This window comes from Cupressus sempervirens, chromosome 1, assembly GCF_028749045.1.
Source record: "Cupressus sempervirens isolate cs-2001-9-10 chromosome 1, ASM2874904v1, whole genome shotgun sequence".
NCBI lineage: Eukaryota > Viridiplantae > Streptophyta > Pinopsida > Cupressales > Cupressaceae > Cupressus > Cupressus sempervirens.
In genome coordinates, this window is record NC_143118.1 from 857843947 (window position 1) to 857988125 (window position 144179).

At 35.4% G+C, this 144179-nt stretch overlaps 1 protein-coding gene and 2 pseudogenes across 1 annotated transcript; all 3 read left to right on the forward strand.

Moving 5' to 3' along the window:
- Window positions 1-59208: 59208 nt before the first annotated feature.
- On the forward strand, window positions 59209-119019 carry CSK (chloroplast sensor kinase). Its single transcript, XM_089791762.1, has 9 exons — window positions 59209-59797; window positions 81972-82142; window positions 82259-82543; window positions 88214-88279; window positions 88385-88453; window positions 88617-88709; window positions 116465-116670; window positions 117010-117283; window positions 118278-119019. Exons 1-9 carry the CDS (start codon window positions 59240-59242, stop codon window positions 118515-118517), a joined length of 1962 nt encoding a protein of 653 aa, XP_089647888.1. The 5' UTR covers window positions 59209-59239; the 3' UTR covers window positions 118518-119019.
- LOC149580541 (guanine nucleotide-binding protein-like NSN1 pseudogene) lies at window positions 70808-71723 on the forward strand (annotated as a pseudogene).
- Window positions 99481-100757, forward strand: LOC149580542 (uncharacterized; annotated as a pseudogene).
- Window positions 119020-144179: the final 25160 nt, after the last annotated feature.

Below are 144179 nucleotides of genomic sequence, written 5' to 3' on the forward strand. Positions count from 1 at the left end.
TAACAGTGTGTTTTTGTAACTTTTAATAGGGTTGGCTCCTAACAGGGCTCACTTCAGAAGAGTGAAAAACAGTATCTAGTTACATTGGTGGTTTTTCCCATATTGGGTTTCCACGTTAAAACTGGTGTCTCTTGTGTTTTAATTACTAAACTACTTTGTGCATGATAACATATCAGTTCTTAATATTTATCATTTGCTGCATTATCAAGTTTTAGCATTTTATTAATAAGATCAAGGGTATATTTAGACATCTTAGGGACTATGGAAAGTTTTTGTAATAACTGATTCACCCCCTCCCCCTCTCAGTTACTCTATTCTCATTTCCAACACAAGATTACTGCCAAAACTGTCTTCCTCTTCACTTTAATATTGTTTGCTTTTATATCTTTTAGCTTTCTTCTTGAACAATACCTTAGCTTAAAATACAGACTCCAGATTGCTAGAACTAGGAGTATAATTATCAAAGTTATCTAGTTCAAATGCAGTCAATCTTCCAACTAGAGCATCCAAAGTTATCTTGTTATTTGGATCACATCTCATCTCTTGAACAACAAAAACTCTGATTGTATAGATAGGAAAAAGGGTTCTGAGTACCTTTCTTGCCACTATTACATCTTCAATTTTTTTTCCATAGGCTTTGATAGCATTGACACTGGCTTTGATTCTTTCAACATATTTTGCAATGTTTTCATCCTCTCTCATTTTCATCTGATCAAATTGACCTCTCAAGCTTTCTGCCTTGGCTCTTTTTAAGTTTTCATCACCTCCATAGATATCCTTCAATTTGGTTCACATCTCATGAGTAGTAACACATCCTTTAACCTCATCAAAATCAGCATAGTTAAGAGCTTATGCAATGTCAATCATCATGATGTTATGATTTTTCTTTTTAGCAATCTGTTCCATAGTCAATGTTCTAGTAGGAGCCTTGTAAGCATTTTCCAAGTATTTTAAACTTGAATCACTGATGGTTTCCAAGTGCAACTTCATAAGTTCCTATCATGCCTCAAAGTTATCTCTGTTCAACTTGAGAATCTCTCTTCTGTAAGACATCTTGATCTTTAGCTTAGGTCCTTAAAACCTTCTCTACAAGCACCAAAAGCTCTAATACTGATTGTTGGAAATAAAAGAGGAGTAACTAAGAGAGAGGGGTGAATCAGTTACCACATAAATAAATCCCAGATCCCTTAAATGTCAATATAAATCAAAACATAAAATTTGATTAAACTATATTCTGTTGTTACTTGGCAAACACACAGGCACTCGGTTAATACTAGAAAATACTATAACTCGACAAGCACTGAGAATCAACTGTAACTTGGCAATAACTGAATTTAGTGTAATTAATGTTAAATTTAACTTAGTTGCATACACATAAAATAAATAGCATGAACAAGTGACACCAATATTTAACGTGGAAACTGAATTTGGGAAAAACCACCAATTGCAACTAGTTACTATTTTTCACTCTTCTAAAGTGAGCCCTATTAGGAGCCAACCCTATTAAAAGTTACAAAACACACTATTAGGTGTGACCTTGGTAGAGGATTTAATCACCCTATTAGGAGTGGCCTTGTTAGAGGTCTTTAGATACTTCAATCCATAAATGCCACCTTGTTAGAGGATTTACAAATAGTTGTTAAGCCAACTCTGTTAAGAGATTTAGATCACTATTACAATGCTTAGAGAGTAACAATGAGATGACCTGATTTCTGATGGAACTAAATTTCTAATTACAGATCTCAATTATGGCTTGTATACTTGATCCTTTTTGATCGAATGTATCTTTACTGCTCAACAAGGATATTTTGCTTATCCTTCTAATTTGATTCCTCTAAGCATCTTCAAATCTTCTATTATCTTCCACATGTTCAATCCTCAACTTGACCTTATATTTATATCTTACACATTATCAAGTCATCTTGAATACAACTTAGAATACTTAATATTCATCTCCTTAGTCAGCTAGAACCAACAAACAAAATCAATTAAACTCAATATGCCAAAACAAGAAAATCTTATGTTAGTTGACCTTGCTCGATAGACACTAACTCATAAAATATTTTCTTCTGTTAACCAAGTGAACTCAGTTAAAATTGCATATTCACAAAGTTCCTTTGGTAACCAAGTAAGCTTAGTTAACACTCAACTTTTTTGATCTTCCCTTTGTTGCCTGAGTGAACTCGGTAGACACTATCTTCTGAACTTGGCAAACATTGGAATGCTCAGTAGACACAGGAAACTATCTTCTTCACCCGAGTGAGCTCAACATACATTGACTGACAATGATATGACATTTTGTATAACATCAAAGATAATACTTAATTAATCAATTATTTTCAACAATTACCATTAGCATTAAACTTATCATTGGTATTTAAAGCATATTTATATGTTTTGATTGATATAACAACACATTGAAGGGATTGTTGAATCATAGAAAGAAGAAAAGAGAGCAAAGAAAGAAGAGGAAAAAATTATGTGAGGAAAGGAGGTAGAGCTATACTACCAAGAAATAGATAGATAATGAGGCTTGATGCCATGGAGAGGAAGATGGGGTTGTAGCAGAAAAAAGACAAACAACTTGAAAATGAGCTAGTTCAAGATCTGTATGGTTATTTGTTTGGTTTGAAGTGTGCATTGGGAAGGTTTGCATCCTTTCATGTGCCACTATTATGCCATAGTCACAATATGACATTCAAATCAGATTGTGATGGGAATGGAGAAGCTTCCATTGGGAGTTTTTTCATAAAGCCTTTGTAATCATCAAATGAGTTTGATCCATTTGATCCTATTTATAAGGTGTTATGATGAGATTTAGTGAATGTTTATTCAAGTGTCAAGTTGGTAAGACATTTGGGAAGAATTGATGGGACCATTTGTTAGTTTGTGGTGACTGATCAGGGAAGTACTGTACATACTTCATATATTCTTTGGGGTTCAAGGTAGTGGCCCAAATTTTTTTTTTGCCCATAGTTGATGTTGTGGCTGACATATGGTCGACATGTTGTAACCCTAAAGTAGTATAAAAATACTTGTATAAAAGGGCTTAGGGTTAGGGATTGTTTCATTGTGAGTGATGCAAAAATTGTTTCTTGCAGTAGTATTGAGCTGTACGAGATTAAAAATTGTAATCAGGTTGTAATCATTGGATCATAATAATATTGGAATTGTTTTTTGGTGGATGTAGCCCAGGGTTTGGGTGAACCATGTTAAATTTTGGTGTCTTATGTTCTTTTTGGTGTGATCTATTATTTTCTGATATTGTTTATATTTGCATGTAATTTTTATTTTTGTCTAAGGTTTAATCCTAACAAGTGGTATCAGAGCGAGGTTATTTTTTAGTTATCCTCTATTGGAAAGTCTCACGGTTGAGAGAGAGTGATGGCAAATAAGGGTAAGCAGAGGGTTGACAAGTTTAATGGGTAGAACTTTTAGTTATGGAAGATGCAAATGGAAGACTATCTTTATCATAAGGACTTATGGAAGCCATTGGAAGGAAAATCCAAGAAACAGGGAACTATGTCAGATGAGGACTAGGATATTTTAGATAGAAAGGCACTTGGAAGCATTCAATTATGCTTGGCACCATCAGTGACATTTAACATTACAATAGTGAAGATGACAGAAGAGTTGATGCAAACCCTAGTGAAACTGTATGAAAAGCCCTCCACTTCAAATAAGGTATTTCTCATGAAGTGTTTATTTAATATGAAAGTGACAGAAGGTGGATCTGTTGCGGATCATTTAAATGAGTTTAATACTATTACTAGTCAGTTATCTTCTGTGGGTATCAATTTTGATGAATAAATTAGGGCTCTCTTGATTTTGTGTTCTTTGCCTAAAAGTTGGAATTGCTTGGTAATGGTTGTGAGTAATTATGTTCCTGGATCTAGTACCCTAAAATATGATGATGTGATCAGTGATATTTTGAGTGAGAAAACTTGTAGGAAATCCTTAGGTGGATCTACATCAGGAAGTTCTCTGAATGCACAAAGCAAAAGAAGAATGACTGAAAGAGGAAATAATTCTGAAAATCATGGGAAATCAAGAGGAAAGTCAAAAGGGAGGAGGTCTCAATCAAGAGGACCGAACAATTGTTGGTACTATGGAAAACTAGGACATAAAAAGAAAGATTGTTGGAGTCAAAAGAAAAATGACGGAGATAAACCAGATGGAGACAAGGAGGCAAATGTGATAGGTAACAAATCCAAAGAGGATTTGCTTCTATCTTCAGAAAATGTTGATGATTCATCGGTTTTAGATTCAGGTGCTTCATTTCATGCTACACCTCATAGAGGTTATTTCATTGATTATGTCCAAGGGGATTTTGAGCTTATTTATTTGGGGGATAATGAACCCTGTCATATTGTTGGAAAGGGAAAAGTTAAGAATAAGTTGTAGAATGGGAATCATTGGCTACTACATGAGGTAAGACATGTTCCAAGGTTGAGTAGAAATTTAATTTTAGTAGGGCAACTCGGTGATGAGGATTGTGTAGTTACTTTTAATGATAAAAATTTGAAGGTTTCAAAATGTTCCCTTGTAGTAGAAAAATGTGTGAAAGTAGGCACCTTATATCTTTGTATAGGTCATATTGTTCCTTCTACTTTAATTGTTTCAGAGAAACTTGAATGTTTAAGAATAGTTGCTGCAATTGAGTAGGGAGAACAAATAGTTGTTGTAGATTCTGATATAGTGTTGTGGCACAATAGACTTGGGCACATGAGTGAGAAAGGTATGAAAGTACTTCATTCAAATAAATTTTTACCAGGTCTAAAATGTGTTAATATGGATTTCTGTGAAAGTTGTGTGTATGGAAAACAAAAGAGAGTGAGTTTTGTAAAGACTGGGAAGGAAAATAAAAAGGACAAATTAGAGCTTGTGCATACAGATGTATGGGGACCATCTTAGGTATCTTCCCTCGGTGGCTTTCATTATTATGTTACATTTATTAAAGATGTAACTAGAAAAGTATGGGTTTATTTCCTTAGACATAAATATGAAGTATTTCAAACTTTTAAGAAATGGAAATGCTTGGTTGAAAATGAGACTGGTAAGAAATTAAATGTCTCAGCTCTGATAGCGGTGGTGAGTATTGCAGTGATGAATTTGAAGATTATTGCTCCACTAATGGTATTTATAGACAAAAAACTATTCCAAGGACTCCCCAGGAAAATGGAGTGGGTGAATGCATAAACAAGACTATAATGGAGCGTGCAAGGAGCATGAGGTTGCATGTTGGGTTGCCCTTACACATGTGGGTGGAGGCTATCAATACTATTGTATATTTGATTAATAGAGGTTCCTCTACTCCTTTGGGTTGTGGTATTCTAGAGGAAGCATGAACTGGTAAAAAGATGAGTTATTCTTTTCTCAAGACCTTCGGTTGTGAAGCATTTGCTCATATAGATTCTAAAAATAGAAATAAGTTGAAAGCTAAGTCAAAGAAATTTATATTTGTTGGATATGACATTGATGAATTTGGTTGTAGGCTTTGGAATTTTGAAAATCATAATATTTTAAGAAGCAGGGATGTCATATTCAATGAGAAAGTGTTGTACACAGATCTGTTGCAGCAACATGGGAAGAAAGAAGATGATTATTTAGTGTTGGATGATACTCCAAAAGACGATGTTCCAGCAATTCCTCATGATGTGCAACAACCACAACAACAAATACCACCCACACCAGTGAATGTTAGATGGTCACCAAGGCTAATTAGACCTCCAGAAATATTTTCTCCCTTTTTGTGTTCTATGTTAAAAATAGATGTTGGTAAACGTGGATGTTATGATGAAGTTGTGAAAGTGGATACTAAGTTTCAGTGGGAGTCTAAAATAAAATATGAAATGGACTCTTTGCTGAAAAATAAGACATGGGATTTATGCAAGTTGCTTGCAGGTAAAAGAGCTTTATAGAATAAGTGGTTTTATAGGTTGAAAGAAGACGATGGAGGTAAGAAAATATTTAAAGCCGAGTTAGTTGTAAAAGGATTTGCACAAAAAAAAGACATTGATTTTGATGAGATCTTTTCTCTTGTTGTTAAGATGACTTCTATTCACATTGTTTTAAGCATTGTGGCTACTAAAGATTTGCATTTGTAGTAACTTGATGTTAAAATAACCTTTCTTCATGGTGATTTGGATGAAGAGATATATATGGCTTAGCCATAGCATTTTGAGGTCAAAGGTAAGAAGAACCTAGTGTGCAATTTGAAGAAAAGTTTATATGGCTTGAAGCAAGCACCTCAGCAATGGTATATGAAATTTGATAGTTTTATGCATGAGCATGGATATAGTAGGTGTCATTCATATCATTGTGTTTATTTTAAGAGGTTGGATGATGACAGCTACATTATTTTATGTTTATATGTTGATGATATGCTTGTAGTTGGGTCTAACATGGATCACACGAAGGGGTTGAAACACCAGTTAGCCCATGCATTTTCTATGAAGGATTTGAGGGTAGCAAAACAAATCCTTGGTATGAAGATTTGTAGAGATAGGAAGCATAGGAAATTGATGCTATCTCAAGTTGATTATGTTGAGAAGGTGTTGCAACGTTTCTCTATGAAGAATGCTAAAGCTAACAGCACACCTTTACCTAGTCATTTGAAGTTGACTAAGAAGATGTGTCCAAAGACACAAGAAGAGGAGGATAAGATGTCCAAGTTACCCTATGTTTTACCTATAGGAAGCTTGATGTATGCTATGGTATGTACAAGGCTAGATATTGCACATGTAGTAGGAGTCGTTAGTCATATATGAGTCATTTAGGAATTGAGCATTCGAATGTAGTAAAATGGATTCTCAGATATTTGAGAGGAACATCCAGTAAATGTTTACATTTTGGGGGCTCTACTACTGATTTATAGGGATATATTGACTCGAATTTGGTAGGGGATATTTATATCAGGTGGAGTACTATAGGTTATGTATTTACTATTGGTGGGGTAGCGGTGGGCTAGGTTTCTAGGTTACATAAGGTTAATGCTTTATCCACTACAGAGGTAGAATATGTTCCTACTATAGAGGTAGCCAAAGAGATGATATCGCTTTAGTTCTTCTTAGAAGAACTGGGACACCCTCAGAGGGATAATTATTTTTTCACAAATAGCCAAAGTGCCATTCATCTTGTAAATAATTTAGCTCTGCATTCAAAGAAAAAACACATTCAGTTGCGATACCATTTCATTCAGTCAGTTTTGGATGATAGATAGTTAAAGCTAGATAAGATACATAAAGATGAAAATCCAACGGATATGTTTACCAAGGTCATGACAAGGGAGAAGCTGAATTCCTCTTCAACTTTAGTTGGTCTTCTAAACTGAATATGAATAAAAGAAAATAGTGTCCAAGGTGGTTTGATCCAATGGGAGCCCCATGTGGTAGCGGTATTTCTACAGGATCAGCCTCCAAGTGGGAGATTGTTGTCAAGTGCGGAGTTTGATCAGTCCTCAAGTGGGAGATTTCTAGTTTGTGGTGATTGATAAGGGAAGTACCATACATACTTCATAAATTCTTTGGGGTTCAGGACAGCGGCCTGAAAAAAATTTCTTTGCCTGTAGCCAATGTTGTGGCCAACATATGGTTGACATGTTGTAACCCTAAAGCAACATAAAAATACTTGTATAAAAGGGCTTAGGGTTATGAATTGTTTCTTTTTGAGTGATTCCAAAATTGGTTCTTGTACTGGTATTGAGCTATAAGGGATTACGAATTGTAATCAGGTTGTAATCACTGGATCATAATAATATTGGAATTGTTGTTTGGTGCACATAGCCCAAGGTTTGGGTGAACCACATTAAATCTTGGTGTCTTGTGTTCTTTTCTATGTGATCTATAATTTCTTGATATTATTTATATTTGCATGTAATTGTTATTTCTATCTGAGGTTTAATCTTAACACCATTTATTGTTGTTTAGTTTTGATAGCTTTAGTTTGAGTTTTACTTGGTTTTGAGAATCCTTTCACATTCTCTACTTAACAAGGCGAACTACGTGAAGGTGGATGCTCATTTGGCCTCCCCCCCCCCTTATAATAACTATAAATTCTCCATTAACAAATAAGTAAATATTTCACTCATTCATTTTAGAAGTATATCATCGAATCATTATAATCACATAATATTCATTAATACAACATACAATTAATTAATACGTATAAACATTCATCAATAATTTGTGAACACATCAATCATTATATTCACACAACATTCATTAACATGACATATAATTCATTAATTCATCAATAATTTATGAACACATCAATTATTATAATCACATAACACTATTCAATAACATGACATAAAATTCATTAATAATAAACATTTATAAAAATTTATCAACACATTCATCATCAAACAAGGTTTAACATTCATTTCTTCTTTTTGTTTTTTCTTTTGTTGAAGATAAAGGCTAGTAGACACATCATGACTATCTTCAGCATTCTCTTGTGGCTCTTGTGGTTCTAATCTTATGACATGAGGCTTTCTCTTCTTTTTTCAAGGACAAGGCTAATGTGCCCCTGCAATAAGAAATAAATGGGTTTAATTCTAAACATTTTTTTTAATCTTATAAGTATTTCATTAATCTAAAGAACATAACAGGAATTTTTCTTTACCTGATAGTGCCACATCATCTACTCTTAGATTTTGTTTAGCCCCAACCTCAAAATGCTCAATACTAACATCATGCCCTGCATACTCAAAAATGATCACATAAAGGTTACACCAATTGCAATTTAAGATGTTAAATTTTATTAATAAGTGCATAATTTATTTTTAATAGAAATTGAATATGTACATGTATCATTGTGATTCACATTAAGGCTTTCTTCATGCATAGGATCCATGACTTCGTCATCATGAGTAAGATATGTGCCATGAGTAGTAGGTTGCAATGAAATGTCATGTGTGCATTGTTATCAATTCAAAATTAACACCAAATAGATTATGAAGTTCTCAATGTATGTTTTTATTAATTAGGCCTATTTACCTATGCGTGAATTGGTGCACCAAAATCTTCTACATCTCTTTGGCCATTGAAATTTGTGCAGTGGTGGGCAACCATTGCTTTATAGCTTTGCTTGAAGCCAATTTTTTCTTCCTCTTCTATGGGTGCTATATTAAATTCAATGCCCTCCATTTTTTGAATAATATCATCAATATTGAATGTATTTCTTATTTGTAATTTTATATTAAAAAAAATTGATATAAAATTTCATTTACTACTACTTACAAGGTATGAGTGAATTCTCATATATCCACTAGAGCCAAGATGGTGTTGACCAACCTTCTCTTTCCTAGCTTGTGTAGCCTTTGATGTGTCTTGCAGCCTGTATATGTAAAGTTAGAAAAATGTTAGATTATATGATCAATAAGGGGATTCTCATTCTTCCTATCTTTTTTTTATTTAGAACAAAGTGGAATTGATATGGAGTAGTTATAAAATAAGTAAGTTTTTCACCCAGTGGCATTTACTGTTCTGAGGGAAAGATTTAGAAGAGTCAAGGATTCACAGACACTCCAAGATAGACTTTTACATTTGTTCAAAATGTCTATATATTGAGTTATTTTAAGCAACTACAACAGTTATTGTAATCAAGTCAAACATTTTAATGAATAACTGGAGATCACTAATTTGTGCATAATTATATTAATACTACCACATACCTATTTTTTCTAGGTGGTGGGTTTATTCCTTTATCTCTTAGTATTATCTATTTTGCATCTTCAATGATTTCATTCCACTCCAACTATGGAACCATAGGAGGATGCTCGTGCTTTGGGTTGAGCTTTAGAGCCCTTCTATATTGGTCTCTCAATATCTTGAGATGTTTACAAGCTTTTTTAAGAATTTGGACTTTGTTCAAAATATTTTAACCAAAGAGCTCCTCCATAGTTTTTATGATCTGATCTTTTTAATTTAACAAAAAACAAAATTGTTAGGTAAAAAAATTAGTTCAAGTTATGTACCTTGAATATATTACAACAAATGGATGAACGGAAAAATGTAGCAACTAATTATATCAAGCTATGTATTTTTTACGTAATGTGGGCCCAAATATCTTCAATGTTAATTTATAAAAAGTTTCATAAAAAAGCTCATTTCCTACAAAATCATGACGAGATCATTAGTCAAAAATGAGCTATGAATAAGTAAACTACAATTGCACTCTAAATAATTGCAATTTTAAAGTACCTAGAAGCTTAGGCAATTTTAAGGGAATCATATCTTTCTCGGCCATCAAGAATGATGCCTCCAACGATCTAGTAGAAGTAACATGGACTGCTCTAGGAAAGGTTGATAAATTATCACCAGTACTGGTATTAGTTATATCATCATGAGGTGTACCTATCCTTACACAAAGTTAATCAATGTCATACTATACTCAAATGAAAAAGAAAGTAGAAATCAAATCATATTTAACACATAACAAAATTTAGCAAAACAAGGATTTACTAGTGCTAGTTGCAATAGGTGTGGATGTTTGCAAGCTTCTTGTTGCCAATCTTGCAGTCAATAATCTTGGAGTATTAGCCGACTTCGTGGAAGTAGGCGTATGCACATCACCAACACCTAAAAAATAATCTCACACACACAAGTGTGCGTGCACACACAATGTATTTCTTTTTAAAATATAGATTGCAAAAACATGACAATAGTAATATAAAACTATCAATAATAATCATGAAGAAAATAATATCCCTTCTAAGGATTGAGAATTGAAATCACTTACCTCTATGAGCTACACTGGTACCCTCATCAGGTGGAACAACTCAATGTGGTTTCAAAATTTCTTGTAACAAAACACATATATTGTGGTTCATGATCCATAAATTAGTTTAAAACATAAAGCTTTATTGAACTATTATCCTAGCAAAAGACTAATAGTTGCTTACTTCTAGACAATGTGCTCTATGACACAATTCATTTCTTGTAGCCTCTTTCTCTTCTATTGGATTTAGATCCATCACAAGCCCAAGAATTTGTAGATTGATGGTCTTGAGGGTCTTTTTACACATGGTTATAGGGTCGCTACTATATGTGATGTCATCATTGCATAATATTGTGACCGCTATATCAACAAGTATTTGTTGTTGTGTAATATGTTCTTTTCTCTTTCCCTAAGCATAAAATTGTGACAAAAACATCAGTAAAAAAATCAAAACAAGTCCAAAACCTTAACAAAAGTGATGCAAGAGCATCCAGAGGTATAAGGGCAATCCTGTGTCACCCAAAAAAATGTACTTAGACTTAGTTTTTGTTTCATGTCTTTACATTTTTGGATACCCATTTGGCTCAAATAAAGGTTCCAACTCTCATAGTTCAACTATCAGTGCGTTTGAAAATCCCAAAAAATAGGAGCATGTATTTGGGCCATCATTTCGGTAAACTAGAAGGTGTGAATTGGCCAGATGAATGTAATCATGATTTAGAGCATTCCAGAAAAAGAATCAGGTCAATAGGCCCCACGGTTTGAAAGTTATTGCAGTTTTTCAAGTTTTGGAGACCTCCTAAGAATGCTTCAAAGTCAGGTTTGGGGCATTAAATGACCTCAAAAAGGGTCAAAAAATGGGGGACGAGGGAAGCTAGTCCATAAGGCTATAGAGCGCTTTGAGAGCTTTCCGAAAATATAAACGGTTCGTCAATCGAAGCTACGATTCAAAAGTTATGCCTCCCGAAAGTTCGGCTACCATTTTTGGATTCTTCTAGATTTGCACCGACTTCTAACGCAGCTTCTGGAACCTTCTATTTTGTCGGTGGATGCTTAATAGCACTTTCTAGAATGTACTCCTAGTCCTTAACCCTCTGGGGTCTATTTAAGGAGATTTCTGGCATTGTAAAAGGCAGTTCGGAGTGGAGTTTGAGAGGAGGTGCTAAAAGGAGAAATATTCTCCAGATTTATGCTATTGTAAGCCCTTAGGGCATGTTTTGAAGTTTATTTTCTCTGTACTATTTGTACTAGCTTATTTTCTCAGTTAATATAAATTCCCTTTTCTGTTGTGTCCATTCTGTTCTTGGGTTGTGTCCCCATCAAAAAGTAACATAATAATATGAAGGTTTACCTACATTGCAGAAGGGGTGGAAGCAACATCCCTACTTTTGTCATCTGATAGATCAGCCATGTCACCCTGTGACAAAGAATATATATAAAAACATTAGCATAATGAAAGGAATAGTTGAATTAGCCAAAAAATTATTAATAAAATGGTATATTGTATATTGGAGTTCTAACTGGAAGTAATTAGTTTAAATATTACATACATAGTACTTACAAGTCCCATGATAGTAACTTTCTTTGTATCTATGTGATTCAAATTTTAATCTATTAGCAACTCTTCCCCTAAACTTATTGATTTTATCACAAATACAAAAACATGGTTTCCCTCACGTGCCTCAAAAATGCAATTAGTTTACTTATTAGTTGACCCAAGACATATACTATTTATAAAACTTGCAATGTTCCCTGTTGCTTTTGGCCTTCCATCAATGTACATAGCAAGTATTTTACTTTGCTCATTTTCTTTCCATTGTAGATAATTCTCTGACACTACATACCTATGCATACTTTTTTTATACTGAACTATCTACATCCAATTATTGTAATTGTAACAAGGTCCTACATACTCCATCAATTCAACAACTTTGTTAGAACTACCCTTTATGCCATCCATGGAAAATAGGTCAAAGCCATGTAATGATGATGGAACTATGCGATATATCCTCTTGTTAACAAAAAAATTAGTGTTAATTAGAGGTAATTCCTTGGGTACCCATTCTTTCTCAAGATGTGTGTACCTCAAGGGAACTTTGATGTCACCCTTTGTCTCATCATCATAAGAACATGACCCCCCTTGAGTAAGGAAAAATTGCATGCATTTATTTATTTTTCTTCTAATATTTTGACCTCTAGTTTGTCTCTATTTCATAGACCTACATGTCTCACTATCTTCTTCTATTCCCACATTTCCCTCACTCGAGGAAGAAAAATCTGACAGATACCTATTTGGTGGTACTTGTAGCCCATCAAATGAGAGATATGGTTGAAGGAGCAAAATATTTGGCTATAAAATGAGGCTAATATTCATGAAGTTTTCCTAAAGTTAATGTTCAAGGTAAAGAGAAAGAAAGCATGTAATAAAATTAAACCTCCCAATCCATGTCACTCTGTACAATTCTTGTTAAAGGGGTATAGTTTCCTACATATGTAAATCATTTATCTCAAGTTAGTTACAAATTACATGATACTTATGCTACAAATTACATAGAAATAACATGAACACTATGCATACATCACAAAAAACATAACATTGTACATTTTTTAATTGGTTGCCTCTACAAAAAAACATATTATAAGTAATCAACACCAAGAATTGAGCATCATAACAAATATTTCAATCTAATTAGGACCTAATACATTTCCATTAATCATGTCATTGATCATCTTTTTCATCCATCTCATCATCATTATCACCATCATCATCCAAATCATAAGAATGACCATCGTCAACATCATGATTGTCATTATGACCATCATCATCGTTGTCATCATCATCATTGCCATAACCACCATCATCATCTTTTCCATCACCACCACCAGCATCATCATCATCATCATCATCAATGTCATCAACATTATCATGAATATCTTCGCCATCATCATCATAAATGCCATCACCATCATCATGAACATCTTCAACATCATCATCATCATCATCTCCTTCTTCATCTTCACCATCATCATTATCTATTTTGGCTTCCACTTCTTTGGTATCTTCTTGTTCAATCACATTATACTTTATTAGTCTTTCTCTTGGATTGTGTCTAACAACAAATGACCAACCTGGTTTATGTAGAATGCCAAAGTAAAACACTTGCTCACATTGGTTTGGAAGAACATAGGGCTCATTTCTAACTGACTCAAATGACCTTGTATTAATCATTGTAAATCTATTATCATGTTCAATAATAGTTCTATCAAGATCATTTTGACTCAGTCGTAGCCTGTATCATTTGACACTGAATAGAACTAGTTTGAAGGAATTAAAATCACACTCAATTATATTGTCCAAAATGCCATAGTATCTATTTTCATATTGTTGAGGATGCATGTCATTTCTAGATGAAATATTGGTGACCTCAAAGACTATAGTTATCCCAGAATCACAAGTTCTCTTAGTCCTATCCACCTTTTTTATGTGAAATTTACAACCATTGTAGTACATAGCTTTGTGGTGCTTGACCTGTTATTTTTCAAACATATCAAAATTATGCATCCATCTGTGAGTTGATATTAAACAAATGGGTCATGATAGGTTAAATGATACATACCTTTCCACCTCTTAAACCACTTGCTAGAGCAATTACAGTTGGTGTAACATTGGGATGTCTACTACAATGAGCTTCTTTAACTAATGAAGCAACACCTTCCCATGTTAATGAGCATCCATTTTGTTGAGATTGTTCAATCCATACCATCGTCTTATCAAGATTGTTTGCAATTTACAAATGAAGTGCATCGCACTCACGAGAAATTGTATAAAATAAATATACCAGTTAGAAACAACTTATATTGATGATGGAAAAAAATTAATTAACTACAATAACATCTTATAATTACCTCTCACTTTCCTCAATCTACCTTTCCCCATAAAGTACTCCCCTTCAAATTTGTTAATGGAGTTAGGATCTTAAATGAGATCTACATGGATCTTTGATTCAAACTTGGGAAGATATTCACTAATGTACACCATGGTTTGATGGACCCTATATCCATTAACCATGGAAGCCTCAAGACATGATCTCTATTGAACCAAGCCCTTCAAAAATTTCAAGTGCCTCTCAACCATCCACATTGACTTAGTTGGTGCAGGTCCACACAATTCGCATAACAATGGGATCTATATTATGATGAGCTTCTTTAACCAATGAAGCAACACCTTCCCATGTTAATGAGCAACCATTTTGTTGAGATTGTTCAATACATACCACTGTCTAATTGAGATTATTTGAAATATACAAATGAAGTGCATCCCACTCACGAGCAATTGTATAAAATAAATAGACCAATTAGAAACAACTTATATTGATGATGGATAAGAATTAATTAACCACAATAACATCTTATAATTACCTCTCACTTTCCTCAATCTAACTTTCCCCATAAGTACTCCCCTTCAAATCTGTTAATGGAGTTGGGATCTCATATGTGATCTACATGGATCTTTGATGCAAATTTGAGAAGATATTCACTAATGTACACCATAGTCTGGTAGACCATATATCCCTCGACCATGGAACCCTCAAGACGTGCTCTCTATTGAACCAAGCCCGTCAAAAATTTCAAGTGCCTCTCAACCATCCACATTGACCTAGTTGGTACAGGTCCACACAATTTGATGTCGTCAACTAGATGTATGAGGTAGTGTTCTTGTGCATTGAAAAAAGTTGAAGGTAGACACTTTTGCATCTCACACAAAAGCCGAGGAATTTTTCTCTTCCATTGCTTTATGTCTTTCCTATCAATTTCTTCAGATGACAACCACCTAGAAGATATTCATCATGCAAAAACATATTAACAAGACTAATTATACTTCTATCTAACAAATCTAACAAATAACACTCTAAACTCATGTATTTCCCAAGATCATATATAATGTGTTTAACACTCATGTTGTCAAAGTTGCATGGTAGAGATAGAGGCAGAACATACTATAGTAATAATAAATTAATCTTTTCAATATATTATAAAATAAAATAATCAAAAGTACATGAGGTTTTACAAATTTATTGCAAATAGAGAAGAACGTGACTTACCTTGATGAAGGTATTACAATCATGCGTTTTCAACCTTGACCCAAAATCACCTTTCTTTGATATGAGACTGCTTATGTTTGTGAAAAATCCTATGGGAAATTTAGTTTCTTTTATGGCTTCATATATGGCATCAGTTTGTTGCTGCATTAATAACCAAGGAATGACACTTATATTAATCTGGTTTCCATTGCTATTTGATTCAAGGAAAAACTTCAATGCATTATTGGATTCATCAATGTCATTGCAAATTTTGACCAATTTTTCTTTGTCACACCTTCCATCCAATATTTTCCATAGTTTCTATGATATATTCTTTCCAATATGCATGCATCAAACAAATTTATGATTGAGAGGTGCTCATAGTACAACTACCTACTAAATTATCTAGGATAGCTTTTAAGTCCTTTTGGAAGTTCCTCGTCAATGCCTTGAAAACCTTCACAAACATCAATTATATCATTACTAAACAAAATATATGGTGCAGGAGCACCTAGGCTAACCTCTACTAGTTAGTCAATTTTGGCTTGTACTTGACTCTAGCCAAGTTAAGAAGTTAGTGTAATTTGGTTGAGGACCTTAGAAGGTCTTGTTTTATGTTGGCTAGGTGAATTAGTCACACAAATAGCCTTTGTTAGTTGTCATTTAATTTCTTAATGTTAGGAGTTAGGGAGATTGAGTCATTAATATGTCTTAGGCCTAAGAATGGTTAATGGTTATTTTATAAATATGATGATCATGAATGATCTTGGATCCTCAGAATATGTGAGGATAAGAAGCCTATAATATAGGATTAAGGCATCTATCAAAGTTGCCAAGTGTTGTAAGAATGTTGTCATAACAGCATTTTGCACTTATTGCAAATATTCCATGCAACATGGATAGCCTTGGATTCCTTTGATTGTGGGAGGTTATTTTTGACCAAATGGGACCTAGAATGGTGGAGAAGACACCTAATGGAGTTATGGCTCGAATCTCCAAGCATTGGTTGTATATTTGTAAAAAAGTTTTGAGTTAATGAAGTGCTGAAAAACTCTGTTTTTGAAGTGATATTTTGGTTTTTGAAGGAACAGTCATACTTGAAGCCAAAAAAGTGTTGATACAGTGGTTGAGGCGTGTTCTATAGTCATTTTGAAGACTTTTTCATTTTATGTGTTAAGGGTTTAGAGTAGATTTATCATAGTTTTCAAGTTGTTTTAGTTCAGGCCTTTCTTTTGGTCACACTGTGACAGATTTTGTAAAAATGGCTCCCACATGAGTTTCAACCATGGAAACACTGAATAAGTGGTTGAATATTCAAGTGGGGCCTCTTTACATATTGTATATAAACTTAGGAATCATCATGAGCAAGGGAGCTAGCTTTATGATCAGGCCCTAGGCGAGTTTGACATACCCGGTTAGAGGCTTGACAGGGGGAAATCAAATCATTTCATGTGGGGAATGGGAAGTACAGCACGTCCCCAGGAATTTTTATGGTAGGTTTTCATGTTATTCATCCATCCTAAGCATTGGGAAGTCGTACCAGTCCATTAGGATAGGTCTTGAGCATTTTTCATCAATCCTAGACAAACTGTCCTAGAAACTAGGCCTTTTAGCCCTGTTTCTCCTTGATATTAGGAAGGAGGCGTACGGTCACTTTGAGACCCAGAACCATTAATGAAAGTTTTAAAACTTCCAAAGGGGTATCCAAATAAAGTTTTATTTTTCTGAGTTGTTTGGGAAAAGTTTACTAAAAAGGGGAAAAACGGACTGGTAAAGGCTACTAGAAATAGGCTTATTTTTAAGATCTCTTTTGATGAAATCTTGAATCTGATAAACCCATGAGCCAAGAACCTTCCCAAATCAGTCAAATGGGATGGAATATGAATGAATTCAATGTGAAGAAGGTTCCCATAATGAAGTTTGAAATTTGTGAGGTTTTAGTGGATTTGGCACTTAGATCCATCTAAGTGAAAGTGAGAAAGAGAACCAAAATTAAGGTGTGGATCATCCAAGGTGGAGTTTTTGAGGTGTGACTCTTGTAGTAAAGAGTGAATAGGATTTAGTTAATGATCTAATCCTATTAGGAGATCCTATAGAAGCATAGGATACTAGGAGATAAGAGAAATCTCTTGGTGGGAGTGGAAAACTAAGCCTAGGAGTTTTATCTTACACCATATTGGTATCAGAGCTTGGTTGATCAAGCTTGTGGGTAATGCATCAATCTTCTGAATCAGTAGGAGAGAATACACCAGCCCAAGCCATGGTGACTAATGCTGAACTAGCAAAGAAGGTTGATGAACAAGAAGAGGATAACAAATTGTTAAGACAAAGAATAGCTCAAATGGAGCAGCTCTTGGGTGAAGTCCAAGACAAAGCTGATAGGGTCAAAGAGAAGATTGACCTTAAAGAAGAAGTTGAAGCAAAGGAGAAGGAATTAGAGTTGGAGGAAGAAGCACCAACTCCTGATCCTGTTCTTCCTGAAGAGCCATTCTTGAAAGCATTGAAGGCACTGAGTGGCAAGGCTTTAGAAGGTGTTCCACTTTTTAGTGGACAAATGGATCCAGATTCAGTTGTGGATTGGATAGACAGCATTGAGAACCATTTTGAATGTGATGGTATCTCTGAAGCACAAAAGGTAATGGTGGCCAAGTCTAGACTAAGAGGTTCAGCTCTTACTTGGTGGAAGTTTGTACAAACTGAGAGGGAAAAGGATGGTAAAGGTCCTATTGTGACATGGAAGGGTATGGTATCCAAAGTCAAGCAAACATATCTTCCTGATGACTATGAAGTTCAAATGCATAGAAGGAGACAAAATCTTAGGCAAAAAGATTTGGATGTCCAAGCATATACTGAGGAGTTTCAAAAATTGTGTTTGAGGTCCAAGGTGGTTGAAGATGAGAGCATCAAGCTAGCAAGGTATTTGAATGGCCTCAAATGGTCTATTCAAGAAGAGATGAGCCTAGTGAACTTCAAATCCATTAGGCAATGCTATCAAATGGCCTTGAAGATAGAGGAAAAGAGCAAGAGAAAGCAAGATAGCTCCAAAGGTAAAGGCAAAGGAAAAGATACCAAAGGTCAAAGAGGTGGCTATGGTGGAAGAATTTCTGATTCTCGAGCTCAAGGTGAGGTAAAATTCAGTGAGCAGCAAGAAGGAAGCTCAAGTAGAGGTGGTAGAGGAAGGAATTCTAACTCTAACTTTAGAGGAAGAAGTGGTGGTTCTTCACAAAGAGGAAGAGGCAATTATTTTTCCAATATGAAGTGCTACCATTGCAATCAAATGGGGCACCCTGCCTATAGATGCCCTGAGAAAGGTGGCTCATCACAAGGAGGTGATAAGAGAGCTAACCTTGTTCATGAAGACACTAATGCAGCAGATAAACATTCTGAGATTCCATTAAATTCAGAGGAAGGGGAGAACCTCATGATGAGGAGAACTCTAATCAAGGAACCGGTGAAGGAGGAGCCAAGCCAAAGAAGATCTTTGTTTAGAATCAAATGCAAGATAATGGAAAAAGTATGTAAGATCATTATTGATTCAGGCTCTACTGATAATATAGTGTCAGAAGAAGCAGTCAGCAAGCTCAAATTGAAAAGGATATCCCATACCAATCCTTACAAGGTTACTTGGCTCAATAAGGGTCAACATGTGTTAGTAAATGAACAAGCATGGGTGGAGTTCTCCATTGGAAGGTACAAAGATAAAGTTTTATGTGATGTGTTGCCTATGGATGCGTGTCATTTGCTCCTAGGTAGACCTTGGCAATTTGACCATCAAGCCATACATGATGGAGGAAAGAATTCTTATTCTTTCAAGAAGGATAATACTACCTACAAAATTCAGTCATTGTTGGAGGATGCTGAAGTAAGGACAGCAGGTCCAAATGTTCTTATGGTAGGTGAAAAAGAGTTCCTACAAACCATGGAAGAAGGTGAAGGTATAGGGTATGCATTGATGTTGAAACCAAGAGAAGGAGATGAAGACAAGGTGACTAAGAAGACTGAATTACCAAAGGAGATTCAAGGTATGTTGCAGACTTACCAAGGCATTGTAAGTGATGGTCAACCTTCAGCCTTGCCTCCTCAAAGAGCCATAAGTCATAAGATAGACCTTATCCCAGGAGCTACCCTACCTAACAAAGCAGCCTATAAGATGACCCCTCAACAAAATGAGGAAATAGCAAGGCAAATACAAGAGCTCTTAGATCAAGGCCTAATTAGAAAGAGTATTAGTCCATGTGCTGTACCCACCGTACTTGCACCTAAGAAGGGAGGAAATTGGAGGCTATGTACTAATTCAAGGGCTATCAATAGGATAACCATAAGGTATAGGTTCCCTATTCCTAGGATTGAAGACTTAATGGATTGTTTAGGTGAAGCAAAGTACTATAGCAAGATAGACTTGAAGAGTGGCTATCACCAAATAAGAATCCATGAAGGAGATGAGTGGAAGACAGCCTTCAAGACTAATGAAGGACTGTATGAATGGCTTGTCATGCCATTTGGATTGTCAAATGCCCCCTCTACATTCATGAGGCTCATGAATGAAATACTCAAGGACTACATAGGCAAGTTTGTAGTTGTATATCTAGATGATATACTGATTTTTAGCAAGACAAAGAGTGAGCATTTGAAACATCTTGATATTGTCTTCAAGAAGCTGCATGAAGAGAAGTTGATGATCAATTTGGAGAAGTGTGAGTTCATCAAATCAGAATTGGTATATCTTGGGTTTGTTTTATCTCATGGCAATCTGAAAATGGATAAGAGCAAGGTAGAGGCTATCATGAATTGGCCTACTCCAAGGTCAGCAACTGAGGTAAGGAGTTTTCATGGTCTTGCACAATACTATAGGAAGTTTATAAGACAATTTAGTGCAATTTGTGCTCCTATGTTGGATACTATCAAAGGAGGAATGAAAACCAAGTTTGTGTGGAATGAAGATGCTAACAAGAGCTTTGAGTTGTTGAAGGAAAGAATAGCTACCCAACCTGTTTTGGTGCTGCCAAGCTTTGAGAAGCTATTCACCATCGAATGTGATGCTAGCAATGTAGCAATTGGGGCTGTTCTAAGCCAAGAGGGTAGACCGGTGGCTTTCCATTCTGAGAAGTTAAGTGAGGCTAAGAGGAAATACTCCTCATATGACTTAGAGATGTATGCATTGGTCCAAGCTCTAAGAAAATGGAGGCATTACTTGCTCCCCAAGGAGTTCATTGTGTATTCAGACAATCAAGCACTTAGCTTCCTGAATTCACAAGAGAAGTTGAGTCACAAGCACATGAAGTGGGTTGAGTACCTACAAGCCTACACCTTCCATATCAAGCACAAGAAGGGTGTACTAAACAAGGTGGCTGATGCATTGTCAAGAAGAGCCCTCACACTACAAGAAATTCAATTGAAAAGCATGGGAATAGATCATTTCAAGGATCAATATGTAGATGATGAAGACTTTGCTGACATTTATAAGGTATGTGCTGAATACAAGAATCATTTTCATAGCAAATATGCTGATTATACTTTGCAAAGTGATCTCTTGTTCAAAGGGAATCAATTGTGTGTTCCTAGAGGTTCTATTAGAGAGAATTTAATTCAAGAAAAGCATAATGGTGCTTTGAGTGGTCACTTTGGGATCACTAAGACTCAAGACCTTGTTTCAAGGTTTTACTTTTGGCCTAGAATGAATCTTGATGTTAGGAGGTATGTGGAGAGTTGTGTAGTATGTCAAAAGGCCAAGGGCACTTCAACAAATGCTGGTCTTTACCAACCATTACCTATTCCTACTAGGCCATGGGAATGCTTAAGTATGGATTTTGTAGTTGGGTTACCCAAGACAAGACAAGGAATGGATAGTGTGTATGTGGTTGTGGATAGATTCAGCAAGATGGCTCACTTTGTGCCATGCAAGACTACAAATGATGCAAGTCAAATAGCATCTCTATTCTTCAAAGAGATAGTGAGAATACATGGACTACCAATCAGCATTGTTTCAGACAGAGACACAAAATTTATGAGTCATTTTTGGAAGACTCTTTGGCAAAGATTGGGAACTAACTTATCCTTTGGGTCAGCCTACCATCCCCAAACTGATGGTCAAACTGAGGTTGTTAATAGAAGTCTTGGAAACCTTCTAAGATGCCTAACTAAGGAGTATGGACAGCAATGGGATCAGTTGATTGGGCAAGCTGAATATGCCTATAATGACACCATAAATAGATCAAATGGGAAGAGTCCATTTGAAATTGTCTATGGCCTACATCCTAGAGGTGTCTATGAGTTGAGAGATTTAAAAGATGGAGTCAAGGCAAGTGCATATGCTGATGACTTTGCATTTGCTATGCAAGAAGTTCATGAAACAGTGAGAAAGACATTGACAGAGAACACCATAAAACATAAAGCCAAAGTGGATGAAAGTAGAAGGACAGTTGATTTTAATGTTGGTGACTTGGTTATGGTGCATCTCAACAAGTCAAGACTACAAAAAGGAGTCCCCCACAAGCTACAAATGAGAAGGATAGGACCCTGTCCTATATTGGCTAAGTATGGTGACAATGCATTCAAGGTTGAACTGCCGGAAGACAGTGGACTGTCACCCATTTTTAATATTGCTGACTTAGTCCATTATAGAGGACCACAGCAAGACATGGATCAGACTCTTCATGAAGTGATCAGAGATGTGGAGGATCTCCAATTACCTACTGCTACAGTCATAGGCCCAGACATCATACTAGATACAAGAGTCTATAAAAAGACAAGGACTAAAGAGTACAAGGAGCATCTCATTAAAAGGCATGGACAGAATGATGCTGATGCTGTTTGGATAAAAGAATTAGAGTTCAAAAATATGGGAGTTGATCCTAACATCATCAATCCAAGGGTGGATTGAACTACTTATCTTGGGGAGGATGGTGCAGGAGCACCTAGGCTAACCTCTACTAGTTAGTCAATTTTGGCTTGTACTTGACTCTAGCCAAGTTAAGAAGTTAGTGTAATTTGGTTGAGGACCTTAGAAGGTCTTGTTTTATGTTGGCTAGGTGAATTAGTCACACAAATAGCCTTTGTTAGTTGTCATTTAATTTCTTAATGTTAGGAGTTAGGGAGATTGAGTCATTAATATGTCTTAGGCCTAAGAATGGTTAATGGTTATTTTATAAATATGATGATCATGAATGATCTTGGATCCTCAGAATATGTGAGGATAAGAAGCCTATAATATAGGATTAAGGCATCTATCAAAGTTGCCAAGTGTTGTAAGAATGTTGTCATAACAGCATTTTGCACTTATTGCAAATATTCCATGCAACATGGATAGCCTTGGATTCCTTTGATTGTGGGAGGTTATTTTCGACCAAATGGGACCTATAATGGTGGAGAAGACACCTAATGGAGTTATGGCTCGAATCTCCAAGCATTGGTTGTATATTTGTAAAAAAGTTTTGAGTTAATGAAGTGCTGAAAAACTCTGTTTTTGAAGTGATATTTCGGTTTTTGAAGGAACAGTCATACTTGAAGCCAAAAACGTGTTGATAAAATGGTTGAGGCGTGTTCTATAGTCATTTTGAAGACTTTTTCATTTTATGTGTTAAGGTTTTAGAGTAGATTTATCATAGTTTTCAAGTTGTTTTAGTTCAGGCCTTTCTTTTGGTCACACTGTGACAGATTTTGTAAAAATGGCTCCCACATGAGTTTCAACCATGGAAACACTGAATAAGTGGTTGAATATTCAAGTGGGGCCTCTGTACATATTGTATCTAAACTTAGGAATCATCATGAGCAAGGGAGCTAGCTTTATGATCAGGCCCTAGGCGAGTTTGACATACCCGGTTAGAGGCTTGACAGGGGGAAATCAAATCATTTCATGTGGGGAATGGGAAGTACAGCACGTCCCCAGGAATTTTTATGGTAGGTTTTCATGTTATTCATCCATCCTAAGCATTGGGAAGTCGTACCAGTCCATTAGGATAGGTCTTGAGCATTTTTCATCAATCCTAGACAAACTGTCCTAGAAACTAGGCCTTTTAGCCCTGTTTCTCCTTGATATTAGGAAGGAGGCGTACGGTCACTTTGAGACCCAGAACCCTTAATGAAAGTTTTAAAACTTCCAAAAGGGTATCCAAATCAAGTTTTATTTTTCTGATTTGTTTGGGAAAATTTTACTAAAAAGGGGAAAAACGGACTGGTAAAGGCTACTAGAAATAGGCTTATTTTTAAGATCTCTTTTGATGAAATCTTGAATCTGATAAACTCATGAGCCAAGAACCTTCCCAAATCAGTCAAATGGGATGAAATATGAATGAATTCAATGTGAAGAAGGTTCCCATAATGAAGTTTGAAATTTGTGAGGTTTTAGTGGATTTGGCACTTAGATCCATCTAAGTGAAAGTGAGAAAGAGAACCAAAATTAAGGTGTGGATCATCCAAGGTGGAGTTTTCAAGGTGTGACTCTTGTAGTAAAGAGTGAATAGGATTTAGTTAATGATCTAATCCTATTAGGAGATCCTATAGAAGCATAGGATACTAGGAGATAAGAGAAATCTCTTGGTGGGAGTGGAAAACTAAGCCTAGGAGTTTTATCTTACACCAAGATAGTATCCAAATTTAAATTTCATCCAAAAATTTGCATCAGATGGAATGACATTACCTCAACGATTCATTCTATTGTATTCCAACTTCCACATGTGAGGTGTCATTCTTCATGGCTTTGATGTTGTATCTTCTTTCCCATTGAAAAGATATTTTTTAGCAATTTGATACTTATATTTTTTATGGAGAAAGTGTCTATGTTCATCAAATGCCTAGTTTCCTAAACTTTTTGAATGATGAGATTTCATCTTTGGACTACAAATTGGACATGCAAATTTTCCCTTTGTTTTAAGACCTACAAGATGATGTATAATTTGATGACATGTCTACTATAAGATTCATATTTACAATTATCACATGCAACTTAAACATCGAATGAAAATGCGTTAGCACCATTACATACCAAAAATATGTGTTAATAGTTTTACATACCACAAAAATGTGTTAGTCTAATGGCATCATGTATTGTCCATCCAAGCATTGCATAGAATTGAAATTGCCTTTCACAAATTGGTCTAGAGATGTACATAGTGACCCCATTCCATAACTCCAACAACTCATCAATCAAGAGCTCAATATATACATTCATATCTTTCACTTGGTACTTACCTAGTTGAATGAACATAAACAAAACATAATTATCACAACCCTTTTGATATCGTGTTCATAAATTAATTTAGATGACTATTAAATGGAAAAATACCTAGTATAATCATTGCCAACATTGTGTGCTCCCTCTTTATGTACATCCAAGGAGGAATGTTATTGTTAATAACAAAAATAGGCTAGACAGAGTAAACAGATCTCATCTCTCCAAATAGATTGACACCGTCTACTACCAATAAAAACTTTAGATTGTAAGATTCTTCTTTAAATATTGATCACCTATCTTCTATGTCCTTCAATGTAGAACCATTTAGAGGCATTCCAATAATGTCATCTTGACTTCTATTGCATGAATGGTAATCCATAAATTGTGCCAAGCTAGTACACCTAAATAATCATTGCAGACATAGAATAATGGGAATGTATCGAAGAACCTTGCGAGGAAACTTTTTGGTTATTTGATCTAATTGATATCTACTAATGTGACAATCAGGGCATTTTATTGCAAATTCATGTTGTTTATGATATATAATATGATCATTGGGACATGCATGTATTATTTGATACTCCATTCCAATATCTTTCATAATGGTCAATAATTCTTGGTAAGAGCAAGGTAGAATGTTTGATGGTGGTTAAAAACACTCACCTATCAACCTATGGAAAAATATTGTTAATATAAAGAACATTAATGGTACACTAATATAGAAGATGGAAAAAATGACACTATACCTTAGCATACACAAGATTGCTATATTGGATATACCATTCATAACCTTGAACTTTACCAATAACAATACAATGTAGAGAAGTGTTGCTTGGGAGCCTTGGTGTAGGGGCTTGTATGCCTTTTCAATTACAATTATATCAAGGTTCTCTTCATCATCATCATTACATGCATGACTATCATCATCTTCATCATCTTCATCAGTTGCGCTAGTAACATCTTCTTCAATCTTGTTCTGTAGCACATTATCAACTGCACCAATACCAACATCTTTAATTGTGTTCTCTGCTTCAGGATCATCTCCTTCCATGGGAGAATTACCTTCTACTTTGATATTCACACCTCCATGTTCCACCAGTTCAAAATCCACATTCACCAAAGGACAAAAATCCTTTCCCCCTTCAATGTGATCATGTTGCCTACAATGTCTCTGAGCTTCTGTGATTAGAATTCTTTGATTCTTTAAGCCCTTGCATTTTTTCAAGGAAAATAACATTTTCCATCACCATTTTTTTTGAACTAAGACCACAATCTAGCAATTCTCACCTTATTTTGTTCTATGTTCATATTGTTAGGCATAAACTTTCTTCACAAGCAAATATTTAGGCTATAAAATTATATCAAATATAAACATACAAACATTAGTAGTATCTTGTATATAATTGATAATAATAAAATAATTAAATATTACTATCTCTTTAGTAAGGATGACATCTAAACAAATCAAATGAATTATACAATATAAATATTGGCATTGATTTTGACCAAAAATAATTTTTTTATGTATGTTGCCACTAAAAATATATTGCTACAACAAATGTGAGTAAAGGTATGGATAGTTTTGGCAAGATCAAGTTAGGATTAAGAAACACTGGGGGGTGGGGGTGGGGGTGGGGATGAGGGGGCATGAATAAGTGTTGTAACACTTTGAAACCAAACAAGAATTTTTAACTTAACCATAAATATCCACATAAAATTATATCAAAAAATAAATGATAGAACAATAAAGAACTCATAACACAATGATTTATTTTTGAGGAAATCCTAGCTAAGTGAAAACCATAATGGGGTTGGTACCCAACTATGTACTAATATGAAAGTTCATTACAAAGAGTTATGACCCAGTTGATATTTGTTTCCTTGTTACAAGACTTAACCTTGCTAGAGTTCTCAACCCTCTAATAAATTGTTTAACAAAAACAAAAGTACACTTTCTTGATAAAGAACTCATTGTCCACTTACAATGAAAGTATAAAAATGCCAAAAAGACTATAATGAACATGCCAATGTATGATTAGTCTGTAATGAAGCTTGAATATAATCTAATCCAACATCAAGGCCCACACATATAAAAAATAACATTGATCATAGAATCAATAATGTATGCTCACATATAAAACCAGTCTTTATAGTCAACTAACAAAAAATCTTCACAAAATTTGTAGCACAAACTCTAATATGAAATATAAAATTATGCTACCCAAGGGTTAACATATACTATATCATCCCTACTATACCAAGAAATTGAATTGATTAAACAATTCAATTAGATAGACCAATTTGCCCAATCTCCAAAAATTGTCCTGAACAATTGCTATAGTTTGTCATTTTTACTCTATTCACCCAAATTATGTGCTAATTAACACACTAACATAGAAGAAAATATTTGAAGCATTCATACACTATAAATATTAAATATATCAAAAATTTGAGCCAATTCTAAAAAGTATTATGTGCTTGTTAACCAAAACTATCTAACTATATACTTGTTCTTACTCTATACTAGGCATTTTTCATGAATGACTTCCATTCAAAAGTTATTATCTAACCAAATGACCATGTCAATAATCTATATTTTCATCAATGAAAACATCTATAACTTCATCCTATAATCACTTTCCTATATGTCAAGGGCAGAAGGAAAATGTATATTAAAACTAGAGAATGAAGGGTCATCCACATAAAGTGGATCCTAGTGGAGATTACATGAGAAAAACTTGGAAGGGAAAAGGAAAATTAGTAGTAGATATTTACAATAACAATTCGGCTTCAATAAAACAAGGTATTCCTATAATTCCTCCAAGATACATACTTGTATATCTTAAAGGAAAAGAAGTAGAAAAGTTAGTTTCAAAACTTAAGGATGTTGGAATGTTTGTAAAATGATGAGGGAGTTGAAAAATATTTAAAAAGATTTCAAAATGGTAAATTAAGTATTGGGGAATCAAATTAATTCTGAAACCTCTACCATATTAATTTACTATATTTACCAGTCAATCAATCATAAAGCTAATATAGGCTCTTTTGCAATGCAGAAAAGTTGGAAAGAATAATAAGCATCTTGTCCTCTTTTGTACTAAAGCCAACTTATGATTACACATAGCCAAAATGGTATTTTCACTTGATTGGCCATTACCAGGTGTTCCTATCTATAAATGAAAGCATGTCAACTTGATTAAATCAGATTAAGTTCAATAAGAAACTCCTATAGAAAAACAAATGAAGCTTTAGGGAATGGCTCATAAGTCTAATATAGAACTAATCCTTATATGATGGACCAAGGGCCCCCATACTGACTGTTCCAAATTCTTTGCCCTCATTGATATGCAAACACAATATTACCTTCTTAGTAGAAACAATGTTAAAATCTAGCTCAACAATCATTTTTCAATAAGGAAAATTAATAGTAGATATTTCCAATAACAATTATCTAAAGTTCAATAAGTATATTGGAATTGATGAAAGTAATAAAGGATAAACTTAAAAGCATTTAAAAAACCACTAGTGTACAAAATCAAGGCATTTCAATTGGCAATTCAATTCACAAGTTTCCATCATTGACATATACCAGGAAAATTACTTTCAAAGTGCCATCTCTAAAATTGTGAACTAGATGCAGACAAAGCCTCAGATTATGCCACTGTAGTAAATTTATTCACTATACATACTAGTCAATCGATTATAATAATATAGACTCTTTTGTGATATGGAAAAGATATCAGAATGAATAATAAGCATCATGTCCTCTTCTCTACTGAAACCAACTTGTGATTACATATAGCCAAAAAGGAACTTTGACTTGATTGAGCATTAGAATACATTCCTATCCATAAATGAAAGCATGTCAACTTGATTAAATTAGATTAAGTTCAGTAAGAAATTCCCAGAGAAACACAAATGGGCCTTTTGGGAAGGGCTCATAAATCTAATAGAGAACTAATCCTTATATAATATATCAAGGGCCCCTATATTGACTATTCCTAGTCCTTCCCCCCCATTGATGTGCAAAAGCACACATTACCTTCTTAGTAGAAAGCATGTTAAAATCCAACTCAATAATGGTTTTCAGTCATTGATTCAGTTCATGCCACCCTACTAAGTCATAGACAAACATTATGCAATAGTTCATCGCCTTCAATAAATCATACATACAATGATCTAAAGTTCAAAATGCGAGTCCTTGTGATAACATTGTCAAAAAGTATATTAGAATTGATTAAAGTAATAAAGGATTATCTTGAAATCATGTCAATTTCCACTAGTGTACAAAATCAAGGCATCTCTATTGGCAATTCAATTCACTAGTTTCTATCATTGACATAAACCATGACAATTAATTTCAAATTGCCATCTCTGTGATTGCAAACAAGAATATTATTGATGGAGCAAAACAATAAACCTGTGCTATAAAATTTGAATCCTCACACTAAATATCTAATGCATATTCAAAGCCCATCCACAACAAAAAATAAAAATGAATTAATCTGGCATCTACCTCTTCTTAACAAAAAAATCTCATTAAAAAAATTCAATTGCCCATATCTTAAGAAACCAATAAATTTGATATCCACATTCAAAGAGAACATGCCTATGCTACATCAAATATACAAAATGACACTAAATATATATCATTCAACCTAGCACAAAATAACTATTCCTCTACACACAACTCTGTCAATTAAAAATAAATAAAAATCAGTTAACACATTGTAAAAGAGTCACCAATAAAGGTTGCATTCCCGATTTTAAAGATCAATTGTCTACTCCCACTTGGCTTGTAGCTTTAACTCATTTACACATCATGATTATTTATCTATCTATCTATCTACCTACCTACTATATATATATATATATATATATATATATATATATATATATATATATATATATATATATATATATATATATATATATATATATATATATATATATATATATATATATATATATATATATATATATATATATATATATATATATATATATATATATATATATATATGCAGGGGCATCCTCGGTTGACATGTTATCGTGCTCATTTGTGTTCATTCTGGCAGTTGTTGCCAAGTTATAGCCATTGCCAAGTTGCAACAATTGTCGAGTGCCAGTAATTTTGTAGCTTAAGCTGAGTTGAAGTTATCCCACATCATGTTAACACTCAAGTTAGTGTGTTATCCCATCTCACTTTGCAGTGTGTGCTGAGTGATCCTTCATGTGCTGAGTGTTCCTATTGATGTCAAGTGTCAGCATTTTGGATGCATTTTCTGTGTTTTGTTTCTTAACGTGAGTTGACTTCTGGGATTAATTTTGATCACAACATTTATGATTAGATCTTGTCTTGGGATGTCTGCAGACCATCTTTGGGTCAACCTTTCTATTTTGTAATGTTCTAGAATAATTTGTATGCCATTTTGGCAAGTATAAATAGGGGGTCTTGTGGAGTCTTTGAGGCATTCATTCATGGAGTGATTCATTCATTTCAGAGGAGTGAGTTTAGAGAGTAGCTTAAGGTCAAGTTTTCTTGAGTCTGTAGATAGAGAACCGAATATGAGGTAGCTTACAGTAGGATTGTGGTGGAAATGTGAGAAGAGCTATTGGCTACAATTTAGAAAAAAGGATGTTGCTTGGTGGCTTGTGAGCACAAGTTGAGATCTTGGAAGTTTCTTCCAGATTGTTGTTATGTTACAGATCTGGGCTAGCTAGGATAGGATTGAGTTGGATCTTGAGGGATCTTGTAGAACTATTTTTTTAATTATTGTTGTAGTTGGGCCTAACCCGGAAGGTCTTATAGCTAAGCATATTGCATGTAAACAGGTGTTTTATAAATAAAGAGTTGTGATTTGGTATCAAATCTTGCATTGTTATTATCTTGTGTTGTGTTTCCACTGTGTGGTTATTGTTGGGGGCTAGGACATCTCCTTTGGGAATTCTCTTGCCTTGTGCTGCATCATATATAATATGGCTTTCCAAGTGAGATGAATTCATATACCTAGCCTTGTTTGTACAAGTTCTTCAGAGATCAAAATATGAAGACCTGAGTAGTGCAGAGCTTGATTTTAAGAGTCATCACTTTTTTGCTTCTCCTCATTTCCTTAATTGTTATGTTAAGGAGCAAGACAACATCTGATGTTTTTGTTTCTACCAGCAATACTATTCAAGGCGTGAAATATCATTTCAATGAATTCAAGCCCTTTAGGTAAGCATTTTATTTACTCTTTTTTTTAATAATTCATTCTACTGCTTAAACATCACATACTAAGGCTTGATTTCTAAGTTAAAAGTATTAAATAATCAAACTTGACTTACTTTCTACATGTTTAATTCTTTTCCTTAATGTGTCATGTTTAAAGGTCTCCTCAAAATAATCTTAGAATTTTTGTATTGAACGATTTCATGTGTTGCAGATATATTGTAGCTGTCAACATGATATGTTGTCTTTATACCTTAGTTCGAGTTGTTCTTGTAATCAGTGGAGGACTGTACCCTCATCTTAGCTACATCTTTGATGAGGCATGGCTTATTTTAGTTGCATATTTTCTTAAGATTTCCCACTTTCTAAATGTATACCATTCCATTAATTGTCTTTTGGGTGTGTAATTATATAAATGAAACTATAGGTTGTGGTATATATAGCTTTATCTAGTACCTCTGCTAGCATAGGATGCATTATGATAACAAAGGATGTCCTTCAAGGTGCACAAGTCAATAGAAAATCCTCACAAAGACATAGAATATGGGTACATGAGAGGTTATATAAACATGGAATAAAAATATGAGGGGTTATAATATACCTTTCTAAACATTTAGGATGTGGATAACCAAAAGACTAGGGATGAGCAACACATAGCATAAGAAGATGAACCATTTTATTCTCTAAATTGAAAGAAGTAGAGATAAGTTTGGATTTTAAAGTGAGAGTGAGGGAGAGCAAGATGAGGCTATTCTTTAGAAGAAATAATCTAAGATAAAATAGATAAATTGAACAAGTTGTCTAAAACTCATCTTGGTTTCTAACAATATTTTTGTATCCACACATGAATGTATCTTGAACTAGTAACAGGGTCTATCCTTAACATCATAAACATATGGCTTCTTCATGATAACACTATTTAAAGGAATAATTAAAAATACTATAGAGATGGGGATATATAGGCTTAAAGCCAATATCTGCATCTTTCCACAAATTTGATATCACAACTATCACCTCCACCAAATATAGGAGCACATAAGGAAACTGACATCCATCGATGCCTCAAAATCTGCATAAGGGACCTCGACCCCATGAATTATGTTGTCCAAAATTAGAACACAAGGTAACCCACATAATTAATTGATAAGATACGAGAGACATAGAAAGTGCATATTTCTCCCTAAAAGCCTCCCATATATCCCTCAAAATCCCCAAATATTTGCATTTAAAGATAACTTTTTGAAAATAATTTATGAAACATCATTTTATTAAATGTTTTACAATAATGATAAAATGAAAAATGGACTCTTCGCAAAGACCTTTCCACACACACACTTATTTTCATCACCCTTATAACTCTATGTGAAAAATAATTACCCACCTAGCATTAATGCATCTTTGGCATTAAAAATATTCTCTGTTATACATTAAAAATGGCATGCTCCATTAACATTTTAACACAATCCCCTAAATTGAAAAGACCTACCCCATAAAAGCAACGTTACACTTATGCAAAAGTTGATTCATGATACATTAAAGACGAAAATATTTTTGAAAGGCATGCAAAAATGATGCCCTAGATGGAAGATGATGCTCAAACTAGATCTCATTTAAGAGATTTCTATTATGGAGTAGCTTGAATTAACTTTATGATTTGGAAACAACATCTTGAGGGATAAGGTAGGTTTTAATCTCTTACTTGATCATTTTTCTCTTTGGGTTTGAAAATCTTGTATGGCCTTTGAGGCTCAGTTTGTAATTGATTTCTTCATTCTTTAGATTCATGCATAGTTCTTGTTGTTACTAATTTCTTGTTAGAAAGTGGGTGTGGCCTATATTTAACTTTACATGTTTCTAAATTTTGAACAAAATATATTTAACATCTTTTAATGGCCCGTGGTCTCCATGAGCTAGTTACCAAACTGTTGTAGGCTATTGTATAGAGGTCGCAAGCTTGTATGCTACACCTATGCTTTCGAGGTAGTCAATGGTGATTTCAAAGAAAATGAAGAGGATGGAGATGGTGTGCTCGAATGCTAGTGAATTTGGGATCTATCTAGTGTCACACTATAGCATAATCAATCAAAATTTAATGACTTAGTTTCCCTAGCATACTCCCAACTTAGCACTGGAAACCCTTACCTTGAACAGTGCTAAAAAGATCTTTGTCATGCCACTGAAGCCTCCCGCCTGCACCTTTTCGCATGAATAAATGAAGGTTCATTTTTCTTTTCTTTTGTTTATATCCCCAACGATGTCAAAATTTTGACAATAAACTTAACTATCGTCAAAATTTCAATGTTATCAGGATCATATTAAAAATAATAATTTGACATGCCAAATTGGCATGTCTTCAAAAATTTAGGTCGAAAATGCAAATCAAATATACTAGTGAGTTGAGTTGAAGGATTATTGAAGGTCTAGAAATCAATGTGGGAAATAGATCTATGATATACTGAGAACATATGTGAAGTTATTTGTTGCATGAAAGGATTTGTAGAAGTGAGACAAAGGCAAGCGTGTACAATTTGATGACTTAGAAGATATGTATGTGAAGAATCAATTCAGGATTTATGTGTTGAATCCATGAAGATGTTCTTTTATTTTTTAAGAATATATTTTTATGCCTGGGGTATCTGATACAAGAGCATCCTAGGGTAGTTGCAATCCTATATGCTAGAGTGGTTTTGACATTAGAGTTTGAGAACTCAATTGAAAGGAGGTGATGCTCAGTTACTATAGAGTTAGTTCTTGGTTTTACTTAAGGAACTTGATGACTAAAAGGCTCAATGATGCTTGTGGTTCTTGATGGATGATTTTTCTCAATGGAAATTATGCTTGGTGATGCTTGTGGGAGCTCAGTATGCTTTGTATATACTTGGTGTACTCGATGGTTGTTGTTGACACTCAGTGGTTTGGTTCATCGACTTGGTGTTCTTGAGAGATTTGATTGGCCAACCAGGGTATTTAATATGTGTTGCATGTGATCATGACATGGATTGAACTTGGGATGTGTGAGGACCTATTTGGGTCTCAATTATTTATCCTATGTGCATTTAATGATTGTTGTAAGATGACTAAGGCATATTGTGTTTATTTGGGGTTCTAGATTATTCTATATGTAACAAGCTATTATGTCCCCACTTTAGTAGTAGACTAAGTGTGTGTACATTATACTAGTTCTACATGGTCCCAAGGGCTAAAAAAGGGTTTAAAGGGATCTTAGAGTGTTTGAGCCTAGTCATCTCTAGTTTCGGCCAAAACGAAGTTGATTTACTCAGTCTCAGACATACTTACTATTTTAAGTAAGTTAGCAGACACAGGGGAGGCTAGTTTTGGTGATTGGATTTGATACTTCTTGGTGAGATATTTTTGATGAGCTATCACTTGTGTTGTTCAAAGTTTGATAGTTAATATTTTTTTAATGGCTAAAGTATTATTAAAGTAATAATTAATTTAGCTGTAAAATATTGAAGTGTTACTTTAATATTAAATTTTATGGGAATGTGTACAAATCAAAGGGGGAACCTAAGGGATACATAAGTGATTATTTTAATATGTTTTATATTGCACATCTTTTATCCCACATTTTTGATGTGAATTGAATCACCCCTTGGAGAAAGAATAAAAGGAAGTGTTAGCGACTTTATTTGATAGATTGGATATGAGAAGAAAATTGATATGTGAGTTGTAGATCCATTCTTGGCATTAGAGGATGTCTATCCTCTCTTGTGACATTCTAGACGTCATTCCCTTGGGGTTTGGCCTTTGGAATCTATTTTTATCAGCTTCATTATCAAGCAAATTAGGTGTGTTTCTAGCTATAGGCAGATTTTATAATATGCTCATATCTTCTTCTTTACTCATCTAATGCTTATACTACCTTGAGGGAATGATTTTATGAAGATATTAGATTTTTTGGAAGATAGAATGCTGTAGCAACACTGTTCACATAGGTAATCTTCATGTGACACTATTCACACAACACTATTCATGCCACTATAGCAACAACTTTAAATAACGTTTGCTGGAGTATTATGTCAATAATAGTGGAGCAATTAGTGAGTTGATAATCTTCCATGTATTTGATTTTATTTAATTCTAAAAATGACATCTTATCAGTTGTAATACAATTTCCAATTTGCATGTCATCGTACTTTATTTTGTTCATGTTGAGAGATTTTCAATTCCATCCAAGAAAACAATATACATGTCTCATTTCCAAAGTTATAAGGGGTTAAATTAGTAAATAGAGGAACAAGGAGTTGGATGCAAACTATTTGACAAAATTCCTATCAGTGGTTGTTTATTTTTTAGGCATTTTTAGGGTGCCCATTACAAAGGTATCAGAGCTTCAAGTCTTGCCATCCTGTGGAGGCCTTATGGGGAATTCAGGACAATCGAATAGAGGGAAAAGTGTTTGACAAAATGTCAAAACACTAAAGTCAAAAATAAAATATGTTAAGAATGTATCTTTGAGCATGTGACAGAGGCCATTAACTTTTTCCATACCAGAGTAAGACAACAAAGATTTAGACTCATAGAGCAACCAGTCTAGGTCATTCATGCAAGTGGACATAGAATCCAGTCATACAGACATAGAGGAGATATTCTTTGAACAAGACATCAGTATGGGTGATTGAGATAATAGGAATACATGACTAGGCAAAGGTAAGAATGTTGGTCTAGATCAGGAGGAAGTAATGTTCATACGATTACTGGGTACATTAGAGCAGGAGCATCATATGCAATAGGAGTAGAATAGGCGAATGGATATGTTGTTGTAGCTTATGGCTAGATAGATGGGTGTCAATATTAATCTAGGTGATGTAAACAATGTAAATGGGGGCAATGATAATAATAGAGGTCGAGGCAACAACAATGATCCTTAGAATAACATTAATAGTAATAATAATGGACATGACAACAATGGGAATGAGGCTAATAACTTTAGACGTGTTGCATGCCTAGCTCAAACAACAAGCTCGAGACCTCTTCTACCTACCTTCCCACCTAGAGATCTAGTTCAACTAGTAAATGAACCATACATTACTAAGTTATAGGATCAATTTAGGAGGGACTGGGAGGTTAATGGATTGGAGTTTCAGGTGGATATTTCCCTCAAAGATTATAAGGACTTGAGGATAAGACACATACCTAAAGTAGGAGGGAGAAATCAAAACTTTGAGTTGAAAAAGAAAGTTGGAAAATTTTCTTTATCTTATTATGATGCTTCAAGGAAGATGACTGCACGAACTTGGGTGTAGAATGTAGATACATACTTCTAGATGAATTTGATGCCTTAGGAGGCTATCAAGTATGTGGCTATTCATGTGGATGGTCCAATGCATGACTGGTGGTACCATGACATGGTAACCTTGGGGGATAATCAGATCACATCTTATAAGGAGTTCACTGAGAGACTCGTAGAGAGTTTTGATACCAAAGATCCTGAGTTACAGTTTAAAGAGTAGGCACAACTCAAGCAGTGGGGATCAGTTCAGATGTACATTAGTGAATTTTAGAGGTTAGTTGTGTTGGTTACAGATATTTCAAAGAGGATATTAGTAGTGCTATTTATGGATGGATTCTTAGATCCCTTGAGGGGTTGGGTCAAAGGGCATGACCAACTACATTACAAGAGGCCACTAAGAAGGCTCATGACTTAGCACCTTCTTCTTTTAAGAGCAAATTTTAGCCTAGCGATTCACATACGAAGAAGGATAAGGATAAGGATAAAATAACCTTTTTACTAGGATGCATAGCCAAAGGGGGATAATAGGAAGTTGATAATGACACCTTGAATGAGTTGAGGAGAAGAAGTTGTGTTTTCATTATAGAGAGCCTTGGGACTTATCTCATAAGTGCCCTCTCAAGGTTAAGGAAAATCAAATGGAGTATTTTTCAACAGAGGAGTCATAGTTAGAGGAGGATGATCAACACTCTGATTCAGATGAGAGTAGCACTCTAGAGCAAAATATCATTCCTAAGGATGAAAGGTCATTGGCACAATTGAAAAAGGCTCAAAAGGAAATCACATTTAGGGTCAGGGGTATTATGCAAGGGCAGAAAGTGATCTCTCTCATTGACATTGGGGCTACACATAACTTCATAGATGCACAACTGGTAGCCATGAGAGGTTTACATACTAAGGAACATGTTGGGTTTAAAGTCATGGTAACTAATAGTGACAAATCATTATGCACTTGGAATATATCTAATATTCACATCAGGTTTGGAGATGGCTATGAGTTGGAGGATGAGTTGTATGTAGTAGACATGGGAGAATATGATGTGATCCTTGACATGACATGGATGGCCTCACTAGTTGAGTTGACACTCAACCTAGTAAAATTGGAGATGAGATTCTAGCATTAGGGAAGAACTGTTGTACTTAGAGGACTTTCATATGGGAGTTGCAGAGTAGTCTCCCTAAGGAGAATGCAGAGACTTTTTCAGCATAATGACATAGAGTGGGCATAAATTTTTTCATTATGCCAGCTCCATAGGAGCCACATGTAAAGAGTCATCCACCAGATATCTAGGAGATACTTGACAAGCATGCTAAAGTATTTGGTGATATCTCGCATGAGGTTCCTCCTGACAGGGGAATAGAGCATGTTATTAAGCTTGAGGAGGGAGCTAAACTGGTCATGATTACCCCCTATCATCATCCTAAGAAACCCCCTATCATCATCCTAAGAAACACAAGATGAGATAGAGAAGGAAATTAAGGAGCTAGTAGAGATGGGGCACATTAGGTCTCGCAATAGCCCATTTTCTTCAGTAGTAGTTCTAATGAAGAAGAAGGATGGGACGATGCAAATTTGCATCTATTATAGGCCATTGAATAAGAAAATAATTTAAAATAGGTATCCCATTCATAGGATTGATGAGCTGATTGATGAGTTGCATGGCACATGCTTCTTCAACAAAATTGATTTACAAATCAAATACCACCAAATCAGGATGAGATCAAAGGACATCGAGAAGACAACCTCTCAATGTCACTATGGCGATTTTGAGTTTATGGTTATGCCATTTGGGCTAACCAATGAAAATATCACATTTCAAAGTTGTATGAACCAGGTGTTCAGGGGGAAATTGAGGAGGTTTGTCTTGATCTTCTTTGATAACATCTTGGTCTTCAATAAAACCTAGGAGGACCACTTGCAAGATCTGGAGGAGGTGTTATCTATTTTGGATATAGAGTCATTGTATCCAAAGAATCAAAATGTGAGTTTGGCATGATCGAGCTCCCTTACCTTGGGCATATTATTAGTTTTGACAGTGTTCAGGTTGATCCTAACAAGATTAGAGCTATTGTGGATTGGCCTACTCCCACAAACCTCACACAACTTAAGGGGTTCTTTGGTTTATGTGGTTTTTATAGGAGGTTCATTAGGGGATTCTCATATATTGTCACACCTTTGACAAATCTCACCAAGAAAGGAGCATTCACATGGACATAGGCAACATAGAGATGTTTTGACCACTTCAAACAGGTGATGTCATCTTGTCTGGTTCTAGCTCTACCTAATTTCACGAAGCCATTTGAGCTTAAATGTGATGCTTTAGTAGACAGGATAGGAGCAATATTGATATAGGAGAGACACCCCATTGCATTAGAGAGTAGGAAGCTCTAAGGAGTTGAGAGGAGTTATTCTGTCTATGGTAGGGAAATGTTGGTCATAATGCATGCATTAGCCAAATTCTGATCATATTTGGTAGGTGGGCATTTCGTGATCAAAACTAATCACAATAGTATTAAATACTTCATGAGCTGGTGTGATCTTAATGACTAGAAACATAAATGGGTTACTAAATTGTAGGCTTATGACTTTGATATAGAGTTTGTCAAAGGTAAGAAAAATTTGGTGGCTGATAATTTATATCGGAGACCTCACTTGTGTGCTCTGGTTGAAGTTGTAGGAGATTGGAGAGATCAGATTGCAATAGAGTATGCAGGGGATGATTAGGCTTTTGAGATAGTTGCGGGCACCATTTAGGATGACAAGTATGTAGTGTTGGATGGATTGATTAGATTTCAAGATAGGGTTTATTTGATCCCTACATCATAGTTTAGAGAGGAGATTTTGAGGGCATTTCATGATGCAGCTACAACTAGGCATCCAAGGGTCTTCAAGACTTGTAGGCAGATCCAAGAGTGGTTCTTATGGAGATGGCTCAAGGATTATGTTCAAAAGTATATCAAGGAGTGTGTAGTTTGTCAATAGAATAAGGGAGAGCACACATTTCTCGTAAGTTTACTATTGCCCCTGTCCATTCTGAATAGGAAATGGGAAAGTATTTCTATGGACTTCATTACTGGTTTACCACGAGTGCAGGGAAGAGATTATATTTATGTGGTGGTAGACAAATTGACAAAGTTTTCTCACTTCTTTGTTATTCTATTTACTTATACAATAGCTTAGGTGGCAGATTTATTCTTTAGAGAGGTTTTTAGGTTGCATGGAATACTAAGATTTATTGTTAGTGACATGGATAACAAGTTCATGAGCGCCTTTTGGAAGGAGTTGTTTAAGTTGTGCGATACAAATCTTACACCTAGTACAATTTACCACCCTCAGACAAATGGGTAGATAGAGATAGTAAATAAATGGGTGGAAGGCTATTTGTGGAACTATGTGACTGCAAAACTATGTGACTATGCAACATAGAGTGTAGGTCAAGTGGTTATACATTGGGGAGTATTGTTACAATACCACATATCACATGATCATCAAGATAACTCCATTTATGGCATTGTATGGGTATGAAGTACCCAACTTCATGGATTTAGTTTTGGGGAACAACCGAGTGCCCAAAGCCAAAGACTTGTTGCAAGATAGTTAGGATACCCTAAGAGCACTCAAGGAGAACATATAACAGACTCAAAATCAATAAAAATGTATGTTGATCAGCATAGGGTAGAGTGTAGTTTCGAGGTAGGGGATATGGTGTATTTGAGGCTACAACCATATAGGCAATCATCGCTCAAGAAGAGTAGAGCAGAGAAGCTAAAGCCTAGATTTTATGGTCCCTACAAGGTGATTCACAGAGTGGGCAAAGTCTCCTATGAGCTTGAGCTTCCATAGGGTAGTCAAGTGCACTATGTATTTCATGTTTCAAGGCTTAAGAAAGCCCTTGGTCAGAGTGTATTTCCTTCTACAGATTGCCCCTTTGGATGAGGAGGGGAAGCTCGTGTTAGTACCTAAGGCTATTCTAGACACCCGAGAGAGGAAAATAAGAACTAGGATGGTGAAGGAATATTTGATCAGGTGGAAAGACCTACCGGAGGAGGATGGTACATGGGGGAGTGAGTAGGTTATTCAACAAGTTGGACTAAGATTGCTTGAAGACAAGAAATTTCAAGGGGGGTGGACTGTAATGTCCCCACTTTAGCAGTTGACCAAGTGTGTGTATGCATTAGCCTATTTCTACATGGTCCTGAGGGCTAATGAAGGGCTTAAAGGGATCTTAGAGTGTTTTGGCCTAGTCATCTCCAATTTAGGCCAAAATAGAGTTGATTTACTCAGTCTTAAGCATATTTGCTATTTTTAGTAAGTCAATAGGGGATGGGGGAGGCTAGTTTTGGTGATTGGACTTGATACTCCTTGGTGAGAGCTTTTCGACGAGCTATCACTTGTGCTATTCAAAGTCCGATAGCTAATTATTTTTATGCTTGAAGTATTATTAAAGTAACATTTAATTTAGTTGTAAAATATAAAGTGTTACTTTAATATTAAATTCTATGGGAATGTGTGCAAATCAAAGGGGGTGCCTAAGGGAAACATAAGTGATTATTTTAATATGTTTTATATTACACATCTTTTATCCACATTGCTCATGTGAGTTGAATCGACCCTTGGAGAAAGAATAAAAGGGAGCATTAGGGGCTTCATTCGACAGGTTGAAAATGAGAAGAAAATTGATATGTGAGTTGTAGATCCGTTCTTGGCATTAGAGGATGTCTATTATCTCTTGTGACGTTCTAGACATCATTCCCTTGGGGTTTGGCCTTTGTAATCTATTGTTCTCAACTTCATTATCAGGTAGACTGGGTGTGTTTCTAACTATAGGTAGATTTGATGTTTTTCTCATATCTTCTTCTTTACTCATCTGGCGCTTATGCTACCTTGAAAAAATGATTTTATGAAGATATTAGACTATTTGAAAGACAAAATACTGTAGAAACACTGTTCACACAAGTACTATTCATGCGACACAATTCACACAACACTATTCATGTCAGTATAGTAGCGGGTTTAAATAACATTTGTTGGAGCATTATATCGACAATAGTGGAGCAATTAGTGAGTTGATAATCTACCATGTATTTTATTTTATTAAATTATAAAAATGACATCTTATCAGTTGTAATACAATTTCCAATCTGCATATCATTGCACTTTCTTTTGTTCATGTTGAGTGATTTTCAATTCCATACAAGAAAACAATATAAATGTCTTATTTCTGAAGTCATAAGGGATTAACTTAGTAAACAGAGGAATAAGGAGTTGGATGGAAATTGTTTGAAAAAATTCCTATCAGTAGTTGTTTAGTTTTTGGGCATTTGCAGGGTGCCCATTACACAAGTTGACTTGTGGTCGTGCAAGTATAAAATAGGGGTTTGGGTAGCTTTTTAGGAAGTGAATTCAACGCATGAGTAACAAAGATTTGGGAAGGAATATGAAGTTGCAAATTGTGAGAAGAGTTAGTGTACGATCATAAATTGGATGCACTCCAACTTAATAAAGGTTTAACACCTATTTCATGAGAGATCATCAATTTCTATATGTATTCAATCCCTTCTTCCCTTCTCAATTCTTTCTCCTAGGTGGAATTGGATTAAAACCTAATAGATCCTCTTTAAATCTCCTATTTTCATGGAGTTAAGCTTGAGGTAGGATCTATCCTCCTAGGTCCTCCTTTCTATTCATCTATCCACTCAAAATCTACTCTCTACACTTAAATGACTATATCTCTGACTTTGTGCTTGATTTTGAGAATCTAGGACATATTTTGGGATCCCAAAGGTTTTGGGACTTGGTAATCAAGGGTGTAGTGCACCTATAATCCATCAAGGCCACAATACACCCTAATGGTCCAATCAGGTTCGTAGTGCTCCCTTGATGGCCCAATAATTAGGACCGCAATGCACCCCTGATTAGGCCCTATTTTGGGCCTTTTGCTTTAATCTCATATTTGATTAGTTTCAAGGTGCAAACTTCTGGGCAGGTCTGCTTGCAAGACTAAGCTATTTTGAGCCCTTTATAAACCCTTCCATTTGATCCATTTATCATCTATCAAATTCAAGTTCAATCTCATGCTCTTAAGATCTCAAGTTATCAAGCATCCCCCAAGAATTCTTCAAGCATTCAAGGCATTCAGACAATCTCTCCATTGAAGATCAAGGATTCATGCATTCAAGCTATTGAAGGAGTTTATGCAAGATCTAGCATTCCAAAATTCAAGATCTCACTTCATACATTCAAGATCCTTTTTAGCATCTTCTACATCCATCTTCTCAAGATCTACATTCATATACATGCTTTCATAAGGTAGATTTTGATGTCACTTTGATTTCCATTTGAAGTTGAGTTAAATTTTTTACATCTACATTATTGATTACATTTCAATTTCAAGAGAAAATTCATAGATTTACATTAATTCTATGTTAGATGTCTCACTACTACTTTCTATCATTCTATATTTATTTCAATTCAAGGTTAATTCCCAAAGTGGGATTTGACTGAGGTGAACTCCCCCCTAAACAACAAACAAACAATCTCTTGTTTTGCAAGTTTTGGATCTTGGATTGACGAATAGGTCGCATATTTGGATGAACTTTTTGTTGTTTCACACACCTTTCATTAGGGGCACACTACACTCCTTGTGTTCCATTTTTCTTTGGACATATCGCCGAATGATTTCTAGGTTTTATTTATAGCACAATTTTCAGTATGGATCATGAGAATCAACCCTTTTGGAAGTCATTTGACAACCTATTTTCTATTTTGTATCTCACAAGGTATTTCATCTTTCTCTCTATCATTTCTATATACTTCATCATTTTGTCACATCTTTATATCTCAAATCCATATTGCACATCTTCTTGCTTAAAACCTCTTATGGTGGAGGTGGGAGGGAAATAAACCTAAGTTATTCATCCTTTTACATTAGGGTTTGGCATTGATACTTCCATTTGTATCAATCTAACCTAATCAAGGGGTGGATTGTGGTCTTCCCCCTTCTAAATGTGTTGGGGTGAGTGATCCCATTTTACCTCGGCATAGCTAGTAGCTGAGTGTGGGATTAGGATATAGGAAGATTGCTTGGTGGCTTGCGAGAATAATTTTAGATCTTTCTTGAGGTTTCTAGAGGATTGTTGTGTCATTACAGATCTGGTCTAGCTAGAAGTTTTTTGGATCTTGCAAGGTCTTGCAAAACAGTTAGTGTAATTTCTTTTGTAATTAGCTGTAACCAAGAAGGCATTACAATTTGACATGTTTTATGTAATCAATTGTTTATGAATAAAGAGTTAGATTTCCAGTTAGATATTTTATCTTGTGTTGCATTTCCACTATGTGGTTGTTTGTTGAGGGCTTGATCACCTCCATTGGGGATTCACTCAGCCTCACACAACATTAATTTTAATATACATATTCATAGTTCTAGTAGTTTTTAGAGTTTATTTTGTAATTAAATGATAAGTAGAATTTTCATTTGTATTTCCAAGGGATAGTGATGACCCTTGGGATCCATCAAAATATGTATAAACTCTATTTTTTAATACAATGGATTAATTTTTGGCATGCAAAAATCTATTGTTGCATTTCTACTATTTTCAATTAAATTACAATACTGCAGGTTCCACACTAGGTATTGTAGTCTGAATTCTTAATTTGGATTAAAAAAATACATATTGAACTCATCCATTATACATTTATATGGTATCAATTTGTCATATTTGGTCTGATAATCATCATTCACTTGATTTATGATTAGCTGAGAGTCTCGATAGACATTCAATTATATTATTTTCCATTGTATTGGCATCTTAGGTCCTATCATTAGTGTTCCATATTTTGCCACATTATTTGTGCAAGAGAATAAAATTATAAATACTTATAGGACTTTATTATTTTACATTCTTGAGGTGTAACAAATAATGTGCTAGCTTCAAAACCATGTTGGGTGTATGATCCATCACAATATAGTTTCCATGCTTGTGTAGATAAGGTCATTATCTTCGCATCTGGGAACTCAATATGTATAAGATGATCATCTAGTAATGGTGCATGAGCTAATTGGTCTATAATGACTTGTCCCTTTATGACCTTCCCATCCATATACTTAATGCCATTTCTTCTTAAAATCATAACCCACTTTTCCAATACAGGATACTTTATAAGATTTTTCAATGAGTTTAATAGAATGAGACAACATGTAATGTCAAAGTTTTTGTGAGGGAAAAGCTATAGCAAGGCATGCACATTTAATTGATGAATAGTTAATCTCATATCCAACTAAAGTATGAATGATATCATATATTGTTGATTGATGGAAGTATAAATAGGACAACAAGATACTAAGAGGGGGTGGGGGTGAATAATGATCTTAAACACTTTCCTTTTTCAACAATTCATTCACACATTCACCAATTGTCTTATGCATGTAAAGCTTGTAAAAGTAAACTTGACGTAACATGTAGATATAGTCTATCACATGCATGAAAATAAACACATAATGCAATATTTGGTTACCCAAAAACCCTATTAGGAATAACCATAGATAGAAATAACAATTACATGCAAAATATAACCAATATTAGAAAATAATAAATTACAAAGAAGAGAACACAAAATACCAAGATTTAACGTGGTTCATCCAAAGCTTGGGCTACATCCACCAAACAACAAGTCCAATATTATTACGATCCAGTGACTACAACCTGATTACAATTTGTAATCTCTTACAGCTCAGTACTATTGCAAGAAGTAATTTTCGCATCACACATAATGAAAACCCCTAACTCTAAGCTCTTTTATATAAGTATTTTTACCCTTTAGAGTTATAATTAATTATTACATGTTGGTCCAAAATCTTGATAGAATAGGGACCAAAAAAAATTTTGAGCCCCAAAAAATTATGAAGTATGTATAGTACTTTGTTGATCAGTCACCACAAACTAACAAACCCTCCAAGGTGAAGGTAAAACTGGGGTGAGGATGACACACACATATCTTCACTACTATAGTAATAAAGTTAACTTGTTAGGGTTACAATGTTTGACCATAATATATGATCTACCCTATGAGGGATCTACCCCGTTTAAAGCTCTTGAGACTATTAGGTCTCACCCTATTAGAGGGTTTAACACTTACAATAAAGTAAGGACTTTGTTAGGAGATCGACATAGATATGCACTATGTTAAGAGATTTACCTTGATTCAAGTTGACTAGAAATTTTTTCAGTACTTGACTCCCAATTTTCTCTGTAAGTTGATTTTGAGTCTTCTCTTTGCAAACTAATCCTCTCTTCTAATCTGATAAATATTTTCTTTGCCTTCACTACACTGATTAGGTCACTTGTTCTGCTAAGAAATAACATAGCACTTCTACTTGACTTCTAATTTGATCTTGATCCTTCACTTCATCATTCACATATTACTCTTTTCTTTGTATCGTTTGTCATACTGTATCTCTCTACATATATCATCTAGGTTAAAATCTGCTCTATTTAAAGAGTTCCATAAAGAGTTTTCTAGATGCTTCCTTATTTTTCCTCTTCATTTGAGTCGTTAATCATAGAACATAGGGATCTATTATCCTCATCATAAAACATGTAAAACTCTCTGTAACAACCTCTAAAAATATTAAATGTTCTTTCCATGTTGGCTTGAAAATGGTTTACCTCAAAGTTTGAATCATTTTTTCCTTGTATATAAACTTTGTATTACTTGACACTTACTGTGTAACTTGACATCTGTATGCTTGAACTACTCGGTAGCTGTTGAACTCGGCTTGTATAGAAAATATTTGGCCACTACATACTTGCTTGGCTCCTATAGAGCTCTGTAAATACAAGTTTATATACATGACTTAGCCTAAATAGAGTAGCTCAGTCATAGTGATGACTATTTGACTCTGCCTAGTAAATGACTAAGTGTTTGACACTAATAGACAGCAATAGTTAGAGATACCAACATACATAGCCTTTTTTTTTTTTTTTTCCTTCATGATTTCTTTGTGTTAACAAGACTCCCAAAGATACTTCAATTGGTGATACGTATAACAAAAGTGGTTTGTTTGGTATTGGTGATATTAGGGTAGGTGAATTTGTCAAATATTTCTTTATTTTATCAAAGGCTTCTTCACAAATAACATCTCATTTAAATGGTATATTCTTATGCAATAGGTATATAAAATGATGGCTTTTGTCAGCAACCTATAAAACAAATCTTCTAATGGATTACAATTACCCTTGTAGTGATCTCAATTAACTAATATTTTTTAGAGGCGACATCTCTATGATTTATTTAACCTTTTTGGGATCAACTTCTATTCCTTTTGTAGAAAGTATATATCCCAATAATTTTCTAGAGGTGACACCAAATGCACATTTCTTGGGATTTGACCTAACATTGTAATTTTCCATCTTGGTGAGTATCTTGTCTAACACTTGGAAATGATCTTCCTTGTCCCCTTGAGGATTTATTATAAGAGTAAAATTAAAATTACTTTAAAAAAAAACCTCTAAGTGAGAAACTTATCATTAAATTAGGTCTGATTTTTTTCAGGTCCTATTATGGTTAAAGGGACAACAAAATGCTTAATAAAATCTACTTTATTCATGTGCTTTTTACATAGTTATAGGCAATAAAAACTGATCAATGGGGAAAACCTAACTAACGTAATGGTATTTAACTTAACTACACCATTAGGATATGTCTCTAACCACCTAGTTTGTAGTTTTTCTTTTTAGTCCTTATATTTGGAATTAAGTAATAAGGCCTAATCACCTTGGTGAAACTATTTGGTTTTGATAAAATGATCATTCCATTTGATCCTTTGATTTTGGACTCATTTGTTATGGTGTATTTATTATTTTCTCAATTCATCTAGAGAATTTAACAACATGATCCTATCCTTTTGGGATCCTAAAGGGACATTTATTTCCAATGTTGTCATCAACATTTTATGCTCAAATCTAATAAGTAAGACAAACTTCTTTCCATACACTAGTTCATACGGTTTGAATCTATTTTTAACTTTTCAAGTAGTTTTGGATGCTCACACATACCCTCAAAGTTTGAACACTCAATCTTTCATATGATGAGATTTTTTTAAGTCAATATGGATCTAATTTCACTATTCATTACCTTGACATTACAACTTGATGGGGCATGATAAGGCTTAGTGGAGTTTGTAAGCCACAAATCATATTTTTTACCAGTGCTTGAATCAATGTGGAGGTAAAAGAGGTCCATGTCCAGTGAAAATATATCTTAGCACTTCATGCCTAGTGAATATTTGATAATAAAGGATTTGTACAACTTTACCATCATTTTCATGTTCATTTCTTGTATTTACCACCCACTTAGTAAGATAATAATGCATATTAGTGTACATTCTTTATTGTTAGAAGGTAGATCTATGAGGCTTGTGCAATCAAGACCTTGTTTGTCAAAAAGGTGATATTACTAATTATTGTGCTAGGGTATCTTAGCAACATGAGTAAGTATTTATATCCTTTTACGACTATCAAATGCTTGGTGTACTTGACAATTTATGCAAAATTTGCCAATAATAGCTTGTATTGGGTATTTTCAATACAATTCTTTTTATAAAAATACATCCTCCATGAGGCTCTTCATGACTAGCATGGATGATATCATCAAGATCATCTTCCCTTACACACTTTTCATGATATTATTAGTTCATATATAAAATAGGTAACCAAATATCCATGAACAAGGGTAGTTTTTTTCCAGCAAGCTCGCATTCCTCTATGGACTAGAAATGTCAAGATGTATTTTTCAATACTTGATAATTAGCAATTTTAGAATATTGTGGCTATAAAAATATCAAAGAATATAAATGTTGCTCTTGGTCATTTCCACAATAATAAATTTTACCTCATCAAGGAAGTTGGCTTAGGGGAGCGTGACTCTCACAATTTGATAATGTCCTCTACATGTTCAAAATCTTGCTAATTGTCAATATTTGACGAGGACTAGACTCTAAGACAAATTATAGATTAATGATATGAAATTCCCACAATTCATAGTGAATAAATGGAAGCTATTTCTGGATTAGATTGCATATAAAATGTTTTCGTGAATATTTTGAATCAGAGTCCATGATTCATAATCAAAGATCAATTGCATGGTAAAAATACACATTTAACAAGTGCTATGTGGCATGTACTTACCATTTTAGTGAATTGCATTATAAATAGAAATGCATGAGCATGGTAATAATTTTTATTATTACCATGCTCATGCATTTCTATTTATATTGCAATTCACTAAACTAATTATCATCACTTTATTTGTTTGTCAAAACATATTAGAAAATATTAGAAGCAAGTCTTAGATTTTCATAAAGATGAATTATAGAATATTAAATTTAGATTTATAATAAAATAAACAATAATAAATTAAAAATATATATATATTAGAAATTGTCACATTACCAAAACTTAGCCTAAAAAAATGTAATATGGAAATCCTTAAAAATTCCTATAATGCAAAAACAATTCAACCAATCATATAATTTTTTTAATTTAGAAAACTAAAATACAATAATAAAATAATTATAAGATTTTCATAAAGATGAATTATAGAATATTAAATTTAGATTTATAATAAAATAAACAATAATAAATTAAAAAATATATATATTAGAAATTGTCACATTACCAAAACTTAGCCTAAAAAAATGTAATGTGGAAATCCTTAAAGGTTCCTATAATGCAAAAACAATTCAACCAATCATATAATCAATATAACTTTAGACATATTTCAATTATTGAAAACTACTTGCATGTTATTGGTAGAAATGGTAGAAATGAATTAAATTTTATTGAATCCGGCAAAAATACAAGTAGTGCCACATAGTGGCTTGTATTTGTGGTATAGTTTAATAAGTAGAGTAGTTAAAATAAAAATTTAATAATTATAAACTCGACTAAAAAATTTAATAGTTATATAAGAAAATTGAATTAATTGTAATGATAAATTTTCATATTAGTCAATTAATATTTCATATATATTTTAATATTTGATTAATATTTTCATATTTTTACAATAAGGCTTTTACATATTTTTAATCTTTTTTTTTAAATGTCATTTTTATAAAGTACACACACACACACAAACACACACACATAATATTTTTTTATATAAATTAATTTATACCTCAAAATAATTTCTAATTTATAACAATAAGAATGATTTGAGACTCACCTTCTATCACAAGTTTGAGAATTTTAAGCTCTAATCTTAGCTTTAAACCTTTTATCAATTCTTCCAATTTTACATTTTAAGCTCTAATCCTAGTTTTAAACCTTTTATCAAGTCTTCCAATTTTGCAACATTGTTAGAGTTAACCCCAATGTATTTGGCTCTCGATACCATACAAGATCTAGAGCTAGAATGAATAATACATCCAATACTAGCCTGACTAGGATTACCTCTAGAGGCCTTGTCGAAATTAACCTTTTCCCATCCCTTTGATGGAGACTCCCATTTGCAAAGTTCTCTCACTTGCTTACTAGCTTTTGTATATGTTAATGGTGGATTTATAAGATTTTTCTAATTCTTCCGCATTTCTACATCCTAGTTTGAGAAATAACCTTCTTCTTTGATCACATTTCTAAAATGATTATTTATAACTTCTATAATGCTAGCTTCAATTTTGTTTTGGAGATATTTCACATTCATTTCTTTGTTGTTAAATATCCTTTTATTTCTCTCTTTCCAAACCTCCCATAGGAGGATTGCTAGGGATATCTTCCATAGTCCATCATATATTTTATATTGGTCTTTCCTAGGGCAGCATTGAATATTTTCCCACAAGTTGTTGGGGAAGGTTGAAAACTAGTTAACTTTATGAGTTAACCACTGCCAACATTCCTTCGTGAAGTCACATTGGAATAGTAGGTAATCTATTGTTTCTAAGTCCTTTTTACATAGGGGGCATCTGGTTGGGCCTTCGATGCCTATTTTAGTAATCTATCTACAATTAAAATTCTCTTCTGAAGGGAAGCCCATAAAAAAATGCATGCCTTTGGTAGGAATATTGGATCCCAACAAAGATCTAATGGAAGAGTAATTTGGTCCCAATTTTGTGAATGGGTAATTAATTCATATCCTTTCTTTACGTTGTAGGACATTGTCTTAGATGCACCCCAAATTAGTTTGTCTTATCTATTAAGATGTTTGGCTAATCTTGGATTTATAAATTTAGAATATAAAGATTTTTCTTGAGTTGTGAGGTTTGTATCTTCCGCTGATTTTCATTTCCACTCATCTTGAACATCCAGTTTATAGTTTGTAACCTTTTTTTTTGAAATAAAGGAGGGGTGAAAATTTGTTCAAGCTAAAAGAGAAACAAGAACAAACAGAGAAAGGACGTCATACAACCCTGTCAAGATCAAACAAGTGATCAAGTTGATAACCTTTTCACCCCATAAATTTGTAAGCATAATTTTAATATTGAGGGGAAGATCATAAGAATTTGGAGCAGGTATTCCCTCCTAGGAATCTTCCCAAAAAGGGCCTCTCTACCATTCCCTATGTCCTAGGTAATATTTTTACGAATCAGGGGGCTACACGCATCATGAAGTTCCAAATTTGAGATCCCTTAGGGGGTTAACAATTCTAAAGAGATAAAGAGGATCCAGATAATTAAGGTATTTGTGGTAGAGAATTTGAGCCCATTTACTTTCCTTCTTAATATACATCCTCCAAACTAATTTGGTGCCTAAGGCCATATTTTGCCAGTTGAGGTTTTTGATGCCTAAACACCCCCCCACGCGCCATTCTTTTAGTCTACAATATTTTCCCATTTAATTAGTGCTTGATTTTTACTATCATTGGTTCCATTCTAGATAAGGTTTTTGCATCTGCGGTCTATTTTCTATTTGACCCATTTTGGTAAGGGCAAACATGACGTTTGGTAGGTCAGAATGACCAAAAGTATTGATTTGATTTTAGTTACTCTTCCAGGTTTTGTTAGCTATTTACCTTTCCAATTTTCAATCTTTTTATCCAATTTATTTAGTATGGGTTCCCAAGTCTTGTTATCTTTAGAGTTTTTGTTTATCGATACTCCTAGGTGTTTGCAAGGAAAACATTCTTTTTTGAATCCCATAAAATTGCAAATGTTATCTTCTATTTTTTAATTAGTATTGAGAAAGAAAATTTTTGACTTTTCTGTATTGATCCTTTGTCCAAAGGCTTCCATATAAGTGTCAATTACATCTTTGAAATTGCAGGTTTCCTCTAGTGTACTTTGTCCTGGAAGTATTGTGTCATCCAAAAATTGTTGGTGAGTTATGTTATCTAACTCTTCAGTGACCAAGATGCCTTTAACTTTAGTTTCCCTATGTGCCTTTTTAATTTCTTTCCCAAATGCTTTAGCCATGATTATAAAGAGGAATGGTGAGATGGGGTCCCCTTCCCTTATTCCTCTTGATATGCTAAAAAGCCCTTCGGGGGTCCCATTGATAAGTAAAGAAATTTTAGGTGAAGATATACAATTGGATACTAAATTTGTCCATTGATGTAAAAAATTGAAGGCTTCTAGGGTTTTACATAGAAATCTCTAATTGTCCTTATCATAGGATTGTTGGATATTAATCTTCATTAACATCCAAGCTTCCTTTTTAAAGTTAACTATAATGATTAGTTCTTGGATGATTACAATGTCATCTAGAATGAATCAGTTTGGGACAAAACCTATTTTTCCTTCCAAAATTAATTTGGGAATAAATGTTTTGAGTTTATTAGCTAGGGTTTTGGTGAGAATTTTGTAGATGGTGTTGTAGAGAGCAATGGGATGGAAATCTCTCGGTCCCTCATAGTTTGATTTCTTGGGGATAAGTATAAGAAAGGTGTTATAAATTTCAACAAAAAATGATCCAGAATTCCTTGTTGCTTCAAGAGCTTTCCATACTTCATCCCTTAATATATCCCAACATTTTTGGAAGAAGAATGCTTGGAATCCATCTGGTCCAAGTGACTTATTTGGGTTAAGGCTAAATAGAGCCATTTTTATTTCTTCCTTTGTGAATGCTTTACTTAGAAATTTATTGTCTTTAATAATAATCAGCTTTTGAATAGTGTTTAACATGTTACTTTGAGCTGTTAGATTCGAACTCTCATAATCATTCAACATATTCTTATAAAAATTGATAAAGACTTCAGTTATTTGAGATGGTTTTTCAACTTCTATTCCTTCATTATTCTTGATCTAAGAGATTTTATTAATGTTTCTATCATTTATTGTGGTGTTGTGAACACAATTTGTGTTCCTATCTCCTTTCAACCATGTTTCTCTTGATTTTTGTTTCCAAAAGATTTCTTCTTTAGTTAGAATATCTTCTTGTCTTGAGACTAATTCTTTTTCTTTTGTGTAGTCAGTGTTGTTCATTCCCTGTTTTATTACTTCTTCATTTAAGTTGCAGAGTTCTTCTTCAATTTCCAATTTCTCTTTAAGTATGTACTTAAAATATTTTTTATTCCATTTGTGAATATTTTCTTTTAATAGTTTTAGTTTGGAGATAAAGCAAAACATTTTGGATCCCTCAACCTTACCTTCTTGCCACTACTGATTGATGCACTCCATAAAATTCTTATCCAGGAACCACATCTTTTTGCATTTAAAAGGATTTCTAGAAGGTTTTTCTTCTTTTATCTCCAAGAATATTGGAAAGTGGTTTGATCCTACATACAGTAGAATGGGTGATTTTATGGTGAAGTTGAAAGTTTGCATATCCCCTTTAAAATAAATATGTCTAATCTTTCAACAATTTGGCAAAAAAATTTCCTTCTGTTATGCCATGTATATAAACCATTGGTAGGTGGAATATCTATGAGATTATCTTTGGTGAACCAATCTATGAAATATTCCATTACTTGGGAGACTGTTTGAATTCCTCCATGTTTCTCTCTTAATTCTATAATTGCAATAAAATCTAGTCCTATCAAAAAATTATTAGGTTGTTGCGTGTTTATAAAGGTGTTGATTTCATTCCATACTATCTTTTTATCTGTTGTGAGTGTAGGACCATAGACATTTATGATTGTGAAAACTATATCTAATTTGAAACCTTTGATTTGTTTAGCCACCTTGTTGCAATTAGTTGCCATCATTGTTATATCTATTTTCCCGGTGTCCCATATAATGCCAATTCCGCTTGATGCCCCTTCTGATTCTACTAGGGAAGTCCTCCATATTCCTAATTTCTACTTCAATTTCTCTTCATCTATTTTGTTTAATTTGGTTTCTGAATCAATATTAATTTAGAGTTAAAATTTGTTAGGTTGCGCTTGAGTAAGCACTTTTTGTTTGTGGCATTTGGTCCCCTAACATTCCATGATAATATCCTCATTGTGAGCTTGGAAGGCTCTTCCCCTTCCTCGCTTTAAAGACATCTTGAATTTTCTATTGATTATCCGCATTTCCTACTACTCTCTTTAACTCCATTAATGACTTTCTTCCTCTTTTCTTTTTGTATTATTTTCAACAATTTGGTTGTTTAATGCCTTCCATTGTTTGCGCTATTCCTAGTTTGTCTATATAATCCCTAGTCTCCTTTCCTTGATCCTTGTTTTCTTTCTCTTCTTCTTCCTTATCCGAAATTATTATACCATTAATTCATCATTTTTTAGTTTTAACCTCATGGAATGTAACATTTTCTTCCACCCCAAATTGAAAAGATTTTTGAGGGGTCTCCATGTTAGTTGCCTTACTTGTCTCATCAATGATTCCTAATTCTTCTCAAAAGGATCTACGAGTCACTCTGTCCTTGTCTAGATCTAACATTTCTACTTCGGCCATTAGTGCTTTTATTTCCAAAGGAATTGGATTTATTGAAAGAATTTTCTCATTATCCATATCCTCAAAGGGGTCAGATCTGTTAGCTAAAGTTTGCCAAAATTTATACTTTCTTTTTCCTTTTTTGTTCTCTTTCCTTATTGTGATGTGCTCTATTTTTTTCTATTATTGTTGGTAAAGGAGTTTCATCATGCAAAGGGATCTTATCAGATGACTGAGTTGGTTTTTCATACTTTTGTAGGGAGTGATTAGAGTTGAAGTTCTCCCTTTCCTTTTGAGATTGACTTTCTAAATTTTCTCTTCTTGATACTATGCTCTCATCACTAGAAAGATTGATCAAAGTAAGCCATATGCTTGGTTCTTCTACTTGGAGAGAGGCATTTTGGCTAAAGGTTTCCCCTATCTCTAGTGATTTTAAATTTTGCTATTCTCCTTATCTTTACCTTCCGGGTCCTTCACTGTGATGTCCTTCATTGTGCCCTCTATTAATGGTTATATCCCAACTGATTCCTTCCCTGCTCAACGTATTATGGACTGGAGTTGTTTACCTTTATGTGAGTGATTTAAATTCTCTTCCTCCCATATCGTGAGTTGATCTTTTACATCATTGCTGATTAATATTGTATTTTGGGACATCCTAGCTAAGACTAGTAGGTTATTATTAATTTCATAAGCATATGATTCTTGTTGGGAGCAAGTTAGACATTGAAGTAAATACTCCATTGTCTTTTCCAATTCTATTATGTTTATTCCCCCTTCAGATATGCTCTCCATCTCATGATGAAGCTCTGTTTCCTTTGTATTTAATTGAGTTAAATCCTTTATTCTAGTTGATACACCCATTTCTATGGATCCTTTAACCTGACAAGTACTAATATTTACTGGCCTAAAATTGTTAGGTTCATATGTAGATAACTCTTCTCTTCTATACCTATATAAGAATGGAAGTGTCATCCCAAGATTTGAGTTCCTATTAGTAGACTAGAGATAGATAGGTAAGGTTGGATCCAATATTTGAATTCCTGATATACTTCCATTATATCTGGTTATGCTTATCTCATATATAGATCTATTGGTTATTGTTTTTAGGTTTTTAAATTCCTATTTATTTAATTATGAGTTGATAAGTAATTTAATGTTATTAGATTGAAAATAATTCTTATCTATGCCTATAAGGTCCCCTATCGCAGATCTAATTTTCTTTATAATTTCCAGATTGTTGAGTTTAGGGGGTAACGATTTGATGTTTATCCAAATTGGGGTTTTGTATTATAAATTTTGTCTTGACTAAATTTTGGTTCCCATTTGAAGAATTTAATTGGATAACGCTTAAAGAAACAATAATGGATAGAAAGAAAATTATTTCTAATTTCTAAATTTTAACAATGCAGATATAAAGCATGTAAAGAATGGTTAGAAATACTTACCTGACTATTGCAGAAATCTCTGAGCCATCTTATTAGATTTGATTTATTTGATTCCTCCTTGCTCCAATATGCAAATAGGCCTTGATCTTGACATTTCATCCACCTTTTTTTCACTATAGATGTTACTAATCATAATGAAGTTGTCTAGTTCTTTTTTGTTCCCATTTGTAGTTTTATGTACATAGTTTAAAGTTTGATTGATCATTGAGATATGTTTATCTTGATCTTGCCTTTTACATTCATCCGAGCTACCTATTTTTGGGTTATTCCGATGAGCCCTAGAAATTTTATGTGAAGGAATGGCCCGTGGCTAAATAGCCGAAGGAATGCACCTGACATGACTATTTCTTTGATTTATTAATTAATTTAAAATTCCCAAAACCATGCTTCTGTGATTTTTAAATTAATTAACAAATCAACAAAAACGTCACATCCTGTGCAAAAATTTTGCTAAGTAGACATCTCCAAAGGAATGTATGCATTCGTGATAGGGTTCCTATTTAAAGGCTTAGGTTTAGGTGGGTGTTGAGTGGTTGTCTTGGTTGTGGTTGAGCCTGATGCCTGTTCGTTACCATGAGGCATTTCATAATAGGCCAAGTTCTTGTTAATGCCTTGGATGGATTGAACAAAGTTTATGGGAGGAACTATACTCGCTTTTTCGGTTGACTATTGTCATCAAATTATCTTTTTTGGAATCACCCAATCTAAGATCTTGATTTCTCTGTCCACCTAGGGTTTCAAAGATCCCGCCCAATTTCGAGTTTGAGCTTGCACATCTGGTTTTAGAATTTTTTAAATTTATTTATTGTCAATCTAAGGAGCCCTGTCTGTATCATTTCCTACAGAAGTTGGCTCACTTTCCTTCAACTGATTAACTCAAATCTATTTGAGAGTTGGAGCGGGGGGACGATTGCATACTTGGTTTTTGAAAAGTAGTTTTGAGATCTCGTAGAATCTACGATTTTTGGTCTGTTCACCATTTCGATCATGATTACAATTAAAGAATTTAATTCCACTTCTAGTCATGATGAAAAGGCCTATATAAGGGCACCTATTAACTGGAAAGCAAAAATGTTGATGACACAAATTAGAACTAGTTCACATCAGCTGCGATGTGAAACTGGTAGATGGCAAGTTCCAAAGGAAGAGTGGGCAGACAGAACATGTTTATTCTGCAATATGGGAACAGTGGAGACAGAGCAACACTTTGTCATGGAATGCTTGGCTTACAACGACATCAGATCTGATTATACAAAAATTCTGCAGAACAAGGACTTCAACTATTTATTTGAGGAAGATCAAGTGAAGAGAACAGCGGAGTTGATTATCAAAATTCAAAAAAGAAGCGACAAGTTAACCAAAACTTTGCAACTGACTAGTTTGGCTCCTGACTCGGGAGGGCGATTGCATGGGTCCCATAGACTACTTTAGTCTCACATGCGATCGGTAATTGCATAAAGTAGAGCGCCTTGGCGGAGTTTTCAAATGCAACGAACTCATGGCGATACTCTCATGCTTTATTCGATAAAAAATATTATCTTACGACATCAGGGCGAGGCTTCCCTGCTCGATTTAAAATAGTTTGATCTGTACAATTAGGTCACTAAACTTTTTGCAATGGTTTGGAAATAATTAATAACGCCTTCAAATTAGATAAATCGCTAGCCCTGACGATCCTAATAGAGTTAATGCACTCTGGTGCGCGATTAAGCCTGGCAGAAATTAATAACCAATGTAGACTGAGCAAGTAATGGCATTTAGATATGATTTGCTTTATTTTACTACGATGAGTTTTTCAGAATTTTCCGCTCTTTTACGCAAGGTTTCTATTCCATACTCCATTCCTTTTAATTCTTGGTCTACAATTTCAGAAAGAGCATCTCCATCAGTTTCGATGTCCGTAGTTTACACCAATGCATAAACATTGCCTTCCAAAGCCATCTGTCTTTTTTACATATCAATTAAAGGATCACATAAATACTTTTAGATTATTATTAGGTTTTGTTCCTTAAAATTTTAACTATTTACTATAATATTTAAAAATATTTAAATTATTATTTCTATATAAAATTCAAACTATAATTAATTTCAGGACAAGCATTTATCACATTCTCATCCCTAACTTTTTTGACTTTTTTATTTTCAAAAAATTGTAGTGGGAAATTAGCCTTAAGCCAAAAGGAAATAAGAATTTTGAGTATAGGAAATGAATTTAAAAATAATGTATCTACAAACTTTAGTTTGGATTTTTTTTATAGCCAAAAGACATATATAGATGATCTATTTTAGTTTTTAAATAATCAAATTCCAAAACAATTAATCATTCCTAAAGCTAAAGTGGATCTCACATTTAATTTTCTACAATACATTTAATTGTTCAATCATCACTTCTATAACTAGTATTTATGAATATAGACTGTATACTTTTGTTAAATTATTCTAGACTAATATTTCAATTTTTTTAATTTTAAGGAAGTTATGCCATGCACTTAGTGGACAAACTTTTCTTTTATATGATTTAGGGGGTCCAAGTAATTTTTATTTTTTTATGGAGGTTCATATTTGTGAGATTTTTTTTGTTAGGGGTGTTTCTTATAGGTTCATTTGGTACCATTCAATTTCACCACTAGACTAAAGATTGACTTTCAATTTATTTTAAGGTTGTATATTACTAAAGAAATATTTTAGTAGATGCTATTGAGATTAAAACTCCTCTCTTTAAAAATAGTTCTTGACCTAAAGATGCCTCTAAAAATTCAATTTTAAAAGTAGGGATTCTTACTTTATTACATATGATGTGGTTTATCCTATTGCATAAATATATTCTTCTCATTGAACCCCTAAATCATATAAAAGAAAAGTTTGTGGAGTAAGTCCATAGCATAACTTAAAATTTTAAAAAATTGAAATCTTAGTCTGTAACAATTCAACAAAATTATACAACCTATATTAATAAAAAATACTAGTTAATTAGATTTAGCTTTATAACTATAAATTTAATTGCTAAAATTAATAATAATAATAACAAGCCTATTATATTTTAGGATGTTTTATAAAACCTCTAATTGCAATTAATTACTATTCTTTAAAGCAATAGTTCTTGACCTAAAGATGCTTCTAAAAATTCAATTTTAAAAGTAGGGATTTTTACTTTATTGCATATGATGTGATTTATCCTATTGCATAAATTTATTCTTCTCATTGAACCCCTAAACCATATAAAAGAAAAGTTTGTGGAGTAAGTCCATAGCATAACTTAAAATTTAAAAAAATTGAAATCTCAGTCTAGAATAATTTAACAAAATTATACAACTTATATTAATAAAAAATACTAGTTAATTAGATTTAACTTTATAACTATAAATTTAATTGTTAAAATTAATAATAATAATAACAAGCCTATTATATTTTAGGATGTTTTATAAAACCTCTAATTCCAATTAATTATATTTTAGGATATTTTATAAAACCTCTAATTCTAATTAATTACTATTCTTTAAAGCTAGTGTCTTTCGAAAGTTATAAACCTACAATTCCCATCCTCCTCCCGAAAATCATGGCACAGCTTCATCTTTCCGCAGCACATTTCCGACACATTTCCCCACACATGTTAGACAACCATATTCATCCTAAGAAACTTCTTTTCAATTCACGTACCTTACGGTACAGAGAAACTTTGTTCATCTTGGGCTCCCTGTCGAAAAGGTTACACAGAAATCCAAATGCGATTAAAAATGGCACAGGTCAAAATGAATTGGGCGTTACAGAAAAATCAGGTGCTCTTCACAATTGTACAGACTCGCTAGAATTGGGTTTTTCAGACAATTCTAGTGCACCCAGAAACGACGCTGACGAACATGAATTGGGTGTAGATTACCTTGAAGTGGTGCAGTGCAATGAAGAGCATGGGGATGAAGGGGAGCTCAGTTCCTCTGCAATGGCAATTGCACTGGCAATGCAGAAGATATGTGGGTACTCTGTTGAATTTGTGCAGAGGGTGGAGAAGGTTGTTCCAGCTGGAGTATTTGCCTGTCCCAGTGCCGAGTTCAGAACACTCTGCCTCGAACAGCTTTCTCTTTGTGCAAATATTGTCGGGGACGATGCCATTTTTTCAGTCAGTATTATAAGCGTCTTCTTCTGCTCATTAATATTCCAATATTATGGGACCAGACAAATGAATTTTAGAGTTAAAGAAAAAGGGTTTGCGTGGCCTATTAGTAGGTTTACCTGTGCAGATTGGTTTTCATATGGATTTCTAGTTTTAATGCAATATATCGTCAGCGGCTTTCTAGTTTTAATGTAATATATCATCAATGAGTTGAGATTAATGTTTACAGGGAAAGTGTTATATAAGACTATCAAAGTATCTTTACGTGTTCAAAGATTACTGGGAATAGGGCTTTCTTGAGTTATACAACAAAATTCTCAGACTTTTGATGAATGAATGAATGACGTCCACGACACCAAACAGTCTAGGGACCAAAAAGCTTACAGCGTTAATCTATCTCCATATCCTTTCCCATATCTGATCTTCTTTACGAATCTTAACCAAAAAAACCAGCAGCTTGTATCATCTGCATTAAGAAAAAATGGTCCGTCGAAGATAAGATCGCCGTTTATGTGGCATCTTTTTCTTATTTTCGGTTTGGAGATCTTATATATACTGTGATATAACAAATACCTGTAATACGTCTTTAGTGTCATCATATAATGGACAATCGAAGAGATAAGTGTACGAGCTTCAAGGTATACTGGTTGAAAGCATGTTGCCAGGACAGGTTTTGTGTTGTATTCGGTGGGTTTCGACAGGAACAGGAAATTTAAGGTTTTTTAATGTAAGTCCTTTTTGAGACCCACTGATGGTTCTCAGCTTCTCTGAGACCCATTGATTATTTGTGGGGTTCATCAGGGCTCATGCTGTTGTAGGTGCCAAATAGGCGGGTTTGGAAATTGAACCTTATCCTAATTTAGAATATCTCTTTGATTTTTGAAATCACATTAATGAGTAAAATTTATCAAAGTTTGTGACTTTCTTTGAACGTTATCCTAATTTCAGGATACTATATTGTTCTTGCCATTGAACCGGGTCTTCTTTCTGAAGTAATGTATCCCAAACATAGAAATAAGGACTTCCAAAGATGATAACATAAACATCCAAAAGGTGTTGCATCTACAATCACCTCGTCTCTAAATCCCGGGTTAATTCTGAATTAGAGCTTACATTGCTTAGTTACTGATTTATCCACTCCTTACTTCAACCAATTCAAATAATATACATTTTTGCTTCTTCATTTAGTTTATGTGGAAGACATTGGTGATTTTGTCTTCATTAGGAGACCTATCATTCACTATGCAGACATCCTTATGAATTGGAGCACTTGATCTCCTCATTTCATTCTGGGAACTGTAATCTATCTCTTTCCCTTTACTCACATTTGTGACACTCTCGTCAATCTTTTTTCTTCCATGAAGGTGCCAACTTTGGGCATAACTTCTAACACCTATCTTTTATAAGTTCATCCTTCTCACAATGGGTGCAATGGGACTTACTCTTACTTTTGACCATTGTATTAACAGAAGTATTTTCATTCTTCTTGCTTTTCCACTTGCCCTTACCTCTGCCTTTTTCATATCCCCGTTCTTCTTTAATGTAGGTATTGCTTGTGCACATGCTTCATCTATGTCCTGGGATTTGGGAATCAAAACAAGCCTCTTTAGGAATCTAAAAGCCCGCTTATGTATTTCATGGACACCTAAGGTCCATAATGTCCCTTCCCAATTGGGCTGCTTTCTTTCTAAACTCACTTGTATACTCTTGCATAGGCCTTGTTATTAAGTAATGCTATTTTATCACTCCTTGTCCTTCATAATACATAGGGTAAAATTAATTCATTAGCCAAATCCTCGCACCTAGAAATTGATGGTATATTACGGACTTGCAGGGAATGAGGATACTTTTACTGCAGTGTAGAGCATGCTTGGATGGTTTAAATCTAGCAAATGAGACTGGTTCGACAAAGATACATCTTCTGTTGGCTGAAATGCATCACAATTTGAGAAGCTCTGCACTTATTTATCCATCAAATGGCTGAATGTTGTTAAACTTCTAACAGTGATATTCATGCTGGTCTGAGTGTGCAGACCGCACATTACTCTTCTCTCCTTGAATACCATCCTAAGGCACTTAAATATATTACACTTCACTAAGGCGGCGATCCTTGGAAATGATTTTTGTTATGCACTAAACTATAACTAATTTGTTATGTTAGTTGATCATTAATCATCCTCTTGGAGCACTGATTTCTAGAAGGTAATGTGGGCCGACCTACTTTAGGGGACATGCCCTTTGGTCATGGTATAAGAGGTGGTTGTGATTGAGGGTTAAGGACATACAACACATTGAAGTCTGCTCCTTAAATCAATACTGCCATAAGACGAATTGCAGGAAGAAGAAGCATTTCCTGAATTATAATATCTCATTCAAACAAGACTGTTTTTTGAAGATCATCTACAGTAGATTAAGAAAAGGTACAATATAAGTTTTATTCACTTCAGAATTTGCAGACTTTACAAATGTCAATCTAATCTTTAGCCATGAAGAATCTGCCATACAATGCCCCTCCTAACTATTGCATGGTCTTCTTAGGTTCATCCTTTCCCTTTTTCTTCTAGAAGGTAATGTGGGCCGACCTAGAGAGGGTCATGTCCCTTTAGGGGACATGCCCTTTGGTCATGGTATAAGAGGTGGGTGTGATTGAGGTTTAAGGACATACAACACATTGAAGTCCGCTCCTTAAATCAATACTGCCATAAGACGAATTGCAGGAAGAAGAAGCATTTCCTGAATTATAATATCTCATTCAATCAAGACTGTTTTTTGAAGATCATCTACAGCAGATTAAGAAAAGGTACAATCTAAGTTTGATTCACTTCAGAATTTGCAGAAACTTTACAAATGTCAATCTTATCTTTAGCCATGAAGAATCTGCCATACAATGTCCCTCCTAGCTATTGCATGGTCTTCTTAGGTTCATCCTTTCCCTTTTTCTTCTTTCATGGAATACCAAAATTATACACAGCTGAGTCCAGAAACAAAAGATACAATTGATTATGGATTGTGGAAATCTAGTCGCTCCGAAAATGATTCTTTTCAACCGAACTAGAAATATGTGCAACATCATTTTTAGTCCTCTACACGATGCCTCACCTTTATCTTCATTTTTGTTCACATCTCTTGCTATTGATCTCACTGTCCTATTCGACTTTCTTGTATTGATCTCATACTCAAAATTGAATATTTCCTCACTTCCACTTGACCTTTTAGAGGATATATTTATAACCAGTAAAACTGCTTTTATATTAGTCAGTCTGTAAGAGCGCTGCTGGCTCACTGAATGACTGTGCTGGATAGACGTTTTTGGTTTTGAATGTGTTTGCAATTTTTTGGTTTGAGTATATATGCATTTTCTTTGTAATTTTCAGAATATATAGAAATACTTGAGAAAACAAATACATCTATTGAAAACTACTATGGCTTGCCAGTATAACGAATTTCACTTGCAATAATGAAGTCTGCATTAAATATCATCACAAATGTATAAGCAAATTGATTTTGAAGAGAACCTGGAAGGTATCAATGTCGTTTCTATGCAGATTGCAATCCAACTTTGCCCTTTTTCCAAAATCGCAGACCGAATGTTGCAGCTTTCTATTTGATTCTTGACGCCAAACACCAGTGTCTTGACTGCTGCTAATCATGGCTTCCAAACAGTGAAGGCAGGCACCAGATAATCCCACGCAGAAGTAGCTTCCCAATTGCTGCAATAGCTAGTTTATTTGCAGCCTCAATTAACTCAGAAAAGAATGATGTTAATTGCAAGGAATTGCTCAGAATTCAATGCCAAGATAGACAGTTCCTTCCCTTCCTCAAATTGCGGCAGGTAGATCATTTGGTATGGCATACAACAGCACCATCCAAGTCACTGATTGATGCAGAACAATCCTTAAGCAGTAACACAATTCCCTGATATTAAGGTCAGCTTAAAGTGCAGTGGAGGAATTAGAGATTTCCTCAAAACCATGCCCAAATCCGTGGAGAGAAAACTTAATCAAAATAAAATGTAATCATGGAATGAATCGATTTGTCTCATGAAGTCCCTTTTATAATATTTACAAAGCCAAATCTTCCTCAAGACACTAAACACCATTTGGCTTCTTGGTGTCACTTTTCACTTAAGAGTCTTCAACTTCACGCGATCAAATTAGAGTGAGGACTTCTAAGTTATTTATTAAGTCTTCTAAGTTATTTATTAAGTTTGACTTAATAAAGTAACTTACAATATGCTATTCAACAATGAAGCCCAATCAATCACTGAAGAAGCCAAGTCTCAAGGTGCCACAATTGCACTGCTAAAAATAGAAACTTTGTATAACCGACCTACTATAAATAGCAAGTCACTCCACTGAGTCCCTCAAAATATAGTGTTAGCTTACAAGGGTCGCTATGATGAACTGACACCGCCAACCTACTGGGACCTGCTAATTTGGGGACATTACACTGTCTGGCAAGGATATTTAAAACCTTTCTTTGATACAATTTAATCTGTAAAAAGCTGGAGATACTCTCCCAGCAATCACTAGTTACAGACGCCTACTTGTCAACTTCACAGTTCACACAACACTTTTAAACATCTTAATTTCCAGCATAAATGCCTATAGTATGTGTTGCATGTTCAAGATTATTAGCATAAGAAAATTGAGAAAGCACAGCCATCAAGTGCAACAAAAAATCACTGACACTTGAAATACATGAGTACGTCTCGAGAATCCCTTAGAAGGGAAGGAAACTCTAGAAGATTAACCACATGCTCCTCACGCTCCTATCATTTAGTGCATTGCAACTGCTTATAGTGACTTTTGGACAAACAGAGACTTGGCAACAAGTACAACTAGCTCTCAATCTTGCAAATGGTCTTCGTACCATGGAAATAATTGTTCACTTCTTGCAACAATTAAAACCTGAACAGCCTAGAAGGTAGAATTAAGTGCTAATCCCTGCACAATGAATTTCAAAGTGTTCTTGTGCTTTCCCACGTCCATCATGGAGAAGAATTTCAAATCTTGATGATTATGACTGATGCAAAATTACATTGCATAATCACACAATAATGAAATCTTCAAAGTGCGTGAGCATGTATAGAGATAATTACAGCTTTAGTGTTCCATTCATTAGAAAACCTTCCAAGGTAACTTCCACAATTGATATTACTCTCAGCTGGGGAATTCATCGTATGGAGGGCATCTGGTTCCTACATCACATTGCCTACATGACTTTTCCAGTGACATGGGTGCAATTAATTGTGCTTCACGTATCAACTTTGCTTCCTTTTGAACTTTGTGATCTTGAGCTGGTATCACCTCTTTGTTCTTCGCTGCCTGTTGCTTCCTCAGACAATTTTCTCTCTCTGTCACCTGCTTTCTAACACTGTTGGTCTTGATCTTTTCCTCTACTTGTTGTGACTTCTAGTTTCCGCCCATCGAATTCTTTCATTTTGTGCAGTCACTTGCTTATCTCTTGGTTGATATCCACTTACACAACATCTTCATTTGTATGGGTCATTGCGTCTTCACATGGTGGGTTGGACTTATTGATTGGTTGTGTGAGATACCTTGGATATTCTGTGCTGTGAGTTGGCAACTCATATTGTTTTGCATCAACATTATGCTCATCTTGAAACTTTGAATTAGTTGCGTCACATGTTAGATTCATCTTTACCCCTTATGGAGGCACATCCAGATGAATCATATTGTTCATTATCATCCTCATAGTACCAAGAGCATTCTTCTTCTTAAGGAAATTAATCCTCTCTGCACACTAAAAGGACTTTTAGTGGTGGCAAGCTGAGGTACATTCAACTACAGCTTGTAATAAGCCATTGCCTTTCTTGCTCAAGATGACTCAACATTTTTTCCACAATATTCAACTTTTTCTTCATATGACAAAATGGGAGGAAAGGATATTGGTCAGTATCATCGGTTTCCATATCTTGATGTCTTATGCCAAAATTTTAAACCCTATAAGATCTATCCCCATCTCTTCCACCGATAGTTATATTATCCTTTTGTATTTGATTATCCTTGCCATTGTAATCTTATTCATAATTATTAAAAGTGAGTTCTTCTTTTCTGCTCATCAAGAGAGCTCAGATGCTCTAACATTGTTTTTTGAGTTTCTAAAACTCAATGAGTTCCTTGTATTCTTGAATTTCTTCTTTGCATGATGTGTTGGGAGAACAGGATATGGATGTATCAATTTTTTGATGTCTAGTTTGGAAATATTCCATATCCACATCGAGGATTTTGTTCACATTTCTGTAATGATATAATCAATATAGTTTGTACAATAACTTTTTTGAGATTCAAGAACTGTCAGAAGTTCACTCAAACCATAGCAGGCATTCTTTTTCAGTTTTATACTTGTATATTGTATTAGCAGAAGTGGGATGGTGGCCATGAAAACATGTCAATGGATCTTGATACTACATGCAAGTTTTCAATGATTATGTAATGCACTCTCCACTTTGCAGCAAACACATCTATTTCCTTTTGCTCATAATCGGACCATTATTTATTTCTATGTTTTTTTATCATGCTAACAAAGACTTCAGAAGTAAATAGGCATCGCACTTTAGAATTAACGCATAACTTCACCTAGAATCCTACTTGTGATTCTTGATAGGCATGTCTAGGTAACTTACTAGTATTTGAAGCTTTCCATACTGTTCTCTGTCTTCTTGAATGAGTTGTAGCTTATTATTCTTGTTGGTATTCTGGCTGCCTTCTTCTTTTCATTTCAAAGTCTATTGATCTAGTTACTAGCTTTTGGGTATGACTAAAACATAAGATATGGGCTATTTAGATTGGGCTCCATTGACCAATTTAACATGATTGAGAAGTTCATTTGGGTTGCATAGCAACTATAGAAGATTTATCCAAGGATCAATCGATAGATTTGACCAAGAAGGAAGCATTTCCAAGATAGAGGCAAGTCAATAAGCTTTTGATAACATTAAGCAATTAGCAAATTAATGTTTTGTACTAGTTGTTTCAGACTTCTCACTTCCCTTTGTTCTAGATGTTGAGTTTCCGAGATTGCTATGTTGTCGGTAAAGTTATAAAATAGCCGATGGGTAGATTAGCATGTTGTCCGTAAAGTTATAAAATAGTCGACGGGTAGATTAGTATCTGAATGGGCTCGACGGTTGAGTCACCCTTTCAGAATGGTATAGGTACATCGTCCGGAATGGACTTTGGATCATTGTTGTAACCATCATTGTAAGTGCTATGTAATCTTTTTGGCATATATGCGAATAATAAAAGGAGTATTGCTGTGTTACATGTTCTTGTCTATTGCCTATATGCATTAATCTATTTACCCCATAGGGTAAACATTTGGTGCCGTTGCCCAATGGACTTGGAACAAAGGCAAAGGAATGAAGAATAATGCCGAATCAGCTTAACAAGGATAGGAATAAGATAAAGGAAAAAAATGAAATATGAAATTTTAATTTTGGCACCACAGGGCGAGTGCAGATGGAGGTTTTAGCAGATTGCCAACGGACACTGAAGCATTGAGGAATTGTTGGAAGAGACTCGATAGCGGTTGAATTTGGTGGAAGAAATAAGGGAGGAATTTCTTAACCTGTATACGCCAAGGGAAGAGAATCTAGACAGAAGGGAATTAACTTGCACGGCTCGGAGTGTCGAGGAAGGACGAGCGTGGAGTGATCTCTTCGTCTGCAATACACTTCCGAAACGGACAACTTCGCTTGAGGAAAACCCTTTTTCACCAAGTAATGCGACTGTTGGAAATAAGAAGACTGTCCAAAGTAGCGTGGGTGTGCAGAACATCGCGGGTATGCTGTACAATGCAGGTGTGCAGAACAACGCGGGAGTGCAAAGCAACGCTGGCACACAACAAGTACCTCCAACTCCAACTCGAATAGTAATGGTTGGACCAAAGGAAAAATTGCCAAAGTTTGATGATGATGGAACGGCCGATCCAATCAGACACTATAAGACATGCGAAACAATTTGGACGGCGAATGGCATAACCAACACAGATGAATGGGTCCGACAATTTCCAACAACCCTAAGGGGTGTAGCAATTGATTGGTTTGTTGACGCGGATCCCCAAAAATTAACTTCTTGGGCAACAGTTAAAAAGGAGTTTATCATTGAATTTCAATTGTTGCAAGACGACAATGAGATCGTAGCAGAAATCTATACTACAAAGCAAGGGAAAAATGAAATAGTCTATGTATATGCCATAAAACTAAAAGAATTAATAAATAAAATGGAAAGTAAGCCGATAGATGGGCTGAAAAAGAGATGGTTCATTGAAGGACTACGCTCGGAGGTAAGGAAGAAAATGAAGATTGTGCCGCTATCATCATACACCGAAGCATACAATCGGGCGATGGACTTAGAGAGTGAACAAAAAACAAAAAAAAGAAGAAAAGTAGCTCATCCGACTCAGATGACGCATCTTCGGAAGAAGATAGTAGCGGTGACAAAAAGGACAGCAAGAAAGTCTGAGCTCTCTAGAAGGATATGATAAGAATGATGAAGGAATTTAAGAATATGCAGAAAGAGACGAAGGAAAATGAGCTGTGGTGCACAAATTGCAAGACAGAAGGTCACAAGAAGGGATCCTACCCGAAAAACCAGTTTTGTGATATTTGTAGATAGTAGTTTTGTGATATTTGTCAAATTATGGGACATTCCACAAAAGAATGCCCCTTCAATATGAAAACAAGAGGGCATCAACAAGTGCTCCTTACATGGGAGGCTTTTGCATCAAGAGGGAGCGAAAACACAAGCAATGATGATGCCACTTCGGGTGGGTATAGAAATTATAGAAGAGGACAAAACAACAATACCAGCAACAATACCAATAACAATACCAACAATAATAATGGGGGCTGCAGCCGAATTTAGTACGATTCGAACGACTGCCCAATTGTTCAATGTTGAGCATGCAATTTGTGGGGCCACATTGCACAAAACTGTATATCAGTGAATACACAAAGTTGTTATGTAGATGGTGCGGTCCTAGAGATCATGAAGATGCCAAGTGCTCGAAATCAGGAGTGAATCTGATCAGCATTGGCGTGAACGAAGAAGTCGTCTTAGCAATCACTCGTAAACAAGCAAAACTGTACCTCGACCCGACGAAAGAAAAGAAGAGATTGGAAGAAGCACGGGCAGAAATTGAGAAAACAACGTAGATAGAGAAATCACAATTGAAGGACACTACCAGTGCCTCAATGAGGAACTGTGTAGAACAAAACATCATATGGCAGATATTACAAACTGAAATACTAGTCAAGTTAAATAATTTGATCCTCACAATGCCTCAACTACGGACAACACTCACAAACATAGCCCTGACTACTAAACTACTAGGAGAACATGGAAGGGAAAAGGAAAGTGGAGCAAGTGCAACCGACCTAATGCTGCTAGCCCTCACATCTGGATGGCATCTAGCGGCCGTAGAGATTGGTATATTAGGAACGGTCCTCTTAAACACAATTTTGGATGGAGGTTCCAGGGTAAACGTCCTACCAAAATATACCTGGAAGAAGTTGGGACAACCGACGTTGTGGCCACCTATGTTCCAATTACTAACAGCAGACCAACATGACATTAAACCTCTCGGGATCCTGATGGCACAACTAGTGACTATTGGAACATAGCCGTTCCTACTTGATTTCGTCGTCATTCCGTTGAAGAAGAAAGGATATGACGCCATTCTGGGCCGAGGATGGCTTGTACAAGCAAGGGTTAAGCATGACTGGAAGAAGAATACACTATCAATGGAAAGTAGGGGACAACAATTCATTATTGATTTACACACACAAATGGTGGGCGAAGAAGTTGGATTGTCCAATTCAGAAGGAGAGGACGAAAGAAAAAAGTAGATGGAACCAGATGAGGAAGGTGTTCTACGGTTGGAAGGTGGATCGAAGGATGATGATCTAGATTCGGTGAACAAACTATTTCACTGGTAGATGGAGGATTATGAACTCTTCTTGCGCTGCAACATGTTGGGTGTCGAAGAAGAAAAACGAAGAAACGAGTTCCGGAAGGAGTATAGTGAACTAAAGGAGGGAGAAGTGCAGGTGGATGAAACTGTTACTAAAATTCTACACATGCTGAATTTTACTTCAAGTAACATTGCAGAAGGAAATATGCATTTTCTATTCATTTACATTTCATCATTTTGCAATCATATAAAAAATCATGAGCAAAAGGAGATACAATGTTCATTGTATAAATCATCAACTGATATGTACAATTTTCAGTTTTACAAAGTATGGAATGAATGGAAAATGCTAGAAATGAAAAATCTCACACAAGCCATGAGTCTAACTACTACCTTTTATACATATTGAGAATAAGAAAAACATACATAGGAAGGTAGAGTTAGAGGTAACCAGTCATTGCCTTTTCAGCGTTTGACTAGTTATGTGTTCTTCAATGCCGCTCATGGTCCAGCTCTCGATCTGACAGCTCCGGGTCCTCGTTCTCCTGCATGGAAAAAAGTGTGGTTAGATCTTAAAAGCTCTAAGCAATGACTGATTATCTACAACTATGTACCCACACATGCGATATTTTTCCTGTTCCGAATACATATAAAAAATAGCAAAATGTATTCTAAGTGCTCTAATGTAAAAAGCAAAAAATTGTAATGTTAAAATGACATATTAATTTTGATATGAAACTTTTCATTATAATAAAAAACAAACATATTGATTTCATAAAGAATAAATGCAGATCACAAAAAGATAATTTATGAGTGTCACGAGCCCGTGCTCGAATCTCATGGAATACTCTTTCAAATATCATAGAATAGGATAATTCAGCACTCAGTCAGTTACTCCAGAATATGATGAAGATTCTACATAACTTGCTGTAGGAAGATTTAATGTGGAAAACAAAAACTTTACTTATGAGTAAAAGTGGGTATCAAGGACTTGCAAAGAAATAGATATACTTTTGGGTCTTATAATGGTAGAACAAAGGAGAATATTATCAATGCTTTACAAAATATCAGAAAGGGATGTACAGTTTGCCATTCCAAAATAAAACTCATTGCAGACAAATTAGAGTTGAACAAAATGAATTTGCAAAGAAAAAGTTGATCTCAAAAGACTTGGAGTTAGGTAGAATTCATGATAACTTAGAAAGAACATTTTATAAAGAACTGGTTAAAGTGGTAGAGGCATTAGATGTCATTGTGGAGGTTCTAGATGCTAGAGATCCTCTTGGATCCCGATGTGCAGACATGGAGCAGATGGTATTGAAAGCTGGGGCTGAGAAGCATCTCACTTTGCTGCTTAATAAAATAGATCTTGTTCCTAGGGAGATTGCAGAAAAATGGCTCAAATATTTTAGAGAAAAGCTACCAACTGTAGCTTTCAAGTGTAACACTCAAGAGCAGAAGTCAAATTTAGGATGGAAATCAGCTTCAAAAGCTCTCAAGCATCCTACAGGACTTCAAAATAGCGACTGTCTTGGGGCTGACATACTTATTAAGTTGTTGAAAAATTATTCTAGGAGTTATAAGCTGAAAGAATCTATTACTGTTGGTGTTGTGGGGCTACCTAATGTTGGTAAAATTAGTCTTATCAACAACATAAGGAGATCACATGTTCTCAATGATTTGGTCTACTCCAGGCATAACGAGATCAATGCAAGAAATTCAATTAGACAAGCATATTAAACTTTTAGATTATCCTGAAGTTGTGATAGCCAAATTTGGTGACAATAATGCAATAATTGGCCTTCGCAACTGTAAAAGGATTGAAAAATTGGAGGATCCTATAACTCCAGTGAAGGAGATTTTGAAAGTGCGTTTAGCAGAGACATTGATGTCATTATACAAGCTGCCTAGCTTTAGTTCTGTTGAAGAATTCTTACAAAAAATTGCATCAATTCATGGGTAGCTAAAGAAGGTCGTCTGGACAAGGAAGTAGTGAACAAATTCTTTAGTACTTTGATCAAGAGAAGATACTACCCAGAGGATCTTCCAGTTTCAGTGCAACAATCACGGGTTAGCCCCACTGCCAGTAATGATATATATTATGCAAGACAGGAACTTGATGAAGCTTGGATAAATGAATTCTCCAAGATACATATGATAGAAACAATCGATCTTGTTGTAATAAATTTTCCAACACCAAGTGAAGTGGGAAAAGGTGTTGCTGCCGAGAAGTAAAGAGTAGCAGGAGAGGTGGCATCCATTTTAAACCTGAGTGTAGAAATTGATACAACTCTAGATAAAATGTTGAAAAAGATAATTGCATTCTTATGTGCAAGAGCAAAATACGCTGATATACCATTTCAAAAATGCATCCTTCTGTCAAGATGCCAAGCAAGAGTATGTGCAGCTCAGCGCATTGGAATGCCCAGTAACTTAAAACAGCAAACCCTTAATGTCTAAATAGCAAGAGCCGTGAGTAAACTTTTGAGCTAAATAAACTTTGAAAAGGAAAAAACATTTGAGTTTTTATTTAAATGGCAATTTCCAAAATTTAGTTTTAACTAAAAACCCTTATGTAAAAATACTCAAACTGGAATGCATATTTCATATATGCATAGAAATGCTCGTGCTAGAGAAAACAAAATTCAAAGCTTTAGTAGATTCAACAATGGCAGCAAAAAGGAATTATTAAACCTCACCTTCATTGCAGAAGAAACAACAAAATATCAAAGCTCCAAGCTCCAACAGATTTATTCATGGCGGCTTCAAGATGACCATCAAAAACTAGAGAAGCCCTCGAGTGTTCAAGCAAATTCCTCTAATGGCGGCCGAAGATCAGTGAAACCCTTGTTTGTTCCCCTCTTTGCTATTCTAGATTCTTTCAGAATGTGCAAATGTTAAAATGAAGACCTCTTTTAGGGTTGCGAAATCATATAACATGCCCTATCCTATTTTTCATAAAGTTTGAAATCCGTGGGGTTTTTATGGGATTTTAATCCCTTCTTAAGTTTTTGTATTCGTATTGTGAAAGGGGGGGGGGCGTATTTCTTTGTTTTGCCTTAGGTTCTATCTAGGGGTTTTTGTTTATGTTATTTTCTTTTTGCATAATTATTATTGTAAAGAAGAATATTTAAATGATATGGTCATAAATCATTTAATATATCTTCTATTTTTAATGCAACAAGGAGGTGAGTCATTATATTCATGTGTCATGGTCTTTAAGGGAGGAATCAGTTGGGAAACATGTGGAGAGAATATAGGGCTTTGGGGTCGAATTTGACTTCACCCTGGCAGTTAAAAGGTCTTTATTGATTGTTGAAGATTTTTTGGGGCAGTTTTATGTGAGTCATAGGGTTCCTAATGACTTAGTGGAGCTTTTTTAGAGATAGGTCTTTATTTCATGAGTCATTAAGTCCTCATTTCTAGGCTATTTTTCTGGATTCAACCCAAGTGTTGGGTATTGTATTTAGAGAGCTTTTGAGCTCATTTTGAGGGAGTTCTGATTATGCAGAGAAGTTTTTGTGACTATTTGGAGTCCTTAACTTTTATTCGCAGAAGTTTGTAATTCATTTTGGGAAGTTTACTACAGGTGACAGTAGTTGCGTTATGTTATTTGTGTCAATTTCTGAACCTTCTTTCTTTCTGCAATTTTGTGTGTAATGTCAGAATGATTTGATAAAGCAATTGGTGAAATGATATTGTTCCTTATTATTTTGTCTCATTCTAGCACCTAGTTGTAGAGGAGTAAGTCTATATGTAGGTTGTAATTTGTGTTTTTAAAGGTGAACTTAGTAAGAGAGAGGCATCTGTAATCCTCCTTTTGCAAAATTCATTCTTCAAACCTTATTACAAATTAGTTATGCAAATCTTTACAGAAAAGAAGTGTTTTTGTTTGTGCTTCAAGTAGCTGAACAATCTTTCTCTGTCAGTAGTATCCAAATTTTTAATATCACTTTTGGTGTATCACCCATCTCTTAGTTTAGATTGTAGGTTTTTTTAGATTTATTTTTAGTGATTTCTCCCCTTTTCCCATATATTTAAATTAGGATCATGGAAATGTCACTGAATACTCAATAGGAGCCGGCCCAGAAACCGGAGGTTTCACTTCACTACATGTCTCACCAAGAAGTGATTCCCATGTTAGGTCAGGATTACTAAACTTTTTTAGTTCAGTATTGGGTGCAAATTCTGGTACTTAATAGAAACACCGGCCCATACGTTTGGTGAAGATAAGCCGATAAAATATGAAGAGGCCATTGTACAAACCATGAACCTCGGAGATGATATTGAACCAAAAAACATACTGGTGGGAGAAGAGAGAGCTTTGACCCACGTGAAGAAGAGAAGAATACACCGTATGGCTGGAAATTTGCAGGAAGAGACCTGGAGGTGCATCATTTGGCAAGCACAGGGCAAGAGAAAAATATCATACGGACTGGAGGCTCTGTACGGACAAAGAGCTACCACCGTACAACCTTCTGGAAGTAGGTGAGTAAGTATTGTACGACCTAGACAAAGCAACTGTACGGATTTAGGAAAGGATCGTACGAACCAACTAGGGTACTGTATGGTACCGTATGGACATGAGTACAACATCACCATACGGTACATGAACAAAACCGTACGGCCACAGAAGGGGATACACATTGCCAGACAACACTATACGGTCAAACAAGGTAATCATACTAATGACTAGAAGAGGCTATCGTACAAACACAAATGCATTGTCTATGAAGGAGAAAGCACCGTACGACCTGTACGACAGAGGATAAACATAGGGCCGTATGAACATGTAAGAGCATTATTGGGAGGAAGAAAATACCGTACGTCATACGGAGGAGCAATTAAGACAATAGAAAGACATGGAGGCGGCCATATGAAGATATTCCGTACGACCGTACAACTCAAGGGAATAAAACATCAAGCATCGTACATTATCAACATACACGAAAGTGAAAAGTGCAAAAGCCGTACGGCCAAGAAAGAGAAGTCTAGAATAGCAAAGTTGGATCATACGCCCAGGAAAGAAGTGGCTGTATTGTCCTTACAGGATCAGTGGGAGAATGAAGGAGGCATTGCCATATGATCAGTTAGAGGGTTGCAAAAGACAAGATAGCCAGGTAGAGGTGACTGATAGAAGGGGGTAGGAAGTGTTCCACAAAAAAAAAGAAAAAAAAGATGGAAAAAAAAGTTTATAAGTTCACCGTACAATCATTGTACGACTGTATAACTAACCTATAGAAATTGTACGGTCTCCTCCCAACATCGTACGACATCTTGGCGCATCCTGGAAACTCCATACGACATCTAAAGACAGTGGATGGGCAGCGTGGAAAATCGTACGGGGAGTGTTTATGAAACTGACCATACAGGCATTAAATAAAAATCGTACAAGGAGCATTTGCAGACCGTACAAACATCCAGGAAAATTGTATGGTTAAGTTGGAGAATGCAAGACACCGTACGGTCACGCAACAAACCGGGGGAGATACACTGCAACTGTACGGACGTAATGACACACTGTACGGTTAGCATAGAATACCATACGATGCAGACAAAAGAGGAATTTATGAGATCTGGTGACATCCGTACCACTTCTATGACCGTACGGGCTGAATAATTGAGAGACCATACAATATTTTAAGCCATACAAGGGAAGCCGTTCACAGAAGCCTTGTAGGAGGGCCATACAGACGCCTGGAAGGAGAGGAATTTGTGAAACAAGGCTGTACGGAGAAGCAACTGACCTAACTAAGCAGAAGAACAAATAGAGTCTGCAGGAAAGAGGAAGTGGAAGAAAAGAGGAAGAATCTACAGCTAAAAAAAAAAACAACGACAAATAAAAAAATGTTCAGAATGAATAACGCATGATGCCAAAGGGAAGGGAAAGACATAAACAGGTAATAAAACATAAGCAGTTGTCACAAAGAGTGTGAAATCAGAAGAAAATTACAAAAATGGTGTGTTCCATGGAGTTTTGTGTGGTGCTGTCCCTCGACCCTGCTGGGGGCGTTGCCTCCTAGACCCTCAGTGGCTTCAGTTATCAGTCATGGGAAGTATGACTAGTTGATGAGACCTAGAGCTGCTGCAGGCATGGAGTGTCTGTGTACCAGGTGGAGAGAACAACAAAGCAAGCCTTTCGAGAGGGGTGATATGCTTTGAGGCACTTGGAGTAGGTGTTGGATGTGAAGCTGTCTTGGTGGATGCATAGAGAGCTTGGGAGGAGGTGATCATCCAGCTGAAGGCAGTACAGCGACACTTGGCTCAGTGTACCCAAGAGTAGGAAGCAGAGAAAGTGGTACGGGTGGATATTTTGTAATTGTCATTCGAAGACAACTTTTCTTTTTGGGTGGGATGATGTCGGTAAAGTTATAAAATAGCCGACGGGTAGATTAGTATCCGAATGGGCATGACGGTTGAGTCACCCCTTCGGAATGGTATATGTACACCATCTGGAATGGACTTTGGATCATTGTTGCAACCATCATTGTAAGCACTATGTAATCTTTTTGGCATATATGCGAATAATAAAAAGAGTATTGCTGTGTTACATGTTCTTGTCTATTGTTTGTATGCATTGACTTATTTACCCCATACAGTAAACATGCTGCAAATTTAATAGCATTGCCATTTAATTTTGATATGTGTTTTTCAAATGGCAGTGATCTCTTTGTATTTGTATGAGGAATAAACCAAGAGGATTCATTACTAAAATTAATATAATGATAATTTAAATTATGTATATATATAAATTAATCTCATAGGTTTGTCCTACTAAAGCTACCAAACATCAACACTCCCTCTTAGCTAGGGAGGATAAACACAAGTATTACCTCAAAGTAATATCAAGGTAGCAAGATTAAGGATATCTTTGATCATAAGATATCCATCATTTTGATATCATATTTGATATTATGAGTATTGATCTTCCAAAATATTAACACATGATATTCACCAAATACTCTGAGTAATGGCTTGTAGAACATCAACATATGATATTCACCATGTACTAAAATAAGATAATGATCTGCAAAATATCAACATGTGATATTCACCAAATAGTAATGTTTTGATATCACATTTGATATCATGAGTATTGGTCTTCCAGAATATCAACACATGATATTCACCAAGTACTCAAATAAGGTTTGATATCACATCTGATATCATGAGTATTGGTCTTGCAGAATATCCAAACGTGATATTCACCAAATACTCAAAAAGGTTTGATATCACATCTGATATTATGAGTATTGGTCTTCCACAATATCGACACATCATATTCACGAAGTACTAAGACCTTTATAAGGTATGTGCACATGCATTCTCATAATACGTACCATATAAACATCCCCCATGCAAAGTATAATCTATCATAATATGCATAGACATCATAAGATATCCTTCATAATAGAAAATTAAACTATTGTAAGATTGTCACCTTTCAATAACTTCTACAAATACAAGTGATGATCATTTGGAAGTCGTCACTTCTTCATGATGCGCATAGGACAGTTACACGCATGATACCAAAGGTTTACATGAAGTCAAAATCTCCCTCTGCTTCTAATTTGATCAAGATCTTCAAGGATCAACTGAAATGTATCCTCTATCCGCTCCTTCAAATGGATGTGTTAGACTCCCTCTGGACATCTATCTTTTGAGCCACTCATCCAATGTTGCCTCTGATGAAGTATTTGACTCCCTCTTAGTCTGAAATCAATCTCCCTTTTCTTTCAATAACATTCTCGGAAAAAGGTCAAGGCAAATAGCTCTTACAGTGGCTTGAAACAATAAGAGAGACTAATGTAATATTCAAGAATAATAAAGAATTCTGCATAATAATATAAGACAATTCCTATAAAATATAGATAAAAATATACTTTGAACATATATGCATATATTCAATCTACTATGTATATACTTTAATCTATATTTTCAACATATTATTTTCTTATTAAAAATTAATATTTAATTTTTTTTACATATATTCACACTATTCCTTTTGCAATGTGAATAATCAATTGAAATATAATATACTCACCTTTTCTATGCATGTATGTTACAATAAGTGGTGTCTGGTGGCATGCATGTTATCCTTGGTTTTTTTTATTATGGTGCTACGTGGGAGGGTTCCCCTTTAATGATAGAAACATAGTCGGGTATTCGATGGGGTAGAGCCAAAAGGAGGCCAAATCACATTAGACATCAAATCGTATTCATATACGACTGCCTCAAAGACATAAGACTTCCTATGTTGCACATTTCCAAATGTCGCACGTGAATATCTTATCATGACTTGGCAAAGGTCTCAATTGAATTTGCATTTGTGTATGTTCAAATTGGCATCTTGAAAAGGCACAATAAGGATTTAGTTTGTTAAACAAGCAACGTGACTCCTTGCTCGTTATCCTTAGTTTTTCCTGGACGTGGATACGGCCAATGTGGATGCTTATTGTGCATTTGTTTGAATTGGTGGTTGCGGAATTATGAATCATCAATGCTTTGTAGACCTTCAACAATTCTTGTCTATTACTAGGACTCATATTCGTTAGATTAATGCTTGGTTTTCCAAGGTGGTAGTATTGTTCAGGTTGCTTGGAAAGTTAAGTCATATTTCGAGATTCTTAACCACAATACTTGATGGTTCCTGTCTCTCTTGTGTTGCTTTTTCAAACTTTCCAACTCGTATTTTTATCGATTCCTATCTTTTGGCCAACAATAGTGACACCATTGAAGATGCGTTGAACATTGAATTTGCATAGATGCAAATACAATCAGTTTCATAGGATGCATCTATAATTTGTTTTTCATCAACTTACTTATTTGCCATATTCACATTGATGTGAGCACTAATTTTCATTTTCAATAACTTGTATTGAATATATGAAGATTCTAAAACAATCAGTTTTAATGGTTGGTCACCTTTAAAAAATTGTGGATGGTCTTAATCGGATGGTCGGATGCTTGTGCTTATAGAAAGAATTTGGAATTTGTTCATTTTTCTTTGTTACATTTGCAGTTAGCTCTGATACCATGTTGAGTTTTTGAGATTGCTGCAAATGTAATAGCATCACCATTTACTTTTGGTATGTGTTTTTCAAATGGCAGTGATCTCTTTGTATTTGTACGAGGAATAAATCAAGAGGAGATGAAGGGACATGTCTATTCATTACTAAAATTAATGTAGTGATAATCTTAATTATAACTGTGTGTATATAAAAGTTAATCTCATAGGTTATCCTAGTAAAGCTACCAAACATCAACACTAGAATGTGATACCTTATGTGAAGGAATTGGAGCAGTGTTTTTGCCAAATGAACATCTAATACATTTTGAAAGAAATAAGCTAAAAAACACTAAAAGGATGTATTCAAGCTATGATAAAGACATGCTAGCCGTCAATCACACTCCTGACAAATCTAGGCAATATTTGGTTTGTGGTCAAAATAGATCACAACAGTTTGAATTTTGTTCTTACCCAAAACTGTTTGAACAAAAAATAAAAAGAGTGGATAAGCTTCAAGCCTACGACTTTGAAATCGAATATGTGAAAGGTAAGAATAATGTAGTAGTTGATGCTCTATTAAAGAAGCTTTGTTTGCAATCGTCATGGAAGATTTTCTCTTGATTGAAAGGCTAATACAATGATAGAACAAGACACACAAATGATGCATTTGTTATAGATATTCTTGAAGGGGAGATTCAAGATGATAGGTATAAGGCGGTAAATGATCTTATTCTATACAAATGATAGAATTTATCCTACTCCACAATTGAAAGTAAAGAATAAAGTTTTTAAGGCTGCATATGACACAACTTTGGCAAGGCATCACGGTTGCTTCAGGCTCTATTGAAAATAAAAGGGATATTTTCATGAAAGGGTCTCAAGGAAGAAGTTCTTAGATACATCAAGGAGTGCTATAATTAATATAATAATATAGAATGTATATTTTTTATAGGTTTATTACAACCTTATCAATTTTGAACTAGAAATGGGAAAGTATCTTTAGAAATGGGAAATTATCTCAGTGGATTTAACTACAAAATTGCCTTAAGAGAGGTAAGATTTTATATGTGTTGTGATTGATAGAGTTACTAAATATGGTCATTCCTTTTCGATATCCATAGACCTTAAGGCACATGATGTGCCTCATTTTTTCTTTTGCTATAGAAAAACTCTTTCATTTAACAAAAATCAAGTTGTCTCCAAGTGCCAGTTGTCACCCATATAACTGATGGACAAATGGAAATTATTAGCAGGGAATTAGATAAATAAAACAGTTTTATTTGGGGGGACCTTGTTACAACTCTACATACCATATGTCCATTGGGATGGCACCTTTCAAATCTTTATAAGGTTATGATGCTCATCCCTTCATTAATTTGGTCATCATAGATGGTAGAGTACTACGGGTGAGTGATCTAATCAAGCAAAGTCAGGAAATGCTGGAATCACTCAAGGAGCACATAATCAACAAAAGTTATGTGTAGATCAACATTGAACTGAAAGAACTATTACAAGTGTTGTTGTCGTTGCACCAAAAGAGCAACCTATTAATGCTCGATACAACCGCTAGATTTGTAGAAGATACAAGAGGCTGTTAAACCACGTCAAAAATCTTGAAGGGAGATCCTGGCAATTACTCAAACAATCCCTCCCTTAGTGTCACTTAAGTGGATTCAAACCTGTGACCAAACTCTAGTACCACTTATTACAAGTTTGGTTGCCATTGCACCAAAAGATCGACCTATTAATGCTCGATACAACCACTAGACTTATTGAAGACACAAGTGGCTGTTAAACTATGCTGTGAATTCTGAAGGGGGAATGCTGGTGATTAGTCCAACAAGAACATTCGAAGGAGACATGGTTTTCTGTACAAAGATTCTTCAGCATTCTAATTTGCAATTGCTTGAGAACATACAATCTTGGGAAAGGCAAAGTCCAATGTCCTCCCTCCATACTAAACCTTGACTACACAAAAAACATATAGTCCACAAACAATAACAACATTGTCTATGGCTTGTGAGCATGATTGGTTGTAGAAGAATATGTTATAAATGTGGCGCAGGTGTATTCTCCAAGAAAGTACGATTACCATCCCTATGGAAGAGTAAAATAATCTTATAATATGAGGACATTTGAAAAGGTATGGCTATTGGAAAAAACTGATCTATTTAAAAGAAACCAAGCAAAGAGAAGGAGACATCATTGAGAAACTAAATTGTTATCTGATTTATTGTCCTTGGGGAACACGGAACTATGGTCCCCTTTTTTTGAGGATGAAACTCTCTAGGTCTGGAATTGGAGGATGAAAACCCACAATTTCCTAGAGTGATTTCACATGGAGGTCAGCATTGTGCAAATTTGATGGTATTCAGTTTGAATTAAAATATCATTTCAATTACCAGCTAGTTGTTGCATTGCAAGAGTGAATTTAAGACATATTTTAAGCAGTCCAAAGATAGAAAAAGGTGTTTTCACTGAGTAATAGATTGCTGCAAATATAGAATTTCTTTCTTTCTTTCATATCTTTATTCTTAACATTATATCTAGTTAGAGACTGAACCTTTAAATTGAAAATTCTGGGTTGATTTCATATTCATGCTAGTTGTTCAAAGTGGCAAACTATTATACTTGTGAACTAGGGTTTATTCTATTTTTTAATGGGATGTTATGCTTGTCCATGATGATTAAGGGGAACTCTCAAAAGCTTCAAACGCACTTAAGGTTTTCACTTTTTGGTATATATAGACACCCCTCTCTGAAATTATGGATAAGTAAATTAATAGTTTTGACTGTTGATAAAGAAGGAATGCAAATCTCATGAAGTCAAACTTGATGTGCCACTTAAACTACTTGTAACATGTTCTCTCTGTACTGCTAAATCCTGGAAATCTTGTTGATGCTGATGGCTAAAGTAAATTGAACTTCAGGCATTTATTATTAACTGATACTTTCTATTTTTATAATTTAGTTTTCAACTCTTGTTTTCTGACATTATTAATGTTAAAATTGGCCATCTTCCAGCTAAAATCATCTGTTTAGCAAGAAAAAGTCTTTACTATTTTTCCCATTGTTCTTTGCACCATCAAGTTTTATTTTAACTATTCTATGTGGAAAAACTGTATGGAGAACAGTTTTTGTTCTGCCAACAGGTTCCATATAAATAAATGTCAAGTATTTTATATTGTTCCAATCTAAACCGATTAGAAAATTTACCTCAAAGTTTTGCAGATCTATCTCCGACCAGCTGGAAGCTATGTAACAGACCAGTTAGAGCTAAAGCAAGCTGCCATTTATCCTGGCCAAGAATTAGCAAAGCAAGATGATATGCTGGTCTTAACGGGAATATTCAGCTCACAAGTAAGCTTACGCTCAGCCGAAGCAGCAGTTGCAGAACAAGAAGTGGGTTTATATCTTATCCCGGCCATCTAATCTTGGTTTTTGATGCCAAGTTTTCTTTTTGAGTAATTAACCTAAAATATTTACTTGAAATTTAATGGTTGTCTCTGATATTGCAGGTTGAGGAGATTCCAGAATGTAATGCACTAGTTTTACCAATGGTTAAAGATCTGTTTTTGGTTGGATTTCTTGTGGCAGAATGCCAAATGGTGAAGCCTGGAAGCATTTGCATACCTGATAATGAATGTGAGCGATCATCATTCGATTCAACAATAAAAACAGTGAGAATAGAGCCTTTCCAGCAAGAGACACACGATATGTTATCCTCTTCATTCAGTGCAAAACAGAAGGCAGCAGTCAACAAAATTTCACGCTCTTTGGCTGTGGCCTATGTGATGGATCAGGTAGTATCAGATATTAGTTAAAGGGTGCTTTTCATAATAAGTTTTATCTTCATCTGAGAATGTATGTCTGTACTGCGTTACCATTTTAGGTAAAATGCACGGATGTCTGGAACGTAATTGATAGAGAAAACTTCACATCATGACCACATCATGTATACCGTGTATTGAATCATGTAATTTTTTTATTATATAGGGATAACCTTGCGAGTTAAGCTATTCCTAAAACCTAAGTCACAAGGTTCGAGTTTGTCTTCATGTTTTGGCAACAATAAATTTCAAATGAAGTTCAGCACGGACAAAAAGTTTAAAGAAAATTCGTGAATATATGCACTTAATATAATTTTTAAAAAAAAAGTTATATATACTTGCACACATGTATATTATTATTGAAAAATAACTAACCTTAGTTGATACTAATTTTTTATTTGCTCAAATAGATACCAATTCCCACAGGTACACATATATATACACCAATTCATATATATATATATATGTGTGTGTGTGTGTGTGTGTGTGTGTCTATATATGTATATATATATATATATATAGAAGAATATTAAAATATATAAATAATATCTTTTAACAATGCACATATGTAATTTTATTTAAAGATATATTTATATTAAATCTTATCTACTCTGTATGAATAATAATAAAGTGTTAACATAAAAATTAATTTTATCTAAATACATAATAACATAATATATAAGTAATTTTTATAACATAAAAAATGAGAAAAAACAGAGCTGTATGGCAGCAATTGATTCGTTTTTCAACACCTTCCATCAAAAGTTGAGAGATAAAAAAATAAAATACTGGGTTCAACCATTCAGCACTGATGTTAGTAGAGAAAATATGATGGAGCTTCATTGCAAAATAAAGCACAAAACCCTGCAAATCATTTATTTTTGTCAGATGACATGGCGCTTGCGAATACTCGGATCATCTGCCACCTAATATTTTGATCTCTGTGCCTGCGTGCAGTCCTTTCTGCCCGACTGATAGAAGATAAAACACAATAAGCTCACATAGAATGCGGAAAAAAACTCTCCATTCAGGGAATAAAAAATGCACAAAACCTAATAAAGTTTTTCTAAAGGCGCTGCTAGGTATATATCCATACAAATCTTAGGCTAATTTCAACAATTTTTTTATACAGTTTTGAAGTTGCCAAATTTTTCACCTCATGGCCAAAATTCTGTGAACCCACCATACATTTGATTCTATAAGAAACTAATAGAGCCTTGAAACTGGCACAAACTAGGGAAATCAACCAAATTTTTTATGCATAGTCCTGCTTTGTGCTCAAGCTAGTTGTAAAAGTGAGACACCTTTCATAGATACACCCACAAGTGAAATTTACCTATGGTAACATCAGTCATAGAATTTATTTAGCATTTACTATTTATTGTGTCTAGATTTGCTAATTACCTTCATAAGTTCTAGCATCACACAAGTGTTGATTGTATTTTGATATTTTGATACTAGAATGGATTTGGGGAGAGGGTGATTATCATATGCACAAATTTTGATGGGATCAAGATGTAATATAGTCTGACTGCAGCAAATGTGTGCTTGCCAAGTTTGTATTAATAATTTTATAGTGTTCCATAGGGACGCACATCCCCCCTTCCAAAAAAACAGGTTTTTGAAATAAAGATGTAGAGTAGACATCTTCCTAATCTTTATTAGGATAATAGATAGCTTCTATTATTAGTTAATGGTTATCTATTGTAAATATTAGAATGTTTCTATTTTTTACGATCCTTTCCTAAGGAAACATCGTTCATTCTTCTTGTATATATTGATCTCTTGATTGTTGTTAATATCAAGCAAGTATTTTACCAACTACTTCGTAATATGGTATCAGAGCCAATATTTTAAATTTTTTCGGAAATCATAATTTCTTTTCCCTAATTATCGGACCCTATTTTCAAAATTATTTTTGATGTTTACTCGACAATCCTTCTAGGGTTTTTGTTTTTGAGAAATTCGTCTATACGAATTTGCTTCATTTGTTTTGCAATTTCTGGCCATTATTTGTAATAGCCGTCAGTATTCATGTAGGTAAAAATCACGTACACACCCAACAAAGGGTTGTGTTTCTCCTGCTCACGTCCTTTATTGGCGGTTCTTCCTACAAATGATGCCCTGTTGTTTTTGTTGCAAATTGCAAAATCGTGAGCCATTTTTTTTGCTGTCATTTTTCTCAAACAAGTGCTAGTAACACCACTTTTTGGTGTCAAAATCCACATTTCCTGTGACTTCTCTGCAAGAAACCCCTCTTTGTGCAAAAAAAATCAGCTGCCTACTACCTGAAATTGCCATTTTTTTCTTCCAAGCCGCCGACTAGGATTTTGTTCAAAAACATTAATTTTTTGGCTTGATTTTTTTTCTTCTAATTTTAGATTCTTGGTGGGTTTTTCAAGAGCTCAATGAGGTTGTCTTCAGATTTTTCTAGTGCCTTAATTTTTCAAGCCAACATGACTCAGAGTTTATGTTGACTCTGCAAGGCTAGCTCAACTTGGGACTCAACAAAAAGTTTGCAAGGAATTGGAAAAAACTCAACACAATACCAATTTCTAGTGTCTTGCCTATAGAGAGTTCTTGGAGAATTTCAAAGAGTCATGGAACTATGATATATTTTATATCACCTATGTTCATCATAGTAAATAAACCATATTATAGTGTTGGCAACATTATGTGATAATTTTCTTTGTAACGTATCTACCAGCTAAGGGAATCCACTTGTAGATTGGTTTACGAGCACCCTATGACAAGCATGCCCTTTCTTCCGATTAATTTTGGAGAGAAGTAATAAAGTGGGTTTAAATTGTTGACAAATGGTCAATGTTCCCCTTGGGCTTTGTGACAAGGGACTAACTGCCTCTTGTGGATTCTACTAGTCTAGTGGTTGTATTGGGCATTGACAGATCAATTTTTTGGTGCAACGACAACCATACATGTAACAAGTGCTCGGTTAATGTTGAGGGGGAGATTGTTGGCAAATGGTCAGCACTTCCCTCGGGGTTTTTGGAAAGGAACTAACTGCATCCTATGGATTTTATAGGTATAGTGGTTGTATTTGGCATTAATAGGTCAACCTTTGTTTACCTCATAGATTAATTTAAGAAATGCACACAGATAATGGACACGAACAGCAGAACTCCTTAGATTATTCGCATATGCCAGAACATTACATTATGCTTCATCAGATAAGATGAATGATGATTTATACTGATCCTAGACGGGATATAAATACTATCCGTCGAACCTTCCCGAAGGAGTCCGTCGGCCACAAACATTATGTCTGATACAAACTATTTACCCGTTGGCTACAGAATACAGAAACACCGATGACAATCACTCCGTTAGCTATAGAAACACTGACGACAATCCAGTCGGTTGACACCACCCCCCCCCAAAAAGAAAAGTCGTCTCCTGACAACTAACCAGGCCCAAGTCCCTTGGAAGGGGGCGCTGGAGAGGGTGAGAGCCCGGCCGACCACGGGCCCACCACACCAAGGCGCTGCCTTCAAGAACCTTTTGGTGCAAGCAACCACACTTATAACTTAAATATTGTAATTGTCAAAAGTAATACAAACTATTGATTGATGTATGTAATCTAGTAGGGAACACTACCAAGACTACTTCAATTGTTGTTTTCAAGTGCAAAATCCATACCCTAGTTGGGAATTTTAGGGTAAATCAAGGCCCATTAGGGGACATTCCATTTTGCGCCTTGCAGATTTTAAGTAAGAAAAACAGAAATAAAATGAAAATTTATAATTCCTTTTTTTCAAGTTCCAATTTTTTCCAAGTTTAAATGTTCAATTTTAATGCTTATTATTAGTAGTAGTAAAATTAGGATTTCATACCGTGTATCTTGTATTGCATTTTGTGCGTTTTGAAGGAAGAAAAAATCCAATTTGATGAGGGTTATTGAACAAGGATACCAATTATGTACTCTTTTTTTTTTTACTTTATGTGACCTAGAGTAAGGAAAATTAAAGGAAAATCAAAGTTACCAAAAGATGGGGGTATGTGGAGACACCTAATATTATTAGTAGTAGTAAAATTAGGATTTCATACCGTGTATCTTGTATTGCATTTTGTGCAATCTGAAGGAAGAAAAAATCCAATTTGATGAGGGTTATTGAACAAGGATACAAATTATGTACTCTTTGTTTTTTTCACTTTATGTGACCTGGAGAAAGAAAAATTAAAGGCAAATCAAGGTAACCAAAAGATGGGGCTATGTGGAGACATCTAAAACTGGTACAACTAATTTTTAGAAATAGGAGACTAGGCTACATAGAGATGCTATGTTTCTTCATATGATTTAACATTATGTCAAAGAGTCAAAAGAGTTCAAAACTAAGACTGCAAATTTCATATTAGATTATCATTACATATTGAAATTCAAAAATCTTGATAGTTTGATGCCGATACGCAAATAAGAAATAAAAACCACAAATCTATTGTCTACTCTTCTACGTCTTGATCATCCATATCACAGTACTCAACTATGATGCTATCTTGTTTCTCATTACTCTCAAACTCAAGTTCCTCTGATGGTAGTAGAGTTAGGGTCATTGGTTAAGGCCATCTAGTTAACTGCTTCATCCAACATTGCTGCAACTTCTCCATCAGTTGCAATTTGGCCCCTTTTTACTAAACGGACATCCATATGCCAAAGATCTACATGAGAGAGAAGACAAAGTAAGCTATGAAAGTAGGCCAGGTTCTCTTCTTTCTTTAAGCCTAATTGGTTTTTCTTTACCGAATGAATAAAATCATACTTCAATTCCTTTCGCAAGATGAACAACTAGTTTGAGAGCAATCTTATTGCAAATGATTGCATTTCAGGGGCTTCCCCTCCATGGTTCCACCAGAACTCTAAAGGGCCTTTCTTTGCTTGCATATCATATAAAGTTTCCACTGAAGAGAAATCACCATGCCCATGTGAATTTTTTTTCCATTGACTCTTCATAATTGAGGCATCCCCACCTCAACCATAAATATTTTTTATTGCAACCCACAATGCCTTCATTACCTCTCTATCCACATATGGTGCCCTCTTAGTGGTCTCTTGTGTATTTTACCATTTAGGATTTAAGGTATAGGCAACACAATGGAAGGGTCTGTTAAGTTTGTTCCATCTTGTATGTAACATTTCTTCTATCAAAGCATATAAAGAAAGATGTTTTGCATCTGTTATTTTCTTTACCCTGTCACTCAGTTTTTATATGCATTGTGGAAGTATCCACATGCATGTATAGAGAGTGATGAATATATATGCACAAACATATATGGCCATGGAAGTGCGCCTCAATATGCACTGTGTCTGTACAATTTCATGCATATAATAGCAGTCAGAAAATTTTGAAAGTATTTATTGATTCCAATTCAAACATATCAAGTGAATCATTCAAATATTTGAATAAATTTATTGCCGATAGGTACATGGAATCTTGGATTGTTAATCAGGAAAGATAAACTCTAGTTTACTTTTGTTTAATCTTTAGCAGGCTAACTGTTTTGATGAGAGTCTATATGTATTTTCCCTTAACTATGGTCCTAACTTACCATCCAACTCTGATCTTAGTTCTCTTTGAATATATGAAACCTTTTGATTAAACTTAATTATTGTTCTTTTCTGTTTGACAGAGAGCATTGCTATTGCAGCATACATCTTGGCAGAAGGGTATAAGAATGAGTAACCTTATGGAAGAAGTAAGTTGTTCTGTTTCATTTTAAGGTTTCGAATGTTTGTCTTTTTGGAGTTGTTTTCTTATATAGTAGTGTTTTGTTTATGGCCTTACATGTAAATGTCAACAGATTTATGGACCTCTTTCAAATATCAGGACGCTAAGCAAAATGTTACTACCACATTTTAAGAGAACTGAGGTTGCTATGTACATCCTAAGCTTTTGTATGTTAAAATGATTTGTACTTGCTTGAATGATATTGTTAGGACTGTGAATCTTCGAGGATAAATTATGAAATTTGTGGAAGCTGGATGTTTTTATCTGTCAATCTAAAAGTGAATTTCATTTTGAAAAATGTGCAGATTCCACATGATATTTTGGAAGATATACTAGTGCAAGGGGAACGCATGAAAGATATCATACAAGAATTGCAAGATGCCTTCTACTACACCAAGGTTTTTACTAAAAGACTCTTTTGATTGTAATTTAGTTCAAGGGCACAGTGGAATTGGAAACTCCTTTTGGTTATTCTAGCAAAATCTCATATAATTCTTTACTTTTGGTTATAGAAATATTTAGCAAAAAGAAGCTTCAATAAATAAATTTTTATACTGTATTTCTTTGCTTCCCTTGTTTTCTTTGCAAATAGGATTTACCTAATGAAGGTCTATCATTGCAACTTTATGAAGAAAATGTCTTGTGCGTAGTTAAATTGATTTGGATTATGCATTATATATGCTGGATTTTGTATTACATGAGATATTGAGGGATTTTGTAATTTATAGCATTCCACAAGGGCATCTTACACCCTCAAATTTTCTGTTTTCGGGAATGGGAGTGTTGCCAGGACTTGGTTGTGAAATCCTGCCACCAGCAGAAGGAAATGTCCCTGGGATGCCTCTCCCAAAGAGAGGATGTCTCCAGGACGTCTCTCCCTATTGTGGATGTTAAGGGGACTTATAGATGTCCCTTATGCATATAGAGAGCTCTCAGGCACATTGTGTTGTCTTTGAAACTGTCAGGCATCCCCTATGACAAACACCTTTGAAAAGTAAATTTAAGAAAAAATCAGTCATTTTTCTTAATGTTTGTGCCCCCAAAACTAATGTTAAAGATTTATATATCCTACTCATACCTTAAGTGCTCCAAAAAACTACAAATACACCTTATCCTCACTATGAATTACAGTCAAACCTTGTGAGTGTTGATCGAAGCTGCAAGTTGCATTGTTGATAACAAGAGCGAGAGAAATCAAGAGGAAGAGCAAGTGCAAAGTGTTAAATTTTCAACACATTGCTTGTAATATCCCTGGTTGTAAGTAAAGAAAAATAGACAATAATAACTATTTGCGCATGCAAAGGATAGGTCGTTTATTATCTTCTTCATTTCCTTATTTAAGGCATACACAACAATATCTGGAAAAACTTAAAATAGAGAAAGAACCTACAGGAAGAACATCTACTTTTACCAGAAATTAAGATCATATGTATCACAAATTAATAGAATCAAAAATTCTGGGATAATGTCTATCTTAGGATGAAAGATACCCAATCCCGGTGACCTTGGAAATTGATGTTTGTTTCAAATTCGAGACTTTGACCAACATTTTGTACCTTTGAATAGACTTTATAGAATTCGGATTTTTTTCCTTTGGTTTTTTCTTGTTTTCAAGTTTTAGGTGTTTTTGAAGATATATGCAAGTAAATAATAAATAACAAATAACTTCGAACTAAGAATGATGAGCAGCGTTCATATATTGAAAAGACTTAACAATCTGGAAATGATTCAAATCGTACTAGGCATAATATTCAGATTTTTGCATTCAAAGAAATAAATATATTGAATGGATTTGCTGCTGTCTACAATGAACTTGACACTAGTTGTAGAAGGATTTTACAATCACAAAAGATGGAGAGCTTGCTGTCACAAACCCCTGTATGATCTACAAACTGCAAAACGTGGCTGCTAATAAGGAATGGTGCCCACAATACAAGCCCAAGCTGCCTCTGGAAGAAACACCCAAGCTGGAATAGGTTGGCTTCCTAGCTGAATGTGATGTTTCCTTCTGATAAATGGTGCTATGAACTATGAAGAATGTTGATCCTTGTCACAAAGAATAGTACTTTCCAACTCCAATACTGAATCACCCAATCCTTGTTGAGGTTTGCGTCCCAACGCTCCAGACTTTAAGGTTTTCGTCCCAAGCCTCTAAATTGCTCCACTAGAGGAATTTTCAATCTCACAAGTTTCAAATGTCAAAAGATAATCAACAATTAGGTCGTCATCTCCTTATAACTCCTCCCAAGTGCAATTCGAACCCTAAATGAGAATTACACTTTACATTTTATAATAAAATAACATTTTCCCAAATAAAGCCATCCAGGCTATAGGAAAATTATTACTTTATTAAAATGTCATAGCTCAAAGCGCCAAAAAGTCTCCGGATAGTGAAAATAGTTTATAATAATTCAAGACCTTTCCAACGAGCTATAACACAAGGGCACATTTGACCAAACGAAGCCATATTCCCCTTAATACTTTGAAATGGCTATATAAATAGCCTTACTATAAATTATTTAAATGCTAATTTAGGAAATATTTAAATATATTAAAATATTCCCCATTTTGCCTCTAAATGCCCAAACCAACCAAATAAATGTGAAACTGACCATGTCCCCTGTCTGTTACTGATATTGGACGAGATGTGTCAATCGGCAGTCCCTTCCCTATAATCTAGGGATACTCTTAGAAACTAGGGAACACACCTTGTCATCCTGAAATTGAAACCATGGAATGGTCCCATGGAACCTCACATCTGGAAACTGCCACATCCTCCTAAAATGTAGAGTTACCCCCTAAAATCAAGGAATTGCACCCAACTGGCTCCCAACTGCCTGTAAAGCCAAGCCCGGTCACTGAATATCCTGTATGAGTCTTTATCCACAACTGCTAGCCTACGAGACCCTCATGATAGGCTAACTCACATAACTTTGCTAGTCAGACTAAAGAGGGGACATGACATAGGAAAAATAAACAGAATTCCCTTATTACCAATGTTGAACCTGAACTTTGAACCTGGAGGTGATGATGAAAACTGAAGCCTACAACTGGAGTTGCATGCCTAAGCAGCCTACTTGTACTCCCAACTGGAAACTTCTATTGATGACGTACTTCATACCCATGCACTGTCTTCTGAAATAACTAAAAATTCCAAGGCCTGGCTGTGGAAAATATTTGTAACTGCATCAGAATGATGTGACTACTAGGAGGGTCTTTGATTGGTGTCCAATTCCCAGACGGGCTACGTCTTGTGCAGGAGAGAATTTACTTGCAAAGAAAAATATTAAGATAGTCAAAAGAGGCCTTCACTTCCTCTCATGTAGACTATATCTTCTTGCAGCAATGGAAACAAAAAAACACAGCAGCGTAGCTTCTTTCTCACATGGAAGGCCAAAAGAAAAGAAGTTTCTAATTCGTTCCCTTATTCTCATCTTGCCGACTTGCCTTGTCATTGGCATAATCCAGAAGACTTCGATGCTTGGCAACGGGAGAAATCATCCCACCACCTATACACTTTAAGTCATGACCTAAAAAGTGGCTCCTAGTGATGACTAAAAAATAGGAATTCATTGCATAGAACATCAAACAAACCTCTGTTGTGAACAAAATGCTTAGGCCTATGGGATCAGAAAAAGGACAGCATTACAACACTTTTGCATGCGGTTAGGTGAGGTATTAGAGTCTTCCCTTCTTAGTATTAGTGTTCCACTAGCGATCTCAAATTAGGATGCTGCAAAATTTCTCTGCCTTCCCAAGTTGCATTCTCAACTGGTAGATCCTTCCATTTGATTAGATATTCATGGAAAACTTTATTTCTTAGTTTCCTTTCTCTCCAATAAACAATACCCTCGGGATAGCACCAATTTTCCTCATAACAAAATTGTCTAGATTGTGGGAAATACAAAGCAAAATATATTTTGGGAATTGTTGAAAATGTTTTAATTAATATTTCACCTCGACCTTGGTGCATGGTCTGATCTAAAGTTGGAAAAAAGTGGAATCTTTGTTTGGTTAAAGTTTAAGATCAAGGATTCCTAATTTTTTGTATTCACTTCTTTTATGATTCAAGGGACATGAAGTGAGAAAAAACAAAAATAAAATCCTTGCATTTTAAGCCTAAGCGTCATTCAAAGACTGTGATTTTATGGTATGTGTATGGTGCCCATAAATTTCATCTCTTGTAGTCTTACCATGAGTTCTGCTTCTCATAAAATGAGCAATGGCGACGTGTTATGAGAAGCAAAGCCTATAGGGATTGTGGGGAGTCAACGGGGTGAGGCAGCTTGTTCTATTGGAGAGACTCCGTTGATGAGGAATCCCCTTAAGGCTATTTGCAACCAAATTAGAACGAAAACATGTGGTAAGAAGGTGCCTTAGGCTTTGTAGAAGTCATTTTTGTAAGCTTGAATGGCAAGGTAGCATGACAAAGGTTAATGTAGAGCTTCATGTCTAAGACAAGGGTGTAGATGCATGTGAGAAATTGTCACTTGAAGAAATACTTGAAACAATTAGATTGTGGGGTTATGACAATGACCAAACACTTGTACTTGCTATTCTAACATCAAGGGCTTTCTAGTATCAGGTTTCTCTAAGATCCACAAGTTCATTCTATTTTTCTATCTATCTTAGGGGTAGCACAACCTAATGGGAAATATAGAATGATTACTAGTTATGATGTTGTAGACATAGTGTTGGAGTTACGTGTTACAAAATGGGGATAAGGTAGATGATGTCTTTGGCAAATTTGTCTTTTCAAATGACATTTTGTAATATCCCCTTTAGAAATAAATTAATTGGGAGATCCAACACCCATTATTTTATTTTCCATAGACTAAGGATAAAGTTAGGGAATTTTTTAATAATAATGTTTTAATTTAGTCCTATTAATATTATCCGAAAATATTATAAAAGAAAACTTAAATATTATTATTATTATGGGACATAATAATGTCTTTTGTAATATTTTTTTTTAATATTTTTAAATGAGTAATTTTGGAGGGAAAAGGGTGTTCACAATAAAGACACCAAAATGGAGTCTTGTAAAGGATTCGAGTCACTTAAAGGGAAACAATCTATTTTATGAAATCAAATCCTATTTCTCATAGCTTGATTCTCTATGTTCAACTATTATATTGGAGGATGAAAGTCCTTGGATCATGGAATTTAGGGGACGAAAACTCCATAATATAATTACAGGACATAATAATGCCTTTTGTAATGTTTTATTTTAATATTTTCTAATGAGTAGTTTTGGAGGGAAAAGGGGGTTCACAATAAAGACACCAAAATGGAGTCTTGTAAAGGATTCAAGTCACTTAAAGGGAGATAGTCTATTTTATGAAATCAAATCCTTTTTCTCATAGCTTGATTGCCTATGTTCAACTATTGTATTGGAGGATGAAATTTCTTGGATCATGGAACTTAGGGACGAAAACTCCATGTTTCTTGGAGCAGGTTCAGATACGAGCTACATTTGTGTTGAGAAATTTGCAAATTGGTGTTGATTCAGTGTTGTCATGCTTTGATATGCTAGTTTGGCCATTAGAATTATACAAGTCTAAATTTAATGAAGAATGATTGAGTCATCCAACCTATTGATGGTGTTTGTGACCGCACCAACACAAAATAAAATACCAAGGTATCGTATCCTCTCTTCAGAAAAATGTTGTGTATGTTAAGATTGACAAAAGATCATATAGGTGACTCTAAGGTTCTTTTCTATTAGGACTTTACATGAGGATAAGCTCAATGGTTGTTGTGATATGCTAGTAATGTGAAGGGACTTATATTTGAATTATTCCTCACCGTAATGTCCCCATTTTTTTGGCAGCATCAGAGTTTTAGAGATTAGCTTATTTTTGTGATCCTCGTAGGCTAATTATTGTGGGTAGAGGGTCTTTTGAGGCAGTGGCTTGGCTTGGGAGGGTCTTATCTTCTCCACAATTCAGTGAGCTTTAGTTTGGTCTTCATTTGGCTTAATTCAGACATGATTTGCTCTACTTGCTATTTTTAGTAAGTGTTGAATCATCGAGATGGACCTCTGCTATTTTTAGAAATGAGGTATGGTCATATGTGGCTTGGTCATGTTAGCCCCTAGTTCAGACAACGTGATGTTGAGTAATAATGGAGATATTAATATTTATCTGGCCAAAATAAATATTAACTTTTGAGCTTATATTATTAAGTTATAATATAATTAATTATATTACAACTTAAGTCACTTAAAAAATATTAAAAAGTGGAACTATATCTTTTATCCCACATTGGGGAGAAAAGTGAATGAGTTCCCACAAGGAGAGACTAAAAGGGCATGAGAGCTTCTTTTCCTATCATTCAATTATTGTCATTTACATTTGATGAGTTGTGTGGAGCCAAGGGTTTCAACATTTGCCACTAGAGAATGGAGTTTTTTTGTGTGCCACCTTTTGAGTTGGTGAAATACCCAGTGAATTTGGTATTGGGAGGACATCGTATAGTTGTTCTATTCGAGCATATGGGTGAAAGATCCTTTAAGGGGATGCAGTTGTTGGAGAAGACAAATCAGTCTTTTCATTGTGTCAAATTTGTGGCCTAGGGCCAGATTCATGGAGTAAGATTGAAGGAATAAGTGGGATGTTGCTATAGTAACTTGTTGCTGTCATGTCCCATTTCTAGAGTGGGCATCGGAGAGGATAGAGTTAGCTTATCAGGGAGCCTCGTAGGCTGGCAGTGGTGTTTAGAGACTCAGTCAGGGTATACAGTGTTCGGATCTGGAGTTTCAGACAATAGGAGGGCAGTTGAGAGCAGTTCCTTAATTGTAGGAGTTTCCTTTTAGGAGGTGGAGATGGGTTATAGTCTTGAGTCTCTATGAGATCATTCTATGGTTTTAGTTTCGGGAGATTCGTAGACATTCCTATTTTTTAGGAGTATCCCTAATTTTGAGGGATGAGATTTTTAGTTATTTCAGATTATTCGGCATCAGTCACAAGAGGTGATGAGTTCAGTTTCACCTTGTAGAGGTGTTTTGGCTATCAGTTTTCTATTTGGGAAATATTTTAATATATTTAAATATTATCCTAAGTTAGCATTTTAATAATTTAAATAAAGCTAAGTTATAGCCATTTTGGAGTAATAAGGGGTTTTTTGGCCTCATCTGGGTGAATATCCCTTGGTGTAATAGCTCATTGGAAAGGTCTTGAACTTTTCTAAATATTTCTCTTTTGACTTAGAGCAATTCGGTGAACTGATTTCTTTCTGTTGGGAAAAAGGTCATTTTCTAAATACTTGACCACTTTAAAAATGAGAAATATATATTTTTATAACCCAACACCACATGGAGACACTTTTAGGGTTTGAGCTAAGTTTGGTAGGTTATAAGGAGGTAAAAGACAAAGTTCGAGGGCATTATTGACATATTACATCTTGGATTTGTGATTTGGGCTCTGATTGAGCTTTCAACACTTGGGATGCCAACTCTACTTGCTTTGCGTATTTGGGATGTAGCCCCCAAAATAGTGGTTTGGATTTGTTGCAGTCAGAAGCATCTTGGAGATTGTGCATTGTTTCTTTTGGAAAACGTAGTATTGAGTCAGAGTTTTAGCTAGGGTTTGGGCATCCTATCCACGTGGGCACTTTGTAGTTGTACGACAGCACCTGGCAGCCATATTCCTTCTCACATGCAGCATTAGAGAGCTCGAACCTGGCTGTAGCTTCCTTTCGGGCTTGTATTTCTCCTTCATGCCCTTAGGTTGGGTTTAGCCTTGGTTGTAATCATCTGGATATTATTGTAAATCTTCATCTCATTACAAATTAGGTTTTATATTCAAAAATCTGCTTGAAGCAAAATTGCTTTGATTGTATTTGGAATATATTTTCAGAACTAGTTCATGTTATTACTTATTGAAAAATCATCAAAAACATAAAACAATCAAACTCTTCTGCAAGAAAATTTTAATAAACAGGGAAAACAAATTTAAAAATAATAAAATTACAAAAGATTAGCAGACGAGACCCATCAAGGATCTTTCAGTGGTATCAGAGCCTAGAACTTGCCAGCCTGTTGGAAAAGAAATCAGTTCAGTTACAGGCCAATACCATGGCTAGAAATAAAAATTGGTGCTCTAAGGTTTCATCTTCGTTAACAAGCACAAGTAAGATGCCTCTTGCCAAGACATTCAGTGTTGCAGATATGAGCAACTACCATCAGTATTGTTCTCTTCCTAAGGAGATACGCAACCTCCTTTCCTTTACAAAATTTATGGGTGTACCTGAAGCAGATGATAACTGGGTATCTACAAGCTCCTTTCAGCAGCAAAAAGAGAAAGATATATTAAATAATAATAAAGAAGCCATTGGTCACAAATTGGAAGAAATTACAATCAGGGGACAAACCATTAGAGATGTTAGAAATGTGACACCAAAGTGTGAGGCCTATTTTGAAATTTGTAACAGCAGTGACACAACTTCGTTACCTCACGATGTGGCATCCTTTGGTGAAGAAGAGAACAATGATTTGTATTTTATATTTGAGGGCACATATGGTGCAAGCATGGGACGTGATGATGGGAATGGTACAAGTCATCATAAGCCTGATTTTGTGTACTTTGGGGTAGATGATATAAAACATTGTCAAAGGTTGAATAAATATTGGTTAGACAGAGCTATGCAAGCAAAGATTGTTTACCGTATGAGTTAAATGAATTAATGCATACAGACAATGAACAAGAACATGTAACAATAACACTCCTTTTATTATTCGCATATGCCAAGGACATTACATTATGCTTATGATGATGATCACAATGATCCCGGAGGGTGTATATATACTTTCCTAAGAACCTTCCCGAAGGCCTGTCAGCTATATAACAAGAACCTTCCCGAAGGGGCCGTCGGCTACATAGTATTTACCAACGACTTACATCCCGTCGGCTACACAATATTTACCGACGACAGCATCCCCCCCAAAAAGAAAAGTCATCTCCGGATGACAACACAACAAAACTCAAAATAACTAATTACATTCATAGAGAAAAAACAACATAAACATCATAAACTAGAAGGCTATGTCTCTGACTGTGTAGACCGGCTGCGTCATAGCTGATACACCCGTTCTGTCCAGGACTTTAAATCAACTCTGATCTGTGAGTTTTCCACTATCTCTTCAGCATCAATGTGACCTCATGGCATTCTGCTTCTTTCTGATCATGTGCTTTCTTTGCTGTTTCCATCTCCTATAGCGTTGCTGCAAGTTGCTGATTTGTTTGCTGCTTCCCTCGTGCAATTTTCTCAAGTTGTGCTAACAATGCTGTCCTGCTCTATTTCTTATGCAATTTGTTGGGTGGCAAGTCGGTTGGCCATCTCCTCCCGAGCCTTCTCTACGGCCTCCCGAGCTTTTTGCCGAGCCTCTAACCATCATCTCTCTGTGAGCACCAACTCTGCCAGGAACTTGCTTCTCTCGGTGATGTCACTAAGGCATGCATGGATATCCTTATCCTTTTCCTCCACTACAGGAATAGGATGTTGTGTCTGTACCCTTCCTTCTGCTTTTTTCGGTGCTGCTGCACTCTAATCTCCTGCTTTTGGTGATGTGGGAACCTCGACCACTTCGCTGCTCGACCAAATTGCTTCTAACCGAAGATCCTCTCGACCTCTGGCAACAAGGGCAAGTAGTTGTCGCCTCAGGTACTTGTTACCAATTTAACATACCTCCTAAATTGCTATGTTATATACTGAACTAAGTCTGTTTTATTTGCTGACTAAGTGTGTTTAGTTGCTGAGAATACATATTACAGAATGAAAAGAATGCAGAAAGTAAAGTACAGGAATCAGTAAACAAGAAAATTGATCACTTTTATTCAGAATACAAGTACCAAAACAATACTTTTTTTATTGAAATATTTGAAACTGTTTTGATTAGGTACAAAGTGTTAAAGTTTTACACAATACTTAAATACAATGCATTTAGATATCACAAGCATTCTCAACTTCTAACATAATATTTGAATTAAACATATTGTATAAACAGAAAAGTACTGAAAAGAGATAAGAGGAAAGGCATCCATTGCCTGAGCGAAAGATTTGTTGTGCTGAATGTTGAAGGGTTGAGCCTGCATCTCCGTCTGGGAATAAACCTGCAAAAAATGAAAGAAGAGATGGGTCAGTTCATATGAATTGAGCAATGAAATTTTTTCCTATCATTTATACTCTACTGTTCCTACAACATGGTTATTTAGATAACTATGTTAAAAGAGAAGAAGGCAAGAGACAAATCTGAAAATAAAACATGTTTATGCTAATGAGTTTGTTCCATGTGCAGATACAGATATGAAGTTCGAGGTTGTTGAAGGATCTTGCAGAAATTACATGCTTGAAGCCTTTCGACTGAATCATGTAGGGGCCAAGACCAAAGGATTGAGGAGTCTATCGAAGGGACACGCATAAACTACAAGCGTGAAACCTTCTAGTCAAATCATGTAGCGGCAAAGACTAAAGGCATGGGGAGACTATCGAGGGGGCATATGTAAATTACAAGTATGGGACCTTCTAGTTGAACCATAATAGGAGATTGAAGACAAGAGGAGATTGTTAAAGGGACGTACATGTGTTATAGGTATAAAACCTTTCAGTCAAATCATGGAGGACATATAGAATTTTGAGTCTACAAGCTTCAAGGCAACGAAGTATACAGGCAGAACATGGTACGAGATAAAGAACAACAACTAGTCAAGGAAAGAAAAAGTATGTTTCTACCAATATCTGATTTCCGAGCAACAAGAAAAAGTATGTTTCTACCAATATCTGATTTCTGAGCAACAAGAAAAAGTATGTTTCTACCAATATCTGATTTCCGAATAGCAAGAAAGAGTAAAACTTCAATAGTTATATTAAAATCTGAACAGCAGTAACCTACAGCCATCGGGATATATTGGAAGAGAACATGGAGTTTTGCATACAAAGCAATTGGGATGATACAACAGAGAAAAATATTTTTTTACAGTTCAACATATTGCAGCAAACTGTACAAGAAAAAGTCTCAAGATTCCGTTCCATATATGTTATATCAAAAGGAAAACTTACTTCAGTGCATGCAAATTTTCTTCCATACAAGTTTATGACAGCAACAATGAGCCAAAGGGACATTTCAGGGGTTAATTCACAAGAATCAACAGTATTAAAAGAAATGGACAAATGAAGACTTTCAGCAGAAGTATAACATATTTTAATTATACGTGTTATATTCTACATGCAAATTTCCGTTCTGAGGCTAACAGATTTGAAGAGTGTCAGTTAGTAAATTGTCTAGTTTGCTGAAAGGTTATTCATGTTAAAGATGTTGATCATGTGCGGCAGTTTTTGACATCTGGATTAGATCTTCAGGAGAATGATGAAGGAAGCATGTTTAACAATAGTCTTTTAATGGATGCGGAGAATAAGAGGAGAAAACAATTTGCACAAATGTTCGAGGTACAGAAACAATGTGGAGGAATTATTGAGCCTAAAATGCTCGTCATTTTACCAGGCATGTTTCTACCTGGTTCTGCACTTGCATCAGTTGAATTAATTGATAGTGACAACGAAGAAACTACCCCCTATTCAAGATACAAATATGATGGGGCATGGTTCAGTTGAAACAACAACTGTTAGCCCTGACCTGCCTAGCTCAAGTACAAGCCCCACGTCTTATATTGAGACGGAAGAGGCAGGTGATATCATGGTTGTTGAATGCTCAGATGGCAATTCTAGGAGACTGAACTTTGGGAAGTGGGGAAAAATAATTTTAAAAGATCCGATAATCAGCAAAATTCCCACAAACAGAAACAACATTCGAGGCAACAAATAGGTGCCTTACCATTGAAGACCTTTTGGATCAAGAAAGAATAGATGCAATCAATTAACTATTGCAATGTGCAATATAGTCTGCATTATAAATTGCAACTGCAACTATGCGTTATACATCTGAAATAATAATATTTTGGAGTACTTATGGCTAGCATGAAGAAGAAGCCGTCTAGCTCATTAAGCCTTCGAAAAGAGCAACAACAGCTGAACCAAAACCCTTATGGCGTCCATAGAAGCAGCCATTCAACAAAATAAAACCTACGATGAACACCCAGAAAAGCATGGCATCTCATATCAAGTGGAAATCTGATGTTGAAACAACAAAACTAACTCGTTCTTGGCATAGCAAACACATAGCTGTCCAGCATGAAACGGCAAGCTTAAACCCACAAAAATCCTCAAACAAAACAGCTCACATAACCAAAAGAAATGGCATCACATATCAGGGTCAGCTCATACCAAAGCAAGGCGTCCAAACAACCACACTCAGATCAAATCTGCAGGAGAAAATTATATATAAATCTGCAAAAACATGGTGTCCAAGACCAGCGACCAAGAAAATCTGCAGTCAAAGATCATCAATGGCATCTAACAATATCAGTAGCAGACAGGGCGTCCAAGATAAAAAGGAAGCAAATCGCAGCAAAACAAGCTCCATGTGGCTAGGGTTTTTGAAACCCCATTCTCTCATTCTTCATGCGTGAACAACAAAATGAAGACAAAACAAAACAAATGCCTTTTTTCCCTTTGATATTTTTTATTCCTTTGCTATATTGCATAAGCTTTTTGGGTCCATACATATAAGTTATGCAATTTATTTTATAAACTCCATTTTTATTTACTTAAGTCTTAATATGTATTAAATGAATAAATGTCTATTTTTCATTCAATACATATTAAAATTTAAATAAATAAATAAAATAAATAAATATATGTTATAAATGCTATATATATATTAAATAAATTATTTAATACATATAGCACTTATAAAAAAATGTATGATTACAATTTTCCCTTTTATTATACTTATTAATACTAACGTGTTTAAAATTAATAAAATATAACGATAAAACACGTTAATATTAATTAATATAATAAAAAGAAGTCATCATTGTAAAATTAATATATCAAATGGTTGCAATTATAAAACCTTTGATTTTATTAATTAAAATAAAGGGAATGAAGTGAAGTTAATGATTTGAAGTGCCCAAATGCAAGGGGAGTTGAGTGTCTATTCTTGAACTCCAAAAGAACATTCAGTTAATGTTGTCATAAGGAGCTATTTTTGAGGCTATTGGCAGTTCGAGTTTCTCATACAATGATGGAGCAGAATAGTGCTATTTTTGGTGATTTATGGAGCAGTTAAGGGCAGTTATGCATGCAGTTCATATTGAGAGCCTATTTTATGCATATGTTGCATAATTATGAGGAGTTTTACATGCTATATTTTTAGGTTACTTGATGGATCCTAGTTTGGGTTTTGTGCATGATTTTGAAGAGCTAGAGGCAGTTTTCGAGTTGTCTATCAGTTGGGCAAGTGGTTGAGAGCAGTTTTCAAAGGCTTCTTCATAGTTTTGATCATTTTTGACTGATTTTCTCTAGTTATGGATTTGGAATCCGAATTAGGGTTATGATTTCTATATATTGTACATTCACCTCATTAGGGTTATGACTTCTATATATTGTACATTCACCTCATTAGGAGAGATCTTCTTTCGAATTCAGATTTTTGCACATTGCAGATTTTGAGTTGATTGTAAGAGCAAATTTGTAGTAGAGATTTTTTCAGCATTGGTTATAGAGATTCAACGGTTCCTTCTCATTGATTCTTGTGCAATTTTGTGATTTTTTTACTTTAATGTTGTGTTTGCCTTCATTTAAGTTACATTCCTTATTGCAGATTTGAATCTTGATATGTGTGATTACAGGTCTATGTTTGTGATCATTGTTCTTTTGCAGAAAATTGGTGAAACCTAGGTGTCCTTTTCAAAGTAGAAGATCCCGGTCCTTGCATAAAAACGCTTTTGTGGTTGCATGTTTGTCTGAGTATTGTGAATCAATTGTGTTTTTTCGTAAGCCGTGTTGATTTGATTAAAGTTACATTCAAAACCATCGGTGTATCACCTCATTTAGGTTAGTATTCGTTATTTGTCATTCATTTCTTACCCTTTATCTCGCGTATAATTTAGGATTAAGTGATCACAATTTAGGAACCGGCCTAGCTTTCGAAGATTCATCTCTCGTTTTAAGACAACCCACCACCTGAGAGAATTTCCATGTTTCAGTAGGATGGCTAGATTTTACATCTCACTATAGGCGCAATCCTGATTGACAACAGTACTCACTCGCCCGACTCGTTGAGTTAATCGGTTCGACTGCTAGCATTTGGGGTTTTGCTTCTGGCATGCTCAAATCAGCATCTTGATCCACCGCCTCATCCAATAGGGTGTCGGCTATCGTGACTACTGTATCCGTCCCAATCACCTCTAATCGGATCTGCTTCTGTACGCCTGCCTGACTAACTCCTCCCTTCGTGGCTATCGATTGCTACAGGAGGTGGCTATGGCAAACTTACTGCTACTGGCTGAAGTGATCCTTGCTCCTGAGGTACGGGGCTTGATTCTTGAACCGCTGGCTAAGTTTGTGTTCCTGTAGGTTGCGTGCCCATAGGTGTGTTTGCTGGTGATGCTGTCCTTCAGCTTCCTAAAGGTTGGGCAGCCCTTGACTGTAAAACTGATCCTGCTACTGCTGTTGCTGTCCGTGATCTGGGATTTAGAGTGATTGGGGTAATCACCACTGGATGTCTAAACTGTCCGAACCCCGGGATGTGAACATCTGCCATAGTGTGCATGTGCAAAGCTGAAAATGATGGCGTGGCTATTACTAGTGCAGCTGTCAACTACTGCGGAAATCGAAGTGGGGTTGCTGAAATCACCCCAACTTCCTTATCATCTTCCTCCTCTTCCTACTCCACCTCTCCATATCCTCTGAGTCGTCATCCTCACAAGATGTATCATGATGACCACTATCCGTGTTACCTGATTCCTCCATCTCCTGCCATACCCTCTTCTAGCCAATGCCTTTCTGCCCTCCAGGTGAGTCTAAATGCTTCCACTGCATTATCGAAGGCTTACCAGGTATTGTCGGATTTCGCTGTATTTCCAACTTTTCTTGGGGTATTGTCCTCACAATTGCCTCCAGAAAGAGTCCGATGGCATAGTGCAGCATGTAAAATGTTTTATGCTGCAATGTCATGAATTCATCCATGCGTGCGGCCAAAAGAGAAGCCCAATCACAAACCCTCCCATTCATGAGTTCGTTCATCATACTAACTAGCGGAAAGGAGATGTCTGACGCCCTACTGGACCCTGTAAGTCTACTCTTTATCACTTCCACGAGGCACCTCCAATGACCCTCTCTAATGTCAGATTTTCGCAACCCTCTTCTCCTCGAGGTGCTGGTAAGGGCATCTTTCTTCTACTGTACCTGATCCTTGCACACTAATTCCACTAGCTTTAATTTTCTCTCCTTGTCCATCTTTTGTGGCTTACTATTGATTTTCTTGCCTCTTTGTGCCATTCCTGGTATGCCAAATACTTTGGTAAAGTCAGCTAGCCGAAATGATACCACCACATTGTATCCCAAGTATGAAACTGTACTTTTACGAGAGTGCCTGTCATATGCCTCAATCATTATACGCAACACACCTTCGAAATCTCGGATACAGAAAACTAGCATCCAGATCGCCCACTCTACTTGTGCCTTTTGTATGCTTGCTTTAATGAGGTGGTCATCCGAATTTTCATTCCACCATTTCTTGCATTCCAGTCCATTCAACCCTTCAAATGCTACGTTTTGCGGTGATATCTGTACATCCGGCTAGTTCTGCACTTTGGCCCTTTGTTTTCCCTTGTCTTTTCCAGCTGGTCACGCTTCAGAAGGCCCTGCTTGCGTATTCTGACTTAGCTGAATTGTAATCAAGTTTCTTCCTCCAAGCCCTCTTTCTGGCTGACTGCATACGTATTATTCCTTTGTAGTTTTGCTAGACAAATGCCGTTAGGTCAATTACTTATTCCGTACGGCTGTCTACTGCAAAATTCCCCTCCTTTAGAATCCAACCTCAATTGTATAGACCCTTGGCCAGCGTACAAAAGCAAGCCTATATTTATTTTTTCCTTTCCCCGTACGCCCTACTGCTGTGCTCCTTACTCGCCTACCATACTGCACCAACTTCAATACAAATCGCTCTTCCAGTCTAGGGCGTTGCCTTTGATACAACTGGGCGCCTTCCAATAGACGCTTATCTTGTAGCTTTGTGTATACCCACTCTGCAACCCTCTGCGCCACACTATGGACTTCTTTTCTTCACAGCTAATGGTACTTGGAATGTAAGCTTACTAGACACTCACAATAGTCACGACTACACCCCATATAGTCGTGCCTTGATAAACCTGTTTCTTGTTTTGCCTTGGAATTCTGTCTTTTATAATGGCCTAATATCGCACGGAACTCACTATGTATATTATCGTACGTGTACGCGGCTTATCTCCTACCATTTATCTAGTCACCGTACAATATGGGCATTGGTAGCATATGATGCCGTACGGTCAAGGTGGGTGAATACAAAGCCATACGATAGAGGATCGTACAATGTTTTCCTTGTGTATACGAAAATTAAGATATGCGCTCTTCCGTCTTTGCTCTGCTCACCATTCGCTTCTCTGCCTTCTGTACACGTACACCCTTTATAACTTTGCCATGCCTCCTTCCTCCCTTACTGGCCGTACGCCGTACGGAGATTTTGCCAATCTCTTGTTGCTGTATAGTCCTGGGATTCAATAAGCCTTTGATTTTTTGCTGAAACCGTTACTGTATGGTCCTCTTTGTTGCCGAATTTTCTATATGGTGACTGCTAGAGGGTCTCGCCGTACTGTGTCTGGAGGACTCATACTACATCGTAGTGGAGGCATTGGTTGCCGTACGATGAGTTTGCTAACGGTGAAGTGTGAGAAGCACTGTATGGTGGCTAGGTGACTTAAATGACTTTTTTTTTTGCTACTGCTCCTTGATATTCATTGATGATGACTTAGGTTGCGCATAATATGTTTTTAACTTGCAACCGTTCACTATTTCCAGAACTTTGTCCATCCAACATCCATAACTTGATTGCTCCATTATCGCCTACTTCCCGAATCTAATATGGCCCGACCCATTTAACTTTAAACTTGTTTGGTTTGATCTCGTTCCAACCGTCATACTTCAACACTAGATGTCCTGGTTGGAACTTGTTTAGTTTTAGGTGTTTATCATGCCATGCTTTGCGCCTGTTTTGTGTCACCACCGTGGCCCATTGTGCTAATAGCCGCTTCTCCTCGAGCTTCTTCAGATTATGCAACCTTTCTCATAGGCTTGCCATGTCGCCTAACTTATTCATTGCCCGATTGTATGCATTAGTGTATGACGATGGCAACACAATCTTCATTTTCTTCCGTAACTTCGGACATAGTCCTTCAATGAACCATCTCTTTTGCAGCCCATCCATCAGCTCACTTTACATCTTGTTTATTAAGTCTTTTAATTTTTTGGCATATACTCAAACTGTTTCATTTTTCCTTGCTTCGTGTTGTATATCTTTGCTACGATCTCGTTGTCGTCGCACAGCAATTGAAATTCAGTGATAAATTCCTTTTTAACTTACGCCCAATTGGTTAATTTTTGGGGATTCGTATCGGCAAACCAATCAATTGCTACACCCCTTAGGGTTGCTGGAAATTGTCGGACCCATTCATTTGTATCTGCTATGCCATTCGCCCTCCAAATTGTTTCGCATGTCTTACAGTGTTGGATTGGATTGGCTGTTCCATCACCATCAAACTTTGGCAACTTCTCCTTTGGTCCTGCCATTATTACTTGATTTTGTGTATGGGCGCTGTTCGGCACTGTGACACTGACGTTCTGCACTCCGGCACTGACGCTTTGTATTCCAACACTAACGCTCTGCATTCCTTCACCAACACTTTGTATTCTGACACCAACGCTCTGCACTTCGATATTGACGTTGTTTCCAACAGCTATGTTTTTTGGTGAAGAAGGGTTATCGTTAAGTAAAATTGTCCGTTTTGGAAGTATATCGCGGACGAAGAGTTCACTTCACGCTCGTGCTCCCTAGGCACTCTGAGTCGTGCGAGTTAATTCTCTTTTGTTTGGATTCTCTTTCCTCGGCGAATAAAAGTTCAAAAATTCCTCCCTTGCTTCTTCCACCAATTTCACCCGTTGTCGAGTCTCCTCCAACAATTCCTTGGTGCTTCAGTGTCCGTCGACAATTTGCTGAAACCTCCCTCTGCGTTCGGCTTGTTGTGCCAAAATTAAGTTCCCTTGTGCTGTGCGTATTTCATCCTTTTTCTTCAACTTATTCTTATTTTTGTTCAGTTGATTCGGCATTAGTCTTCATTCCTCTGCCTTTATTCCAAGTCCATCGGGCAACGACGCCAAATGTTTACCATATGGGGTAAATGAATTAATGCATATAGACAATGAACAAGAACATGTAACAACAGTACTCCTTTTATTATTCGCATATGCCAAGGACATTATATTATGCTTATGATGATGATTACAATGATCTCGGAGGGTGTATATATACTTTCCTAAGAACCTTTCCGAAGGCCCGTTAGCTACATAACAAGAACTTTCCCGAAGGGGCCGTCGGCTACATGGTATTTATCGACAACTTACAACCTGTCGGCTACACAATATTTACTGACAACAAAGATACTTTCTGCCCAAGCAAGACAATGTCTCCGAAGAGTCAAAGAATGCCATAATCAGATAGATGATGCAAGGAGACAAAGGGAATCATCCATTAAAACTTTATTTCTTCCAACGGAAGAAGAGGCCAGTGTTGATTTGGATGGAACAAGTAATACAAAGGATCAGGATTATTTTGGTGAGTTTGCACAAGAGAGTAATCTGGACATAGGTATTTCAGAGGCATTGGGTGATGAGACTTCATGTCATGATGAGTCTGATTTCTTAGACCATACCCTAGAAATCAGAGTAGTGTGTACTCATAGGGATACTGAATCCCAAGATTGTGATTCGGTTGTATGTGTAGACACATGGGGAGTTGATGAGAGTGAGCATAGTGTGGTGACAGTAGTTTCATCATTGACAGAGGAGGTGGTCTTAGAGGTACAAAGTTGCAATGCTATAAAGGACGATACATGCATTAGTGAATGCATACTGGATACTCTTTATAGCGATGTACATGACTCCGACACAGTATTCTACCACAACGCAGATTTAGAGGTAGTACACATGCCTGAGAACTATCATTTTTAGACTCCTCATTGCTTGATTAGATAACTCAGGGTTGATGACAGGAGGGTAGACATAGTGGTTGAGCACTTTGATGTCACTCGATAGATGTTATCTACACTCAGTTGGAGTGCTCTTATGACTGATGAGCAGGATAGTGGAGGACTTTCTATGGCAGATTTCCATGCTCTTCATAAGGCTATGGGGATATTGAAGCAGGACTTATACTATCCGTGTTGCGATAGTGTGCTCCCATCTTCAAAGGATAGAGTTATTGACTGTAGGCACCTTACTCAGTAGTTTGGGAGGATTGGTTGGTGGGACCAGCAAACTATCCAGCATTATGTCAAGCAGTTTCCGACATGGGATATCACATCTATATTACAGAGACTTCATCCGGGATCATGGTTACAGGATGATGTGGGTATTAGCAAACATGATGCGTTGGATGATTATTACTTTCGTGGTGGTATCATAGTGGTTGCGGAGAGATATGGCATGATAGAGGATTCTAGTTATCCTTGTTTATACTTGATGGATGGGTGTTGGTGAAGATGGTGTTGGAATTTGGGTTTTGTTTTGTTTGACGCCTTCTCTCACAGGAATTCCAGTATGTTACCACCTTGGTTGTGGGAACACTCTCATCCAGTGTGGGATCCTGGTATTATCCTATGCAGTGCATTTGATTGGCGATCCTTGATGTGTTGCTTCATCTCACACACCCAGGAGTGTATATCAGAGTGATGCAATAGGAGTTTGTTCATTGCTTGTGGACAAGCAATCTCTGGGAAGGGAGGATTGTCATGCCCCCTTTCTAGAGTGGACATCAGAGATGATAGAGTTAGCCTATCAGTGAGTCTCGTAGGTTGGTAGTGGTGTCTAGAGACTCAGTCAGGGTATACAGTGTTCGGATCTGGAGTTTTAGATAGTAGGAGGGCAGTTCCTTAATTGTAAGAGTTTCCTACATTTTAGGAGGTGGAGATGGGTTATAGTCTTGAGTCTCTACGAGATCATTCTATGGTTTCAATTTCAGGAGATTTAGAGACGTTCCTATTTTTTAGGAGTATCTCTAATTTTGAGGGATGAGACTGTTAGTTATTTCAAGTTATCCGGCATTAGTCACAGGAGGTGACGAGTTCAGTTTTACCTTGTAGAGGTGTTTTGGCTATCAGTTTGTTATTTGGAAAATATTTTAATATATTTAAATATTCTCCTAAGTTAGCATTTCAATAATTTAAATAAGGCTAAGTCATAGCCATTTTGGAGTAATAAGGGGTTTTTTGGCTTCATTTGGGTGAATATCCCTTGGTGTAATAGCTCGTAGGAAAGGTCTTGAACTTTTCTAAGTATTTCTTTTTTGACTTAGAGCAATTCGGTGAACGAATTTCTTTCTATTGGGAAAAAGGTCATTATCTGGATACTTGAACTACTTTAGAAATGAGAAATACATTATTTTATAACCCAACGCCACATGGAGACAGTTTTAGGGTTCAAGCTAAGTTTGGTGGGTTATAAGGAGGTAAAAGACAAAGTTCGAAGGCATTATTGACATATTACATTTTGGATTTGTGATTTGGGCTTTAATTGAGCTTTCAACACTTGGGACGCCGACCCCGCTTGCTTTGCCTGTTTGGGACATAGCCCCCAAAACAGTGGTTTGGATTTGTTGTAGTCAGAAGCATCTTGGAGATTGTGCATTGTTTCTTGTGGAGAACACAGTATTGAGTCAGAGTTTTAGCTGGGGTTTGGGCATTCTATCCATGTGTGGGCACTTTGCAATTGTACGGAAGCAGCAGCCATATTCCTTCCCACGTGCAGCATTAGAGAGCTGGAACTTGGCCGTAGCTTCCTTCTGGGCTCGTATTTCTCCTTCACACCCTCAGTTTGGGTTTAGCCTTGGTTGTAATCATCTGGATATTATTGTAAATCTTCATCTGGTTACAAATTAGGTTTTATATTCAAAAATCTGCTTGAAGCAAAATTGCTTTGATTGTATTTGGAATATATTTTTAGAACTGGTTCATGTTATTGTACTTCTGTTATTACTTATTGAAAAATAATCAAAAACATAAAACAATCAAACCTTTCTGCAACTTCCGTCTCTTATGTTGATCTGCTGTAATTTTATATTTTTAAATTTATTTTCCCTGTTTATTAAAACTTTCTTGCAGAACTAGACGGAAGTTGCAGAAGGGTTTGATTGTTTTATGTTTTTGATGATTTTTCAATAAGTAATAACAGAAGTACAATAACATGAACCAGTTCTGAAAATGTATTCCAAATACATTTAAAGCAAAGTTGTTTCAAGCAGATTTTTTGAATATACGCCTAATATGTAACGAGATGAATATTTACAATAATATCCAGATGATTACAACCAAGAATAAAGCCAACTTGAAGGCGTGATGATGAAATATGAGCCCAGAAGGAAGCTATGGCTAGAATCCAGCTCTCAAATGCTGCATGTGGGAAAGAATATGGCTGCCAGGCGCGGCCGTACAGCTGCAAAGTGCCCACACATGGGTAAAATGCTCAAACCCCAGCTAAAACTCTGACTCAGTACTGTGTTCCCCAGAAGAAACAATGCACAATCTCCAAGATGCTTCTGACTGCAACAACTCCAAACCACTATTTTGGGGCCTACGTCCCAAACAGGCAAAGCAAGTGGAGTTGGTGTCCCAAATGCTGAAAGCTCAATCAGAACCCAAAACACAAATCCAAGATGTAATATGTCAATAATGCCTTCAAACTTTGTCTTTTACCTCCTTATAACCCACCAAACTTAGCTCAAACCCTAAAAGTGTCTCCATGTGGTATTGGGTTATAAAATAATATATTTCTCATTTTTAAAGTGGTCAAGTATCCAGAAAATGACCTTTTTCCCAATAGAAATAAATCCGTTCACTGAATTGCTCTTAGTTAAAAGAGAAATATTTAGAAAAGCTCAAGACGTTTCCAAGAAGCTATTACACCAAGGGATATTCACCCAGATGAGGCCAAAAAACCCCTTATTACTCCAAAATGGCTATAACTTAGCCTTATTTAAATTATTAAAATGCTAACTTAAGAGATTATTAAAATATTTCCCAAATAGCGAACTGATAGCCAAAACACCTCTACAAGGTGAAACTGAACTCGTCACCTCCTGTGATTGATGTCGAATAATCTGAAATAACTAATAGTCTCATCCCTCAAAATTAGGGATACTCCTAAAAAATAGGAATGTCTCCGAATTTCCCAAAACTGAAACCATAGAATGATCTCGTAGAGACTCAAGACTATAACCCATCTCCACCTCCTAAAATGTAGAAAACTCCTACAATTAAGGAATTGCCCTCCTATTGTCTGAAACTCCAGATCTAAACACTGTATATCCTGACTGAGTCTCTAAACACCACTGTTAGCCTACGAGACTCCCTGATAGGCTAACTCTATCGTCTCTAATGTCCACTCTAGAAAGGGGACATGACAATTGCAGTACCATTGCTACAGCAATGCTGCCACAGTAACTTGCTACAATATCGCCGCAACAATAACACTGCTACAGTAACTTGCTACAATATCGCTACTACAGTAACACCGCTACAATAACGCTGCTATAGTAACTTTGCTATAGTTCGCTGCTATAGTACCGCTGCTACAGTGTTGTCGCTACACTGATCTGCTATAGTAATTCCCTACAGTGTTGTTTCTACAAGAACTCGCTACAGTAAAAATTTAGATTTTCTTGAGCAGTTTCTAGGTTCCTATCCATTTCAATTTGCATTGCAAGGAGGATAGATTTGAATATCTTAGGGCATGTGTAATAATTTAGAAATCATTTGTAATTTGATTTATATCAGAGTTTTACATTAGAATTGTTGCCCTAATGTCATATTGATGTAGATGCATATTTTCTCATTTATAGTCAATGCTCTATGTTTCAAAAAAAATACCAAAACATTTGTTGTTGGTTGTTTGGAGTTTTGCAAGCGTATCAATTAAAGTTTGGCATTTAGAAAGAAATTAGAATTTAGATCTGCAATATATAACCCTTGTGTGCAAAGTGTTTGACGAAATTCTCAAGTTAGCAATTAGGAAATAAAAATCAGAATTGCACGGGATATTACAGTGGTATCAAAGCTTGCTTGCAAAGTGTTTGACGAAATGTCAAAAAATTGAATTAGAAAAGAATTTAGTGTTTGACAAAGTTATAACCAGTTGGGGTTATTACATTGGTATCAGAGCGATTTCCTGCCATCTTCTGGGGTGGGAAGGTTATTTTATTTTCAGATTTGCTGTTACATGTGGAGTGAGCAGCACTCTAGCATTTTCTAGCGATGGACAAACATATGAGAACTCAGATCTAGAAGTCAATGGAATAATGATGAAGTTAGCACGAAAATGAATGCTTTGGAGGACAGTATGGAGAAACTTAAAGCTTCATCAACAGAGGTTGGCAAAGAGTTTATTAGATCCAAAGATAGTTGAGAGGGTAGTGAGGTATATGGTTTCTGCCTTTAGAAGTCCAAGATTGAGGTTGTAGGGAAGGAAGCTTGAGTTTTCCTCGACATGTGTCCATGATGCAGATGTACCTGTATTCAGTATGGCACCAGCTAGTCCCATCCACAGTGTTGATGATGGACTTTTTGATAGGGATATGTGGATTTGTTAGTGCCCTTGGTGGATAGCAGCACTGAGCTTCAGCAGGTTGAGGCTCCCAGAGTAGTCACTATAGTTACTTCAGAGGTAACTAACGATGTAGTTGTCACTAATTGTTCAGACTCTCTTGAGGAGGGAGTTGTTATTGGAGACTTATATGTTAGCTATCGTAGAGTTGCTCTAGTGCAGGATGTAGTTGATTCCTCAGGTGGGATCGAGGCACATATAGAGTCACACAGCTGTGATGTTGGTGATGTGGGTATTTAAATGGAGTAAATAGATGTGGATTTATGCTCTAGTATTACTGATTTGCAGCTTGATGTTGAGTCATGTGTTCAGAGTCAGGAGTCCACATTTGAGGCTTTTTCAGGAGATGTCAATGCCGATTGTATGGACACATCTAATGATCCATTTGATGATGCTATGAGATGTACTGGGTATGACACCCCTTGTTAGATATTGGGTGATGACTCTAAGGAGGTTTTGGATGGGTCCCAGGATCGATGCTTACAGGATCTTACTATTGAAGTGGAAGCTGAGACATGCGAGGAGATTAATAGGGCAAGGGCTTCCATTTCTTTGGATGGGGAGTTGGTTGAGGTACATGGTAGTTGTATGTTGGATGCAAAATTGTGTGAGGAAGTTAACATATGTATGAGCGATCTTGTGGTGGAGAGTTATGATTTAGTTTCCTATCTCAGTGTAGTTAGTGAGACAGAGAGCTTGCATAGGAGTCAGGGATTACAGAGGCATCATGTGACTTGTTAGCAGAAGGTGAGTGATAGTGACATTTCTTTAGCTCTTGAGCATTATGATGCTATCTGTCAGATGCTAGCTACATCTGGTTGGGGTGCTCATATGTTTGATGAGCATGGTGATAGTACTCTTTCTCTAGCAGAGGTTCATGTGCTTCGAGAGGCTATCAGGATCTTGAAGCATAGTTACTCTCAGTTAGTTGTTGACATGGATTACCTTTTGGAGTGGGGTAGCACCTACCATGAGACGTCGTTAAGGAAAGAGGAGGAGGTGGCTGAGCTCACCTGGGAGCTTGAGTTGACTGTGGGCTCTCTTCAATATACTCAATTGGCTCTTCAAGAGTCACAATCATAGTTAGATGAAGTTACCGTGGAGTTAGAACGAGTATAGTTGACACCAGCCCCAGACCTTGTTCAGTTGCATATTGTGGTTGGTGGTGAGTTTGCTTCTACGGTTAAGGACGAGGGACATGATGATGTGGCAGACACATTCTTCCAGAATATGAGTGCAGTAGGTACAAAGGATGTGAGAGCATTAGTGGAGATAAGCTCTCATGGTGATTTGCTTCCTTCTGCTGGAAGCGAATCTATTTCTTCATTTCATACAATTGGTACCATTGGACGGTTGACAGTGCCACATTTTCAGAGGGATCAGTTGTGAGTCGCAGGAGAGCAGGTTGATGCTTCCACATATAAATTCTACTGCACGAAGTCCTTCATGGAGTACATATTGGAGAGTCCAGATGTGCAGGAAGATTCATAGAGAGTGTTTGAGGGTACTCTTATACGAGGCTCTACTGATATTCAGAGGTTGGTGGCAAAGATTGTAGAGACTTTGTGTATTATGCTTCCCCACAGGGATTTCGTGGTTGGATTTGTTGAGAGGATTGACCAGGATTTTGTCTGATTAGTGGTTTAGAGTCAGAGATTAGAATTGTCTCCTGATTCATAGTTTGATACTGATGAGCCCTTGATGACGATTGGGAGTTTTTATCAACATTACACTGTGAGGAGTGCTTATCAGTTTTCTTTTGACCCACAAGTAGAGGATTTGGTTTCACATCGATGCGGATTGGCTCCAGTTTCATACCATCCATTATGGGATGGGTTAGCACTATCTTTTGTAGATATGCCCTCTAAGTATCTATTGCTCAAAACAACTTATCATTTATTCCTTTCCTTAAATGTATAGTTTTTGGACATGTCAACTTGGAAGGTGATTGGGTGCCATTCTTGTTGACAGTTATGTCATTGTTAAGTCTTTCTTACTTAAATTGGATCTCAAGAACTTGAATGCTTCCCTTGAATGTCTAGAACTAGAGTTCTTCTCGCATTGATATCCTCTATCTTGTCGAGACGCTATATTTCATAAAAATATCACCTTTAAACATTAATTTCCATGCCTCATGTCATATTTCCCCACCTTGGGCCCACATTAAATATGGAAGTGGGTTGTTTGACACTTAGCCAAATTTATCATTTGTTCTCAACTTTGGCCTTGGGTTGTTTGAAATAAAGAGATGTATCCCATTCTTAGGCAAATTGTATTGACTCCTTTGAACTTCTCTTTTGAGCACAAATGAAATATAAGTAAGAAATTTAACCCTTCAAAGAATTTTGCTTGGCATACATGAATTCCCTCCCTTGGGCATGAATTGAACTAAGTGAAGGATTTTAAGGCTTGGGGCAAATTCCTTGCCTTCCAAAGATTTGCACTCTAGGGTATTGATTAGGCATATTGAAGGATTTTGCTTCTTTGGAACACTTTTCTTGGCATGTGTGAATGATTGCTCATGGTCTCTATTTGATGTAGGCATAGTTTTGGTGTTTAGGAGGATTTCTTTCCGTGGGGGAATCCACACCTTTGAGTGCTAGTGAGCATGTATGACAGAATCTTGTACTTGGGGCGCAATTCCATGTCTCCCAAGGAATAGCACTCTAGAGTACATATGTTGCTTGGTGAAGGATTTTGTCATTTCAAGGAAACTTGTTGATTCCCAAGGATTAGTGCCCATGAGCTCTTGAGGATTTGAGGTGAACCTTGATGCTTAGCCGTTTCTTGCATTCCTCCATGCTCTTGGGCTAGCACTTGTCTATTTTTATCAATTTTTTTTATTCCCACTCTGGCCGTACTTGAAGAGGTGTCTTGAAATTCCTTTGACTAGCCATTTTTATCATTTTTATGCCCATCTTGATCAATACTTCACCCTTTGTCATTCTTTTCATTTTGGGTGTTTGTGATCAAGGATTCTCCCATACATAATGAAATTTCCACATTTTCTTTGCCTTTTTCTTGTTTGGATGCTTTCAAAGGATGTTCTCAGACTCGGCCATTTTAGATCACATGCCTTGGTTGCTCGTTCTTTAGCCAGAGCCACAATAGACCTGCCAGAAATAGACTTACTGAAAATAGTAAGTTTGTTCAAACTTCAAACCCAAAATCAGGCCAATCAGAGACTAAGTAAAATTTATTAAAAATAGACTTATTAAAAATAGACACTGCTAAAAATAGCAAGTAGCTCCAACTCAAAAATAAGGCCAATTTGGGAGGCAGTGAAATTTACTGAAATTTTTAAGTTCCAAACTCAAAATAAGGCTAATCTGTGATGCAAAGAAACTTACTAAAAATAGAAATTTCCAAGAGCAGTTAGTGCACTAAAATGTTCCAAATTTCACTGGGATTCCCTATTGAAAGATTTTTTGATTTGTACTTGACCGAATTCCACTATCTCTATATCACACAACTCCCTTTTCTCAGAGTCAGAGGCAGATAACACTTCATTCCAGACTTGGGACAAATCACCAAAGTAGTTCGAGGGTTGGGAGACGACACTGACTGCAAAAAGACTTGGCTTATTCAATAAAAGAAAGGGCTCTCCATTTACAATAGGGCAATGTGTGCGAAGGTCACAGCACAACCCAACTTTTCTTTATTGATAAATTGGTTTTGTAGAAATTAAAATTAATTGATTTTAAACTAACTACAACTGCCCACATGTAACTCAACAAATTGAACTAATGAAATTGAGGGAATTAGTGAGCTGGATTTTCTGTTAATTTGCCCTCATATAACTACTGTTCTTTGGATTGATTTCAGCATTTCTTGTAGATTTAATATTATTTAAATGGCATTGCTTCCCCATAACCCTCAGGAATGTTAGGTATTTAGAGTTCATCATGCAGTCAAAAGTGCAGGTGCATTTAAGGGTTCGTAATGGATTATATATATATACAATCTTCAAGAGATACACCAATAACTACCCAAGACGTAATCAAATGCTAGTGGAAACGGTGATGCTTATTAATAATATGTGAGGCTAAACTTAATATGTTTTCTATTACAATCAAACTTCCATGAGCCAAAGTTGGGCTAACATCATCCTTATCTCCAAATTAATGAGGGAAATACGTTTTTTTAACAATTCTTATATAATTATGTTGACTTTTTTCTTGCTGTGTTTAGTAAATACTTTTTTATAAAGCCACACCTACTGATATTCGTGCTAGCCATCATATGCATAAGACAAACAACCTATTTTCTCATAGTCTGCAGTTTGTCCCTGTGATTTTATTTTGAATTCTAACAAATCTAATTTTTTTGCATCAACATGTTTCTCCAGGCCAATCTAATGCATTTCAGGGAAGAGGATATCAATAGGATTGAAAGAGATCACCCGCATCCTCTATTAAGAAAAGGATATGCGTACTCTGACTACTTTGAGAATGAGAAAAGCACTAAATTGTCTGTGGGTTCTAAAGCAGGAGCAGACTTGCAACTTCCTATGCCTCCTCTTGCTCTTGCAGCATTACCAAAACCTGACGTGAGGTATGATATGCTGGTGTACTGATGAATTTTTACGCCAAATACGTCAGTTTGCAATCATTTGTCACCAAATTGTTAGCTATTTTTTGAAATATGTACACATTTAATGCATTCATAAAGTACCATCTCAATCTATATGCAATAAGTTCGATGCTTTGTTTGTTATATTTCAAATTTTTTTCAAACATACCGATAAACTAAAGAGAACTACACAGTGTTGGGTAAGTCTGACTATATTCAGTATTCTTTATAGTAAATCCCCTAGATTGATTGCATCTTGCATTTGAAAGAATCTATTGATGATTGAATTGTAGTTTTTATCCTGCAAATTTTGTTTGGCAGACCATGCAACGTATCAAAACTCCTAACAGATCTGGTAAATGCTGGAGATGCTTTAGCTCACAGCCAGCAGCAAACATTGCAGTTGAGAGAAAGCACACACATGTTGCAAGCTGCAATTGAAGAATCTGCATTAAGACAGGCGTTAAGCAATTTACTGGATAGTGCATTATTACGAGTACCTGCAGGTGGCTGGGTTAAGGTTGAAGCTATGGAAGCCCCAGGAGGTGGTGTCCTTGTGGTGATTGATGATAATGGACCTGATATGAGTTTAATGGTAATTTTCTGATCTGGAAGGATTTAACTATAATCTACTTAGTTTTTAAATGTCAAGAAATGTGTTATTGAGTGTAATTTCTACTTCTCTGTGGGAATATTTCCAAAGGACATATGCAAGATCACATTGATGCTTTGTTTTTGGGAATTTGATACAATGTAAGATTTTACTGGGGAGTAGCAAACAACAATCTTAGACACACATTATACCCATGATAGCAAGCTACATTAGAATCAATCTCTAGGGTATGTCGGTGATTATTTTAGAAGACTGCATAAGGAGTTGTGAATGTCAAGTAGGAGTTTATGTTTCAACAATACTTTGTGTTGATGAGGCCTCAAACTATTCTCAGGGAATAGTGAGACACCTATGGCATCTCTTATTGTATATGTTTCTGAAGTTTGCATCACAGATATCTATAGCCACAACATAAATGATCCATGTATATATCACATTTTGTTGTGAGAGTTGACTGTTTACAGTGCAACAATATGTTAATTAATCCATTATTGAAAAATGGGAGTCTTTATTGGCAAGATAATGGGAAATGCCTTATCCAATACTGATTATGATAATGGAAGTATTATGGGAGCAGCAGGGATTTGACATCATGGAAGAGCTGTCAATTATGGAAAGTTCTAATTCATCAGAAAAAAGGTTATAAGAGAAACTCAGGGTAGGAAATCTGTGTATTTCAAGCTATCCATGGTATTTGAGATCAATGCGGCACAGAAAAATAATTGTTTTATTCTAACATCTCATGCAAGTATCTAGATAATACCATTCACTTTTTCTTGTAATATAGAGCACATTAACAAGAAGACAGATATAGAATTGGCCAGGATAAATATCTGATCTGGCTTCGAGGGAATTTGTATCTTCATCGTTTCAGTTGCTTTATAGTTGTAAAAAGTTCTTAAATAAGATTAATATTTTGCTTCTGCTGAAATTCTTCTTGTCTTGTATTTTATGGTTGCATTGTTTCTTTATGCAGACTCAAACTGAAGCTTTAGTGCCATTTGGATCTGACCTTTCCTCTGAAAGAAGAACTGAGGATAATATTTTGTGGAACTTCGTGGCTGGAATTGCTATTGCTCGAGAGATTTTAGAACATTATGGTAGTGTACTTCGCATGTTATCGCCTTACTTACCCAATGCATTGCTAGGGGCAGGTGGAACACACATTGAAATTTGGCTGCCTCCTGTGCCTGTTGAAGGAACAACTCAGTCGTAGAAAGAGTTGGAAGTAAGCCCTTTTGCACTCATGCTGAATCTTTGATATCATGTTGTATAAATCTATTTAATATGAGAGCTATCTAGAGATACCTATTCATCATGCAGCAAGATCAAGCAATACACACAACAGCATGATCTCGGACAAGATTAATTGAATGCAATGAGGTCCGTTTTTGCTCTTCCAGGTCATGCATCACACATTAATTGAATGCAATGAGGACCTTTTATGCTCTCCCAGGTCATGCACCAAACACATCTTGAATAGCCATCATTGTAATATTACAGTGTATTTCTCAAGTTGGCTATCATCTTGTAACTAGTAATTGATGTTGGAATGTCCATGTTGTAGAAAGTTACTCTGATTTAGTAATCTAGAAAATTATTTTAATTTAGTGTTCTCTTTTACTTTTCTCTGCAGCCAACATGGACACAATGTGTAGCTATAATGTTCCAACTATGATTCAATATTTTAATGAGAATATTCTATTCTTTTATTGTTAGATTGTTTAATAATTTATTTTAATGTCTGTATCTATATGTAGTAGTAAAGTATTGTGAAGATGATGTGGACGTTAAAATTATTATCTTCTTCTTGGGGGAGTTATTTGCCTTGCCAACACATGTACTTGCTTGATAATTGAGGGTTTCATGCATGGTAAATATGATTTAACCACAAAACAAGAGCATGTAACTTATAAGAGGGGAAATAATAGAAACAGATAAAATCATGCTAGCAATTATATAAAGTTAAATGCCCCCACATAAATTGGGACTACAACCTTGGCAAAGCTTTCAACATGTGGTGCAGGAGCGCCTATAGTTCAAAGAGGGCCTATGTAGATTTTGGTGCTTCATTTTATGCGCAACCATGTAATATGGCCCGTTGGACCATTTTGATGTTAGTTGAAATCTTTTTGAGTCATTTTGTAAGGCTAATGAGCCAAGTCATTGTAAGACCAATCGGGACCTGATAGGTCAAACTTATTCAAAGGAGTGAAGGGTAAAGGGAAAACATAGGGATGATGTCTTGAAGTCATTCAAGCCATATTTGGCACATTTATGATGCAGCAGGCTTCAATGAATAGGTGCAGTGTAATTATGTCAAAACAAAGTTGCAAAACTATTGCAACTTGGCAACTTTTCCAATATTTGTAAACAAATTTGTTAATTCAGAGTCCAATTGATCAACCAACTTAGGAATTGGTTGAATTAGTTGTAATTGGTTTGAATGTGTTCAAATACCCTATTTTGGTTGAGAGGTTAGCTGTGTGTAAGTTTGGAGGAACAAGGATCAATAAAATGCTGATTGAAATGCCACACTGTCATTTTGCTGATCAGAAACTTATTTCTCATTAGTATTGATTGATCTTGCAGTGAAATCTTTATGGACTTGAGGAACGATGAATCTGTTTCATTTTGAAACAAGTTTGAAGACCTACCATGGAAAATGGAGTTAGTTTGATTCAATTTTCTCAAAATTGTCAATGCACCCTTAATTGCAAGGGTTTTTGCAAATATGAGTTATAACTTGGAAATCCATTGATGAATGTAATGTCCTCGCCAAGCTGACATCACTATATGTGAGTGTTGGCCTTTGACCGTCATCCTAGAAGGTTGACTAGTCTTAATAAGAGGATGACACAACATTTCAAATGGTACCTAGGGGAGCAGAATAAGACAAATAATGAGTTTTTTTGTCCTATATGGAGAGGTGGCAATTCTAAGTTGAGGTGGATGAATTGATGAGTGTTGGGTCACTAAGCAAGGTGGAGGACATACGCAGAGAGTGTAGGTAGATGAACATTTGGTATGCCGGGTAATAGTAGTTACATTGAAGGGGGCAATGAGAATCCAAACAGACTGAGAACGAGGAAGGAGGGAGTTTTTAGGGGCTCCAGAAAAGGAAAGGGGGTATGCAAGATACAAGATTTGTGCAAATGCTAATAGGAACATTTGTTTCGAACTAAGAGGAAGACGTGGACATCTTGGATGAAATCTGCATAGATTGACAATCTTGACACCTCTGTTAGATGGGCTTGAGGTTAGATTGCACTCCAAATATTGATTGGTCATGATGGGTATTATATTGCAACTATGGAAAGCGCATTGGAAGCTAGGTGAGTTGAAGTCATAGAAGACGCCCTCTATCAATCTAAAGGAACTACTCTGTATCACTAGGTCAGGGCTGTTGCTAGTTCCATGTAATATGTTCATTATTCAATGCAAGATTCTTTGTGAGTTATTCTACAAAAAGGATCTATATCTAATACGTCTTGCTGGAAATAGTGAGATACACACATTCAATTTGCACTAACCCACGCATATACATATATGCCACTTGCACTACTATGGATGGTTAGTATCACAGTTTAGTGCGTATTACATATCTCATCTTGCAAAGGTTAGGGTGAGTAGACTGGTTAAGTTGGCAACAAAAACACCCAGTGCATTATAATGGTATCAAAGCTTTAAGATTCTCCAGCTTGTGGAGTTTGTTGTAATTGGTTGTAACAATTTCATTGGAGAACGAGTAGATCCAATTACAACCTATGCAATACACCAGCACGACAGGTTAGGAGTCAAAGTGACCAAGAATCTGAGAGTGAAACTTCATTATAGGTGGAAATAGAACCAACAATACAGATTTTGAGGAAGTTATATTAAAAAATATGGGTGAAAGAAATGCAGAGGACAATTAGGCATGTATGTATAGACAATCTATAGAAACCATCAACCAAGGGAATTTGTTGGTTGAACAAAGAGTGTAATAGCAAGAGCAACGAATGGAACTCATGATGGTGAGGAAAATGGGGTTAAATATGAACATAGATGACAATAATGCAACAAATAACATTAATGGGGTTAATTGTCATGTCCCCTCTCCCACACTAGTTCTATGGCGCCAAGTTAATCTATCTCCGCATTTGGATAGATTAATGGCTTTATCAGTCAGGATGCCTGCTATTCATAATGCTACGCCCTTAATATTATTGTATATAGGGTTATGAATAGTAAGCTTGTGGCTATCTTAATCCTTAATTAAGTCATGTTATCATTATTATATTATAATTTAGGTAGGTAGGTCGGCCTAGGTGTCATGAAGGGTTGTGTCTATTCAACCTAAGCATAAATAGGTATATATAGGGGGTTGCGAGTCTTATTTCATCATGAGATTGTGAAGTGTGTTCTCATTGGAGATATTTGGATGTTGCCCCCTCGAAGTGGCCTATTACTCTCAGCTATTATCAAGTATTTATATAATATTTCATATTACTTCTTCTATTGTGCAAGTTATTTCATTACACACAAGGGAGATTTATCTTAAGTCGTCACTTAATGTATTGAAAGTCCTTTAATAAAGTTACTTTATGTTTTAAAAGTCATTTACTTTATAAGTTGACTTAAGTGACTACAAGACAAAATTGGAGTTTAATCCCACATATCTTATCCCAACACTTTTCCCTCACTTTGAGGTTATAAATAAGAGACTCCATCTTGGGATTTGCATACAACGAATGAATATATGAAAACACTCTAAATCCTAATGGTCATTTAAAGTGTGATTGGACTGTTCTTAAGGACGAAATCCCTTAAGAAAGTTGAGAAACTAGATGCCAACCTAGTAAGCACATTCAAGTTCTAAGAAAACAAGGAGGATAAAGTTTGGAAATCGTTAGCAAGTATCATATTTTGATAAGGAAGCTTGTAGAGAAGCTTGAGCTAAAACAGGTACGTACTTTGTATTCTGGGCAAAAATATTAGTCAAGGATTGGTCAATATTTACTTAGCGGAGCAAGCGGGCAAAAATAGAGCGGCTTCATCTCAGACAGACAAAACTGAGGTAATCAAGGAGAATATCACAAGTTTATCGGGCGTTTAGGCAAGTCGGGTTTCTAGCAATGTTTACGGCTTGCAACAGTGACAGGTCGGGTTGACATTAAAAAGTTTGGAGCAAGCAATCACGTTTAAAATTGATAGAGTTTGGACAACATGGGGTATTACACTACAGTGGTGTTCAGACACAATACACATCCGCAGATGGTAGACTGGGCCAAATCTTGGTAGTGGTGTCGGGTCCTAACTCCATTTCAAATTTTGTCCACCATTGGCATACGTAGAAATTCACGGGTCTGTCATCTCTTCTCTCCACCCGAAATTGCTTAACTATGCATGTTAATTTCTCTAATATTGGAATGTAAGTTTTTCATTAGTTTAAAGAACTTTTTATAATAGACGTTGGCATTGCAAGGTGTCCATGTTATTAATTGGTATTTAATGGAGTTCTGAATTGTCAATATAAATCTAAGATAAACAGTAATTTGTGAATGCAATCATAGTTTTATTTAAAGACTAGTTCATATAGCAACTGTTTGACGAAATGTCTGTAACCGTAGTCTGACCATACTGAGCTAAATCAGTCAGAGGTTATTACATTAATGGTGCAATAATTGAGAATGGGAGAGTCAATGGAGGACAAAATATGGGTAACAGTGGTGGGGGTAATGCAACGAACAATATAGATCAATGGGTTGATCAAAAGGGACCAAATGGAGGAATACAGGTGGCTGATACTTTTGATAGAATACCTAGACCAACAAGGACTACTTGCTCGAGACCAAACAATCGAAATTCCCCTCCTAGAGTTCAAGTTCACCAAGGGAAAGAGTTGCAAATACATTATGTACAAGGCCAATTGATGAGAGAATGAGCAGCAAATGGAGATGAGTTTTGGACATCCATTCCTTTGCGTGATTACATGGACTTAAGGATAAGACACATGCCAACATCCGACAATAGAGGTCGGCATACTGAGTTGCTAAGAAAGATTAACAAAGTCTCCCTCCCTTATGACGAAACAGGTAAGATGACCACAAGGGCTTGGGTCCAAAAGTTGGATATGTACTTTTAGTTGAATCCTATGTTGGAAGAGGATGCGATTAAGTTTGCAGCTTTACACCTAGAGGGTCTTGCACACAAATGGTGGAAACATGACATGATCACCTTGGACATAATCTAATTACTTCATGCGTTGACTTCACATTGATTGAAAGGTTTGGTAACAAAGATTTTGAGCTGCATTTTAAAGAGTTAGCATAGTTGAAATAGTGGACATGTGTTTATAATTACATAGCTGAATTTCAAAGGCTAGCAGCTCTAATGACGGATATAACACCTAGTGGACTTTTAAATCTCTTTATGGAAGGCCTCACAAAGCCATTAAGCGGATGGATCAAATGGCTTAGTCCAACTAAATTTCAACAGGCCTATAAGAAGGTAAGAGACAAAGAGCCAACCACATCTAGAGACATATATTATTCTAAGAGGTCCACTTTTAAAAGGGACAAAGATAAGAAGTTGTTCCACAAAGAACAACCCCCAACGGTTGAAACAAAAAATTGGACGACAATCAACTCAATGATCTTAGGAGGAAAAAGTTATGTTTTCACTATAGGGAACCATGACATTTGTCTCACAAATGCACTCTCAAAGCTAAGGCAGCCAGCATTGAATATTTTCAGCTAAAGAATCATTATCGAGAGGAGATGACAACCATTTAGAAGAAGACAACAAGGGAGACAAGTCTACAAATGAAGAGGCGATTGAAGCGAGAATTATAGCTCGCTTATCAAGTGATGAACAAGTTATTACCTTCTGTGTGAGGAGTATTATTCAAGGGTAGTGAATGATTACTTTGGTAGATATAGGTGCTGCACATAATTTTATATCTGAGACACTTGCTGATAGATTGAGACTCTAGACAAATATGCATAAAGGATTCAGTCACAATGGCTAGTAGACATCAACTTCTCAACTCTTTTGTGGTAAAGGATATGCCTCTTCATATTACAGATTATGATATGACATGAAGATGTTATGTGGTTCCCATGAGTGATTATGATTGCATTTTGGGCATGACTTGGATGAAGACCCTAAATGAGTTCACTGTCAACTTGGATAGAATAGATCTGAAGTTGGAGCATCAGGGTAGGAAAGTGGTGATTAAAGCACTTATAGATAAGGGGCTTATGGTGGTATCTTTAAGACACATGGAGAGGCTGATTCAACATGATCAGGTGTAGTGGGCGACAGGAGTTGTGTTGATGCTAGAGGAGAGTATGCAACAAAAGCATGAGTACCCACCACAGATTTAGGACTTATGGACCAAACACTCTAAAGTGTTTGGTGATATACCAACACGGAGACCAATAGATAGGGTTATGGAGGATGTGATTGCATTAGAGGAGGGAGCTAAACCGGTTATTATTACGCCTTACAGGCATTCGAAGAGGTACAAGGATGAGATAGAGAAAGCAATCAAGGAATTTATGGAGATGGATCACATTAGGCCTAGTAAGAATCCCGTTGCTTCAGTAGTGGTATTAGTCAAGAAGAAGTATGAGACATTTTAGATGTGCATTGAATACATGGAGTTTAATAAGCACACCATTAATAATCGGTACCCTATACCCAGGATCGATGCGTTGATAGATGAGTTGCATGGGGCATGCTACTTCTTGAAGATTGATTTGAGATCCGACTACCATCATTAGAGTCCAGGATGAGGATGTGGAGAATATTGCTTTAAGGTGCCATTAAAGGCACTTCAAGTTCTTGGTCATGCCTTTTGGGTTGACCAATGTGCTAACAATTTTTTAGTCATGTATGAACAAGACATTCAAGGATCAGTTGAGGAGATTTGTATTGATTTTCTTTGATGATATACTCATCTAACAACAAGACATGGGAGGAGCACTTACAACACATACATCATTTTGAGCATCTTGGAGAGGGAGTCGTTATATACAAAAATGTTGAAGTGTGAGTTTGGCATGATAGAGTTATTATATCTTCCTCCACCCAAGAACCTTTCACACCTCCTAGGGTTCATGGGATTGTGTGGTATTTAGCAACGCTTTGTGAAGGAGTATTCACTAGCGACAACTCCCCTTATTGACTTGACTTAGAAGGATGCTTTTGAGTGGACAAGTAGGTCTCAGTAGTGCTTTGAGAGGTTCAAACAATTGATGAGATCTTTCCCAGTGTTGGTCACTCTTGATTTTATTAGCCTCTTCAAGTTACATTGTGATGCTTCAAGAGAGGGGGTAGGAGTAGTGTTGATACAAAATAGACACCTAATTGGTTATGAGAGTAGGAAGTTGAGGGGTGCTGAGCGGAGTTACAATATTTATGACAAGGAAATGTTGGCCGTCATGCATGCCTTGGCTAAATTTAGACAGTACTTGGTTGGTAGCAAGTTTATGGTCAAGACATATCATAACAATTTGAAACATTTTTTTGGGCAACATGAGCTGAATGATAGGCAACAAAAGTGGGTCAGCAAGCTACAAGCATATAACTTCGATATAGTATTTGTAAAAGGAAAGAAAAACATAGTTGCTGATGCATTATCTCACATACCACACGTGTGTGATTGGGGCATTACTGCATGATTGGAGAGAACTAATTATGGTGGATTATGCTAGAGATGATTGGGCCACAAGCATCATAGATGCTACTATCCAAGATGAGAGGTATATGGTTGTGAATGGATTCATCATGTATAAGAACAAGATATGGTTAGTACCCGATTCTATGATGAAGTAGAGGATCCTTAGAGCCTTTCATGACTCGCCTATGACAGGATACCAGGGATACTTTAAGACATATAGGTAGGTGATGGAACAATTTCCTTGGAAAGGACTCAAGATGGATGTTTTGTAGCATGTGAGGGAGTGTGTAGTTTGCTAGCAAAATAAACATGAACACTCCTATCCTAGTAGGTTATTGCAACCCTTACCCATTCCTGAGCGAAAGTGGGATGTCATATTAATGGATTTCATCATAGGCTTACCCACGGTGCATGGTAGAGATTGTATTCCATCCACTCACACAACAATTCAGGTGGCTGAAATATTTTTTTATGGAGATTTTTTTATTACATGGGTTACCATGAGCCATTGTTAGTAACTAGGACACATGAGCTCATTCTGGAGGAACTCTTTTGATTATGTGGTACTAAACTCACCCTGCACACTAGCTATCATCTACAAATTGACGGTCAAACAAAGATAGTGAATAAATGGCTTGAAGTCAATTTACGTAATTATGTTGCCAGACAATAGAAGGGATGGGTGAAGTGGTTACATCTTGGTGAAGATACTGATATAACGCAATGCACCACATGTCTATACATGACACCTTTTATGGTCCTCTATGGGTATGACATGCCAAATTTCTTAGACTTGCTCTTTTGTGACAACTGGATGCCTAGGTCGAAGGAGTGGTTACAGTAGACTCCATTTATCGTGGAATCACTAAGAGATAATATGCAGAAGGCTCAAAACCAGCAAAAGAAATATGTAGATCAACAAAGGGTTGAGCATTCGTCTGTGGTAAGGGATATGGTGTACCTCATGTTGCAGCCCTATAGACAGTCCTCCCTTAAGAGGAGTGGGAAAGAGAAGTTGAACCCTCGCTACTATGGCCTATTTCGGGTGATCAGACACATTAGAGAGGTGGCTTACGAGTTGGAGATACTTGTGGACAACAAGGTATATGTTGTGTTTCATGTGTCACACCTTAAAAGAATGATTGGTCAGAATGTGCTACCTTCCCCCGAGCTATCCCCAGTTGATGAAGAAGGGAAATTGATATTGATTCCAAAGGTCATTCTAGAGAGAGAGAGAGAGAGAGAGAGAGAGAGAGAGAGAGAGAGAGAGATTGCATAAGAGGGTTATCAAGGAGTATCTGGTTCAATAGAAGAATCTACCCCCATGAAGATGCAACATGGGGAAGAGAAGAGCTTCTTCAACAATTCAGATTGAATTTTCTTGGGCATAAGTGAATTTAGGAGGGGGGGGGGGGGGGGGGGGACTGTAATGTCTCCGCCAAGCTGACATCACCTTCGATCGTCATCCTAGAAGGTTGACTAGTCTTAATAAGCGGATGCCATAGCATTTCATAGGGTAGCCAGGGGAGTATAATAAGACAAATAAGGAGTTTATTTGTCCTATGTGGACAGGTGGCAATTCTAAGCTGAGGTGGATGAATTGATGAGGAGTATCGGGTCACCAAGTAAGGTGGAGGACATACGTGGATAGTGCAGGCATATGAAAATTTGGCATTGCAGGTAACGATAGTTACACTGAAGGGGGTGATGGGAATCCAAATAGATTGAGAACGAGGAAGGAGGGAGTCTTTAGGAGCTGTGGAGAAGGAAAGAAGGTATGCGAAGATACATGATTTGTGCAATTGCTAGCAGGAACATTGGTTTCAAACTGAAAGGAAGATGTGGGCTTGTGGGACAAAATCTCCATAGACTGACAACCTTGATGCCTCTGTTAGATGGTCTTGAGGTTCGAGTGCACTTGAGATATCAATTGGTCATGACAAGTATTATATCGCAATTGTAGAAAGCGCATTGGAAGCAATTGTGGAAAGTGCATTGGAAGCTAGGTGAGTTGAAGTCATAGCAGACGCCCGTTATCAATATGAAGGAACTACTCCGTATCACTAGGTCGGGTTTGTTGCTAGTTCTATGTAACATGTTCATTCATTATTTAATGCAAGATTATTTGTGAGTTATTCTCCTAAGTCTTTGATATGTTAGGCATTAGTAAGTTCAAACAAAAATGGCCTATATCTAATACTTCCTGATGGAAATACTCAAATATCGGTATACACTAACCCACACATATACATAGGTCACTTTCACTGCTATGGATGATTAGTATCACAGTTTAGTGAGTATTACCTATCTCATCTTGCAAAGGTTAGGGTGAATCGATTGGTTCAATTGGCAAAAAAAACACCCAGTCCATTACAATGAAAAACATTGAAACTTGGGAATTTATTAGCTCTTTGAATGCCCTTTCAAGTGGAATATGTCTTGTATCAAATGGTTGTGTGCAAGGAAAGATAATCAAAGCCCTAGGTGGTTGTTCTGATTAGTTTTACTATTCATGATAATTTTTTACAATGTTTGATTACTTATTGGAAAGGGTTTGGAACTTTTGGATATTTTAAGGAGTTGAGAAGGTTGGACAATCCTAAAATGTTCCTTTGAAACTGATTGGCAAAGATATTTGAATGCTTGGAATCACTGATTCTAGAAATACTATCATTCTGTCATATGGTAGTGAGTCATAGTCAGGGAAATCGACCCACTTAGATATGAGTTCATGTTGTTAATAACTCATTGTGTGGATGCTAAGAGATGTTTAGTACCATTCCTACTTCTTGGCAGGTGCAAAAAAGGAAGTAGAACCATCTTTAGCATTGTTGGTCAGTAAAAGTATATGAGTGCAACATATAATGAATTAGAATTTAAAAGAGAACTTCGTGGGGTTAGCACTTTTTTAAGGGTAGACCCTTTGAAGTCCTTATAACCTTGATGTGTGGTGAAAAAATAAGATGTCCTTAATATTCCTAAGATTGTGCTATTTTGTAGCCTTCGCAATACCGTGATTAGGAAAAGTTGTGTAATGACAGTCCTTATGTGATCATTCATTGAGGGTAATAATTTAATGTTTCCAATTTTGTTTTGGTTAGCCTGTTAGGGCAGTGAAAGCTTCTTGATCTCGTTTGAAGAAATTAACCTTAATTAGTGAAACATATTCATTGCCAAGTTTGGTAAGACTTTTGGGATGTTTGAGTGTCATTGAAGAGACATAAGTGTCAAAAAATAGTTTCCTCTTGAGAACGTTTTGGTGAGTGGTGTTACCAAACAAATTTATAAAACCGACATTGATTCTAGTTGATGTGTGTGAATCCTTGTAGCCTCTGCATTAGATTGGTATTAAACCCTAGAAGATCTAGGCAAGGTGAGTTTCTAGTTGTTGTGAGAATTTGAGGAGAGAACTTGATTAGTGGTTGCCAAAAGACTTGCAAGGGCAGAGAGACCTAGGTGAAGCAAAGTTGAAGTTGACATCAACAAAGAGAGTTTCTCGATGCATGGAGGGGTTACTAGGATGCAAAACAAAAATGAGAAGAAGAGAGGAAGAGAAAATAGGAAGAAACGAGAAAGAGGTAAGAAGGAAGGATGAAAAGAGAAGTGGAAGAACACAAACAAGCTCTAATGAAGTTAGAAAACAAGAGTTGGAAAAGATGAAACATGATTTGAGAGAATGAATTAGGTAGTAGTAGCATTGATCAATCAAGCCAAATTTATGATTTCCCATAAAGAAGATCACGAGGAGAAGACAAGAGATATCAACACAAGAGGCAGAGGCAAAATCTGAACCCAATGTCCAAGAAGAGCAAGGTACATTGCAAATGCTTGACACTCTCTTTGAGTTTGAAAGTGAACAAACTGATTTGATTATTGCTGAGTCGAAGCAAGTACATGTCGATGTTGAATCTCATGATGAGATTGTTGATGATCAAGAAGTGGATGTGATTGTCGTTGATGATTCAATAGGCAAAGAAGACACTATGAATGTTCCTACTAAGACTGCCATGGAAGTTCAAATTGATAATCATGATGAATATGCTAATGATGGTTTTGTAATTTTGATTTTTGACAAGTTATTTGCATGTTTGCAAAGGCAAAATATGAACCTAATGTCCCATAAGAGCAAGGTACATTGTAAATGCTTGACATTCTCTCTGAGTTTGAAAGTGAACAAATTGATCTGATTATTGTTGAGTCAAAACAAGTACAATGTTGATGTTGAATGTCATGATGAGATTGTTGATGATCAAGAAGTGAATGCGATTGTTGTTGATGGCTCAATAGGCAAAGAAGACACTATGAATGTTCCTACTAAGACTGCCATGGAAGGTCAAGTTGATAATCATGATAAATATGCTAATGATAGTTTTGTTATTCTGATTTTTGACAAGTTATATGCATGTTTGCAAGGATTTTATGCAGATGGGTATGCTGAAGAAACCTATGAAGACATGGACACAAATGTTGAAGGCTTGGGTTCTTGGAATGAAGAGAGTGAAATCCAATTAGGTAAAAGAAGGTATAACATGAAGCAAAGGGGGAAGAACCAATTCTACTTGTAGGGACTAGGAACTATGCACAAAAGAACTAGAAGACCAAAAAGAAGAAGGTAGTTCAATGAGTCTTGAATTCTTTGTCCCTCGAGAGTATGGTGCTAGAATACCTATATGTCAAAGATGGGCTATGAAGATTTTGTTGTTTAGTTTTATACGTAAAACATGTAATAAGGTCCATTGGACCATTTTAATGTTTTTGATTAAGGAAAATAGGTTTTGAAGGGTGCCTGAAACCCTTTACAAAGCAAATAATTTTCAATGAAGCCCAAACATGAAAACAACAATCCTACAATGAAATAGGTCTCCCACCAAAACAAGGTGACCAGGGTGGCCTCACAAATAACACAGTGCTCTACTACCACCTAAACAAGTTTTAAATGGGATCCTGAAACCCCATGGTTACAAAAGAAGACATTTAATCCAGAACCATGTCAAACTACAAGAAAACAGGCCAAAAAGACTAGGAGAACCAAAACAAAATGGGACAACCTCAAAAATACTAGTCGAGCAACAGGAGAAGAAATCTGAGCCTCAAGATTTACATTTTTGTCCCATCTTTTGAGAACGTAAAGACATATCAAATGATGGATTGGAGGGCTTGACCTTTTTTCCTTTTATTTTTGTCCATCCATCCTCCACCTTCCTCTGCCAATCAAAGTCATCCACCTCACAAACAACCCCTACAACCCTCTCAGTCAGAGATGAAAAACCACCACCATGCACAACTCCCTCTAGAGACAGAGCCACATGAGGGGCAACAATTGAATCAACAATTGCAGCATTCGGAGGAGGGACATTTGTAATGGCCACTATCATAGGGGAAACATTTAAATCATGAGGAGTAACAATAGAATCCGCCACCAAAGAATCCTAAGAAGAATCAACCAACCCATCCCCAACAGAGGGAGCTTTCTGAACAGTGTAGTGATCATCCAAAACCCCCCTCCACCAAGAAGGTGACTTCTTCGATCTAACCTTTCTATAAGAGCAACACGCAACTAGTTAGCTAGTCTTATGGCATTTCTTGCATCTGAAAGGAATACCCTCATAATCAAGAAGTTGAATCTGAGAGCCATTAGGAGAGGCCAACTTAATCATTTTTGGGAGCCCCTCGGAGATGTCTATCTCCCCAAAAATGCGAGCATACATCATCCAAAACATATTGGAAGATGCAATATCGACCGACAAAAAATCCCCAAGAGCCTCTCCCATAGCCTCTAGGACAGAATCTAGCCATAAGTGAAGGGGAAGATTAGGCAATCTTACCCACAGAGGGATCTTGTTAAAGGATTTAATTAATGGATCAAAATCCACATACCAAGGTTTGGCCATCAGGGGGAACCTCTCCTCCGAAGAGAAACCACGCTAAAAGATGGCATTTCGATCATCAATAGAAACAAATTTCACAATGAAAAAGTCCCTTGCCACCTGGAAAATCTAGACTAAATTTGAAATGAGAGGCTCCCAAAATTTAGAGATCTAGGCATGCAAATCTGACAAAGAGGGCCAAAAACCCCTAAAACGACAAATGGCAGTAGTAGAGGAGAGGTCTTTAGCATAAGTAGAAATCTCATCGACAATGTCAGACTTTAGATTGATTATAATGGGGTTAGTTACAGCAACAGGCACAACAACATCAGGCCTCAGAAGCACAACCTGACCACCAAGACCAACCTCATAGGCTGCCACATCAGCATAGGAAATGGCAGAACCACCCACTGCACCTAGGGAACGAAACTCCCCACCAGGAACCACATGAGAAGCCCTAGCTCGAAACGCAGTAGAGGGACCACTCCTCGCCAAGGACAAAGGGCAAAATCCTGCCTCAAAAATCACCTAAGAAAGGGCAGGAAAAGCCTGACGAACAACTCCAACATCATCTCTGCCTAAGGAAGAAACTTGGTCTGATGAAGCAGGAGCGGGAGCTAGGCCAAAAGCAATAGTGAGAGCAGAAGATGGAGCGGGAACAAACGTGGGCGACATGATCAACAAGATTTCATTCCTACTCAGGACCATTTTAATGTTAATTGAAATCATTTTGAGTCATTTTGTAAGGCTAATGGCAAAATTATTATTTTAAGACCAATAAGGACATAGAAGGTCAAACTTGGTCGAAGAAGTCAAATGTAAAGGGAAAGCATAGGAATGATGTGTTTAAGTCATTCAAGTCATATTTGCAACATTTATGATGTAATAGGGTTCATTAAATAGTTAGTGTCAAGATGTCAAAAATTTGCAAAAGTTGCTTGCCAACTTTTACAACGCTTGCAAAATGTGTTAATTGAGAGTCCAATTGATCAACCAACTTAGGAATTGGTTGAATCAATTTTAACTGGTCTGAATGTGTTAAAATACCCTCGTTTGGTCGAGGGGTTAGCAGTGTGTAAATTTGAAGGAGCAAGGATCAATAAAATGATTATTGAAATGCCACACTGTCATTTTGTTGATATGAACCTTATTTCTCATTTGTATTGATTTATATTGCTTTAAAATCTTTTGGAATTTAAGGATCAAAATGAATCCATGTAATTCTAAAACAATTGTTAAGACCTCTTGTGGAAAATGGAGATAGTTTGATTCAATTTTCTCAAAATTGTCAAACCTTGAAATGCAAGGGTTTGTTCAATGATGGAGTTTAACTCACAAATCCAACAATGAAAACATTTGGAACTCTAGAATTCATTAACCCTTTGAACACCCTTTTAAGTGGAATAGGTCTCGGATCAAATGGTTGTGTCAAAGGAAAGATAATGGAAGCCTTAGGCAAATTGTTCCTGTGAGTTTCACTATTCATGACAACTTTTGCAATGTTTGATTAGTTATTGGAAGGGTTCGAAACTTTTGGATATTATAAGGAGTTGAGAAGGTTGGGTAGCCCTGAAATGTTCCTTTGAAACTAATTGGCAAATAATTTGGAATGCTTGGAATTACTAATTCTAGAAATATTGTGAAACTGTCATAAGGTAGTGATGGTCACAATTAGGTGAAGGAATCCACTTAGATGTGGGTTCACATCATTGTGTAGATTCCATGAGATGTTTAGAACCCTTCCTACTTATTGGTAGGTGCAAGAAACAAGTTAGAACCGTCTTTATTATTTTTTAACAATAAAAGAACATGATTGTCACAAATAGTGAATCTAAATTTGAAACTCAACTTCATGGGTTTGGTACCTTTGCAAGTGTAAACCCTTTGATCTCCATATAAGCTTGATGTGTGGTGAAGAAATAAGACACAACCTTAATATTCCTAAGATTGTAGTCTACTTCAATCTTTGCAATATTGTGATTAGACAAAGTTGTGTAATGACAATCCTTATGCTACAAGCCATGAAAGGTTAGTTGGAGTTTGGCATGGACCATGCAATTGAGGATCTTGATTGTATTCAACTAGATAATGATCAAGTTACATTGGGAGTTTATCAACAAGTTGTGATCAGTCATTGAAGGCAATGACTTAGTGTTTCCTATTTCATTTTGGGGAGTTTGTTAGGACAATGAATGCTTTTTGAATCTCATTTGAATAAATTGCCATCAATTAATGAATACTTATTCATTGTCAAGCCCAGTAAGACTCTTGGGATGAGTGTCATTGGAGAGACATAATTGTCATGAAATAGTTTCCTCTTGAGAACTTTTTGGTGGGTGTTGTTACCAAAATAAAGTTATAGAATTGACATTGAGTCTAGCTAATGTGTGTAATTCCTTGTAGCATCTGCATTAGATTAGTATCAAAGCCCAAAAGGTCTGGTTGGAATGACTTTGTAGTTGTTGTGACAAGTTGGTGAGAGAACTTGATTAGTGGTTGTTAAAAGACTAGGAAGAGACCTAGGTGAGACAATGATGAAGTTGATAATAGAAGAGTGAGAGTTTCTAGATGCATGGAAGGGTTATTGGGATGCACAAAAGAAACGATAAGAAGAGAGGAAGAGAAAAGAGGAAGAAAGAGAAAAGAAGAAAGGAGAAAAAGGGAAGATGAAGAATAGAGACAAGGGATAATGAAGTTAGAAAAGTTGAAACAAGATTTGGAAAAATTGAAACAAGATTTGAAAGAATGGATTAGCTAGTAGTGACACTTAACAATCAAGTCAAAGATAAGATGACCCATAAATAAGATCATCCATAGAAGGATAAGAAAACAAAAGATAGAAGCACAAGGCAAAGGTAAACTCTGAACCTAATGTTTGAGAAGAGCGAGGTACATTGCAAATGCTTAAGAATCTCTTTGAGTTTGAATGTGAACAAATTGATATCTACTTTAATGAGCTAAAGCAAGGACATGTTGATGTTAAATCTAATGATGAGATTTTTGGTGATCTAAAAGTGGATGTGATTTTTCTTGATCATTCAATAGGCAAAGAAGACACTATGAATGTTCCTACTAAGGGTGTAATGGAAGGACAAATTTATGAGCTTGATAAATTTGCTAATGATGGTTTTGTAATTCTCATTTTGGCAAGTTGTATGCAAGTTTCTAAGTTTTTTTTTATACAAGTGAATATGTTGAAGACACCTATGAAGACATGGAGACATATATTGAAGCTCGGTTGACTTAGACATCACACACTAACAACTGATTACTAGACTAGAAGTTTTATATAGTCAAAGTTGACTATTTTTTTTCCAATCTTAATTTGTTCCTTACTGTGTGATGCTTAAGGCTAGCTATTGACATCTTGGGTTCTTGGAACCAAGAGAGTGAAAGTCGGTTAAGATAAAGAAGGTACAACATGAAGCAAAGTGGGAAAGAACTTAATCTACTTGCCAAAACTTGACACTATGCACAAAAGAACATAAAGACCAAAAGGAAGAAGGCAATTCGATGAGACTTGAATTCTCTGTCCCTTAGGAGTATAGTGTATGAGTACCTATAGGTCAAAGAGGGCCTAAGCTTATTTTGGTGTCTCATTTTATATGTAAATATGTAATAAGGTCTATTGGACCATTTGAATTAATTGAAATCTTTTTGAGTTATTTTTTAAGGCTAATGAGCCAATAAACTCATTTATAACACTTTACCTTCGGATATTGCACAAAATGAAAAGAATAAGAATGAACAATTTTTTTTTAAACAAATTGATTTTAGTGACTAATTAGGAAAGCAAAAGGTTGCAATGAATAATATTTCTTTATAATAAGTTAAAATATGTTGGATTATTAAGTTTTTTTAGCATTGTGTTAGTGAACCCAAAAATTAATTGATAATTGGGGGTTTTATAGTGGGAACCTTAAGTTCAAATCCTTATGAAACAAGTTACTTGGTAACATACAAATGCTTGAGTATTTACATTAGAATGATCTCTATACTTTTGGATTTTGATCGTGTAAGATTCTTGAGCCAATATTTTGGGCCACTCTGTGATCCGTAATCCGTTATAAGGATAAACAAGTGTTCAAGGAGATGAATACTATGTAGGTTGCTGATAAGGTTCGCTTAAAAGAGAGCAAGAAGTGTGGGAGAAGAAAGCATGAGATATGTGGGGAAGGGATAAAAAATAATATAGTTTGTTAAAAAAGTGTTAAAAGGTCTAGTAATGACTAAAAAGATCAAGAAAAAGTACACATAGACAAATAAAATGAAAAATAAAGTTAGAAGATTAAGATGAAAAATAACATTAATAGGATTGAAACAAATGAAAATAAAAAGATAAGTTAATGAAAAAAGAAGTAAAAATATGTAAAAAAGTAAAATGAAGATATTCAATACACAATTAAAGATTTTAAAAAGTAATAACAAAAATAAAAAGGAATACAACATTTATCACCAAAGACATGCACAAAACATACAAAATAAGAAAAGAAACTACAATAATCTCAAGCAAATAAAAAACCAAATGATTACAACTAAAAAAAGAAAAAATGTATAATAAAAAAAGAAAAAATATATATACAAAAACAATAGGCCAAGTGTGAAAATGAGGTAACAGATGGCACATAGACGTTGGGTGAATATGATGAGGTAAAAGATGATCCATAGTTGTGACATCAACTAAGGGCTCACTACAAGAAAATTTGAAGCATACCTAAAAATCATTAGTAGCATCCAAAGGTAATTGTGAAATTTACTAGACAAGTTTCAAAACAGATTTTGTTGTAATTGTTTGATATATTTGCAACATGCTTTTCTAGCATATGAGTGCATCATTATGTATGTTCGTCTTTGACATAAATTTGGAACTCACCATGAAAATTAATTGTTAAATGATAAATTCTTTTGCAAATAGGGTGGAGATGAATGTCCAAGTAATAATTGGTTACCTTCATGATTTGAGGCCCAGGTTGACTTTCTGTAGACAAGTTTCTAGATGAGGGTCTAGATGAAATTACAAAGCTCATAATTTGGATATGTAGAGAGATAATTTGAAAAGGTCTCCTATTGCATTTTTAAAGAAAGTTTTATGCTTCCAAACAAAAAAAAATCATTTTTTTTTTATTGACACATTCATTGACTATAGAAAAATATACATATGCATGCAATTCTTACGAATTTGATTTTATTAACAAAAGACTTTAATTAAATTTTAAGTGTTTAATGATTCAATGCAAATTTGCTATGCAATGTGAAGGCTACCAACTTTTTGACAAAGTAAAATAATGCAAAGAACTTGAAATTACTACAATAATGCACTTCATGAGCTCTTGTGCAACAAACATATAATATTATAGTAAGGTCATATTCATATTGCAAAGAATTCAATGATATGATTTGAAGTTAATTACAAGGTGATAACAATCAAACCCTAAAATAACAACTTGTCAAATACCAATCATAATGAATGCAAAATGACAATATAGAAAACCTGAAATCATCATCGCACAACCCGTGAACAAATTTTTTTACACCAATTGCAATAGCAACATGCATAATATAAAAATATATGAAATTGTGTTCTTCTGAATATATAATTGTTCAAAATCCTATAAAAATTTAAATTAAAAATGATGTTTTTATATAGATGTATTAAGAATATACCTCTAAAAATTTTAAACAGAAAATGAAGATACTATTAAATAGAAAGTGGAGAATATACCAATAAAGATTTTACACAGAAAATAAGATTTTAATTTTTTTAAATAAATATTTATATATAGATTTAGTAAGAATATACATGTGAATATTTTAAACATAATATGTTAGGCATTATTGAGAATGGATAGTTTAAGAAGAAATTGAAATCAATTAAAAATCTTATAAATTACAATGGAATGCAATTTGTAAACTGTCTTTTGTATTCTCACATTTTCCTTAAGTTTCTTTGAAGCTTTTGATCAATAGGAAAAAAAAAAAATCATAAATAAATATTTAACAAAATATAATTGATACAAAACAAGAAGAACTAAATCCATGATAAATACTTGAATATTCATCTTTCACTATGCTCTATGGTTCATACATCTTGAGCAATTATATTGTACATTTTGAAGATGCTAAAAAAACTTATAGTACCTACAAAATTAGAGATTAAAATAGGGAAAAATAGTAACTTGCCAAAAATATGGGTTGTTATTTTCTATTGTCGGAAAAAAATTATGAGCAAAAGGGGGTGATGATTTTTCTGTAAAAAAGAGTAAAATCCATGATGAAAGCTTCGCATATAAGCCTATTAACTTAAAAATAATATTGATATATTAATAATAATATAATTATAATAGCAATGACTTTCATATCAACAAGAAAAACAAACAACAATTGCATGCACATTCTTTTTGAATTTTTAAAGATAATTATTTGTTTTTATTTTTATTATTTTTAATATGATAGACTTTGTGTGAGGACTTTGTTTCTAAAATGTTTTTATTATGGAAAAGTTGTCAACCCTCTTCTCATAAATTTTAAATTTTAAAATTGATTTAGATTTATGCTTTATTATTATTTAAATTAATTATAAATTAAGTATTTTATTAATATATGATATATTGCATATGAATTAGTAATGTTTCTTTATCTATTTAAGAACATTTTTAAAATATTATTTTATTTAAATTGAAATTATTCTAAAAAGCATGCAACTAGTACTAGTTATTTGAAAGATATAGTAGTAAAATAATTTGATATTTATCTATAAATTTTATATAGATTTTTATAAATACAAATATGCTAATAATAATTTGTAAAGAGGCCTCAAAATACTTAATTCAATATTTTTATCATGTATAAATATAAAATTAAAATATATCTAATTCAAATATAAGTATAACTTATATAAATAGAGTCAAAGATGACAAAGAACTTCAAAGGACTCATTCCAAATAGTACAATAGTTTTTGATTAAGTAAAATAGGTTTTGAAGGGTGCCTGAAACCCTTTACAATTCTAAAAAATTTCAATAAGCACAGAAGCAAAAGTACAACAGACAAAAGAGGAACTGGTCACCCCCCAACCAAAGGGTAACCAAGGTGACAGAAAAACTTATCACCAGCCAAAACCGAATCGAGGGCTAAATACAACAATGGAGCTCATGATTTGCCCTTTGATTTAGAGCCTCTCTTGCTCGAACGAAGGTTCATATCTAAAGGAGGAGCAGATGGCTTAACTTTTTTTCTTTTTACCGCGGTCCAACCATCCTCCACCTTTGTTGCCTCAGCAAACCAATCCTTAGAAGAAGCAGAACAATGGAACCTAGGGGAATCAGAAGAAACAACAATCTCTCGGGGAGAGCCCGTAGCCAGCTGGCCCCCAGCAGGACTAGGAAGAACATCCATAACAAGGGCTGGGTCCTGGCCCCCAATGAGACTAGGAGGTCATTTGAAACAAGGACTAGGGGAACAGGATTTTGGCCAGGATCCCGGGCATCCACAGCAACCACTGGCATCAACTGGTTGTCTATAGGGGAGATATCCTTAGGGACTTCCACAGGATCCAGAGGCACATCCTTGGACTTATACATCGTATAGTGCTCAAAAGAGACCCCTGACCACTAGGAAGGTGGTCACCTTGATTTAGTCTTTACAACAACACAGTGTGTAGCAATGCGATCTGTCATATGACAATTTCTATAGCAAAAAGGAATACCTTCGTAGTCCAATATTTGAGTCCAAGAGCCCCTCAAAGAGCCCAAACAAATCTTCTCTTGAAGCCCCTTTGAAATATCCATTTCTACAAGAATTTGAGCACATGTCGAATGAAGAATATCCGAAGTGTCCAAGTCCACATAAAGAAAATCACTGATAGCATCCCCAATAGTTTCATAAATAGAATCTAGCTAGAGGTGCATCAGGGGATTCAGAATCCTGACCCAAATAGGGACCTTGTTAAAGGATTCAGTAAGCGGGTCGAAATCCATATGCCATGGTTTGGCCATAAGAGGAAATCTGTCTTGCCATGAAAAACTGTTATCACACAAAATAGTCTTCTTGTCTTTAACACTTTTAAATTTTTCCATGAAAAATCCTTTAGCCATCGGATAGATGTTGACATACGATCTAAAATTGGTTCCCAATGCTTAGAGATCCAATCATGAAGATCAGCAAGAAAGGGCCAAAAACCCTGAAAGCGAACGATCGCAGCAAAGGTAGAAAGCTCTTCAACCATACTATAAATCTCATCAACAATCTCAAGATCTAAAAGAATCCTTATAGGGTTAGATACATTTACTGGGGTTGCCTCACAAATAGTACAATAGTTAATGTTCATTAAACATATAGAATACCCTCTCTATACCTAATTTGAGAAAATCCAATCTAACTAAAGCCTTTATCTCATTTTCATACATAGACAAAATGCAATCCAACTAAAGCCTTATATCCACATTCATAGACAAAATCTAATTCATCAATTTCATACATAAATAAACAAGGATGCAATATCCTGCCAAGAACAAATGGTTGGAAATTGAAATAAAATTAAGGATACACAAGTGCCACGTAGTGGCTTGTATTTGCCGAAAATTGTAATAATTTAAGATTAAAAATTTAATAGTTAGAAAATAGTGAGTTGAGGTAAGTTATAATAGTTTAAGAAGAAAAATTTAATAGTGAGCTGTAATGATATTAATTTAATATAATTTAATCAATATTTTTTTAAGATTAAAAAAAACTATCTTTGTACATTTAAATATTTGAAGAATAATAATTTCTAAAAAATATATAATTAAAAAAATATATCATATAAGTGTAATGTTATAATTCATTTATTCTCTTTAAATTATTAAGATTAAAAATAATTATCATTCAAACTACATATATCAAATAATAGTTTCTAACATAAAAATATGTTTGAATTTATAATTAAGCCGATAGGCTTATATGTGGGAACTTTGTTATGAGTTTTTACAATTTATTGCCAGAAAATTGTCAGCCCAGTTATTTCCCATTATCATATGTTGTTTTTCCACTATTTTAGATTTTCTAATTTTATAATATTTCTTTTTATTTTTTCGAGATTTCTTTCTATTTTGTATCTCTAATTTTTTCCTCTTCCATAGGATTTCCATCAAAACATTTCCTTAAACTTGATCTTTCCTTCCTCATGCACAATCTTTTTAGGGTGTCAACATATTTTCTAAGTTTGCCATATTTACATTTTAGTAAATAGTTTTAGATCAATATATTTATATGGTGATTAAACTCAATGTCTTTTTCTTGAACTGAGTTGCTCATTTGTTGCAGATATGTGATATTCAATGTGAGTTTTTGGCCAGATTTGTTAGTTTCACTGATTAGTCTATTAGCAAATAAATGGGCCTTTGAGGTATAATTGTTACATATTCGTTATCGTGTGTGTGTGTGTGTGTGTGTGTGTGTGTGTGTGTGTGTGTGTGTGTGTGTGTGTGTGTGTGTGTGTGTGTGTGTGTGTGTGTGTGTGTGTGTGTGTGTGTGTGTGTAAAGTTCTTCTTAGAAAAATAATGGTGTTTGTTGCATTTTTAATGGTTTTGTGGCAGAAATTTTATCATATATGCACTTTTTTATGGTATACAGGTATTAAATTCACCAGATCTAATTGTTGTTTTTGAATTTGAAGTAAAAAGTTGCATATCAAGAGTTTTTGGATTGTTGTTTACTGAACTATGAATGAATTATAAATTATCATTTTAGAATGGTTTTTGTGTATTGATAGTTCTTTTTGTGTTGATTGAGACCTCTCCAGACACCCAATGAAGGTTACTTTGATCCTCAAAAGAAGTATTTGAAATCTTTGACATCTTTTATTTATATATATAAAAGATCACTATCATTTCAATATTTAATAATATCCATGCATAGTTGTAAATCTCCTATAAAGGTTGTAGAGTTCGACTTCAAGGGACTGACACCACAAAACAAAATGACAGGGTAACTCATCTCTGTTGCACAGGGTAACTCATCTTTGTTGCACACATCCAATGGTTTGGGTGCTTTGGTTATAGATATTCATGCTGAGAATAGCTGGACTTAACCAACACAGGCAGCTACTGTGGGCCCGCTCAACTTTCAGTTAAATTTTCCTTTTCTTTTCTCTAGCACTCCATTAATGCTTAAGCTTGAATTCAATTTTTAATTGCTCCTGTCCAATTTTTTTAATTACTTTTTCCTAGACGTTTTGAAATTTAAGCTACACAAAGATTGTTACATTTTGGGAGTATAAACTACCTTCACTCTTTCATGTACATATACATGCCAATTGAAATTAGAAGTTGAATAATGGGTGATCTATGCAAAGTGATGTTGTCGACACCCTACACTAACCCCTTCTCTTGAATGGTGCTTGCAAATAATTACAAGTTTGTTTGTGCATAAGCAAAAATAAAAATAAAATTGCATTACACTACTACGTCACAGGAAGATTTTTGTTTAGTTAAATTTAAATTTAAAAAGGCTTATTGTAAGCCATGTATATATCTTACATATGATGGAAATATTTCTATATACAACAATCATTTTAAAATTAAAATAAATCTTTATTGTAATTATATATTATTTAATTATATATTGATTTTAATTATTATAAATAATATTTTGGTATAAATATTAATATATAAGTTTTATTAATTAATATTTATTATATCTACATCCACATCTGATTCTCTAGGTATATGATGATCACAAAGTCATGGTCAATGAACGATGCCTAATAAAGTAATTTCTTAGCATTATTTTCTAGATATACCTAAACACTTTTTATTTCTAGATGAAAAATTCATCTTAGTTTGTATGGCTATTGATGACACTTTGTAGTTAAATAAGTAATGTTGGCTTTATGATATTATATGTCACATTTTGATAATGTAAATTATGTACACCTTCATAGTCTTATCAAGATAAATAAATATTGATTTTTTGTATACATTTCATAACTAACTCTCTCTCCCCAATACAAATAAATCCTATCGGCTTAATTGTTGCACATACATAAACGTGCAACTGCTAGGATGTAACTATTATAGCTTAAAAAATTATTTGATAAGTTTTATGAGTTTGATATAAGTTTTATGTGTTTCATATTTTATATATTTAATCCTTAAATATAGGATAGTGGTTCCTCGAAATCTGTTCCTATAAGACTCAAATAATATGAGCCAATCAAACTAAAGTAAAATATTTTTCATTATTTTGGAAATTAAGATTTGACATATAAACATTTAAAAAAAACAAAGGATTAACTTAATTATAAAAATATTTACATTTCATTGGTTGAAGTAGGAAGATTTAATCACTAGTTATGCACAAGTGATTGCAATAGTATGTGCCTCCGACAAATACAATAAGAGGAGAAAAAATTATAAAGATACAGTTAATAATTGTGATATATAGAAATAAGAATATTAATAATTTAATTTAGAGATCTAATTTATTAATAAGTTATGTTTAGAAATAGATTATTTGTAGATTTTCATATAATAAATATATAATGACAAATGATCAAATATTATCATATAATGTAATCTTAAAAACCTTAGGTAAAACTATTCTACTAATTTTAAAACAAAAATTTAAAACTAATAAAGAGTAAATGATTTAAACCTCAAAGAATTGTATAATATTTTTATACAAAATTTAAGAAATTTTTCTATTTTATAGATTAAGAATTGTATAATATTTATATGGATTTTTTTTAAAAAGATTGTAAAATCATAATAAGATACATTTTAAACAATCAATTAATTTCATTTTTGCCTTAGGGAAAAAATAAAAAATGAATGTCATAAATATAAATATGATTATTTAAGTACATTTAGTTACTTTTCTACTATTAATGATTGAATAGTAAAAAATTAAAAGAAATGTAAAGGTAATAGGGTTACATTTTTAGTTTTTAATTTAATTGTTCATTATTACTCAAAATATATAAATTTAGAATTGATAAAATTTAATTTGAAAAATTATAATATAACTATAATTGAAGAGTTAAAACTTTGCAAACTTATAATTTGTGGTTTACTTTTTAGACAATCAAGAAATCATAAACTCTTATTTCCAAAAATTAACAAAATGATTTTATTTCATTATAATATTTAAAATAAATAAAGTAGAATTTATTTTCCATGATTTCATTTATTTTAATTGACTAAATCTAATGAACAATAATTGAAATATTACCCTCAACAATAATATTAATATTAATAATATTAAAAAATTATAATCTAAGTGGTGTGAGGCATTTATTAGTTCTTGCCATAGGTATTGCATCAATTAAAAACAATACAATATATTCGTTTACCCCAATAAGATTCAAG

Excerpts from the sequence above, each read along its gene's own strand:
- CSK (XM_089791762.1), top strand. The coding sequence starts at position 59,240 with ATGGCACAGCTTCATCTTTCCGCAGCACATTTCCGACACATTTCCCCA. Across the intron at positions 59,798-81,971 it reads GGGACGATGCCATTTTTTCA|ATCTATCTCCGACCAGCTGG; the intron begins GTCAGTATTATA and ends AAAGTTTTGCAG. Across the intron at positions 117,284-118,277 it reads GACCTGATATGAGTTTAATG|ACTCAAACTGAAGCTTTAGT; the intron begins GTAATTTTCTGA and ends TTCTTTATGCAG.